Raw genomic sequence first — 126,295 nt, forward strand, 5'->3', positions numbered from 1 at the left:
GCCTGATCACTCCCTAACCACTCCCTTGCCAGCCTGATTAATGCCTAACTGTCCCCTGCCAGCCTGTTTGCCCCTAACTGCCCTCTCCTGCAGGCCTGGTCACTCCAACTACTCTCCCCTGCAGGCATGGGTCCCCTCACTTGCTCGTCCCTGCAGGCCCGGTCACCCCCAACTTCCCTCCTCTGTCAGCCTGGTCACATCTAACTATCTTCCCCTGAAGGCTTGATTGACCCCAACTGCCCTCCCTTGCAGGTCTGGTCCCTCCCAACTGCTCTCCCCTGCAGGCCTGGTCACCCACAAATGCTCTCCCTTGCAGACATGGTCCCTCACAACTGCCCTCCCCTGCTGGCCATCTTGTGGTGGCCATTTTGTATCCACATGGAAGCAGTCATCTTTGACCTAATGGGGGCAGCCATCTTGTGTGTTGGAGTGAAAGTCAATTTGCATATTATTCTTTTATTAGATAGGGTAGTTATACAAATATATTTTTATTTATTTCAGAGGGGAAGGAGAGGGAGAGATAGAAACATCAATGATGAGAGAGAATCATTTATCAGCTACCTCTTGCATGCCTGCCACTGGGGACTGAACCTGCAACCCAGACATGTGCCCTGACTGGGAATTGAACCATGACCTCCTGGTTCATAGGTCGAAGCTCAACCACTGAACCACGCTGGTTGGGGTAAACAGTACTTACCTCTCCTGGCCTGTTGAAATAGCCTCCTGACAGCTCCCCCTGCTTCTATTCTTGCAGACAAGCAATCATTTAAAAACAAAAATAAAGTCATGTCTTCCCACTGCTTGAAACTTGGCTTCCCAGTTTACTTAGCAGGTATATTTAAAGTTATATCACACTTCAACACTTTAACTGAACACAAATTATATCACCCTGCAACTTTTTTCAGTTATGTCTTAGAAATCTTTTCATGTTAGCTTACAGAAATCTGCCTCCGTCTTTTTAGCTGCTGCCTGACCTTCCACAGTATGGCTATGATTTGCTTATCCATTCTCTTATTAGTGAACGTTTCTGTTGTTAACCATGTTTCACTGCTAAAAATAAGGCTGAAGTGGACATCTCACATGTGCCTTCTTGTTGGGAAGTGTTTGTCTAAGGGAAGATTCTGAGAAGTTATTTTCAAAAAATTACCAGCCACTGCCAAGTTGGCTTGTAAACTAGCCATGGGGACAGCCTGGAGCAGAAACCTCTTTTCTCACACCGCTGCCCTTATTTCCTCCCAGATGCAGTCTGGAGAGTTTCCCTGTCCATTGGCTCTTCAGTAGTGTCTACTTTTTATTTTTTTAAAGTATATTTTTTATTGATTTTTTTTTTTTTTACAGAAAGGAAGGAAAGGGATAGAGAGCGAGAAACATGGATCAGCTGCCTCCTGCACACCCCCTAAGATACATGCCCTTGACCGGAATCGAACCCGGAACCTTTCAGTCCCGCAGGCCTACGCTCTATCCACTGAGCCAAACTGGTTTCGGCGGTAGTGTCTACTTTTTAAATCCATTTCCTCTGCAGGCTGCACGCTCATGGCGCGTGTCCCACGCATGTCCTCGCGGCGCTGCGGAGCCTCCAGCCAGGAGCGCGCAGGCCAGGCCGGGGCCCAACTGCCAGCGCGGCGGCCGGGCTGCCGGCCATGGGGGCGGCCAGGCAGCTGCTGCGCGCGGTGATCATGGGCTCCCTGGGCTCCGGCAAGCACACCCTGTGCCTGCTCATCACCAGACACTTCGCACTAAAGAAGTTCTCCAGCTGAGACCTGCTCCGAGACAACATAAAGAGGGACACAAAAGCAGGCGTGCTGACCCGGCCCTTCATGAAGCGGGGCGAGCTCATCCGGGACAACATCATGACTCCGCTGACCCTCCAGGAGCTGGAGCACCTCGCTCCCTGCAGCTGGCTGCTCAGTGGCTTCCCTCGGACTCTCCCACAAGCCGAAGCCCTGGAGAGAGCCTATCAGACGCACCTGGTGCTGCACCTGAACGTGCCCTTCGAGGCCATCATGCAATGCTTCTCTGACCGCTGGAGCCGCTTCTACAACGTGGACTTCAACCCTCCCAAAGTGGTGGGCGTGGATGATCTCACGGGAGAGCCTCTCACGAAGCGTAAGGACGACAGCCTGGAGATACTCATCAAGAGGCTGAAAGCTTATGAAGACCACACAAAACCGGTCCTGGAATATTACCAGGCAAAGGGGTTGCTGGAAAGCTTTTCTGGGACAGAAAACAAGCTCTGGCTCTATATATTGTACATGCCTGCCTGCAAACAAAAGTTCCCACGCGAGTTGGTTATGCCATGAGGGAAAATGCTCGTAATCAGTGAGATGAGAATCTCTGCCTTCCTTCATTTACAAGTTTCTCTTAAGACTCCACCATGTATGAATTCTCTGAAAATTATATTCGTATTATTTTATAGATTTTTATTCTGGGTAATAAAGATATGCCAAATGAGAGAGAGAGAGATAGTAAGACTTACCTTTTGAAATTGTGTGGTGTGTTTTACCCAGCTATCTTCTCTATGTAACTCAAAATCATCAGAGATGGCTAGACTCTAAAAAAAATCTCTTTAGAACCAAATTAAAAGAGCAATTGGCAGTAATCTAACTTTTGCTCAGTAAAAAATAAGTGTTTGATAAGGCTGCCATGTTTTTCTTGGGGATATTGATGGTCTGAATTGCCTGACCTATTCCTAGTGGAGAGAGATAAGTCACTGGGTGAGATTTCAATGAGGTGTTCAGTTCGGGTACCTCATTCCTCTGGCAATGGCTAGACTCATGACCCATGGCCCTGCCTGTCTAATTTGGGTTTCCTACCTGGAGACTGACCCTGTCACTGCTGTTTGGTTCAAGGGTCGATGAAAGGGCATCACTGGAAGATGAATCTTGGTCCCTCCAGCAGCAGTGCCCAGGGACCTACATGTCCATGGTCCTTAATATGCTCAGGCTTCTGGTGTTTGCCATCTTTGGGGATGGAGTAGTCTTGGTGCCCTCTTCACTTTGGTGGCAATAGTCTTCTGTGCACATTTTAGAATGGGTTTTCTGTTTTTGCATCAATCCAGTTGACGTCCCGTACCTTAGGATTTATCCATGTTTCTAGTTCACTGGAAGTTTTACTTCTTTAGAATCATCAGTTGAGTCTCTTGCTGCAGGAATGAAGAAGCTATAGAATACACTTAGTCCACCATCCTGAAAGGAAACCAGGTTTCTTTGTCCACCCTCAAAATACAAAGTCATGAGATCTCTTAGAGCTGCCACTTTTGATTCTGGCTGCATAGCAGAATCATCTTGGAGCTTGAAGATTGAATACCCAGATAACTTTGATTTAGTTATCAGGGGTGGGGGCTATGCTTATTGCTATGTTTCTTGAATTATAAAAGATTCCCAGCTTTTGGGAACCACTATGGGATTACCTCTGTAGGTCGGACGCCTTCAAAGCAGGGTCTGGCGGAAGCTCAGAACCACCTGGCGGTCTCACCAGTGGGGACTTGCATACAAAAGGCTCTGCCCTCCTTGTCATCTCTTTTCTCCCACACAGTTATTTAAGCATTAGGTAGTTTATCATTATTTTATCATTAGTCATCACCACGTCTAACTAACATTTTTTTTCATTTGATCTGTGTTGCTCAGCAAATGCCACATCAGATGTCATTCTAGTTACTGATTTTTGGAAACTTGTTTAAACAGCCTTTCCTGTGTGACTGGTTGTTTAAATTCTCTGATATCTCTATTGTATTTAAACTCAGCTAATGATGCTCACTTCAAGTGTAGTGGTTGAGAAGTCAACTTGCAATAAGATCATGATGCAGATCCTTTGTTTTCTAGTCTTCAGTAGCTTTGGTTTGGTCCTCATTAAAAATCTGAAATAAGCTCGCTAAATGGATTTGGAAGATGAGGTGACCCAAAACACAATGCATTTCTCCAGACAGCTAAGTTTTATATTAGTGACTTACTTAAGCTGAAATGGGAACATGTTTATGTGCAATTGCGAGTTGTCCTCATTCTCTAATTAGGCCTACACTCTAGACTCAGGCCCATGGTCTTGTGAGGTCCTTGCATATTTTTGTCGGTCAATCATCTAGACAACTTTACAGCAATGCCTCCTCCAGCAAGGGGTAGAAAAGCACCAGGAAAGCAGAATGAACATTGAATTTGACTAGAGTGCAGGTGGGGAGTCAGAATTAGGAAGAAAATTGGGGAAGTATGTGAGAGGACTTTGAATATCATGACACTGTGGCACCACCCTCCCTTCAGCAAATGTAGAAAATTGTCATAATGTTAGGAGATTGGAAGAAATATTCAAAATTGGTGGTGGTTGTTAAGGACTCCAAAGGGGCTGGAGTTATCTATAGGTAATCAGAATGTAGTGTTAAATGAAAAGGACATCAGACCGCCGTGGATACAGAATTTAGCTACTGTCAGACTGTAAGGCTTTGGGGATTTATCAGATCTCCCACTGAGCCAGTGTTGCATGGGTGGCAGATGCCCACCCAATTGTGATTTTTGAGGAAGAAATCATGGAGTAGAAGAAATGAGGATGGTGTAAGGTTAAATGCTGACAGGAATTTGAGAGTGAAGTAAATTAGAAGAAAATCTTTAGAACTAAGAAAGAAATGAGAAAATATTAGCAAAAGAAGTGATGGGATTGTGATAGGAGAAAAAGAAACAGACCTACACTCAGAGGAAACATGCTCTAGTTCCTGTCTTAATTTTTTTCTATTTCTCCTTATAAAAAATGAAAAAAAAAATATTCCTACTACATTCCTTGAGCACTGGGACATTGATAAGAACCATTAACTTAGGTAAGTAAAGATGTCCAGGTAAATTACTTTGAAGCAGATGAAGTCTTATTGGGGTTTTTATCTAGCAAGAATAGGATTTACTTCCTGGAGTCATTACCATTTGAAATGGCCATTTCATGGGGCTATAACAGGTGGATACATTGCATAGGATATACTTCCAAATGCGATCATTCTAGAAATAATTTGGGAATCAGTGAAAATTTTCAGCAAGTTTAACAATCCTAGAATCTTCCTTTCCTTAGTCTCCATGACATTGCTTTCAAAAGTTAGCAAATTTAAGCAATAAAGCAATCAAATGATATTTTTGTATTTATATGGAGCTTGGGCTCTGGGTTAGTCTTTGCAAGTGACAAAAAGTTGAGATTCAAATTATAATAACTATAGTCTGAAAGCAAAGTTTTCAACTCAATTGTACTCTCTTGTCACTAAAAATGTCCTCATAAAGTGGACAGGGATCCTCAGGTTAAACTCTTAACAGGAAGCTGTAGTGACTGGTCAGTCCCAAAGCAATACCAAGTGCCAGCCAGTGTTGCTGCTGCCCGTGTGAGCATCCAAGGAGGAGAAATGTTCTCAAAACAAAACAAAAATCGCAAACCACAAAAAAAAAGCAGCAATACTTAGCAACAACCCTAATCCCTTGCAGGGACACTGTCCTATTTGGATGGCTGCATATGTTGCTCGCCATTTTCTTTGCCTTAAGTAGAACCTGCCTTAAACCATGATTTGTGGTTTCAAGGAAGTAAAAAAGTCCACTTATTGTCCACAGGTCCTTCCTCTTCTGATGATAGTCACTAAAAGGGGGGGGGGACACATATTTTTCTATTTCATAGTTAATAATAATCTTAGAATCGTCTCAGAAAACTCAACAGAGTGGCTAATACTTCAGGAGAAAAATGAGGCATAGAAAAGGACAGAGAGAGTGATGATTGCACAGAGCATGGGTGGTGGTGAGGTGGGATGTGTGATAGCCAGGAGGGATGTCAAGAAAATGGTACTGGCCCACCCAGCGTGGCTCAGTGGTTATATGCTGACCTAAGAATCAGGAGATCATGATTTGATTCTCAGTGAGGGCATATGACTGGGTTGTAGACTCAATCCCCAGTTGAGGGTGTGCAGGGGGCAGCCAATCAATTATTCTCTTTCATCATTGATGTTTCTATCTCTCTCTTCCTCTCCATTCCTCTCTGAAATCAATAAAAATCTATTTAAAAATATAAAAAGAAAATGGTACTAAAAGGAAAGCTGTAGGAAAATCCTCAGTCACATATCTGCCTGATGCAAGGCTAGGTGGTAATCCAATGTTTCTTACTCCAGCAAACCTTCCTCTTTGCCTGCTGAAGAGCAATCTCTAAAAGTTTTCTCTGACACAACAGGTACTTGCCACATGTAATCCGTGGAAATGGCTCAGCGTTCGCTGAACTGATATTTTGCAATACTTTTAACAACTACTTCTCCTTGCATGGCCACTGCTACTTCCAGGAAAGGGTGTCCATTCTATGATCAGATGCATTATAGCTGTGGCTTGCCTGGAGTTTGCTCATTACCACGTGGCCTTTTCAAGTCAGAAGCCTTCTTTCATCATGTCTCACATGTGTTGGCTAATAGTCATGGGATTACCCTTTCAGTGATCTAAAGCTGAATAGCCAGCGGAGCATTACAGGCCCCAGGAAGATTTAGAACTTGGCCCTTGGTCCTACAATCAGCATGAGCTATTGGGTGAACACTCACGGGAACAGCACAGTAATACGTCCACACACGTGTATGTGGTGGGAGGAGAGTGCCACATCAGCAAATACATGTTCTAAAAATGTAGAAATCCCAAACATGCCCGGGTCTTGAACTGCATTCAAGAGTTTTTGCATTGTTAGGTAACCACACACTCTGTGCAGGATACTGGGGAAGCCCGGCCACAAGCATGGGCCTGCTTAGTGTTAGACACCTGGTTGAATCTACTTGCTCCCAACTCCCTAAAGACACAGCGTCATGGCAAGTGTGGATCTCCAAGGCTGAGCGGCACCAGTTAGCTCAAGGGGAGTGCTCAAGCTGGCCCTTACCACAGCCATACGGAGCCTCACTGAGGCTTTGGATGAGGGGTCACAGTCTCCCTGGGAATAGATTTGATGAATTGCTGTTATGTTTGGATTGCCCTGCCCACACTCACCAACTATGTTAGATAACACATGACTCTGACTCACAGAAAAGAGCAAAGAACTGCACCGTGGCTCTAAAACATGCTGCTCACCCACTCCCATGGGCAAGAGCCAGAAAACACTCAGGTTTCTAAGTGCTCACACTGAGGGCCATTTCCCCCCCATCTCTCTAAGCAAGGCCACCAAAATTCAGCAAAACACAAGCACACATTTAAAAATATCTCCTAAATACACAAATGGACAACTTAAGAATGTGAGGGCTACAGAAATAAAGTAAAGGCCCTTTTATAGCTTGATGTCTTCTGTGATCTAGTAGCACTGCCCAGAGGCTGTGGGTGGGATGAAACCAGAACCCCACATCAACAGGGATTCTGGGGCCACCAACATGGTAGATGCAGGGCTGAAATTAAGCCACACTGTCTGGTTTCATGCTCCATGGCATCTTGCCTTTGTTAGGTTAATGTTTAGAGGTTGTTTTAGTTGGAGCTCCTTTGGCTATCAGGTCTGAAGCCACTCAAATTTGTTCAAATAAACTGTGTATTGTGTGGGGGTAGCAGGCAGAAGGGACAGTGGTAGGTATGAAAAATCTTGGGAATTCAGGAATTGTTAACAACCAGCCCTCAGTCAGGCCAGGAACTGGGACTCCTCAGAAGCCCTCCTGAGCTGATCTCCTTCATTTAGTGCAGGTTCACAGGCTCAGTGGCCTGTGGGGCTCATACACACGAAACAGTGGATCCAAAATGAAAATGGCACGTGTCCCTCGGGCTCAGGGTCAGGGTCTTGGTAGCAAAACTGAGTAGTGGGGACTCTGGGCCACCTGTATAAAGCAGAATTCTTCATCTTGCTTGTCTCCTGTAAGTTTGCTGACAGTTCTTTATTTACTCTGAGTAGAACCCCACAGGCAGCAGGTGAATCTGCAGTGTGCCCATTAATGCTCCTGAATGAATACTCATGGGAACATATGTGCAGGGGAGCTCCAGTGGCCTCTGAATGTATGCTTTAAAAATCTGATAAGACCCAAACACACCTCCAGTCTGGCTTCTATGTTATCACCATGTTCACTCCTAGGTAGTCACAATTCCCATGCAGTTTGCTCTGGAAGCTCATCCATTTTCAAGTGTGACATATTCCATTGTTTATGTATTAGCAATCATTTAAAATTTAATCACCTGTAAGCCAGACAAAACATGTTGTGAATCAGATACGTCCTGTGGGTGGCTAATTTGCAGAAGCTGGTGCCCTAATGCCTCAGCTTACAATTGCTGTTCCCTTATGTTCCTTAACCGTATTGGCAAATTCTATCTACATCTCCCAGTTCAGACTCCCTAAAGAGTAATTTAATTGGTTCTGGCTTGGGTAGGGGCCATTTCTGGTCTAATCACATAACAGTTGTAGGTGAGGAAGTAGGTGTGGCAGATAAACTGAGTAACCGTTGTTGACATTTCCAGAGTTTGTTTCCTCTTTGGGTCATGTTCTGGAACTGAGAAGGGAGCAGAGAGGTTGTCTTACTTAAACTTTCTGAACCTTCCTGAATAAAGGAAGCTGGCAATGATCAGATGCCCTGTGAAAATGGCCTAGCACGCTTAGAGGTGGCAATCTAACTCTGACAGGGTGTCTTCTCCACCAATTACTTCTCAGTCAGTTTCTGAGAACAGAGATGACTATGGGCCATCACCCACGCTTCCTTTTTTCTCTTTGGCCAAAATTGACCCCCTTTGTCTTTTTACTTCACATTTGTAAACGATACCACTCCTCTTCCTAATGTTTGTTTGGAAATAGGCCTATGCCTGATTACCTTGCATATAGGAAGTTCAGAATAGACTCTCCCCAGTGAGAAAAGGAATTGGCAGGTGTCAGTTTCTGAGGTGAGCTACTTGTATTCACACAGACCTTATTATTATTATTATTATTATTATTATTATTATTATTTTATTGATAAAAAGCTCTGGCAATGATGAATTTTTCTCTGCTTGTTTGACCTGATCATATAATCTGCATTCTGATCCAGCATTTTCCTAGTCTCTGTAGACTCCACTCAATCTGTGTATTATGAAAGACAACATTTCTCAGTCTTACAGAAATATCTTTTCAAACTTCACATTTCTGGAAAGGTAGCACCAACTTTCTTTGCTGCTCTACCCACAGCAGACACAGAAGAACTCCCCTTGCTTTGGGATCAGAATGCCTAAGTATGGGTCCAGCTTGTCAGTGATTGGCTGCTCTGAAATGTTTTAAAAATAAGAGGCAATCATGGAATAAAAATAAATTAGGCTGGCTCCCTTAGGTTTGGGGGAGGAATTATAAAGCTCTTAGGAAAACTTTTGAATTATTTTACCTCTCTTGGGGAAATCTAGATCAGGAACCCATCCAGGTTTGGGAATATTCCTAAGAGCATGTGTGTCTTTTTTGGTCCCAATCTGTTTTCAACTCCAATATTTGGCATAACAACACATTGCTCAAAGACTCAAGAGTCAGCACCAAAGCCTTAGGTTATGATCAGGGAGCCTCTAATCTCTAACACTTCAAAGAAGGAGGTGGGAGGGGTAAGTCCTTTCTCCCTTTCATTTGCTACTGGGAGCTTGGAAGTCTATACTGGTGTAGTAGACATTTAATTTTCTGTTGACTCCTCCTGAGTCTGATAACAACATACTCATTTTCCTGTGAGCCTCCTCTTCTATTCTACTCTCCCACTCCCAATCTGGTGTGACTCTAGCTTCAGTCCTGGGTACCAGGTCTGGGCCTAGAACATCATAGGAGCCATGATTGGTTCAGAGATAAACACATTTGCCAAACTAAACCAGGAAGACCAGTCCTGACAGTGTTGGAACTAGAAAGAGGTACCTGACACTGGGGCTGCTGAGCTGGTGGGCAGAGCCCTTGGTAACATCTTTACCACCATGTAGGCAATGAAACCAACCCTATGAAAGCAAGGCTGAGGGAGAGAACCAGTGGCAATGTCCTTGTACTGTTGAAAGCCCTGGATCCAACTGTGTCTGAAATCACCTACCCAACTTCCCAGTTACATGGATCAATAAATCTTGGTTTTTCTTTAAGTTGGCTTAAATGGGACATCTACTTAAAAATTACAATGGTTGGGACTAATATACCTAGACTAGTGACCATTTCCTAGATTCCCATATTTCCCAAATATGCCTCCCTTCATCTCGCTGCTTTTACCAACTCATGTTAACCTACATGAGATTCCAGCTTTACAAGGTGGAACTCACCACTCTTCAGACCCGAGTTTTCTTAACATCCTACAGTAATCCTTTCTGGACCATGGGGTCATCGGGGTTGAGATTTTATCATTAAAGTACACAACCAGCCGCTAAGGTTATTTCCCATAAAAATCACTGTCCGAAAATTAAAGCACCAGTTCTCTTGGGAGCTTCACCTTGAGATCCTTTGGAAACAAAGGTCACCTTTTCTGCCATCTGCCTGTGGATAATGGCTGTGTGCTGCTCTCTCCCTGCTGTGTCCTCATCCCACTCTCCTTAGCAGAGGAAAGAGTCAAAATAAACCTTCGCCTTCATTTGACGCTTGAGTAAATAAACTCCTGGACACATGCCAAGTACTGTCAGAGCACATGTGTCCTCACTCATCTGAAAGAAACACAACCTGCCGAAAACCACTTGGAGGCCCTGAGTGTTCCCAGGACTCCGTGTTCAGGCAGAATATTGGTATTGTCCCCAGTGCTGGCCACAGAATGCCTTCATGGCCCAGCCATTCCTGGGAGGTTCTTTCCTGTGTTCTGGTATCCCCCATCTTCTACAAGGGATCTGGGGAGACTTTGTTCATGGAGAGTCTGTAACACTACACATTTATGGGAGAAGGAGAAGCAGGAGGAAGGAGGAAGAGTAGGAGTGGGGAGGAAGAGGAAGGGGATGGCAGGGATAGGGAGATGGGAGCAGGACAACACCTTTATTAGAACCATTTAAATTAGTACAGACTAGAAATTAGATTGCACCTTAAATGTTAAAAATTATCATATTGAAGGAAATTTGACAAGTGAAAACTCTTTGTGCTATTAATTTATAAAATTAGACTTTGAGCAAATGTGTGTTATTGGAAATAATTTTTGTATTAATATTGAGAAAGACAGAGAGAAAATTCAATCTATACAAAAATATATACAGTGACTAGTAAAAGACTCCCTCCACAGTAACTCCCAGACCCTCTCACCCTTTGGTTAACAGGTTTTTGTTTTCTGCTAGAAAAAAATTATTTATATATATATTTATATAAAAATTATACATATATACAGGGTATTTATTTACACAAAAGAGATAAAAACACATGCTCTTTTGTAACTTACTCCTTTTTACTCAATAATATGAACTGAGAGTCATTCATAGCAATGCAAACAACTCTATCTCATTCTCGAAATCACTGCCTGCTATCCTGCTGAAGACTCATTTATGTAACTAGTTCCCATGCATGGATGCTTAGCTTATCTACAGTGTTTGCTCTTGCACACAATACTATTTCTTGGTGTATATGATAAAATCCCAAATGAATTTGCTGAGTTAATGACTCGATACCCTTTGACATTTGATTAGTTAATATCAAATTGACAGTGCTTTATTTATTACCAATAAATACTCATTTGTCTGTATCAATTAGCATTAGGGCCCTGTGCATATACATGAAAAATCTTAAGTAATTTGCTCACTCACATGAAGATTTATTCTCACTTTGTAAAATGCACCCAGATAAAGACAGTTCAGAGAGTCATCAGCGAATGGGCTCCTTTCTTTCTGCTCTGCCACTTCAGGTGTGTGGCTTCCTTCCTCAAGGCCACCTGGTGGCCTAGCATGCCTGTTGGAGCTCTACACCTCATATCTGCCTTCCAGGAGCAGACAAAAGAGAGAAGGGAGGAGGAGACACCTAGAAGATTCAGTTCCTTTTAAGAAACCTTCCAGAATGTCCCACATAACATTCCTGCTCACATTTCATTGGCCAGAACTAAATCACATGACCACACCTCATGATAAAGAGTCTGGGGAATGTTTGTGTGGCAGTGAAGCCTGCCAAACAATTAGTATTCAGCTTCTGAGGAAGGAAAGGAGAAGGGGGCAACTAGCCTCTCCCACATTACTCAGCTTGATAACTTCTAAAATGCTGTTCTTTTCAGTTTTTAGTATAAAGAACTGGCTGTGCCTATATTTAAAACAAACAGAAATGCGGCTCTGCAGCTCCCACCTTCTTGTAGCTCTATTTCATCTCTCTAGCCATGTGCACATTTGGATGTCTTCATCCTAGAGCAAGCATTCATCTATAGGAGCAGAGAGACAGAGAGCTCTGAAAACTTTCCTCACGCAGCATGCGGCTGTCATCACAAAGAAAGTACTGGCTCCATGTATAAGGAACCCATCATCTGTTTTAACAAATATCAATTCAGAGCCAATCTTGTTTCAACTAACTCTTTCCCATTCTCCCCAATTTTTGAAAACTCTTGTCATATAATTTCACCTATAAACTAGAGGCCCGGTGCACAGGTGGGGTCCCTCTGGCAGGTGGGGTCCCTCGGCCAAAACCAGCTCTCCAACATCCCCCAAGGGGTCCTGGATTGTGAGAGGGTGGTTCTCAGGTGACACACCCTGGATTCGGGCTCTCTTCTCTCTGGTTCCGAGTGTGTCATCTGAGAAATGCAGCTGCCAAGTCACTGCAGCTTGGCAGCTCCTGCATTGAGCATCTGCCCCTCGGTTGTCAGTGCGCATCATAGCAACCAGTTTGTTGGTCGTTTGTTCGTTTGGTCACTTAGGCTTTTATATATAGAGATAGATACATCAGCATGCATCTCTAACAGATCAGGTTTGAAAAAAAAAGGCCCACAATGCAATTATATGTAAAAATAGTAATCCCTTAATACAAAAAGTCAGTGTTTATCTTTGCAAATCTCATAAACCTTTTAACAATTTGCTTAAACCAAAAATCCAAGTAAGATCCCTACATTGCAACTGGCTGATGTGTTTAGTATCTTTTAACTTATAGTTTTCCCCTCCACCTCCTGTTTTCTTACATTTAAAGGAAATTCGTTATAGAAAATTTGAAACACATACAAAAGCCTGTAGACATTTCCATTTGCAATCGCTGGTTTAATTGGTACTCAAATCTCCCCCTTTTCTGCATCTCCAACCTGCCTCCTCATCCCCCATCTGTGTGAACCTTGGTACATGCACGCTGCTAACCTTGGGGCTTCAGGAATTTCCTGGGTTTTGTCAAAGCCCAGTCTCCTGGCTCACATTCTCCACACTTTCCTTCTGTGCAGGAGCCCCTTCCTGGTTCGGTTCCTGCCTCCTGGATCTGTCTTTGCTCACATGCTCCAACATCCCTGCTTTCAACACGCCTTGGTTGCCAGTTGCTACCTTTTGTTCCTACATACCAGCTTGGCTCTCTCTTTCCCAGCTTTGAACCCACCCCCCCTTTCAAACTGTCATTTCAAATAGACTCCACACACCCATTTCACACACACACCACCACCACCACCACCACCAAAAACAACAATAACAACAATGACATATGAATTCAGATATTTTTTCCTTCATCAGCCACATTAAATTATCACCAGACCTCCTACTTCCTTCTGTCCTGAATGAATTAACCATCTAGAGACAACAGAACAGATTATGTGCACACACACTAACAGTGTCCCTTCCCAAAACCTGAATGCAAAAACCAATGTGTAATCTGGCCCTGGGACCTGATATTTGGACTTACAGAGATTCCCCAGGTAGCTGAATAATCAGAATATACTGTACTTATTGATGTATTGTATATATCCAAATGTAAGTTTAAGTTGGTGGCAAAGACAAAATCATTGTCTTGATTCATCAGGCTTACTGGATAGATTATAGTCTTAAAATACTGCTGGAGTTGAATTTGTGCTGTAGCGAAAGCAGAGCCGACAACAAGAGGAGCAGAATGACTTGCCGAGTTTGTTCACTGGCTCGGCTTTCTTCCCCTCCTCTGATCCCAAGTGTTCTTAGCTTATCTGTCTCCCAAATGGTCTCCCAAAATAACTTTCTCCCCAGGGGTCTTTATCTCTGCTCCCTTCAATGGAATAAACGGATTTCTTTCCAATGGCCACCGTTTAGCTGAACTTTCTGCTTTCCAGAAATAGAGTGTGGCTTTAGCCAGCTAATCCTGTGTTCTGTGAACTGCCCCAGCAGGGAGGGGCAGGCTGCTGTGCCTGAGTCTTATATAATACCCTCCGCATGAGAAGCAATGCTAGCCAGAGCAGGAATGTGCCCGACAGGACCACACTGCTGTCCCACTGCTCTTCTGTCCCCACCATGTGAACTACTGGCCACCCAGAGTGGGTCACTTAGTCTCCTGTTATTTTTATTACAGGGTTGGCTGCTATTTTACTAGAAAATCCGAGGGAAGGTACCCTTCCACTGCTAAGGGTACCATTTGGAAAGCAAGTAGCCTTTGAAAGAACAAAGGCCTTGTACCAGCTAGAGAACCAGGACCGAAAACCCATTCCTCCCTCAAACTGTTCAGAATAGCCCACACAGAGAATTGACTTGTGCTATGGCCACGCAGGGGGCAGTTATTTAGCCATGGACTCTTTGAACAGAGGTGGGGGGTGCTTAGGAAGAGAGAGGGCCTAGTGGGACTCTGTTGTAACTCCAGCTAAAGGATGTTGGGATAAACATCTAATAGACATTTCCACCTCTCTAGGAGCACTCACATGGACGCAGAGAGGAAGGAGCTAGGAGATCAGCTGAAACTCATGTGCTTCTGCTCCAATTCAGACGCTGGGAGAGCAAAATGGAGGTGTGGGGTTCTACTCCTTCATTCTCTTCCTAGCTCCCATTTCCATGGAAAATAAAGGAAGGTGATACTACAGATAACATTACAGATGCTATATCTGGCGAATGCAGATATAGTTGAAAAGTTAGGTGATCTGACAAAATATTTTCTTCAAATGAATGCGTTCAGCTCTGAGCTTCCATTCACTTGCCCATGTTATCTTTGGTAGGTTATTTTAAAATGAACAAAGGGGAAAGGTCATTCACACAGACACGTAGTCTTGCTGTCACAGTCTGAGCCACCAGGCCCTGCCAAAGGAAACTGACCCCAGAGCCTTTCCCCTGCAGGCACAGACGGCAGCTCTGGGAGCAAGCTGCTCCCCTGGGACAGGCAGCAGGTCCTATCACTCTTACTCAACCGCCTTGAGCATGTATGGTAGTGAGCAACTGCCAGTGGATGTCTTCACCTGCACATGTTAGAATGGCTCCTTTAACTCATACATAGTATCTGCATATATAGAATTAAGGCCTTCTTCTAGACACCACATTTCAGAAACAACTCTTCATAGAAATCTATAATTCACTGGGGGAAAAATATGACCAATAGGGCTAGAATCAGTGCAGGTATGTTTAACAACTGGCTCTACAGGAAAATAAAACTCTGATTTGTAGTGTTTGCCATTTTCCACAGTGTTAATATTCTCACTCCTAATTTCACTGACTGTGGAATTGGGAAGAGATGCACAAAATTGGCTCTTGGAGGCAGGTGTGGTATCAACACACCACTAGTTGGAATCATTAACAACAAATCATCCCTGTCCCTTCTAGGACAGCTTACTTTTCCTAGACCAGTGCAGGACTATTCTTTTTATTAGATTTGATTTCATTTCTGTTATCCTCACCTAAAAAGGAGAGCAAGTTGGGCACTTTTTGGATCACAGTTGTGTCTTGATCTCCTCACTGCTCAGGACTGACTCAATTATTACTTTAGGATTCCACTGGAGTCTGGAAAACTTTGGGGTGACTTGATAAGAACCTGTGGACCCAAGAGAAACAGACCAGCCCAATGACTGAGGATAGGAGTTAGGGTCCCCACAAACTGGGTTCAAAGTGAATTTTATGATGAAGATAAGCTTAGGGTCGGCAAACTCATTAGTCAACAGAGCCAAATATCAACAGTACAACAACGGAAATTTCTTTTGAGAGCCAAATTTTTTAAACTTAAACTTCTTCTAAATCCATTTCTTCAAAATAGACTCACCCAGGCCATGGTATTTTTTGGAAGACCCACACACAAGGGGCCAAAGAGCTGCATATGACTCGCGAGCAGCAGTTTGCCAACCACAGAGCTAGGAGATAGGTTTTGGTTCCATGACCTCTCCTAACCTCTCAAAATTGGATATTAAATAATAATATAATAAGCTCATTGGACAGCTGTGAAGATAAAATAAGCAAATGTATGTAAAACATCTGGTGCAGCATCTGGCACACAGTGTTCCATAGATAGTAATTGTGATTATCATTATTGCTATTACTTGGCCTGGTTTCTAACTCAGCACTGTCACTGCCTCATTAGTCTATGAGCCCCTCCTGTGACGTGATCAGGTGTCTGTTTCTTGTGCAGCATGCCAGGGGTCACCACACAAGGCTCTAGAGAGCCCTAAGGTGGGACATCAGGGTATCAGCCTCTGTAATCCCATAGACAATCATTTTGTCTTTAGAAGAAACAGCACAATAGACATTTCCAGCAGTAAGGCCATACACAGAGGGTCTTTGAAGTGGACACCTTTGAGGTTCAGGGCTTCCTAAGACCCCAGCCTGAAGCTGACTGCTGGATAGGAGCCTCCCCCTGTACTCACGGGTCTTCAAGTCCTGCCCTTTACCTGACCTGTCCCTGCTCCTCCTTAGGGCCAGCTCTTCCCCTTCACCGGGTGCTGAAGTCCTAGTCTCAGCTTTCTCCCTAGGCCAGGCATAGGGTCAGCAACACCAGTCAAAGCTGATCACAGTCCTCTACTTATGTTGCATGGTATGGTTTTCAAACTCTTTTTACTTCCATATGTATTTTTATCTTATCAAAAGCCAATGAGCAAGGCAGGACTGATCTTATTATCCTCACTTCACATGGAGAGGTGAGTGTCTGAGCCAAAGGTAGGACAATGTTTGTGGCAGCGCTGGCCAGCCCTTACTTTTAGGTCTCTCTTCCATTATGCTAGCATTCTAACCAAAAGCCACATTTCCTAGCAAGCCCTATGCAAAGGCCTGTATAGTCAGGATGATGAATTCTATTAGCCCTCCTTGGTCTGTGACTGGACATATTTTTCTCACACTACCGTTGGCTGAAATATCTCTGAGCTTGACTAGTTTTATGGGATGAGAGCACAGCTGAGGCCCTGTGCTTCCCTAAATGGACTCTTAGTCTTGGGAGTTATGTAAAAGCTCTGGAATTCTCAGGGAAGATCACTAAGCAAGCACTGGAGCTGGAGAGGGCCTGAGGGATGATCTAGCTCAGCGGCTCACTGCACTAATAAGTCAAGGCAGAGAGCTTGAGTGATGCAGACCAAGTCCTCTGACTGATTGGCCAGTGGTGAAGGGGCAACATCGAGGCCTCCTAACTCCTTGTGCATTGCTCTTTCACCCTAGGTCAATGCTGTTTCTTAGACTTCTAATCCTCCCTGGAAAGCTTGAATTGTTGTTAAAAAAAAGAAAAAAAGAAAGAGGCACAGTCATAAACCCAAATATGGAAAAAATATATATAAGTTCTTCCTTTTCTATTGCAGGATCCTGCTGTTTCTTTATTCATGTGCTCAAAGCAAAGAAGATTAGAAAATGTCAACTAAGGTAAACAATATTTTATACATAAAGTACTATACCTTTAATATTCTGTAGTATTTTTCTTTACTATATGTAAGGTGCAATGCCTAAACAACAAGATTTTCTTTTTCAAATGAGACCAAATGTCTGAGTGAGTAGCATGAACACCACACCCTGAATGTTTTAGAATCCTTCTTGGAATTTTCTTTAAAATCAATACCAGTCTTTTGCATGTGTCCAGTGAAACGGTCTTCTCTCTTGGTGAAATTGGATTTTTAGCGCCCTCTCTAGCAAAGGCCACAAAAAAGACTACGTTGTCTTCCTTCATCTCTTCAGTGTGGAGAGTCAGAGAATGTTGACCACTTGTGTGAACCTGAGACTTCTGCCAACTGTGAGAAAGTTGATCGATCTTGGAAAACCTGTTGTCCTCAGATGAAGAGAGACTAGGAGCTGAGCTTGCTCATATCATCAAGAGAGTGACTCAGTCTTCCTTCAGAACTGGATAAATCGTTCCAGGGAGGTGTGACAGGAAGTACCCTTCCTTCCTCCTCCCAACATTCCGGACTGCTTGCTGATGTCAAAAGTTTCTTTTAAAAATGGTTACATATAGAAGGGGAAGGCTGAGAGTTGACAGGGGAGAGACTAACCAAGTAGTGAACCTTTCATTCTTTAATAAAAGATTTTCTTCAAATTAAAGGTAAATACCTGGTTGAGTAACCTAGTTAAGGGAGAGAGTAAGCCTTCAAACCCATGGTTCTCAATCTTTCTAATGCTGAAATCCTTTAATACAGTTCCTCATGTTATGGTGACCTCCAATCATAAAATTATTTTTGTTGCTACTTCATAACTGTAATTTTGCTACTGTTATGAATAGTAATGTAAATATCTGTGTTTTCTGATGGCCTTAGGAAACCCTGCTAGCATTTCTCAACCTGAGGACCTCTGCTGTAGAGCCCAAGATCATCAGAAAACACATATATTTACATGACAATTCATTAACAGTAGCAATGAAAATAATTTTATGGTTGGGGGTCACCACAACACGAGGAACTGTATTAAAGGGTGGCAGCATTAGAAAGGTTGAGAGCCACTGCTTCAAACAAACAAATTGTGTAAAGGACCCATTTTCAGAGCCTTCCTGGTTTGGATGGTATGAAAAGCTGTAGAAACCAGGAGGCGTCAAATACCTTCAAGAGAAGGATGGATGACTATGAATGGTGAGCAAGAGCCTATCAGGGCTCTTTTCCTACTAGGCTAACCAGGACAAACATAACAGTGCTGACTTATCACCGAACGAATGAAGCCTGAGCTCAGGTTGCCTCAGTTGCACAGAGACTTAGGTCCTGACAAGCCTCTCCAGCCAATTTTATGTTTTTACGTTAGTTTTCTTTTTGTTTCCCAGATTATATGAATTTTAGTCCCATGAACTCTGGATTGCCAGGTGGAGGTTCAGAGTGACAGAGTGAAGGCCACCCTGCTGTGGGTCATGGATGGAAATGCTTAGAGCTGCTTCTTTAACCGGGGTGTGCAAGAAGGACCACATCTCTATTTTCTATGACACCCCCTGATTTCCACTTGAAAGCTCCACCCTGCTTGGATGTTCTACACACACACACACACACACACACACACACACACACACCCCTGAGGATGGCTTCCCTGCCCATACTTGCGGTACAGGAGCTGCTTGCAGGGCAGAGAACCCCAGATCATGTACCCCCCATCTCCTCAGGCACATCACACAACCATCTCTCTTGAGGACTGGCCACTTTCTTGGGCACCTGAACCAAAAGAGGGCACATCCCCTTCCCTAAAACCCACAGACCTCTTTCTCCTTCTGCCACAAGAGTATTTCCTCTTCACTACACAGCTTCCTACAAGCCACTTGCCTCTTCTCTTTCCTGTAATTTTACAATATATATATTTGCCTACTCTACCTGTAGTATGATAATTAACAAACCAAATGTTAGTTTGTCTTCCCATGGGGTAACAGGCCCTCATCAGAAACTCTCTCAAGAAGAGGGGACTTAAGCTGTTATAATCCAGAAGAGGAAGCCCTTCGTGAATTTAGGTGGGACACAGAAGACAACTACTGCCAAGGAGACTACAGGTTGCACATAAAAAGTGTTCATTTCGTCAAGGGCACATGCCCAGGTTGTGGGCTTGATCACCACTGATGTTTCTCTCTCTCTCTCTCCCTTCCTCTCTGAGGTCAATAAAAAACTTTTTTTTTTAAGTGTTCATTTCATGCTAGATCTCAGAGTCAATGAAAAACTCTCTAAGGGAATATCCAGCACTTTACATAGTTGGCCCAGCTATAAACCAGGTTTGTTTTTCAGCCTCATACTTAGAGAGTCAATATTTGCAAAAATGCTGCAAATATCACCTCAAGGAAATGTTTACTACTGTGCCCCTGGCCTCATTTTTATTGTTTGCTTATTGTTTTTCTTCTCCAGATTCATTAGAAACTCTTATCAGGTGGATGAATGATAGCCTGGTAGAATGATATACTACCCCTCCTGTTGTCCAAAACTGACCGAGTAAACCTTGACCTCTCCTTGTTCCCTTAGTCAGCAGGACGGGCAGTCCCAGAGGGCAGGAGAGCTGGCCCTGTGCGTGTTTACGCAGCTTCTGTGCAGCGCTGGCCCAGCCGCACTGCAAACAGAGGCCAGCATAAAGGAAGGTGTGCTCTCTGTGGGAATAGGAATTGGTGCTGTTTTTGTGTTTGTTTTTGGTGCATGGTTTCCAATTCACTTGAATCCATTTCACATTAATGGAACAAGCAAGTGCATAGGTGTCTTGTGTTCAAAGACATGATGAATTAGATTCAGTGATGAATCAGACCATCGGAGAAGAGTAAACCTCTCTTAAGGTTCTTCCCAAGGGCTCTCTAAATTCTGTGATACAAATCTAGCTGAGTGTCTGCCCTCCTGAGGATTTACAGTTTCCAGGTCAGGTCTGTGTGCCATAAACTCACCCAAACAACACTATTGCTGATAATGTTTTACATACCCTTAATGTTGCCCAACTTAGTGCTAAGCATACGTGAGGGACTGAATAGACCCCAATTGACTCCACCTCTCTATCTCCAGCTTGTACCTAGCATACCCAAGAAGAGAAATTCCTCCTGAATCAACTCGCTAAATCTAGACAGCATTTCAAGCACACTTGAGCTTTCTATCACAATCATTGTTTTATATTTCAAGAACCCACTGGTGCCTGTCTCTGTCTTTAACCATCTGACATTTCTTAAGCCTGTAGCAACAACACCACTAAGTTTACCCACGATGTTTACCATCAGTCATTCATCATAGCACGTCCATGGGGCAGGTGACTATTAGCATTGGCATTTTATGGGCCAGGAATCATACTCCTGATGACGCACAGGGAACTGGACACAGAACCATGATCAGAATTCTAAGTTCTCGGGGCTGTCTATGACCGAAGACAACAAACACTGTTGAATTAGGTGACCTTTCATTATTTTATGATTGATCCATTATTCAAAGCACTACCTTCTCTAGAAAGCCTTTCTCAATCATTCCAGTTCACAGTGACTAACTTCCTAGTGCACCCTCCCCAATGTGAGAAATGGCTCACCTGTCCAAATTTCAAACGAAAGACTAGGAAACAGAAGCATGGTGAAAACAAGACTTTAAACACACTCTCAAGGATGGGCACCCATTATTCAGGATCATGTGTGCGGAGGGGAAATAGCCTATTTATTGGGGCCCTCCTCCAGTTCCTCATTGGCTGAGTACTGTTCGATCACCTATTTCCTGGTAGATCGCCTAGGTCTTACTGTCTCCCATTGGGTTATTTTTTTAAAAAATGGGCTGATACCTTCTCTAGTCTCTTCTACTTCCCTTTGTCTAGGGCAGTAGTCAGCAAACTCATTAGTCAACAGAGCCAAATATCAACAGTACAACAATGGAAATTTCTTTTGAAAACCAAATTTTTTAAACTTAAACTTCTTCTAATGCCACTTCTTCAAAATAGACTGGCCCACATCATGGTATTTTGTGGAAGAGCTACACTCAAGGGGCCAAAGAGCCGCATGTGGCTCACAAGCCGCGGTTTGCCAACCACTGGTCTCGGGGAATCTTCCTAGGACATGTGCTATCATCAGCTACGATGTACAGCTGTCATCCTTTCTCCCTATCCTCTCTCCTATTTGTTCTGGGGGAATTCAGCGGCAGCCGCCTGGCCACATGCTGATTCTTTTCTATGAAGATAAATCAGAGGTATATTTTTTACACTAACTACTTCCCAAACTCCTAAGACATTTTATTTGAATGCTGCTTTAATCACCCCTACTTTACATGAGCAATGATTTCCAGTGGATTACATTACCTGCCCTCTGGAGTATTACCTCCTCAAGAATACTCTTATTTTCATTCCTCTACCTGTCCTAGCAGCATGCTTCTTCTCAGATGGGGCTGAGAATGCACTGCCTTGTGGCCTCCACTAGCCTGAATGGCTGCTCACTAAGGGCCATAACATTTATATAAAACGGAATCAGAATGTGCTCCTCAGTTTGACCCCAAAGACACATGGATAACCCATCCCAGGCTCTGCCTCCCGGTGTTCTCCTCTGACCCAAGCAGGCTACAGCAACTGCCTCCAAAGCCCTTGAAGAAGTCTGCTGAGCAGACACCATCTGGGAACAGGCCTCTTGGTCTCACAAGTTCATGCAGACAAGGTTCATGAGCTAACCTTGAAATGAGCACCCACAGATTCTCAGAGTGCCCTGGGGAAGTGGGCAGTAAGACAGAGCTGAGGAACAGCCTGCCCTGTGTTCACACTAAGCTCAAGAGTAAGTCCAGCTGTCCACCCAGCACTTACCCATGTGATCTAATAATTATAGAGAAAACAAAAAATCACCAACACAAAAGAAAAACGTTAAAATGTTCACTGTGGAACATCTGAGAATAAAGGAGAGTATAAAAAACTATAAAATTGGCCGAAACCGGTTTGGCTCAATGGATAGAGCATCAGCTTGGGGACTGAAGGGTCCCAGGTTCAATTCCGGTCAAGGGCATGTACCTTGGTTGTGGGCATATCCCCAGTAGGGGGTGTGCAAGAGGCAGCTGATCGATGACTCTCTCTCATCGATGTTTCTCTCTATCCCTCTCCCTTCCTCTCTGTAAAAAAATCAATAAAATATATCTTAAAAAAAACAACTATAAAATTATCCATTGTTCTCACGACCCAAAGATAAACATGTGTTTGTATATTTCTTTCTAGTCCTATTATCTATCTAAAAATATTTTTCTCTTGTAACTGAAATTATAATTTTATAACCTAATTTTTTTCCCACTTAACAATAGCATTTCACTTAGCATTTTTCACGTTATTAAAAGTTCCAAAAACATGATGTTAATACAGTGGCGGAGAACCTTTTTTTCTGCCAAGGGACATTTGGATATTTATAACATTATTCTCTGGACATACAGAATTATCAACTTAAAAATTAGCCGGCTATTTATGGCCAAACATTTAATTAACTCACCAATAATGCCTTGGCAGGGGCACACCAAATGATTTTTGGGTCTTATATGCACCCCATCCCTGTGTTAATAACTTTATAATGTTTCCTGTCATGGAGGCACTCTGATAATTTAACTATGCTTATATTATTATATCGCTCACATGTCATGTTCATGTTCCTGCAGAATATGACTGGGAAACCCTCCCTAAATAATCAAACGGATCCTTTTCCTGCTGGAGAAAGTATGTCCCTTATCTATTCACCTGCCGTGATGGCAGACCCCCTTTCCTGCCCCCTGACAGGTTCTCACTAAAGCAGGAGCTATTTTCCTCTGCCTGAGGGTTTCCTCCAGGATTCAAACCCCCCAAGGGCAATTCTCAACCAATGAGGGGAGGAGAGTTAGTGGTTAAATATCCCAACTTCCATGACCCTCCCTGGGAAAGGTTTGAAGCTCTGTCTACATGGTTACTTGAAGATTTTTTGTAGGATTGAGAGGTGCCCACGGTGGTCATCCACTATTGTCTTACTTCCCTCTCCCAGTCTTACTGTCCCCACTTCTTCAGGGTGCTTCTTAGGGACCACCCCAAATAACTAGCCAAACTCAGTCTTGGTCTCTGGGTCTCAAACAAAATGGTCACCTAAGCTTATCTGAGAAAGAATATAGAGGGGGAAACCCAATATTTCACAATTGGCCAGTAAGTCATTACTAATCATGCGCTCTCTGTGGGAACTACCTCATAGAGCTTGCAGCACTGCCAGAAAGACTGTCTGAACGCTCCTTCCTTTGTGAGCCATCTTGACTGCCTCCCACCCCCTCTGCGATTCACATGGTTTTAGTGTCAATGGAAGGCCAGGCCCTATCTCTTTAGTGGTCATTTTTTTACAACACACACGTTTTTTGTCTTTAGGACAATTGAACACTCCTGTCACCTTCAGTGGTTGTTCTGCAAAGAATCTGGAGACAAAGTAATTTGAAATGTCAGTGGATTTAAACAGACTGAAGTGTCTGCTAAATCCAACCAATCGGTTAATAGTCTTTGTTTATACAGCTGTGTCTTGATATAATCCTGCAGCAACAGTCAAGTACCACATAAATAATTTACCAAGGAGTGCTTGAGGCCAATTCACGAAGCAATTGATGTTTTAAATAAATTAGAAAGCCAAAGAGTCTTTGAAACCTCAAACTGTTTACAAAAGAACGGAGACTCTCCTTCTGCATAAAATAATACAAACCTTTTGTAGATTTCTAGAACATTCTCTACCAAGAACTGTTTTGTATTCTAACCATTAAAGAGTTTATGGGCCTTTCCTGCTTCCCAGTTCTTCAAACCCCATTTCCCACCCTAGTATACTTTTTCCTTCTTCAGTTCTTGCTTTTTCTGCTACTTTAGAGACACATTGAAAATTTTAGAGGCTAAATTATGGTAGATTTCCCTACTGACACATAACTAAAAATCAACACAATTCTAAATCACAAAATTAGTAGAAGAAAGACAGCAAAGTCCTAATATTTCCTATGATAAATATCTTGATGATTCTTGAAGTACCAACTACATTCCAAAAATATTTCTTCTCTTTTTCTAAGCATAGACTGAGTTTGCCTATTCACTAACCCCATCAGTGACACATCTGTGATTATGAGTCAGTTTGTACAATGATGAAGTGAAAAACTAGCTGTCATCCCAGGTCCCATATTCAGCTACACCTTGTATATAAGCTAAAGGCCAAAGAATTAAAAATTAAGGACTGCCCCAAATTTGGTCCTCTGGTTAGTATTCAGACAGCTAAGTAAAACACCTCATCCAAAAAGGCTACTGTGATGCCAGAGCCCCCTCAAATGAGGATGTTACAGTGAAAGTCACATTAATGTACATATCGCCAAACAAATGTCCCTACCAGTTTCTCTCCCAGCTTCTGGAAACAAATTGACCTTAAATAGCCACTGGACAGGGCTTGCAGCACAGCCCATTTATCAGCACTCCTGCTGCCCAAACCCTCAGCTGGATTTGCCGTCTAGGGGATGAATGGGAGCAGACTGTCGAAGCAATTCAAGTGGCCTGAGATAAGAGTCCTCCATATCTCAGGAACTGTAGTTGACACTGAGAAAAACCTGACTCAATCTAGCTCAAAGAAAAAAAAAAAAAAAAAAAAAGAGGGGAGGAGCTTTTGGGTTAAGTATCAGGGGAGTAGTCCTGGGTCTTCAGGAGAGTCTAGTATATTTAAGGCACTAATCCAGGGGCTCACTCAATGCCACCAGGCCCATGCTCCATCTCTTCTCCCTCTGGTTGTGGTTGCCTGGAAAGTTGGAGGCTCCGCAGACTGGAGCTTCTCCTTCCTTCTCCCCAGCTCCAGTAAGCTTTGGGGCTGCCCTGTTTGATGCGGTTTGCACCACCCTTGCCCATCCTTAGTCTCAGCATAAATCTGGAGGGGGGTGGTTCCACAAGAGATGCTGCAGGGCATGTGTGGAGAGCACCTGGGAAGGCAAAGGAGCTGGGAAGGCAAACGAGCGTTTCTTTAAATTGTCGGCTGAATACGGGGTGGTAGGCAAAGTCTCATGCTAGAAACACATTCTGCCAAAAGGCAGAAGTGTTGTCAGCTTGACCTTCATTTCTGCCCAGGTGCAGGGGAGTGGGTTTTATTATGTAAATCCAGCCAAGCACCAGGAACAAATAGGACTCGGGCCACCCAAGAATGCAAATAATCTTTGTTTTGACTTTTGGTAAAACTTCCTGGTATTTGAGATATAAAATACACATGCTGTATCAGCTCTGGGTCACTGTCCCTGTTCCTGCCCACGTCAGAGGACAGTGGTCCCACCAGGCCCCAGCTTTTTCCTTCTATCTCTGTGTCTGTCTCTTTCTTTTATTTTCGCAAACACCCGCCACCCCTATTCAGGAACTGGACCTCTCTCTAGCTGTGCTGGACACAGAAAAAAGAGAAATATTTACAGGCAAGCAAGAAAAAAAGTCCACTGTGATGTCTTATCCCTCTTAGAGCACATGTTGATTGAAAACAGCAACAATGTTATGCATCTTCATGCTGGAAGCAGCCAGCATTGAGCCTCATCTCTAGTAGGTGCTCATCTCCATTTGTGCATCAATTGATGGACTAGCGCAGGGTTTCTTTTAAGCAAAGGCAATCTGTGAAGACAGAGTACCTCACCAAAGGGCAGAGCATACTCACACAGGCTCTTAGTGAATCCTTGCAGACGTTTGCCTATCTTAGAAAGCATATTAACTTCAAACAGGAAGCCCAAAGGTAGAAAGGGAGTCCCCACTCCATCTAGATCTTGATTCTCAACAACAGAGAATTGCATTTTGAGGGGTGAACTTGGGGAGCTACTTACATAATATTCTAACAACTTCACAAGCACTTTTAAAGTTCCCAATTTCTCCCCAAGGAATCAACCAAAGCCTGTGTGGTAGAGTATTATAGAAAAAACACTGGGATGTGTTTTTTCCTGCTCTGCTATTAATAAGATGTGTGATTGTCAGCAAATCACTCGGTTTCTCTGAGTATTTATTGCCTCATGTATAAAGCAAGGAATTAGTTGTCTTCAAGCTCTGGCATTCTGTAACCCATAACTTACTGAGCGCTGGAGGAAAGGACTGGCTTCCAACTGGGCCTGCATATTAGAAATAGTTTGAGAGCTTTAAAAATAACTCTGATGCCTAGGCCACAGCTCAGACCAATTGCTAAATAAGAGTTCCTGGTCACAGGAACAAGCATCAGTATAGATTTTAAACCTCCCTAGGTAATTCTGATTTTAAGCCAAGAGTTCACTACCCTATTTCATTCTGTGATCTTTTAGAAGAGTGAGCCGAACAGGGTGAAAGGTGAACCCTGGCAAAGGACCCCTCCCAGAGACCCCACCGGCAGCCAGTGCGGGCGGCCCTGCCGCTGGTGGTATCTGCCATGAACTTTCCAGTTGCTGCATTAGAAATGGTCTTTCACTGATATTCCCAGTGTCATCTGGCACTCAGCACATTTTCAGGGCAACTTTCCAGAGTTAGGGTGCTATTGTTTTTGGTGCTGACTTCTTAGTATAAATTGTTTACCTGGAGCCATCTCAGCCAAAGGACATTTTTCACTGTGAAGAGAATAGGAAACTTCAGGGTACTCCACACGTTGCATAACGAACCATGAAGTGAGAGGCATCCAAGTGATAGTTTAATCATTTCCCCTCTCTTATGTAATAACACATATTTTTGTTCAATTATATGAATCATCAAATTTGCTCTAACATCAGAATGCACTGAAAAGTAGGGGAATATATCCTCGGCAATTAGCTGAGTTTTCAAAGGGAAAAAAACACACACAACAGTAATCAGTTGAGCTTTCTGTGGTTCAATAGTGCTAACCAGCACTTATGTCACCTTCAATGACAGGTTGGTCTGTTTCATTGAACCTTTCTTCCTAGGGGGGAAACATTGCTCTACAATTTCATGATCACATCCATACCTCCTACCACATAATCCCGTGTTCCATGCAAGCCTGCCTCCTACGTGTGAAGGCTTGCTTCTCACTTTTGTTGTTTGTTCCTTCTTGTCTCTGCTTTGTGAGCTAGGATGCCCTTTCAAAGCAGCAAGATAGAAACAACTTGGGTTGATGTTTCACAAAGTGACCTGATCTTCATGAGGCACCGTTCATCTAAAGGATTCTAAAACGTAGCTCACAGAACTAGAAAACCTGACATAAATGAGGTCATTGGATAGGTGAGCCCTCTTCACTCCCCACCCACTTTCTCCTCAGCATTAAAACAAGGAAACATGGTGGTGATTAGATAAAAACAAATGTCAGTTAACCAAAGTTAGCATCATTAATTTTCTTTAAAGAGGCTCAGACTTTTGGCATATATTTTCCTCTTTGTGTAGGGAAGTCCCTGAGTGGAGGGTAATGGGGGGTGGGAGGGAAGGCTTGTGATTATTTTGTATGGCTTCAAACCCAGTATTTCCTGTACTTCAGTGTAGATAGCACTTCTATGGGAATGCTCAAAACCTACCTCTTCTTGCCAAAACAGGTTTGGCTCAGTGGTAGACCGTCGGTCTGCGGACTGAAAGGTCCCAGGTTCGATTCCGGTCAAGGGCATGTATATTGGTTGTGGGCACATCCCCGGTCAGGGGTGTGCAAGAGGCAGCTGGTCGATGTTTCTCTCTCATTGACGTTTCTAGCTCTCTATCTCTCTCCCTTCCTCTCTGTAAAAAATCAATAAAAAAATATATTTAAAAACAAAACAAAACAAAACAAAAAACCTACCTCTTCTTCAGAACACTTCCTGAAGTGACTTCCCATAATAATTTGGATTTTGGTTTCTCTTCATTAATCACACTGTCTGATAACACCAAACCCCATTTCCACAGGGCAACCCTTGACTGGGGTTGAGGAGAAGTCATCCCTTTTCAAAGGAATTTGGGTCCCTAACTCTTCATTGTCTCTACCACTCATATTTCATTCACTTAAGTTACTATTACTTTTTCTGGGATCTTGTAATCCACTAGAGGCCCGATGCATGAAATTCGTGCAAGGGGCTTGGCCCTCACAGCCCTGGATGCTGTCTTGGCTCTGAGGGCTCTGGCTGCTTCATGGCCCCTCCCATTATCCACTGGTCTTTCTGGAAAGTCATTCCAGAAGGTCGTTCCACTATCTGGTCTAATTAGCATATTAGCTCTTTATTATATAGGATTGCTCTCATATTCCCCGAACCCCTCTGGGAGTTTTAAGAAGCTTCTATTAGACAGAGTTATCAGAGAAACAAAACACTATAGGATATGTTTATGAGAGAGAGAGAATTTAAGGAATTGGCTCATGTGATTGGGGGAGGGGGAGGCTGTCAAGTTCAAAATTTATAGGGCAGACTAGCAGCTAGAAATTCAAATAAGAGTTGGTCTTGCAATCTTAAATCTGATTGCAAGAAAGTTAAGTCAGGCAGGTTTCTATGTTGCAGTCTGGATGCAGAATTCCTTCTTCAGATTTTGCTCTTAAGTCCTTCACCTGATCAGATGAGGTCCACCCACATTATGGAGGTTATTCTGCTTTACTTAAAGTCTGCTGATTGTGTTTATCACATATTTAAAAAAATATTTTCAAAGCAGCATCTCACCCACTTTTGACCAAACAATTGAGCACCGAAGCTCAGCCAAATTGACACATAAAATTAACCATCATGGAACTTCAGGGAACGGGGCCGGTTTCTCAGGAAATATCAATACAATGTTAATCACCCCTTACTTCCATTTCAACTCTCCTTCTTGTTTAACCATGGGGCTCTTTATCAAAGTAACAAGACCAGGGAGCCTTGTATTCCTCCAAAGTTAATGATGATATTCTGAGAAACCTTTCATCTGCTATAGCACCCTTTCCCTGAGGCAGCACCCACTGCAAGGCTGAGCTGCCTGAGTGGGGGAAAGACCTAGGCTACAAAAATATATGGAAAACCACAACCTCAAGAAGTATTTAAGACTGTCACCAGCTATTTAGACCTTCTCTCTGTGTTCCTCGGTGCTGTTACAGCTGAGCCCTCTCTTTTCCTGCTCAAATGATAGAGTTTTCTTCATGGCTATTGTTAATTCCTAAACACTCATTTATCCTTAAACATTTTTGTGTCCTGACTTCTGCTTCCCACCCCCACCTAACTGAAACTTCTTGTTGGAGATTTCTTTATGATTCATGAATTATCAGATTTCTTGATGATTCATTAATTGGGCCCACTCTCTTTGGCCCTCAGCTGCATTTGGGGTTGTTACCGCATTTTCCTTTCTGGCTCTTATTCTGAGGCTGTATTTGTGAGAGGATCTTTTCTATCTGACATCCTAAGCACAGTATTACCCAACAATCTGTTGTTGTTGTTGTTAATCATCATCAGAGGATATTTTTCCATTGGTTTTTAGAAAGAGTAGAAAAGAGAGGGAAAAACATAGAGAAACATCGATGCGAGAGAAATACATTGCTTGGTTGCCTCCTGCAGGTGCCCAGACCAGGGCCAGGGCTGGGGAGGATCCTGCAAACAAGGTATGTGCCTTTGACCTGAATGGAACCAGAGGTTGTTTGATCCACAGGTTGACACTCTATCCACTGAGTCAAACCCTCTAAGTGCAGCAGTTGCCAACCAGTGATCTGAGGACCACTGGTGGGTGGTCTATGAGGTCCGAAAGGTTGGTGACCACTGGTCTAGGGATCCTTAACAATCTTATCTACCCTCCAACATCATCATCTCAATAAAGAAGATCCCAAAATATTTATCTCTAGCTCCAAACTGTCTCATAAGCTCTAGATTAATATTTTTCTCCATATTTAGGATCTTTCCACTGTATCTCATTATGTCAAAAAATCATTGTAAAAAAAGTGTGTGTGTGTGTGTGTGTGTTTCTGATACCGAATACTCTGTGAATATATCATATTTTCCAAATACTTGGGGTTTCAACTTGAAGTTGAAGGGTATTTTATGGCCATTGTTTTGCCCTGGCCCCCACAATACACCCCATTTCCATGCACTATTTATTCTACCAGTATGTTGTCTCACAGTCTCTCACACTGTCCCTGCCCAGGATGTTCTCACTGTCACCATCCTGGTGAAGGCCTTCTCATCCCTCGTTTCCTGTCTTGCAATGGCCACCTCACTGTCCTCACTCCACCCGCAGAGGAGCCTCCCTGTTCCTAAGCACATGTGTGATTCTCATTCTCCACTCCTTCACTCAGATTCTTTCCTCTGCAACGACCTTTTAGGAAGTTGACCTTATATCCAGAGACCTTACTCTGTGCTATTTTGGCATTTCACCATATTGCCTTATAGCAATTTGAGCATCTCTAGTTTACCCATGTGACCTTAATTTGTCTTGGAAGCCCCTGTAAAGGTAAAGAGTTTATCATCTGAAAGGGCAAACAAGCTATACCCACCAGTACAAAGTGTTGCTCATGAAGGAGCTTCATAGATATTAGTGGAAGGAAGGCGTGTACATCAATCTTGCTTCTTCTCTGGAACAAACTAAGAGTAAGGACTTTGCCTCACACTCTTCTATTCTCATTCCCACTCCAACTCCAGGTTAGTGTGGGACACATAGATCTCAGTAAACCTCTGTCACTTGAGGGATTTACAGACTTAAAAACACCTGGAAAGAACTACCCTGCCTTGAGCCAGAAAGGGATCTTAATGCGAGATAGCAAACTGGTGCCTACAGACAGAGTGTGGGGCCATATACTGATTGCAAATGTACTGTGATGATCCTCCTAAGGTTTTAAATTAGTTGCTGTAATAATAATATGTTCAATAAATCAGAAGATTGGATACAGTAATCAGGATCTACACCTTCTCTAAAAATCAATGACATTTAACAACATAGTACCCATATTCCCACTGGATGACAATTGGCTGGAGCTGATTCAGGGGCCCCCCTGGGACAGAGCGTGGTCTCCAGTTCTTTCCTGCCCTATGGAAAGTACCTCCCTGGTCCCAATAGCCACAGGAGTTTACAACCCCAGATCTAAGCCATTCAGGATCATACTTCCTTTTGTAGCCACACACCAGGCAGGCTCTTCCTATGACAATGAAAGTATCCCAAACCTCACACTGACCGCCATCTCCAGGCTGACAATGAAGGCCCACTTCCCAGGGACCCGTGGAGCCATTCCCTGCACCAATTACTGCCTGTGACCTCATTCCGTTTCCTCTTTCTTCTCCTCCGTTTCAAGTGAAAGCAAGCCAAGACCCTAAACAAAAACAAGCTTTCATCTTCACTCTCCTTAAAGAACAAATTGGAGCAACTATTGCCAGCCCATCCCAAGCACAAACACTGGCGAGTTTTACATAGCCCAAAGATCCAGGGACTCCAAGGGGAAAGGAAGGGGATTTCCCAAGTCAAGCAAGGATTCAGCACTACTGGTTCCAAAAACGTTTTCAGATAAAATGTGAAGTCCTCTGTATATTTAGTTTATATTTAGTTTATAAAAAAGACAAAGAACTCCCTAAACTTCCAGACCATTAAGTGAATCTACCCCTTTCATCCCATTACCTCCATAACAAAACAAGACAGTACAGTCTTGAAACAGAATGACCCTTCAGCGTAGCAGAAATACTAATGATGACTGTGAAATGTAAGTTGCTGGGTGCAGCCCCAGCTGAGATAAGAAGTGAAACAGGGCAATTCTTTAAGTGGAAGTATGTGTTCAATTAATGTGTCATCAAATTCCTCAGGTATTACTGTAATCTATTCTTTTCTCACAGCCAGCTGGGCTCATTTTAATTTTGTCCAGTAAAACAAAGACATAGGCAGTTTCTTGGACAGAATTCATACCAATAACAAGAGGAGAGGGGCATATTTGGGAAGAGCAGTGCGGTTTTAGGAGCAAGGGGAGTTAAGGTGCAATTGAATTGTTTAATCTTCCCTGGGCAGGGCCAGAGCCGGCAGGCACTTGGTTGTGCTGAGTGGGAAAACTCTGCCTTTGGGGTGGTTTAAGGTCTCCAATATCACCCTGATGTCGGAATTAGGCAGCCGGTGCCAAGATCTCACTCTTAGAAGCCAGGTCAAACCAGGCCTCTTTCTAGACAAGGCCAGGGGCAGAGCAGAGCAGGCATCAGAATGTCTGCCAGTTCTCAGAGGGGGTATCCTGGGGCCACATGACTCAGTCAGCCAGAGCAGAGCGGGAAGATAACCTGGGAATTCACCTGCGCTCCAAATCATGAGGCCCTGAATTCCACAAAGTTCCCAAGTCATCAAAACAACCGTGGGCAGCTTCTCAATCCTCCAAACATTTACTCTACTGCTCAGCTCAGGAAACTCCTTGCTTTATACCATATCTACATTTGGGGGAAACCATCCTCTCCTGACCAGCTCCTGTGAGGTAACAGTATGTTCCAAAGACTGGATGAACTGCCTGGGTAATGGCTCAGGGGCTAAGGATTCGGGGTCTGCTCAAATGCACATAGCCCTAGGAGGCCTCCACCTGGCAGGGGGCAAGTTTGTTGAATTTCATTATTTAAATAGATGGTTTCTTAACATGCTTCAAAACTCAAAATGATATAAAAAGTTGCTTTGAAAAGTCTAATACCCTCTTCCCTACTATCACCCCTTTCCATCCCATTCTCTACCACCAAACTATTGGTTCTCCACTATTACTTTATGCAAATACAAGCAAATAAGAATCTATATTCATTTCCCATCCCTTGCACAAAGTGTAGCAAACTATTTACACTGTTTTGTATTTTGCTGTCCATCATTCTCTGTCGGTTTGCTGCCTCATTCATTTTTGTAGCTGTGTAGTGCTCATGTGGTTCCATCACTGTTCATTTAACTGTCCTCAATAGACGGTCCCTTAGGCTGTGTTCAAACCTTGCCATTACAAAACAGGACAATCTTATACACACATCCTGTTATATAATATGCAAATCTGTGTGTAGAAAAATTCCCAGACATGAGATTGCTGGATCCAAGAGTCAATGCTGTTATCATTTTGAGGGATATAATGCAATTGTGTTCCATGCAACTGGCCTGTTTGCCCATCACATGCATCATAGGAGAGTGAGTGCCTGTTTGGGAGAGGAACTGTTTGAGGACAGATGGGTCTCTGTGCTGGGGGCAGCCCTGAAGACCCCCCTGTGATACAGAGGTGCTAGCGGCACCCAGAGAGCACTAGAATGAGTCTCAAAGATGTCAAATACACTCAGGTTGCTCTGGGTCTCGAAAAGCGCTCTGTAGCATGATTGCCCCTGGGAGACCCCTTTCAGAAAAGACCCTTGATGAAGAACTTAAATCTGATTTGATATCCTCAAGATGATTTTTGAGCCTCTGAGACTTTTGGTGTCAGTGGCTGGAGCACTGGAGAGTGACAGGAGGGTAGTGGGACCATGGAGAGAGAGAGAACTGGCCTGGGGGTCTGGATTCATGTGTTCTAATTTCACTGCCTTTATGAGACCTAACCTGCTCTCTGAGCTTCAGGTCCCTCACCAGGGAGTCAGATCATGTGACTGGAAGCCCCTCACGATCTGTCAAGCACTCTTCCTGTGTTGGGGTTATTATTGCTGAAAGGGAGTGTCCAGGCGGAGTGCTGAGACCTGTGGGTCAGGCAAGGCAAGTGAAGGAAACACAGGCTATGAGAAACTGAGTCACGTGCGTCCCTCAGGGGTAGCCTGGGCCATTTGCAGAGAATATATGTGCCAGCCGATTCTCCACATTGAAGACAAGTCCTATGACTGGAAACTCTCTGATTCCTTCCCCAACACTTCTTGGCCTTTGGCAAATTTATCATGGACAGGAGAAAGACATTCTGTTCCTTTGGGGTCAGAGAATAACTCATTTCCCTCTTCAATACGATGAGCACAAAGGCCAAAGCCAATCCCCTTTACCAAGAAACCACAAACAGTGCTGAGAGTGGCACCCTTCTGGATTGGGAGGGTGGGGAACATCCATCTATGAATATTCATGAACTGTGCACTTAGGAGTGTTCTGTGTAAAGACCCTTTGAAAACTGATGAGAATTGGCATAAAAGAGTTTGATTAATTCCTGAGTCAGCTGGCCCCCTGCCCGAGAACACATGCAATGGTTGTCATAGAGAGCTGGTTTACAAAGAACATGTTTCTGCAGATGTGTGGGCTTGCACTGCAGCGGCCTCCCACTCTCCAGCAAGTACAGCACAGACTCCAGGATTGGGCTGGGCCCTTAAGAATTAAGCCACATATTCAAAACCCAAATTCTTCAGCTCCCTAAGAAAGCATCCTCCATGCTCACATTCCCTAAGATGCGAGGTCTGTGTGTGAGGACCTCTACCTGACACTGCCCCCTCTTCCTCTCTGCTCACTCAGCTCCCACCTGTCCTAGATGGACCATTTCAGCCTATTGCCTTCTGGTGAAGGCCCCCCAACTGCTCCACCTCACTGGGATGCTTCATTCTGCAGTCACTGAACTGCTGGCAGATGTCTCCCGTTTGAGAATTAATTACACACCTTGCCACCTTGACTTGTCTCCCAGCATTGTTGGCCTGTTTTAATAATGAGTTTCATTATCATTATTTAACTTTCTACATGTTCTTTCCCTGTTCATTCACTCCCACACTCATTTTCATTCAACGAACCTATATCCAGTAGTAACATACCCTAAGTGCTAAAGATACAAAGATAATGATGAAAATTAATAATAATAATGCAATAACACAACAACAATATTTACAAACAACAAAATAACAATATTTATTGAGTTCTATACTCTAGCATCTGGGCTAAACTTTACCTCACTTAATTCCCACCACAACCCTTGGAAGAAAGATTTATTATTATGCCTATTTTACAAATGAGGAAACTCAAGTTCTCAGAGGTTAATTAATTTACCTGAGGCTACATTTATTAATTAGTGATTAGTAGTGCTATCCCCTAGAAGTGAAGGGCAGGGCAACAAGCATATCTTACGGCCACACAGCTGCTGATGGTCTGCCCATGGTCTCCCCTGCCCCTGGCTCTGCCTGCCATCTCCCTTTATCTGGTTCCCAGGCCAGGCTTTACCCCTGAGGTTGAAGGGAAGACATCTGGTCACCTAAGCTTGACTTCTTCCCAGCTTCAAGTTGTGAGTCCTCCCTAAGACTTCAGATGACTTGCCCTGTTCTCTGGGTCAGTCAGAGGGCATGGAGGTGAGGTGGCACCAGGTGACAATGCAGAGAAGATTGCATTCCAAATCTGAATCCAGAACTGAGTAGAGAAAAGTTCACATCAACAGTGAGGAATTCTTGAGGAAAAGAGAAATATGCTTTCCAACAGTGTCGATGTCAACAAACTTTGCTGGCAGAATTATAGAAAGAGGAATCGGGCAGTAAAGGGTGAGGAGGCATGAGTTAAAATCCATTTGTTTTGTAAAAGATACCATTTACTAGAGATTAGTGAGCTAAACCATTTACAGATATTATCTTGTCTCCTTACACCCTGTGAAGTAGATAATTCACTGTCTCTATTTCAGAGAGGTGTGTCAAGGGTTATGTAACTTTCCCCACGCTATGCTGCTGGTAAGTGGCAGAGCCAGGACTCAAACCAGCTTCAGCTGACTCAAAAACCCATGCTCACATTCTACCACAATGTATCACCTCATTCATTCATTCATTCATTCATTCATTCTTGTAATAAGAATTTACTGAGCACCAACACTGAGCTAGCCAAGACTTGCATTACACATTGAAAATACAAAGACAAGTAAAACACAGTATCCTTATGGAGCTTATAAGCCACCAGGGACAAAGTCCCATCAACATCTCCATGTAGTATCATCCTCAGTTTTAAACACTAGAGAAGCATAGCTAGGGGACAGTGAGAGGCATGATACAGAGGTAACAGACTAGCAAAAGTGAGCCTGAAAGAAAGTTGAGATAGCTCACAGTTGGAGGCACTTTTGCCCCTCAAGGGGTATTTGAGAATGCCTGGAGGCATTTTCACTTGTCACAAGGAGGGAAACAGGGCAGCAGAGGGAATGTGCTACCCCAGGGATACCCCTAAACATCCCACAGAGTACAGTACAGTCCCACAATGAAGAACTGTTTGGCCTAATTTTCCTGATAAAAAGCAAGTTGAGAAACTCTGCTTTTGATATTTAATCTGGACCAACCCTTCATTTTGCAGATAAGAAGGCTGAGACCCTAAAGGATAAGCAATCTTGAATCCAAGTAGCCCAGGGCACGCAGGACTTTCTGTTGGGCATCTGAGACCTAGCAGAGTAGAGTGTGGAGATTCAGGCTCAGGAGCCAGACTGCCTGGGCTTGAATTCTATGTCTGCTTCTTACTATTGCACAACTTTGAGCAGGTCACTGAACCTCTCTGTGTTTTGGTTTCTTCATCTGTAAAATGAGGATAAAGACCTCCCCTAGGACATAGTGTGGCTGTTCCAGTTACCTGTTGCTGAATGCACACCACCCAAAACAGAGGTCTAAACACTCATTTTAGTTTGCTTATGAGATTGTGGGTGAGGACTTTAAGCAGGCTCAGCTGGGCAGTTCTTAGATCCATGTGGTGTCACCTGGGCTGGCTGGATCCTAGATGGCTTTTCCTTTCCCATGTCTGGTGCCTCACCAGGAACAATTCAAGGCTAAGCTCAGCTGGCCCCTCTGCCTATCCATGGAATCTCTGGCCCCTTTGGGTGGCTTCTACAGTGAAGTACTCAAACTTCTTACATGGTGTATAGCTTCTCTGCAAGCCTGTCAAACTCGCAGTCCGCAGACCACGTGTGGCCCACAACAAATATTTTTGCGGCCTAGCCAATATCAGAATGTAAGAAATGTTTTAATAAAAACTTAGTTTTCACAATATCCTATTATACATAATTATTAATAATGAACTACAACGTTCACTAATGACTGATTCCTATAATCGTGTTGCATTCATTTCCCTTAAGCACCTTCTGCGCAGGTCAGGTATACCATTTCTCTCTGCTAATACTAGCAGGGAATGTTTTAGCAGCTGATTGCTACGTCATTAGTCTTGGACTGACTTGTTTGATGTGTGCAATAGGAAATACTTTGCTTTCGGAGAACAAGAAAAATAGGTTTATTTGCTTTACGCTTATTAATTTGAGCAGTTATTCAGTGTCTGGTAAGTTAATATTCAAGAAAAATTTTTTATTAAAATGTTCTATTATTTTATGTTAATGATTACTCATTTATTTCAGCATGTCTCTATCAAAATGAACCTATGTTTCTATGAAAATTGAAGCTTTTGTTTTTTTGTGGCCCACATAAACTTAAACCTTCTTTATTTGACCAGTGTTAGTCTTTGAGTTTGTCATGCTTGTCCTAGAGTGAGCATCCAAGAGCAAGTTCCAAAAGACAGTTTATAACAGGCACCTCCTAACTGCCACCATATCCTATTGGTCAAAGTAGTCACAGAGTCCAGCCAGATTCAAGAGGAAAAGTATCAAAGACTTTGTGGCCATCACAAATATACCTTGGGGGCTATGGTAATTGTGTTAATACATATAAAACACTTAGAACAGTCCCAACATGAAGCAAGCACTGCACATATTTGCTATGGTTGACATCACCTTAGTAGTGGTAGTACATCCAAAAGCCTGCTGGCAAGATCAGAGAAGCAGGACCTTTCACAACTGACTGCTCCCTCCCTCCATAACCCTTCCAAAGAAAGTGGTGGTTCATGCCAGCAAGAAGCTATAATCCTCAGCCTAGCATGGCAACTCTGGTCAACAGCCACCCACGACCTGATGTGGCTGCTGAGGGTGACTTACAGGTCAGGTAAGGATTGTGCCCTTGCATACAACAGCCAGTTCACCATCTGCTGCCTTGACTCACCATAGGCTTGTGTTGATCACATTTTGCTATGATCACCTCCTTTGCAAGACCTTCTGCTCCGTGGTTTCCAAGTAAAGTCTTCAAGAAAAAGAAAGATTGCATTTTCCAACTGTCTGTTGTCCTTTATGGTAAAATATTTCCTATATTTTTCTTTCTTCTCATCAAGAAGAGTCTATGAAGAGTTGAGCATGCATGCATGCATTCTTTCATTCTCACATTTAAAAATACTTGCTAAGCACCTACTGTGTAGTAACAGGCACTGAGCTAGACCCCAAGAGTACAAATTGAACAAGACAGACAAATCTTCGCTGACATGAAGCTAATACAATACTTTAATGGAGGAGCCAAATGACAAATAAGTAAACAAAAAAGCAAATGAGTGAGATACAGATTGTGATCACTGCTCTAAATGAAGGGGACATGATAGAAGGGAACTTGAGGGATCTCCTTTACTTAGATGGTAGTTTTGGAATGGCTCTTTGGGGAGGAGACATTTGAGTTTGCCAGCCTCTTTAAAATGCAGAGAAGAGAATTCTAAGCAAATGGACACCAATGACAAGGATACTGAGGTGAGAAAGGGCTTAATGTACCCCCGGTCCAAGGAAGAGTGTAGAAAGGAGAAAGGTTTGTGATAAGGTTCAAGTATAGGCAGAGGTCAGATCCTGCTGGGCAAATAGCCTAAAAACCAAGTGAGACCCAAGCAGTAAAGGGAATTTATTGGCTCAACTGAAAAGTAGAGACATAGCATACGGTTACACTGGGCTCCAACAGAGTCAACAGAACCTAGACTTTTCCATGTCTTAGTCTCCTTTGTTCTGAGAGGGCTTTAGCTCAGGAAGCCTTTCCCTATGGATGAGTTTCTGTAGCTCAGGCATCATCTTTACAGCCAGCAATTCCCAAAGTTCTAACAACAGTCTTATTGGATCAACTCAGATGTATTCATCTCTGGATCAATCTCTGTGACACAGGAAAAGAATATGCTGATTGTCCATGTTAGTATTATACACTGACCCCCTGATACAGGGAGGGAAGTAGAGTCAGCCTGCCAAGATCACTTGCAATGAGAATCAAGGAGTAAGTTCCCAAAGAAGTATGGAGATGCAGTTATAACAACACAAGGCATGGATGCTAGGTAGGCACAAGCAAGGCTATGCAGACAATGGTGAGGGCTGAGGTTTTATGCTAAGGGTACTACTGGGAAGCCATCAAAGGGTTTTCAGCAGGAGAGTAATCTGCTGGCATTTAATCTATTGATAATAACAGTTCACAAAGGTAATTTTGACTGTGTGGGTACAGAAGGGATTTATGTGTGGAAGGACTGAAATCAGGGAGCTATTACAGAATGGCAAGTAGGAGAGGTTGGTGCCTTGGACTTAGGTACTAGGGTGGCAGCAGTAAGAGTCAGAGACTTGTGGACAGACTTGAGATTCTCTTGTGGAAGAGCTGGCATCTATTTTTGATGAAGTGGAGGTGGGGAAACAAGTGAAAGAAGAAGTCAAGCATGGTTCCCAGGGTTTTGGCTTGCTCACCTGGATGAATCATGATGCCATTTACCAAGAAGAGAAGGACACGGGAGGTAGAAGGCAAGAGTTCCATTGTGAATGTGTTCAGTTTTAGATTCCTGTAGGAGATGTTGAACAGGTAGTTGGATGAACAAGTCTGGAATATAGAAGAAAAGGAATCGTCAGTACATAGACATTATTTAAACACGAAAAATTGAATGAGATCACCCAGGAGAGCATGTATTGTAGATAGAGAAAAGAAGGGGGGGCATAAATGCTACTTCCCCAACAATTTTTCCACTTTCCCAAACTGCTTTATTTAGGTTCTAGGCAAAAATGGGCTCTCCTGCCTCTAGACTGTGTTATTTATGTGTGGGTGTGTGTGTTTGTGTATGTGTGTGTGCTTATGCATGTGCCATTCCCTCTGCCTGCAATGATTTCTGTTCTTTCCCCTATACGCCCCAAATAAGGATCAGATCAAATCTACCTTCTATAGCAGTCCTTGTCTCATTAGCTGCATTGCAAATGTCAGCCTCTTTGCTTCCTATAACTTTCATCGTATATTAACCATACATTTGGCATTTACAAAGCACTGTTCTCTGGGTGTCATATTTCCCTCAAAAAGATTATAAACTCTAAGAAGGCAATCTGCAAACCTTTGCACTCCCAACCTGACAGATTGGCCAGATAAAAAGTTAAAACAAAGATCTATTCGTCAATGACAACACTCATACTTTCTTTTGGTAGTTTTTGTTCCAGTGGCTGGGAATTCGTCTCAAACTCCTATGCTCGGTGAGACAGCAGCTCAGCAAGGGTGTTCCAATCAATCCCCGGAGCATGAGGCAGCAATTGTCTAATGCTTTAAAATAGTTATGGCAAATACAGCCTGGTGGCAAATAAAGAGCACATGACTCAATCTGTATTGAAAAGAGCCAGATGAAAGCAGTTTCCCACAGAGGGAAACCAAAGATTTAAAATGAGCACCTGGGAAGGACTTCAACTGTTTCTGCATCTATTCCTGAGTAATATTCCACTTCATCGGAACACATCTCAGTGTGTTTGTGCCCATTTAGCACTCTCGCCTCCCTTCCCAGCAGAGGTTTCATAACTTACAGCCCATAGTCATTCCAAAATGTTTCCAGGTGGATTCTCAAGCTCCAGACAGCTCAGTTATTACCAAGGATGCTAGGGAGCCCCAATTTTTCAATTTTTCCAGTTGAACTATGAAACACCTACCCACCTCACTTCTCCCCCAAACTACCCCTAAATTATTCCCAAGCTGTATTTGTCTCAACCTGGAATTCCCATAGTCTCCTGCTCTTTCACAGGCATCCCTTGATCAGCTATGCAGAACAGAGTTCTCCAATTAGGCAAATCAGCCTTCAATTCTCTTTAAAGCTGCAGCAAGCACACCCACAATGCTTCCAGTGACAATACTGAAGAAAGTTGAGCTGGTCTAATGCCGTTTTCCAAGACAATTTTTGCTTCTGATAAAGTCATATCTGCCTGTTTCCCAGAGCTCATATTATTTTCCCATTTTGACACATGACTCACTTCAAACCTAGTATCACTGAGTCTGCCAGTTGAATGTGACCCCTCATTTTTGCCTCCAGGGTGTCCAGCTGCACAGCAGATGCTGTGCGGTGGGAAAGGACCCATCTTGGAACAGGCTTTCAGGATTTACCACTTTCAATTGCTGCGTGACCTCCAGCTAGCGAGTCTGTTACCTTGCACCAAAAATGAAGATTAAAGACACTTTGAAGTATGGGCATACCCCAGTGGAAAACCACCACAGTAAAGAGAGTATTACAATAAAGTATAATCTTTTTGCTGATGGAGAATCTTGCCTTCAATTTGAAAACAACAAACAAACAACAACTAAGCACCTGTGAAATACAATAAAGCAAAGAGCAATAAAAACCAGGCATGCCTGCACTGTTATGAGGATTAGATGAAATGGCATAATAGAAGTGCTTGGAATCAAACCTTGCATCATATAAGTAGGGGCTCGGCAGAGGATAAGTTGACCCATGTGAAATTGCCATTTGCATAGGTCCAAAATGGCCAAAATTGACAATTTCACATGGTTCCATCAGCCATTAACCTGATATTTAAGCATTGAGGAGATCAGTGTCTATCTACCTGGAATACTGAGTACAGAGTGGGTGAAACCTCAGAGTTGACTCTTATTTAAATCGTCAAAGAATTAAAGAATGCCAGCACCCTGATATGTGCTTTAAATGCGGGTAGATTTTCTTGACTCTCAGCTGGCAGTTAAGCAAAGCTAATTTAAGAGCCAGGATAACTATGTGGTTAGGAGTCTAGACTCTGGGGAGTGATTACTTAAGATCAAAGTCTAGCTCTGCTACTCACCAGCTTTGTGGTCCTGAGCAACTTTGTTAAATAATCTGAGTCTCAGTTTTCTCCACGACATGGGATCACACCGGGTTGTTGTTAGGACTAAATAAGTTAATATATGTGAAGTTCTTAGGACACTGAAGTGCTAGTTATCATCAACTTGATTGAAAATAGGTGGTTTAGCCTGATAAACCCTATGGATACAAATCAGAACCAAACAAAGCAAAATCAGCCTTGCCTTCTTAATCAACCCCAATATAACAGCTGGGACACCCCTTGGAAAGCTCAGGAATGGAGGATGAATCCACCCAGGAGAGCTCAGTGAGAATCCTCTCAGCCAATGGCATTGCATACTCTCTCCTGGTATTTCAAGGGAAGGGCAGAGATCTTTGTAGTTACCCAGAGCAGAAGTGACTAACACGTGCCCTACAGAACCCAATGAAAAAAGATGACAGGGGATGAAAGGGCCGTAAAAAGCTGTCACACACCAAGAAGAAATATACTCTGCTCATGCTGGTGGGGAATGAAAACATTATTTGAATCCACCATTTATTTAGAAACTCATATTAATTAGGACAAAGATGTTGTAAGGAAAATGATACTAATGTCCTATGGGTTTTCTCATAACCATTTTTATGTATATTATTTGACCACACACATACACACACACACACACACACACACACACACACAAAACCTGTGAGTCAAGTAGGTGAAGCCAGCATTCTATTTAAAGATGAGAAACTGAAGGATCGGGGAACTTAAATGACTTACTCAAGCCTACCTGGACAGCAGGTGATGAAACTGGAATTTGAGTCCCTAAGGGCAGGGCCATTTTTATTTTTTTTCTTCCCAGCACCAGGCACCAATCTCACATTTATTGAGCAATTGAATGGGAGGGGCCAGGGAGGAGAGGCTGTACCTAGAAAACAGACTCACTTTCTCAGGCTAGTTCAGGTTCTCAGGTTAATGGCTCTAATGCTCATACTTTGTAGAGTCCTGAACCTGTAGTTGGGCAATAATTCAGAGGCATCTAAAGGAGACAAAGGAAAAGGTTTCAACAGTGTGTGCTAGGACAGATTAGGTATAGTACACATAATCAGCATTTAAGAATCCATAACTCTAATAACAGATGAGACTATCCACCTATACTTCTCAGGCTGCCATTTATGATCCACTTGCACATCTGAAAAAGGAGGAGATAAAGCTTATAAGCTATATGCTGTATACATTTGCTTAGTAAATACACAATTTGATTTGCTTCACATCTTATTAGGCAAAGATCTGGCAGAGCACTTAAAAATGTCAAGAGGGCCTGGCTGGTGTTCAGTTGTTGAGTGTTGACCCATGAACCAGGAGGTCATAATTCTATTCCTGGTCAGGGCACATGTCTGGGTTGTGGGCTCAAACCCCAGTAGAAGGAGTGCAGGAAGTATCTGATTGTTGTCTCTCTCTCTCATTGATGTTTCTATCTCTCTATCCCTCTTCCTCTCTCTCTAAAAATCAATAAAAAACATAGTATTAAATTTTCAAGAGGATCATTGAATAACCATGTTTTCTTCTTGGACCTCCGAATGGAAGGGGAAATCTGAGGTTGAGATTGGGCAGTCTCAGGCCTTGCTTTGGGTTTTCCCTTAATGTAAAGGATATTCCTCCTCCATCAAGATGCAGGGGGACATGTAATTCTAAGTGTCCAAGTCGCCCACCCCCAACCTCCCACCCCACCTCCACTTCTGTTTCAAAGAGTTTTTAGGGACTCTGAACTGCTGGTAGGATAAGATGAGAGGGTGGCTCTCCAAATGGAACATGCTCAGTGGAGGAGTGGGAGGCCTGGAGGCATCACAACTATCTGAAAGGTAAATGGGCTCTGTGCTTTCTGCTGTCAATGGGTGGGCCCTCAATGTTTAGCAAGGAGAGTGACAAATATAGCAACGCCATGCTGATACAACTTCCACTGGGTTTCCTGGTTCTGGTAACAGACAACATTTGCTACCACGGGATAAATATCTGCAGTTTTTATTTGTTGTCTCTGTAGTCAGTGATTCCAATCTGTTTGTGATGAGTGGAGAAAATCCTCAAAGTTTAAATTTATTTAACTTATCTTTGCTTTCTTGAATCCTTCAGAATTTCCTCTTTATCTTTCTGAAAAGTTGTTTACCATGTGGATGCCTCCAAATCTCAAGACCTCAGCAAGATCATGACGAACATCCAAGCCCAGTATGATGAACTAACTCAGAAAAACCGAGAGGAACGAGACAAGTACTGATCCCAGCAGATTGAGGAGAGAGCACCATCGTGGTCAACTAACAGACTGTCGAGACAGGAGCTGCTGAGATGATACTCATGGAACTGAGATGTATGGTTCAATCTTTGGTGACTGACCTGGACTTGATGAGAAATCTGAAGGACAATTTTGAGAACAGCCTGAAGGAGGTGATGATGCACTATGCCAAGTAGATGGAACAGTTCAATGACTCAGCTCAGGGACCACCTTAATTGAAGCCCCAGACTTGAGATTCCCTGAATCATCCATGTGAGGACAGTGTTACTTTCCATTCACTCTCTCTTCTGCAGCTGGAGGCAGAGCTGGCTTGGACCCAGGAAGAGGGTCCAAGTGTCTGGTCATCTTGGACCAGGCCCTAGAGTACCAGGCCCTCCTGAAAACCAAAGTCAAGCTGGAGAACGAGATCTTCTCCTGCTGGAAGAAGGGAAGGACTTTGATTTTGGTCACAATGTGGGTCACAGCAACTCTATGCAATCCATCTAAATGATGACCACCTGCCTGATGGTGGATGGCAAAGTGGTGTCTGAGGAGCACCGTCTAAGGTAGGGGTGTCGAACTCAATCAGAGAAGGGGCCAAAATCTAAAATCCAGCCTAAATCGCGGGCCGAATGGTTTACTGAACAGTCATAAACTGTCATTGTGATGGAAACGCAGCGGAGTGCAGTGATGACAGCGCGGTGCGGGCCACATTGCAAGGCCTGGCGGGAGGGATTTGGCCCGCGGGCCTTGTGTTTGACACATGTGGTCTAAGGGGACAGTAGGCCAATCAAAGTTCAGAGATCATTGAACAACAACAACAAAAAAGCAACTGAAAGATTTTTCAATTCTCTTAATGGCAGGCTAGATCAACCCTTCAATTGAGATCAACTATAGGAAAAACTACATAACATATAGCTATTTAAGACTAGAGGCCTGGTGAACAAATTCATGCACCAGTGGGGTCCCTCAGCCTGTCCTTCAGGATTAGGCCAAAACCAGTTCTCTGACATCCCCAGAGGGGTCCTGGATTGTAAGAGGGTGTAGGCCAAACCAAGGGACCCCACCAGTACACAACCAGGGCTGGGGAGGAATGCAGAGGTTGGCCAGCCGGGGAGGGACCACAGGAGAACTTCAGGGCATATCCAGCCCATCTCACTCAGTTCCAATTGGCCAGATGCCAGCAGTAAGCTAACCTACCAGTTGGGAGTGTCTGCCCCCTGGTGATCATGATTGTCATAGGGAGTGGTTGAGCGGCCTTAGCAAATGACCAGGCACTTAGCACATTAGGCTTTTATTATATAGGATTATTTATATTTAAATGTGTATAATATAAAATATATTAAATATATAATTAATATATATTTTATAAATATAAATACAGTATATATATTTTTTTTTCTTAAAAACATCAAAGAGCTGATAAGACAGTGAAGGATTTTCCTGCCAAAATTTGGACGAATTTGAGAAGCAAGTACTCAAAGCTGCCTTTGGCCCAGCCAGGAAGAAACAGCTGCAATGTGGAGCTGTGGTATCTGGTGGCCTCACTGGCAAAAGAGATAAAGGGCCTGCCAAGTGGAGAGTCTGATAAATACTCACACACTAAGTTGAGGTCCTGAAGGGCTTTACTCTTAGAGCAGAGCTTCCCAAACCTGTCTACACATTAGAATCACTGGAGAGCTTTTAACAATTCCAAAGCACAGGCCACCCTGCGATCAAATCACAGTCTCTGCAGTGGGACACTGGCATAAGGGTATTTTGAAACTCCCCAGGTGATCCCAAGGTGCAGGTGAGTATGAGTTTGGGAACCACAGCGGTGAGAGTGAATGGGAAGTAACACTGTCCTCACATGGGTGACTCAGGGAATTTCAAGTCTTAATCTTCCATTAAAGTGGTCCCTGAGTGTCAGCTGCAAATGAAAATGCTCTGTGGGGCATTATGTTCTCATCTTTGGCCTCACATTATTTCTACAAACAAAATTTCAAGTGCAATGTCAAGCATAATGTCCCTAGGAGTGAGAAACAGGGGGATAAAGACAACAGACACAAACTCATGAAAGCATACAACTACCATAGATAGCATAGCATGTAATTTCTTCTAATGCCCTATGGTCCATCTAGAAAATTTTCTAAGAAAACTGCAAGGTAAATACACCTTCTAGATTATGGTATGAAATGTCTTCAGAACTCCAAGGCAATACTGACAATTGAAAAACTGGAGGTGATAAAAAAAAAATCATCCCTAATCTGTATATTATTAGTTATAAGAACTGTTGGGTGGGAGAGGGGAGTAAGCGCTCAGAAACATATTTCCAGAAGCATTTAATTAAAAATAAATGTTTCTTGCTCCAATTTTGTTTAAAGCTACAATAGTAAGATCCATTTCCCACCCCCCTCTCTCAATAGGGTAGGAAGAGATCAACAAAATCAAATTGAAAGCAATAGAAAAAGATGAGATTGGAGTTTTTATATTACCCTGGAAAAGCCACCTGGATATCATAGACTTTAAGAAGCATGGTGCCTAGATCTTGACACCTTTCTCCCACCTCACAGTCATTTCCATTTCTTTCTTTAAAAAAAAAAAATATTTTTTATTGATTTTTACAGAGAGGAAGAGAAAGGGATAGAGAGTTAGAAACATTGATGAGAGAGAATCATCAATCACACTCTTGCACACTCTCCACTGGGGATGTGCCCACAACCAAGGTACATGCCCTTGACTGGAATCGAACCTGGGACCCTACAGTCCGCAGGTCAACACTCTATCCACTGAGCCAAACGGTTTTGGCAGTCATTTCCATTTCTCCCCATCATTTATAGACTTACCGTATTTTTCGGACCATAAGACGCACTTTTTATCCCCCAGAAGTGGGGGGGAAAAGTCCCTGCGTCTTATGGTCCAAATATAGCCTACACATATACTTTAAAAAAAAAGTTTTTTTTACTTGCCCGGCTCTGTGTGGTCTCTGTGTGCTTGCCCGGCTCTAAAATGGTTCTAAATGCTGCTGTTTACTTTACAGGGTTGATTACATGTGTTTATGACTGTGATGTTGGGTTTTAATGCACATAAAATATTTTAGGACACTATTTGTTTCAGAATCTTTTTTTCTTCATTTCCCTTCTCTAAAAACTGGTGCGTCTTATGGTCCGGAGCGTCTTATGGTCCGAAAAATACGGTACTTCTTTTAGCCAAGCATTGTGTTGAGCCGAGGGGATGTGACAATTTCAAGTTGCTGTTAGCACAGGGAGTAGGAGAGAGAGAGAGAGATAAGCCAGATAAGCTGGCAGGCAGTTACAATTCAGAACTCAAATGCAGAGGTGTGTGCAGAGTATGAGGAAGCCTGGAACTCAGACCGCTTCCCAAACACACCCATCATCCCCTCCAAAGATGAGAAGCCACAAGAAGGAACAAAATCTAAAAGCATTGTCACTTGTGATTGCAAAATAAATACCCTGTGACATCACTCGGACAGGAAAGAGTGAGGTGGATTTGGGAAGGCGAGTAAAGCACAGGAGCCAGACTGTGTGCACAGAGGGTGGAAGGCCCTCAACAGGCCAGCCAGGACCTCTGCCCCAGTCCCCTTCCTTCCCCTCCTCACCTGGCCCCTGACCGCTGTCCCTGTCTGGACCAGCGTCCTTGTCCTGCTGCCTCCCGAGGATGCTGTAGGCTGTGCATGGCTCTGCTCTGCTGGAGACACCCCTGCACATACACACCCCAACTGCTCCCACCACTCAACCCTCCAGGGACAGGACATTCCTTTCCTCCTGGTGTTTCTCTACCCAGCCCAGGCCTTTCCTTCATTCTCCACACATAACAAAAGTCTGGGCAATATCATTTGAAGAATCTGCACCTCCAAGCCAGAGATATTGGACTTCATGAACAATTCAAAGACCAGCTTCTAAAAAGTGCCAAGAATCAGATTTGCTCCCAGGGCCCCTTCGCTCCTGCCCTGCCTGCTGCCGCTGTGGCCAGGAAGTGCCCCAGGCCTCCTCGCAGCCCGGGGACACAGTCTTTTCTCTTATTTCACCTCTGTGTGTCCTAAAAGAGAGATGGCCATTGGTTCTAGCATAATTATTAATAGTTTTCCATTTCATTCCTCAAACAGCCCAGTTTGGATGTTATGTTACACGATCACCTTGCCTAGGAATAACAGGCTGGGAAACCCATCCCCAGTACTAAGGGAATGACCGGGCCCCATAGGACCTGATGGGTCAGATGTTAGCTGTCTGCAGTGTACATTCACCAAAGCCTGGCTCATTCAGGCTTACATAACAGTATGCGTGGGGCATCAGTAGCCCAACCCAGATTGCCATGTGGCAAGATCAATACTGTCCCTTTTCAGTCACACTTCCAGTAAGAGGTGAGTCCCCTGCTAAGTAGAAGTCCAAATAAAGTCCAAATCCAGCCTTGTTACACGACGTTCAGAGAGGCAAGCCAACTTTCACAGGACAGTTCGTACAGGATGGCTTACCTCCAGTGACAGGAGCCCCGGGTGTTAGATGACTAAGCAATTTTAGCTGATATACAAGCAACTTAATATATAAAGTAACCTCGGGTCGAGCTGCCAACTCTATTTGAAGAGGGAGGCAAATAGCAGCGCAGACGTGAGACTCGGTCTGCAATACTTGGGAGTGTACGGCCATGTGCAGAGGCTATTGATAAGAAAGCTCATGCTGCCCGCAAATGAGATCAGTGAGGAAACCGGGCTGTGGCACTCCCCCTTCACCCTCAAGCCCAGTCAAACCGAATCAGAATGTGTCATGTGGGGGCTGTAAAAGAGCAGGCCCGGGCCCGGCTGCGGCGGACTCTATTTGCCATGGTTTTTTTTCCCCCCTAGTCACGTCTCATGTCCATGGTTATGTCACAACTGTTGGATCTGCTCTGCTTTCCATGCCTTCTGTCCTGTGAGACAATTAGTGAACAAAAGAACACTGGCATGTCCGGACTGCCCAAGTGCCTCGCAGGCTGTTTGCGGCTAAGTTTTCAAGACAACCCTGCACTCGGCTCATGCCAGATTAAAAATCTGCAGTGCCAGCCTGGAAGTGGCATACAGATAAGATACCCTGAGGGTGTGAAACTCTCCAACTTTCCCCATATGTCTCACTCTGTATGAAGTTTCTTGTTTTTCTAAATCAAGTCAGGATATTTAGACCCGAGTTCTAATGCTAGCGTTTCTTCTAAATATGATAGCTCACATCTATGCTCTAGGCCTCAGTATCCCCAACTGGAAAATACAGAGGCTGGTCTGGGAAGTCACTGACTCCCCTTCCTACTCTGACATTCTGTGGAACTACACTTCCTGTGTCAGTGGTCATCTGGTTGTTGGACCTCAGAAAATATTCTCTCTGGGCCTCAGTTTCCTCACTTGTAAAAGTGGTGCCAATGTAAGAAGCACCTCCTAAGTAGGTCGTGGGTTTTAAGTGGGACACGTGCAGCAAATGAGTGCATACAGTAGGAACTCCATAAATGTTTTTGCACCATCTCCTTGATTCTTCATCCATGAAAGCTGAATAATACTTGCCAGTCTATCTTGTGAAAATTTAAATGAGCATTTTGGAAAGAGATGGAAAATGCTTATAATTTTAAAAAGCAAATGGACAGGAATTATTATAATTCAAAAATTGACTAAAATCCGAGTTTAAGATGTGCCTGATTAATTTATTAAACAAACTAAAACCATAAGCAGGGCCATCTGCTCAAATCCCTGGATTTATCTCAGATGGGACTGAGAGAGAAAGGACAAAGAAGGAATCAGATGGTTCCTGGACTTGCCCAAACCCAGGCCATGAGGCACCAGGAGGCTGGGGAGGAACAATAGTGAGAGAGTGACTGCTGGGGGTGGGGAGTGGAGCTGACAAAGCCAAGGGAACAGCTGGGAACAGAGGTGATGACAGCTGAAGCAGAGGAGTTATTTCAGAACTGCTCGCTATGCCTCAAAGAGCACTCTGGGGCTTGTTAATATGAGGGGACCAACTGAGCTGGAGGGAATTTTGCTTTCCTTCATATGAAAAAGGGTGAGCCTTCTTAGCCAAGGAGGGGAATCATCACATACAACAGGGAGTCTTTTTCAGCTTACAGGTCTTACTGAGACCCAGCAGCCAGACCCTGAGGTAGACCCTTTTGGTTACAGTGATTTTTTTTCTAAAAATTTTATTATGAAAAATCTCAAACATATAACACAGTTGAAAGCACTTTCCAGTGAATATTGGCATGATCCCACCTGGATTCTATCATGATCATTTTAATGTATCACATCAATCCATCCATCCATCCATCCATCCATCCATCCCTCTATTCATCCATACTCCATCTTAGTTCAGGTGCATTTCAAAGTAAATTGTAATTCTCAATACACTTCCCCCTAAATACTTCAGCATGCATATTATTAGCTAGAGCTCGATGTCTGTTCACAGATGTTTCCTTCTGATATAAAATTTAACTACTCTGAAATTCACAAAGGCTAAGTCTACAGGTGCTGTGTTTTAACAAATGCATTCACCTATGTAACCCAAACCCCTATCAACATAGAGAACATCCAATCACCCCAAGGTTGGGTCACAGTTTTGCCATATGACCTTAGACAATATATGTTTAACTTTGATCCCAGCATGTCCCAAACTTTTCTGACGATAGAACTCTTTTTCCAATTACCAAGTTCAGATATTCCATCTTTAATCATTAAGCCTAGATGTCATGTTAAATACCATTTAGTTCAAGCTCCCGTATTATAGTTGAAGAAACCTGAGGACTAAAGGATGACCATATGGCCTCTATTTACTGCCATATATCCATTTCCAAGCATAATAAATGATACATAGAAACACATTATAAATGTTTGTTGAATAATGATTAATAAATTAACTGCTGTAAATTAATCACTCCATGGACCTAGCTCTATAAACTCCATTGGATATACCTGGAATACTCCCTTATCCCAGTGCAAGCCATGTTCCCTCTCTTAAGGAACTAATCAGTTTCTCCCAAGTCATGGTTATTTTTTCTCCTACTCCCAACCCCCACTAGATTATAAACTCTAGGGAATATCTGCTCACCTGTTTGTAGCTTCTATAATGTCTAGCACAGTGCCTTGAACTTTATAGGTGGTCTATAACATATTTTAATATTAATTCAAACAAGGAAAGATGGTTGACTTCTTGCTCATGTATCTTACCTTTCCTCATGCTTACACTGCTAAAGTGCATCTTGATATTCCTAGATGAGCAAACGATAGTGGGATGGGATCAGAAATAAAGAAATAAAGGGGAAATTTGTGATATGATAAATAGCTGAAGGGAGAAGAAAGAAGGGGAAAACATGAGGAAAAGGAATAAAGAAAAGGGGAAGAGGGAAGAAAGGTAAGGGATGGGGTTACAACTTTATATTATGATTAATTAAATAGATTTGAAGTCACAGTTATTAAAAAGAGTTAAAATTTTCTTCTCTGCTCACTTTCCTCTGCCATATTGCACTTGATTACTTCTATTGCCCAGGCTTTTTACTGTAAGTTGAAGGATCTGATAGTGGTACTTCATATTTTGATTCTTATGGCTCTTGCTCATGAATCCTCCCAATAGACCTGAAGGTATTAGAGACTGACAGTGATGAAGCACCCCTATTTAACAGATGGAGAAGCTGGCACTGCAATGGTTGGCCAGCTGGCACCAGAGAGTAAGGTGTCAGCAAGCTTGACCTCAGGCCATAAATGGACCTGAATCCCAAGGGTCTCAGAGAGCTCCAGTCAATTCAGAAATCTCACAATCCCTGGGTCAAAGCATGTCCTTTAGTCCCATGTGTTATCAGGATGTGCCCAAAAGAATTTTTTTCTTTTCTTTCATGAGTGGCTCTGCTTTTTCTATCGTTAAATATGACATCTCAATGGCCAATCATTGTTTTGTTCCCTTTGGCTCAAAGAATAAATGATTTTCTAACCAATGTACTAAGAAATATTCCATTGAAATGCCTAGCAAGTAAAGTCAAAATTTAAGTGGAAAATCACTGAGACCTCTATTAATATATTCTAAAAATGACATACCTACTTGTAGGAATGAAAGGGTTCAACTGGTTGGTGGGAAGGAATAGATTAAGAATAAGTAGACACTTTAGCGTTGACAGCATTAACTTCATAATAATATCCAGAGAGTAAGTCATTTTCCCATCTCTTCACCTGATTCCCCTTCGGGGAGACACAGCATCAATGAAGTTGAGATTTGCATGGGCCTTATAGGGAAGAATAACATGTAGTGAGAAGTATACTGAGCCAGGGATTAGAAATCTGGACTAAATTCCCCTTTCTTCCAATAATTAGTGTGAACTGTGGTAAAGCCAATCCATGTTCGGGGCCTTAGTTTCTTGGATAATAATCTTTATTAATATTATTCCTTCTAGCTTCTATTTTTCAATATTCTAGGCCACCTGGCTTAATCTTCCTGCCTCCAATTCAACATTTTCTCCTAAATACTCTAATGTAAGCATACTCCTCTTAGCTTAGACCTATGAGTGACAAAGAGCTCTGTTTTCCAAGTAATTTGCTCCTTGTTAGTCCATGTGTGGGCTTAGAATCTCTGTAATTTCCTCTTGTTGATTTTACCACATCAGGACTTCTCTTGGTCAGAAGCAAAAATGGGTAGGGTGCTATCTCCCAAACAACAGCCATATCAACAGCCAATGCTTGCTTTGATTCATTATTCATTAAGCCAAAATACTTAGAGAAGTGTTTTTTGTTTGTTTGTTTGTTTGTTTGTTTTCTAGATTACTTGAAATACTTTTTTGAGCTGTCTGCTGAGATCACAGCTAGGATATACAAATTAATTTTGGAAATTTTATTTTAAGACCGACTTTGGTCAGCTGGAAAGGTGCCAGCAAAGACAAGAAGGATGTTGGAGTGTCTAGAAAGCTTTTAATAGTGTGAAAGAAAGTGAAGAGGTTTAACTTAGAAAATAGAGGCTAGAATAATGTCTTTCACATTTAAACAGCTGCCATGTGGCCAGATAGGTATTTTGTTCTGGATTATCTGCTGCACATAAGTGTATTTATTGACAAGGAGAGCTGTCTAGAATACACTTAAAAAAAAAAAAAAAAGGTTGACAAGCAATAATAACAAAGAAAAAATGTATGTTATAAAATGTTAACAAAGATGACTGCCGGGCTTATTCTTACATCTTTGTGTTGTTTTTCTAAATTCTGTAATAAGCATGATTTTTGTGTGTGTGTGTGCGTGTAATTTTAAGAAAATAGTAATAACACTAAAAGAAAATATAGTGTCAAATATGCTTTAAAGAATTTGGGAAGATTGGGAAATACATTAAAAACTCCTAAAAAGCAAAGCCCTATGTTTGTATATCAGTGTGGCAACTTGAAGGGTATGGTGGAGTCTACAAGATGCCAAACCAACTGGTTAGTTGACTAGCTTTTATCCAAAGAGTCATTTGGTTGAAGGAAATGCCAATGATCCCTACTCTAGCTTCCCCAGCCTGTGCCACACTGACCTCCAGTTAACCTCACTTAGAAACCGGTCAGCATCACCTCCGTGTCTCCCTGACTTGAGGTCTGGGCATCTGCATGAAGCAATGAGGAAACACCATGCTTCAGGTTGCTTGGCCAGTTCCCTGGCAGGAGATCATCTCCCACAGAAGGTGAGGGGAATAAGGCATGGGGCCCAAGGCAGGGTGAGTGCCGGAATAAATGCACAGACAACTAATTTCTTCCTGCTTCGTAAAACAATCTGATGACTAAAAATTTTTTTTAACTTGTTTTAAAAGTGCCCACGCAGTAAGAGCAGCCAAGGAAGTATCAGTTCTGTGTTTTCTTTTGCAGTTGCAACATTTTTCCGGTTGAAAATTGCTTCCTTATCTACAATGTCCTCTCTGCTTCATCACTCTAGCTTTCTTGCTTTCCTGAGAGCCCTGAGATTCCCCATGTCTCTAGAGCAGTGCTTTTCAACCTTTTTCATCTCATGACACACATAAACTAATTACTAAAGTTCTGTGGCACACCAAAATATATATTTTTTGCTGATCTGACAAAAAAAAAGGTACAGTTTTGAGTGATTCACATTGGGCTGTTATTGTTGTGTTAGCTATTGTCATTTTTTTACTTGAAAATCTAAGGGAAAAGAGGTCAGTGTCCCTGACTAAATAGTCAGGTATTGCATGTTTTAAAAGTTTTTGTGACGCACCACTTGAAAATTGCTGCTCGAGCCCTAGCTGGTTTGGCTCAGTGGATAGAGAATCAGCCTTTGGTCTGAAGGATCCTGGTTTCGATTCTGTAACCTGTTCCACCACTTGTTAGGTGGTTGAATCTGTTGGGACTCTTTTTGAATTCCAACTGAGAAACAGTTCAAGGCTTAAGCAAAGGGGAATTTATTGTCTCTGGGAGACAATAATCATAATTATTTTAATCACAATCATATTTTAAATCATAGAACACATATACTACATTTATAGAAGGTTAAGTTTCTTATACATGGATAGAGGGTTGTTTTACTTAAGTTTCCTTTTCAAGGCCTGTGGGTCTTACTGGCTACATAATCCAGATCCAATGATGCCAGGAATCAATCTACCTCTCTCTTGCTAATTTTCACCAAATTTCCTCTGAGTTGGCTTTATTTTCAACACACTCTCATGTTGAACGCCCAAAGAACCCAGGCTTTCACCCAATTAGACTAAGGTAAGAGAACTTCTCTCCTTCTTAATAGCTCCACGTAAGTCCCAGCACTGATTCATAGTGGATTGACTTGAGTGCCATGCTCTGCTTGAACCAATCAGGTGATCGAGAGATGAAACTAGCTGATTTGCCACACTAGTTCCTCCCCCTGCTACTTCAAAGGAAAGTTGAAGTGATGCCACCAAAGGAAAGAAAGGATGAAAGTCAGATAAGAAAATCAGTGCTTCCACAGTGAGCTTGTGGTGGTCTTGGGTAGCAAATTGTGTCAGATACAGGCAAGGAGTGCTCAAGGGTCAGCATTTTCAGGATCAGTCATGTCAATTACCCATAAACTCAAATGCCATCAAGAGGGCAGGGAAACAACTATGAGAAGCAACCCACATCAGATTGTGGTCTAGAAGGGACGGTATAGGCTCTGGGTGGGCGGAGGTGAAGCCGGAAGAATCGAAGTGGCGGCCCTCTTGCCCCTATCTAGGGGAGATACTGCTGACAGCAAAGGTTTGTCACAACAGCAAGGCTCCTCTGGGTAGCCTGGCACCACACTGTTGGCCTGAACCTCCACTGCCAATCCTATATACTACACCACTCTCTCAAGAGGCTGGGGACAACATCCAAAGGCCATGCCCAAGTCGCCTGTCTTCCCTAAGGCTATTTAAGGCAGGAAGAGGCCCCACGTGGGCTCGTGGGCTTCCTCCCAACACACAGAAGTGGAAAGAGAATCTATCAAAAAAAAATTCAGGGTGCTAATCAGATGGCCCTAAAGAACAAACATATATAGCCCTCTCTTAAGACTCATGACTTTTCCATTCATAATAGCTGTTCACTCTGTGCTAGATCTAGAAGCATGTCCATTACCAATCACACCCAAAGGAAAACAAATCTCTAGTCAATACTAACTTTTTTATACACCCATCCATAAGATCAAATCACTCTGTCTTCCTACTTCTTTTTTTTTTTTTAATATATTTTATTGATTTTTTTTACAGAGAGGAAGGGAGAGAGATAGAGAGCTAGAAACGTCGATGAGAGAGAAACACCGGCCAGCCGCCTCTTGCACACCCCCTACCGGGGATGTGCCCGCAACCAACATACATGCCCCTGACCGGAATCGAACCTGTGACCTTTCAGTCCGCAGACCGATGCTCTACCACTGAGCCAAACCGGTTTCAGCTGTCTTCCTACTTCTTTCCAGGTGTTCCCAACCCCACCCCAAAGAGGTCTTCACTACCTCGGTACTTACAGAAGTTGGCAAGAGGACTAAGAAAGTAATCATAGACTGTCAGTTTAAAAATCCCTCAGATGGGCAACAGAGTCCTTTTTATATGGCAATGAAGAGAAATCAGTTCTAGGACAGGATTTAGCTGGAATTGATAGGGGTATTTATAATCTGATAGAGCACCTGAATTAATCTGAAAAATAATCATACTATTTTAAATTTTAGAATACATATAGTTAAGTGAATAGAGGGTTATGTTTCTTATACATGGATAGAGGGTTAAGTTTTTCTTAAGTTTCCTTTTCAAGGCCTGTGCAAAGCAATTGAGGGGGTGACTCAGCTGTGAATCCAGCAAGCAGAACCAATAAGCATGATCAGACTGACCCATCAGCAGTCAAAATATCATCTCATCAACAATAGCTGAGGTTTGTGGACCTCAAAAGCCTCACTCTAGCCCCTTCCCCTTTATAATCCTTTTCCCTGCACCTTGCTGTAAGACAGGGTTTGAATGCTTATAAGAGCCCTGTCTTCTTGGTTGGCTAGCCTTCTCAATAAACGCCTACTATGATTTAACCCTGCCTTCGTTATTGGACATAACATCAGGCAACCGGAGCCCAACTGGGGGTTTCCCAGTAACATATTGGACCCTCCTGACAACAATACCATTCTGGACACATGCCTGAGATCCAAGCCAGTGCATGGGGGGCAGGAGGGAGAGGAGGGAGGACAGCAGAAAAGAATCCTCACTAAACAGTCAGACATCATAGACTTCAGTGTCTATTCCTCAGCTTATGAAAAGAGAGAGAGGGAGTGATCTAGGCATTAATTGTGCCAAAATATTATTTAAGGAACGCTTCACGTGCACATGCATATGCACAGGAGGGGAAGAAGACCATCCTTTAGAAACATGGAAACTTTTGTGTCCAGATTTGTAATAATGACCAAGATGGTGTTTGATGGAAAAGGCAAGTTGCCAAACACTGAGGTGAGTATGGCACCCGCTGTGTAAAAAAAAAAAAAAAAAAAAGGAGTCATTATATACGCATTCATAATCGCACATGTTTAAAATATCTAGGAAGAGTATATGAGTAAACTAGCGAAAGTGGTGGCAGGGGCTGGATGTTGAGAGACTAGGAATGAAGGGATGCTTTTCACCAATTTCTTTGGTGCAGTTCCTCCTGAAAGTGTTGTGAAAGCAAAGAAAAAATTGGAAATGCACTGGTTTATATTACACCACAGATCTACAGAAAAGAGGGGAACATCCACGTATATTTATTATCTACTAAAAACTGTATGTGTAAAAAGAGGGAAACGCATTGCACAGGTAAGCCAACAGGAAAGTAAGCCACAGTGCTTTCAGAGAACACAGCCTTTACCTGCTCTCCTGGCAGCAAAGTCTTGAGCAAATGGGATCTTTTAAAAGAAATCATTAAGAAATCCTGAATTGCTTGATTGATGTATGATTACTTGAGACCTGGAATTTGCTTCAATAATTTCTTTTGTGTTTTGTGTTTGTTTGTGTTTCTTATATATTCTTTCTGTAGTAGAAGCACAAGCATCGGCAACCTGACTTTCTAACCTTTGGAGAAACAATGAGATGTGAGTGAAGGAGATTCTAGGAAGCCAAGAATCTTCTTCACAAGAAGAACAGCACCCAAATGCTTTCATCGACTTCTGGGAAATTTCTTAAACATACTCAGGGCTGTGGAAGAGCAGATTTGCTGAAGAGTAAGGAAATTTGAAGGCATGGCCATGGTGAACAAAGACCAGTATGAAAAGGACAACTTACATGCCTCCCAAAGGGGAATTCAATTATTGTTCTATTAACTAAAGACTACTCTAGAATTGCAAAATAAGGAGTTGTAAGTATATTGTTGACATTCTGAATATATCTATACTATATTTTTAATATTAAAAAGGAAAGAATGATATCAGCTGTTTGAAAGAACATAGGAATCCTCCAACATTGCTTGAATAGTTGTTTTTAAAAAGTATGCTCCTCTCTGTTAAAAATGTGATTTAAGGAATAACGGACACTTGGTGTGGGACACTTGATAAACAGCATCTGCTTTAATCCTTCTACCTACTCAGTGAAGTAGGTACTGTAATGCTTCCTATTTATCAAATGAGGAAACAGGCATCAAGAGGTTAAGTATTTGCCCAGAGCCACTCAGCTGGAGCAGAGGAGCAAGTGGCTCTATTGGGAGTGGGCTGGGAAAGGCGTGCTGATGGGGGTGGAGGGTGAGGAGACTCAAAATCTCCCAGGTTACAAGCATTCCTAACCTCACTTCTATTGGGACCAACCTAATTTCACACATAGCCTGAATTCCCCTGTGCTCAAATTAATTTGTAAGATTGTCCTACATTTTCCTTTAGAGAGTGACTATTTGAAGGCTCCTGGTCCAAGGGCATGAACATCTTTCCTAAGTGGGAACTGTTTCTGCTAATTAAGGAAGAACACTGGAACAAGTCTCTAACTCACCTTCTTTAGCTGCATCTATGAAAATGGACCCTGGAGATTCAAAAGAAGAGAGATGATAAAAGACACAACTGGGGCACCATCCTTGAACTGGTTGAAAAAGGCATTTTGAACACGGTTTCTGTCTGACCCAGAAATAAGGCTTTTGCAACTGAAATTTGTTCAGATTCTCATTATACATATTGCTGCTTCTTCTCTCGCCCAACGTGCCTCTGGAGCCACAGAAAATCTCAACTCAAATATTCCAGGACACCTCCTCCCTTTGGCAAAGGATGACCAAAGCTGTCTAATTTTAGGATCTAACAGTTGGCATGCAATTAAAACTATATTTATTATGGGCTTCATGGGAGAATAATTTATTTATGGTAAATTAGGATCATTGCAATACAAACATGCTCCCACGGATCAGGATTTAACTATGCACAACCAAGGACAGTAAGAACTGTGCCATTTTTACAACACGAGACTTATTGTTTCAAAACAAGCAAAAGATCAGGCACTTCTGGTCCACTTTTTAAAATCAATCCCCAGTGCTGCAATGAGGTTGCAGTCTAGACTCTATATTTCAGCATTGCTAATGATGAAAGGAAATCAAAGGAAACTATAAACAAGAAAATGTGTTCCCCTTCCTGAAAAGAAATTTATTATTGTTTATGTTCAGAAAATCAGACTGAGGGTTGTTTTTGTTTTGTTTGTTTGTTATTTGTTTATTTTTTGCTTTAAAAACTTTGCTGACCAGAAATTTAGACTGGGATAGATGAATTTAATTATACTGATTTATTTTGTGATATTGATTTGCTAAAAATTATTGTGAATAAATGCATACCTTGTTATTTAAGTGAGAGAAAAGGAAAAAAATAAATAAAATAACTTATAGTATGCAACCATCATTCTCCTGAGAACAAAGTTACCAAAATACTCTTGGCAATTCAGGACCACCTTTTAGTTAGTTTAAGAGTTTTCCAACCTAATCAGATGTTTCCACCTCCACCGCAGCCACTTTACAAAAACATATAAAGCATATAAAAATACACAAAAGTATGTGTCCCTCCCAAATGAAAAACTATAACACAATGTTCTATGTGAAGGCAAGACATTTGGTTTTTGAACTTATTTTGTGTGTGTGTGTGTGTTCTGATATAGAAAGAAATCTAAAACCTAGGATTTAGTTTTGCAACTCTATTATTTCATTTAGGTTCCCCAAATTGAGTACTTTATTATTGGTAACCTGTGACTACATTCTCTCGGTTATGTTTCTGCTGCTTTTTATCCGGCCCACTATCATGTATTGGCCCAGGCATAAGTACTTACACATGGTTTCTAGCTTAACCTATTCAGTATAAAGAGAAATGGAGCGCTGATAACTACCCCTGTACATTCATCCAACTGAGGAAGGACAAAGAGCACCCCCTCCCCCCGCTTCAAGTTGAAACCTAATCTCCAGTGTGATGGCATCTGGAGGTGGGGCCTTTGAGAGGTGCTTACGCAGGGCCCTCATGAATGGTTTGAACAGGCTGACCTCTAGATGGAATCCATATCACTTGCTTCCTGGATCCACCTACAAGAGAGGCTGGGGCTCCAGACTATCCAAAAATTACCTAGTCATTGTTGCCTCATAACTTACAAAGCTCTGATAGCAAGGACAGAGAAAAAAAATCTCCCGAAGTATACACAGGAGGTGGGTCTGGGCCTGACCCAGATATGCTTACTGCATGGAGGACAGGGGTGAAAGGAGAATGCATCTGCTGTGAGGCTCAGGCTGGCCAGGGAGAAACCTGCCAGAGCTGAACCATCAGACACTACTTCCCCTTAAGTAACGGATAGAGAGGCGGCCTGCAAATGGAAGATGGTTCATGGAAACACAAAGTCTGGGGAGTAGGGATTTCTCCATCCATTTAAGGTAATAAAAATATTGTTTGTGTGAAGGGCTGAAAAGCGAGTTGACTAGTTTATCTCCCTTCTCCAATCAGAACTCAATGCTGGAAGAAATGCAGGCTCAGTGAGGGCATCCAAGCCCTGATTATTTTATATGAGCATTGCTCACATTTTACTGGTACCTTATCTTTGGCAAATTAAAGCACATGTTGCCCTGCTCCCATACCCTACACCTAATTCTACTTGAACCTGGTTACGTAAGCTAATGATCCTCCTACTTCTCCTGTCTTTCATGTCATTTGCAAATTAAGTTGCCTTTCTCTTTGGTGGCTTTATTATCCTTCTGAATCTCTGTGACTATTGTGCTAAATTGTAGGTTCTTTATTTCAACCAAGGTAGCAATACGGCAGTACCAGACTTACTGTGCAGAATGACACCATATTGAAGGTGCTTAGAAAATAGTAAAGAAAAAAAAAATTAAACATCCACTCTTTCTTCCACGTTCTCATATGCACCCTCATCATTCCCCATGTGTTGAATGCTAAGCTAGGCCCTGGCCCTGTTAAGTCACATGACCTTGCAAGCCTGATCACCCTGGCCTGATCTGTGCCTTGTGTTTGATCTGCACATCTACCATTTCTCTTAACAGCAAATCACAAGTGAAAATAGTGTCATCTTAATTAATCGTGAACATTTCTGAAAACAGAAAAGCAACAGGAACTGAATATGGACCTTTTAAAAGTGTAAGACATGTAGTTGTTACTTTAAAACACATATAAAGAAGATTTATAGGAACAAGGGCAGCACTAGAGTAAATGAATATCTGTATCACCACAAAAGTTGACCTGAGAAAGTCTTGGGAACTGATTGGCATCTAAAGCCATTCCTAAATACACAGATTCTTAACACTACTATCTATGAAGCATTAGCTATCACTGGGCATTTAAAGAGCATAAGGGTCTCTTAGCATTCTTTTGCAAAACAGTTAAGCAAAGATTTTGTTGCCCTAGCCAGTGTTTCTCAGTGGTGAGAGTATTGGCCCATGCACCAAAGGGTCATGGATTCGATTCCTGTTCAAGGGCATGTACCTGGGTTGCCCTCCCCAGTTGGAGCCTGTACTGGAGGCAACCAATCAATGCATCTTGCTTAGATCCATATTTCTCTCTCCTTCTCTCTCTGTCTCTTTCTCCCTCTCTTCCTTCCTACCTGCCTTCCACTCTGTCTAGAAATTAATGGGAAAAGTTTCCTATGGTGAGGGTTAACAAAAAAAATTTTTAGACCACCAGGGTATGTTACTAAAAAGATAAATTTAACTGTTTCAGCTAAGATTCTTCTATTGCAAGCAATAGAAACTAATACCACCTAACTTAGCAAGAAAAGGGATTTATTGACAGGATATGGGAGGTGATATTCACTAGGGAAAAGCTAAAGAACCAAGTCTCAACAGGGACAGGAATCAAGGCTGCTCTGGAATCTAGGTAATCTAGGTAACCAACAGGGAGTCTCTTTAATATGTCATTGTTGAGTTTAACAAGTTCAGTCATTTTTATTTGTTTGTATTAAATTCACAGAGTGAGTGCATCTGCTTGCCCTGCCTTGGTCAATGTCAGTAGGACAGTCCCACTAAGACTGTAATCATTGGTAAAGGGGTTAGTCTATCAAATGAAATCTGAAAGACGTTATGAGAAGACAAGAATATATGATGGTGGGCAGTGGGGTTGGGGTTTGGAAGGTAGAGGGTGGATAAAGGTCTGCTCTAGACCACCAATGATTTACAATGATGGGAGATGTTTTCATCTTAGTTGTGTACTTTTAAGTATTAATTTGCTGACAGTGAGCAATTTAATACACTAAAAAAAGTCTCCTTATGTATTGGCTTAGCAATCAGGGGCAGCAACTTTGCATGGTGATTGTCTTGAATTTGCACCAGTGGGAATATCATATGTCCCTTGAAGGCACTGTCTTCCTTTCCTGTTAGCTCACAAATTCTTTTCATCCATTTCTCATGGTGTGCACGCTGCACATTTGGTTTGTGCTTCCCTTTTTTGTTTTGTAGCTCCTGTACTTCTTGAAGCCCCATAAGCTAAATATTGTTACTTTTTTTTTTTAACTTTTGCACTATTGTTATTTGGGTGAGAAATATGTATTCCAAACATGGATGGTCAGACTGCTTTAATATCTCCTCCCATGAATCTTTAAATAGGCAAACATTTTTTAAAAAGGCCTTTTTCATTGTGGGTTTTATATTTATGTTTCATATGAATCAAAGTCATTTACACAGTTCATTTATTTATGCCTATGGGCTTTTTTGTTTTCTTTTTTAAAATTCTAACAGATACTTTCAGTATTCTACGTAAAACAAATATCATTTCTAGTGGTATGTGTATGTGTGTGTTGAGAGTGTATGGATGTATTTTTTCCTTCTTTAAGATTCTGACAGCTAAGGGAATATTTGCTGTTTCCTTTTGAGACAAAATTAAAATAATAATTTAAAACATTTTAAAGCTTCAATTTTTAAAATCACATCATCACTCACGAGTGCAAATATACTGTCAGTCACTGCTGCTGTTTCTAGGAGTGACAGAAATGACTGGGTAATCATCAGCAGGTTGCCTTTTGTTTTATAACTGTTAAGAAAGTGACAAGTTGCCAAGCATTTGTTGAGTCCTTGATTCCTCATCTTACCCTCACACTTGCCATTCAATCCATCAACAATCCTTTAGGAACTTCCTCTACACATTAGCCTATATCCTTCCACTTCTATTTTCATTACTATAATCCTAGGCCCAGCCATCATCATCATCTTTCATCTGGACTATGTAGTAACAGCCTTCCTTCTAAAGTTTACCAGCTTCCACTTACAACTAATTCTCCAGACAGCAGCCAGAGTTATGTTTCAATAACATATAGCATGATAATTGGAGGTTAGAACCCTCTAGTGGCTTCCCATCATACCCATAATAAAACCCAAACTCCTCCACACACCACCAAGGCCTGATGTAATGCACCTGTCAACCTCTCCTACTCACATGTTTTGTCCTTGTCCTTCCTGGAGTCCACTTCTGGGCCTTACACCAGCTAGTCTGTCTCGAACATTATCTGCTGAAGGTTGGACAGCTTTCTTTCCTATTTCTCAGGTCTCAGTGCAGATGGCAGGTCCATGGAGAGGCCTGAAGTGATCACCCTTTCTAAATTGCCACCACAGTTCCATTTTTATTGTTCGTACAGATATTTCTTTTCCTGAAGAGCACACATTACTGTCTGAAATTATTTTCTATATGTTACTCTTCCATTAGAAGATAAGCTCTTTGAGAATAGGAATTCTGCCTTAATTGCTGATACTGCTATCACACAATATGCTCTCAATACATGTTGGATGAATGAATTCTTTTACTTCTGGATTATTCCCATGAGCTATTTCCAGTTGTCATCATAATAATATAAATAATAAGAGAAAACTTATTTCATCATAATAAATGATGAAACTTATGTCATCACAATAAAATAAATAATAAGAGAAAACTTATTTCAGTCCTGAAGACATGAGAATAGGTGTCTAAAATGTGGTGGTATAAGAGAAACAAAATTGGAAGGATCCTAGAGATCCCAATCATCTCAAATAGTCTCCTACATCAGACCAAATCGCATTTCTCTGTGTTTTAAAGATCTCTAGCAAGAATGCATAGTCACTTGTGTGTATAGTGCCTTACAGGATGAAAAATGATAAGAAAGTGCCCGTTCTTAGAAGACACCAGGAATCTGGGCCTTCTTAAAACACTAGGCCTATATCTTGACAGTCAGAATTTGCCTAATTTCCTTTGTAGCTGTGGTTTAACTCTGACCCTTTCTTTAGTCCTTTTTAAATGGAAGTTGATAGATGGTAGCTCTAATGGCAAGAACTCCGCAGTTGGAGTCAAATAACAAAGGCTTGATGTTAGGAACACTAACACTTAACAGCTTGTGACATTGGTCAAGTTTCAGATGAATGTATTCCCTTATCTGTAAAGTGGAAATGATGCACCTACTTCACCAGTAACCAGGTGGAGTCAGCAAGATGTGGCCATAACAGAGCCCAGCCCAGTGCTTGGGTAGAAGCGCTAGGTGCACCTTAGCTTCCTTCCATCCTTCAAACTCTGTAGCTGTTTTCCTTTTGCCCTTCAAACACAAGAGAATGATCTGGCATGCTATATATGCTTTTAGAGCATCAATAGGCTTTTAAGGCTTGTTCTCTGAGCCTCACATAAACAGATGAGTTATGCCTAATCAGCCAGAGATGCAGTCTCCTTTGGAGGGTAACAGCTTTAGATTTTGAAAATACATGGCCTTGGCTGCATTTATTCTCAGTGCATCACTAAAATGACAAGTTTCATTCCTCACAACATATCAGGAATTCTGTTTCTTAGCAACACCCCTCCCACAAGCAATAAAAGACAGAACATAATTCCCTTTGGGCATTAGGAGTCTGCTCATAATACTCAAAATGTGGCAAATTTTCCCTGAGATGCAAAATTAGTAATCATTCTCCACCTTTCAAAGACAATACATTTGGACCCTTCAAAGTAAAGCTTTTTTTGAAAAGTTTGGAACATTTCTCATTCCAATACTTGCTATTTCAGGACTTGTTTCTAAAGATATTATAAAATTTTAATGTATTAGGTCTTATAATGTTGCTCTTCATAATCCAAAATTAAGAATGAAGCTTTTCCAATTTGAAGCTGTTTCCTCCTACCACCTTCCAAGTTCACTGTTCAAGAAAGTATAACAGCTTTCTAGTTTTGAATACCAGCTGCACTCTTCAGTTATTTATTCAAGAATTCAGAAAATAATTTACATTTTTTGGTCAAGTATAAAATAAGCTCATTGTACATGTAAAGTTTATTTAAAGGTTAAAATCCAAAATAAATCCAGTATTTATATTATTTTCTTATCAATTTTGTCACCAAATAATAATAGTTACTCCATTTACTAAGAGATTATGTGCCAGGTGTTCTACTGAGCACTTCAAATGCTTTATTTTCCCTTCATAAAAACCTAATGTGGTGACCTAAGATTGAAGTTCTCCATAGGATGAATTGGATGCTCAATAGTGCCATGTTTTCCTGAGGAGATATAAGATTTATCAATGATTGGGGATGTGGGAAAGTAAATAAATGTTTCCCAAGTTTAAAAAACATAGCAACCTCATGTGATAGGTATTATTAATTCTCATTAACTGTAGAACTAAGACTTAGAAACATTAAGTAACCAGCTCAAGGTCACACAGCTAGTAATAGAGACCCGTCCATGTAAGTAATATATTAATATTTATACTTGAATAAGTCATTAGTTCCCTTTTTATTTTGTGTTCTGCTCATCACTGCCTTTGACCTATTTTGTTGAAATCTAATTAAATGAATAAATAAAATCACATGTAATTTTATATTTCTAGGAAAGATAATCTTCAGTATTACTGAAGAAACTTGAACACATTTATAATTAATACTTAATCCTTTAGCTCCGTAATCGTATGTTACAAAGAAGGCATGTTGAATGATTTCAATGCACTAAAAAGGCCCCAATGAGCTTTGATGGCTTTTGGAACAGATAAGTTTCTCATCACCAGAGCCAGACTATTTTTTTTCAGCTGTTTGACAATCAGAGTAACTTACCACATCTTCTCTGCAATTCTGTCCTGTCCTGTGGGTAACTAGGAAACCAGCAAGCACAACAAATGTAGTCACAATTATTTAAAGTGTGTTCCCATCTGATGGATCTAATTTTTTTATTAGACACCTGACATTTGAATGGCTATCATTTTCTGTGACTAAAAAAAATTCTTGCCATTATAACTTAACAGGCCTCTTCTGAACTTTACACAAGTACTCCAGCAAATATACTGTGTTATGCTGTTGGCTCAGTCCAGCAAAGTGCATTTTCATTTAGCTATATATTAATTGCTCTCTCTCATATATATATATATATATATATATATATATATATATGTATATATACATATAAAATGCAAATTTAAATATATTCTCTATAAATATATAACATGTATGTATTTATGTATAGATGTATAATGAAGTATCTTGGGGGTCAATATGTATTACATAGTAAATGGGGTGCTTGTGATAAAAAGATATATTAAATACACATTTCTTCTTTCAGCTACCTTGTGACATTAGTCCACTGCTAGAAGCATAAGATATTCTTTTAAAGAAACATTATGCACTAAATGCTTCACATATGTGTAAATAAGAATAAAAATAAAAATTGTACTCTGTCCACCAAAATAACCCAAGTGAATTTTTCTAGTAAATTAGAGGAAATGCAATATACAAACTTTCCTCCTCCCTTTTGAACTGGAGGAAGGTTTCCTTGAGCTTGGTCTACAGTGACTACAAAATGAAGAATGCTCTGTGGCTCAAAAGATTCTCAGCCCCAAATCTTGGCTTCATTACAGGTTGCTCTAAGCAACTTTGCTTTTTATTGTGGCAGAGAAAAAACAATGTTCACATTCAAAACTAAATTCCAGGGACATGACCAAGGTCATATAGGACTCTCAACACAATTATAATTCTATGCTTTGCTGATCCATTAACAACCCTTAGTAACTCTGGTACTTGTGACAATTTGAAATGAGACTGGTGGACTAGTTTTAAGACTATCCACTTATTCCAAGCACATGGAAATAGTGGATAAATATACCTTGCCTCCCCAGCCCCCAATTTGTTTTAATACATAGTTTGAAAGAAAAGAAAACCCTTAAGTTTCAGAAATAAAGAGGGGAATTCAAAGCCTAAGTGTAAGTGCACAAGCTAATGCCAACATTGATGGAGTTGGGGTATCTAATGGCCAGGACTGAAGGTTTAGTACCTACAGAAGGCATCTCCTTGAGTCCCAACTAGACAGAGAGCTGAAACTAAATTCTACATCTAAGAACCTGAGAAAGACTACTCCTTGAGTATAGGAGCCAAAAGACCTTATCTTTCTAGTCCAGTGAAATAACTAGGAACCTTGGTTGTCTATCCTTTAATACAAAGTGGATTAAAAACAAAATGCTCCCATGAGAAAGTAGAACTTTAAGCCTGCACTTGCTGCATAGAATCCAAATTTACTTCTCTCTCTTCATAAAGGATGCCCAAGCTGAACATTTTATATAAATGCGGAAACCCTAGGGGCCTGGTTGCTCTGGAGATATATTTATTCCCAAAGTCCTGGACACAGAGGTCTTCCACTTGAAGAAATACCACCTGCAACAAAAATAAAATAATAGCCTCCAGGAGGAAAGGCTTCATCATAAAAAAAGAAACACTATCAATAAGAGGATTCATAGTATAACTAACTACAGGGAAGCAAAAGTTAGGAATGTTTGAGGAGGTGAGAGAGAAATTAAAAAAGCAAGAACACTTGAAAATAAAACTTCTAAAAATAAAAACATAGGCATTGAAATTTTAAATCTTCATATGTGTTAACAGATTAGAGACAATAGAACTAGTGAATGGAAAAAAGTTTTAAGAAAATTATAGAATCTAGTATAGAGAGATAAAATATATGAGAAAAGTTCAGAGACAAAGAAGAGATTGAAAAAATTTAACAATATGTATGATAAAAATTCCAGAAGGGACCTAGCTGGTTTGGCTCAGTGGACAGAGCGTCAGCCTGCAGACTGAAGAGTCCCAGGTTCAATTCCGGTCAAGGGCACATGCCTGAATTGCAGGCTCAATCCCCAGTAGGGGACATGCAGTAGGCAGCCAATCAATGATTCTCTCTCATCATTGATATTTCTATCTCCCTCTCCCTCTCCCCTCCTCTCTGAAATCAATAAAAATATATTTTTTAAAAATAAGTTCCAGAAGGAAAGAATAAAGAGAATGAGGAAGAGTAGACAGACAAAGATATAATGGGTGATAATATTCCAGGATTAAAGAAAGGCATGAGTCCACAGACTAGACTCATAATGTTTCAAGAAGGATAAATAAATCTCACCTAATCAAATCATAAGGAAACAGTAAAATTCTGATAGAGAAAATCTCAAAGTAAATGAGAGAAAACATGAGCCAAAATGAAACAAAAAAATGACAGAATTTAGCAACAATAGAGGCCAAAAGACAATGAAAACAGTATCTTCAAAATGCTGAGGAAAGAGCTATCAGGCTGAGACAAACATATTGATAGTTTAACACACACAGTACCTTCCTCCCTCTTCCCCCTCTTCAAGATAGTAATATTGAAGTTACTTTACATATCTCTAAAGTCTGAAAATTAATAAAAAGAAGCCTCATTTAAAATGGAGTTGGTTAGACTAGAAAAGAGAACTTTCATTCATGTCACACTAAACCCTAACAGGAAGAGGGATACCTTGCATCTCCAACAAGAAGTGGTATCATTTTACTACCTCAGCAGAAGGAAGAAAAGATTTCTCCTTGCCTAATAACAGCTCAGTCAATGAGAGACAGCTATACTTCAAAACTTCAATTTCTTCCAATGGACCTTTCATTTACAATAGCCCCTCCCAAGTCCATAACTGAGTGTCCCTCTCCTTTGTTTCTCTGGACTTGCACTCAGTTCACCATTAAAGTGCAGGCATATCCCAAATTGCAATTCTTTTTTTTGTTCCAAAATATATCCGTTTTGCTGGAGAAATATTTTGCTGTCTGTTACAAGTTAATAGAAGTATTTAAACTACTTTAGAGATAAGAAAATTTTTTCTTAAAAATAAGGAATAGGCCAAACCGGTTTGGCTCAGTGGATAAAGTGTCGATCTGCGGACTGAAAGGTCCCAGATTTGATTCTGGTCAAGGGCATGTACCTTGGTTGTGGGCACATCCCCAGTAGGGGGTGTGCAAGAGGCAGCTGATTGATGTTTCTCTCTCATTGATGTTTCTAGCTCTCTATCCTTTTCCCTTCCTCTCTGTAAAAAAAAAAAGAACCTGGCAGATACCAACGAATACAGTTACAGGGCCTACCTAATGTCACAGCCCACTAACCACCACCATGTGGACACAGTCACTTCTGCCTGGACATCCTGAAGGACAAATGGTCAGCTCCATCCTGTTCTCCATGCAGAGCTTGCTGAGAACCCAACATCAATAGCCCTTTGAACACACATGCTGCTAAGTTCTGGAAACACCCACAAACTTTGAGAACCTGCAAGGAAACTACTCAAAGCACGTCTCCCCCCAAGAGCCCTGGCCTGCCAATCCAGCCGGTCTCCCTGCGTTGCTGTTTTCCCCTGTTGGTCCCTCCTTTCTTTGATTACTGTGTAGGATTTTGTATTGAAGCTGTGGTGTCATTTTCGGTTTTTTTTTAAATGTCTCCAGTTGAGCCCTTGTAATGAGTACATTAAATATTTTGTCTTAAAAAAATCAAGGTGGCTGCTAAATGAATAAATATTATCACAATTTTATAATCTACAAAGACATTCAATTTTAAGTACCAATCCTAGGATCAATTAGTACTGGTTATCTATTATGTAAACCTGCCAAAGTTATATTTGGTTTTTCAGGAAAGGAAAAAAAGGAAATAAGGCTCAAATGTGTCTTTAAATAAAGCAGATCTCACTTTACAAGAGACTGTTTACTGGAAAGTTTTGGAAATATTTTTTCTAGAATAGACTGAATTCTTTTTTTCCATTTTTATTTTTGGCAATGTCAAATACTTTAAACCACTTCACTTCTTGATTTACAGCAAAATATACAGTGGTTAATAAGCACTTACATTGTTTTAGTTTGCTATTCTTCAAATCCTTCTTTAATGTGAATGTTTTAAATGTATTATTTTTTTAAGTATGAATTTTCAATTTTTTTAAGGCAGAGAACCATAGTTTCATTTTTATATCAAATATTAGGAAAATAAATTATACATCTGAGATAAAGTTGAGTTCATTTTACTAGAGATTTTAAGTTTTTACAATAAACAAAATGTAAGGTAACATGGCACCAAGGAACCAATTATTTCATAATTCCCACAACCCTAAGTTACTCAAGAAAGAACCTGATAGTAAAGAGATGGGAGAAAGGGTTAAAAAAATATTTTTAAAAGAGTATCTCGAGGACATAAGACAATTCTTTGTTAAAATCCTTAAAAATATCCTTATTCTAGAAATTTTAATTTTCTTTTAAATATTGGTGGTAGTGTTCAGGGACAATCACAGAACCAAGGGTATAAAAGACTTTGGTTTATAACGGTCCTGTCAAAAGGATGGCAAAGCTAGTACTTATTATGGATGTGGCAGGTTAATGATTCAAAAAGGGAAAGCATAATCAATTGGATATTTTAGTCTATGCATGAGAGTTTAGAAATTACAGCCAATGCATTTTCTAGACCTATTAAATCTTTTTGTATTAGGAAGATTACATAAGAAAAAGACAATGAGCACTTAGATTTTATGATTTAAAAGTGATGTAAATAAATTTCTAAAACTTACCTTCATAGTAATATATTTATGACATGCTTCTGATACTTAATACCAAAGCAGTTTAAAAACAAAGAGTTAAAAGCAATCCCTCTCCCATGCATTTGACAAGTCTTCCCATCTTTAGTTTCTATGGTCTTCAATGAAAACTAAAAACTATACCTAAATCTTTTTTACATAGAAGTATTAAAAATAAATGCTGTCTTAAGTTCTGACCATAAATTGTTTTTTGAAGCAAGAGTCTGCTATCAAAAAGCATTAAGATAACATCAATCAAGTATTAAAGAGTTAATAAAAATACACTTGTATTTGGTGTAAATTTAATTTTATTAGACCTTACAATGAATGTTGTGGCATATCATTTTCCATTGTGTGACAATTTATTGGCTGGCACCTGAATACAGTACTTCTGAAAAATACACAATGGGAATGGACAAAAGGGAAACTAGTTGTTTAATGACATATTTGGAGGATTGGGGGGGAGATGATGACCAATTAATTTTAGTTTCCTTAGTATCTAACTCTAAAATGGTTAAAGTTCCAAGCAATAATGCTGTTAGAGCGCACAAGAATTCTTATTTTCTCATTCAGCCCCCACAATTCTGAGAAATTAATTTACAAGGATTATTATACCTGTAAAAATTCAACTTAGGTATCTGCTGGGCAATATGATTTTAAAGAACTAATTTTTCAAATATAGCCTAACAATTTTCCCAAGTCACAGTAGATGGGGGGTCTCTAAAATATTCTACATTACATTAGGTAGTCACTTTACAAGTGAGCTATTATTTAACTTCAAAATCATACTGGGCACAAAATTATCTGTTGCTGATTTGGGTTTATGTGCCTGTCATATTTATGGATAAGAAAATGATGATCTTTTAAATCTATAATCCACTTGTCTTTATAAAGCAGACTAGTATCAAATCTGAGTAAAGTGACCATTTCTTTTACAGAAATGATCACTAGTGGAACATGTAAAATTCAGCAGGCCTTAACAAGGCATTTTTATAGAAATGTAATAAAAACTTACATATTAACTCCAGCCAATATCACCATGCAACAGTGTAAAAGTTTAGATTGACTCAAATGACAATTAGCTCATTAAGTATTAAATTACTCATTTGTGGTTTAAAAAAAAACACACAAAATTTTTATCTTATTCAGTCTCACAATAATTTTAAGAACACCTTCTGACAAAGGCCTATACAGTGTCTCAGGTCACATTACCAACATCCTCTAAAAATCATGGACAATTTTCAGCTATTAAACTGATTTTTCAAGCGCTCTTAATGACATTTGGGGAAATGGCAGAGTAGAATTGCATCTTAAAATGAAATAAGGCATTTCAAGTTATCAAGATTAGTGAACAGTTATCTAAATTTAGTGGTGGAAAAATGCTAAGAAGTCCTTAATTGATACTAGGGTTGTACAATTCAAGTTCACCTGTAAACAGTGTGAACAGTATGGTAAGATCTGCCTTACTATAAGAGCATGTAGGCCCTCCTACCCACTCCAAAAAAGGAGGAAATATTAAATCACTTAAAAATCCAATTGCTCATCTTTTACCCAATAATTATTGAGATCAACTAGTGTAGATTTAGTCTACTAGCAACAGTTTCTTTAAAAATAAAAAGAAAATTAGTTCAGGCATATATTATTCTTATATCACAAGGTTAGAGTCAATGGTTTCAAAATATTGATGTCTGCTATTTTTAGAATACCTGCCTAAATCACAAATTATTCTTACTATATGCGGCAGTTCAAATATTTCATCAAATTTGCCATGGTAAGATATTAAAATCTCTTCATCAAAAGATTGGAGGGACCATTTAAATCTAATTCACCTTTTTTAAGGGTAAAATTAAATTTACAACCTAGTATACTAAGGATATCTTTTTAAAAATTAAACCTCAATTATTTAACCACAAAGTCTAATGCTGTTTTACTGTTCTTCATTTCAAGTATTTTACTGAGTAAAGATGAAATAAACCTAATATGATGTTTGCAATGATGACTCCTTAAATACTATTACATCAACCCTCAGAATAAATGTCAACACAAAAATCTCGGTGACCCAGCTCACTAAACTCACAGGTAAACTGAGTTTTTCTCAAACCAATAAGGAGTTTTTATTTATAACAATTTTATTAAGTAAGACATTTGCAGGGCAAATATGCCATCATAAATTTTATTCTGAATAACAATAAAGTGCTGAATAATAATTACCTGAATCTTTTTTAGTACGTTTCATTTATCTTAAGTTAAAAGAGCCCTTTCTGTGACATTAGTAAAGCTGTTTAAAAAACACTGAGGGGAAAAAATGGTCAAGAAAGCTAACTTTCAGTAAGGGAAAAGGAAGCACTGCAACCTTGTGTGTTTAACTATGGTGACAAATAATTGAGACCAAAATAACTCATGCAAGTTATCTTTAAAGGTATACTTAAGCTTAAAGAAAGAACACTGTTACTGACCTTTGATACAATAGCAGTCAATTGCATACTAAAATATCTTAATTATCCTAGATGTCTAGATTTGGCTTGGCAAGCATCATGCCATTGACATGCTTCAGCTCTTTTTGTAACTAAAAATGATTTGCAGTTCAATTACTGAATATTTCAATGTGACTCATTAAGCTGTGTGATAAATTTTAGTTTAAATTTAAGCGACTTCTCTACACCTAATCACGTCATCAGCACAAGCAGGACAATGCTGGCACAGCATGAAAGGTGGGTCACTTTAAAAAAATTCCTCCTTTTACTGCATGATATATTAAGATGACAGACCTAAATTTCAACTGGGTTAATGAGTTAGAATAGATTTGTTTCCCAAATTTAGCACATAATGATTTCAGTGGATTACAGAAAGAAATCTCAGATGTGGAAGAAAAAAAAAGCTTGAGCTCAGGTAACTAATAGCTCTAAAAATTGCCATGCTACAAGAGTACTTTCATAAAATGAACTTTTTAACAAACTCAACGGTGTTTTGAGTTGAAGTTGACCAAATGCTGCATAGAAAATATGCTAATATACAACAGTCAAGTTTAAGCCGGTGCGTAGATAAGATAAAGCACTTATGGTAACTGCATATGGTAACAAGTCCATAAAGTTTGTACAATCTAGCATGGGTCCATAAGGGGAATGGGGAAATGATAAGTAGAAATGGTTAGAAAAAACATAAGGTGAAAATGGGAGAAGCTTGGAAAAGAAGCAGAAAAGAAAGACTTTCAATTGTATAAAATTCACAAACCAGAAGAGTATAAAGGTATCACTGAAGAATGGTTAACTCTGTCCCAAACACCCAACAGCAAACAAAACCAGAATGAATAAGCCTTTGGCAGACAATTTTAGAATTTTGAATTATGACGTTACATTTTTCAATAATTCACAAATATAGTATATGGTATATTTGTAGTAAATACTGGGAAACCAATCCTGTAAATTTGATGCTTATAATGTTTTAGCCAATGAGTGCACGATGATATCAAGCTAAATGAATGCTGGTGTTATAACAGTGCTCATTTATGAAACAACTGTTAACAATTCGTGCTTTAACAGTGCTAAAATACAGTCAAATTATCATCTGTGAAGCGAAACAAAGGTCTCTAGCTTTTCTGGGATATGCCCCTTATAATATATTCTATGATTCACTATGACACGAGCAGCAAGACACTGCAATGTGATATGATTTATGGGCTGGATCAAATTTTTAGCTATTTCTTTTTCGTCCAACAAGTCACTAGCAGTTTGTTTGTGCAAGTTTGTGGCATCAAAATGTGCACCTGATTTGATAAGGAGATTCATGATGTCTGGATGGTTGTTTAAAGCAGCAATATGTAGGGGACTGTTGTCATCGGAGTCTCTGACGTTCACATCAGCACCACATTCTATCAGTATGGCAGTAACTTGCAGAGATGGAAATTTGCAAACAGGGTACCGCCCTACACATGTAGTATTCTTGTCCACAGCAAGATGAAGAGGGCTGAAGTTATTCTTTCCCCTTGGATGCAGCTTAAGAAATCTGTATATAGTCTGCTTTTTGAAGTAGTCCTGTTCTAGAGTACAAGGTACTTTTTCTAACAAGCAAATTAAGTGCAAAATTATGGAAAGAGCCTTATTTAACTGTAAGGGGTCAGCTGGACACTGAGTCTGTTTGATAGCTCGCTCTATTTCAAGGACACTTTTGCACAATATGCCCATAAGATCATCAAATGTAACAGTCGTACCCAGCAGGCCTTTAGCCCTATCCTGTAGCATAAAAGAGAACAGTTCTGCAAATGATAATAAGCTGCTGGCGGTCATTGGGCTTAATGGGTCCAAATTGTTCTGTTGCATATCCAAAGCATACTTCCATAGGTTGATGCATCGTTTGAAGTTTCCAGAGTCTGCATAGACAGCGCCTCTATATCTAATATAGTAAGAGGTATCAGGATGAGAAGGACCAAGAATACGTTCTCTAATTAATAGTGCCTGCATTCTCATCTCATCAGGATCAGCAATAAGACCTTCTAGCTCTTCTGAACTGTTTACCTCCTTGGCATAATCATAAGCCATTATTAGTGTCTGAGGTACTGGTTTGCTAATTATATTAGTCCTATCACTGTACCTCATGTTCATTGCCTTTTTCCAGTATTTTAAAGCCCCAAGTAGATCTCTTTTTTTGTCTACAAATGTAGCTCCCAGAAGCTCTAAAGCATTGATCCGCTCTGTTTTGCTGGTCTGTGCATGGTGAGTCAGAAAATCCACAATATTTGTGTGACCAGTCACACTTGCTGAGAGAAGGGGAGTCATTCCATAACCATCCTTTTCCATCTTGGCACAATACATTAGAAGCATCTTCATGATGTCCAAACTTCCAGATTCTGCACAATCATGCAATGCAGTATTACCTTAAGAGGGAAAAAAAGAGATATTTTGAGGGACCAGGATCCAGTGTAATAAATGCATATACTTAAGAACCTATAGAATAACAGGCAGCTCCAACCTACACTTGATGGGACAGATTTTAATTTGATTACAAATAAATAAATAAATACCCGACACCTAAAACTAGTGTCTGACACTCAGCACGGATTAAAGAAATGCTTGTTAAATTTGTTGAATAAATGAAATGAAATGACCAAATTAGGCATGAAAAGATATCCAAGAATAAAATTCAAAATTAATCCATGGCCTCTTGATATTTTTAAATAATGTTTTCAAGTGCGTATCTATAACTAAAACCTAATGAAATGAAATTAACCAGCTATTCACAGTTTTGCTGAAAGTCACTTAATTTCCTGGGTCAGCTTTCATATTTGGAAATAAGAAATTCTCCAATTTGATTCTAATAGTAGTCAGGAATTATTTTTCATTATTTCTGGTTGTCAAGAGAACTGTTTAGTCAAAATTCTTAATAGCAAAGTACTTCCCTCAAAAAACTCTTATAAGAAAAACAAGTCCACTGAAATCTGAAAAATATGTGGGTGGTTCAATATGAACTTTAAAAGGAGACATCTGAAGTATCTTTTCATAATAGATCATTTCCCACTATAATTTAATTTTTAAACAGTCTTTTTAGATGTACTAAATGTTCTAAGACCGTCTTGTTCTTCCCACATAGAGATTAAAACTGACAACTGGCACATTAGTAAAAACATGTATGGTACATATTAAGACATTATAACCACTCAACTATTTTAGCTACCTAAGTTTAATAATAAATATTTTACTAATTATCAAAACAAAAATTATCACAGAGCTCTTTGATATTCATATTCCATGTTTACAAAAAATGTCAACTATTAGTCATTTTAGGTATGTGTTCAGAAAAGATTATAACAGTCAGCGGAAGACAGCTATCCTAAGAAAGGCCTTCCTGCAAGGCCATTGGCTAGAATCTGACAATCATCTGGGAAACAGTTCCAAGATATACATAAAACTTTCCTTAATGATAAAGGTGGCTCACCTTTTGCATTTTATGCTGAACACCTGCATTCCACCTGGGAGTTTAGAATTTTGGATATGTGCTCAGGTGTGGGTGCCTACATGACCAGAAGCACCTAATAAAAATCTTGGGCTCTGAGACTCTAATGGGATTCCCTACGCAGAAACATTGCACACATGCATTTGTGTTGTTAGGGGAAGACTGTGACCCTTATAACCTCTCATGAAGAGAGCATAAAAAACCCTGCATACAGATTTCTCTAGACCCCACCTGTGCCTTTCTCATTATGATCCATCTACATCTCCTTATTACATCACTGCAGTAAGTACAATTATATGCTGACTCACCTCCAAACATGGGGATGGCCCTGGGGACCCTGGACAAAGCATATATACTAAGAAAGTTGTTTAAATCTATAACTAAAATTCCAAAACAGTAAAGGTAATAATAAATTAGGACTTTATCTCTCTGCAAGTTTAGTCTTCAATAGTATCTATAGGGACTAAATAATTATTTGGATATGTTTATTCTAATCCAGGATTTTAGTGGTCTTCAATGGAATGGTGTCTGATAGAATGTTTTAGCAATATATGGTAACCAAACACTGAAAGAGTACGGAACTTAAAACTACTGATATTAATTTGTTGAAAATAATTTCAATTCAACACAACTACTACACAAAGTATATTTTTTAAACTCTTGAATTAAGAATTCCTAATCTCATTTTTCTCTAAGAAATGACAATGTAAAAGAAATATAAATTCAGGGGTGGTCAAAAGTATGTTTGCAGTTGTTCATATGGAAATACAATAATTAATAATAATAATACAAGAATAAACTTTGTATTTTGTGTACTCACAATTGTACTTTTGCCTGCCCCATATAAAGAGAAGACTTAGATGGCATTCTCTATTCACTAACAAATTCAATAATAATTATACAGTAAAAGCCAGTTTTGTTTGAGTTGATGTATTGGGAAAATACAGTCTATACATATTTTTAATACCCCTTATATAGAAAAAAATGGTAGTTAAAAAAAAAGAATAAGAAAGACTTTCACATTTAGAATTGGCAGAGATAATATGATCGCCTTCCCACTAAGAACTAAAAAAGCTGAAAAAAATCTATTTGACTTCATGTAAAAGCTAACAAGGGAACAACATCCAGGAAAGTAAAGAAAATAAGAAAAATAAAGCCTACAATTTGGGGAAGCTTCCTTCAATGGCTGCTACCAATTCTGGAAAGACAGGTGAAAAACTGAGTGGAGTTTTGGAAAATCGGGATTAGAGAAGAAAACTTGAGTCCAGAGCCCACTGAAAAGGAAACTTTGAGCCTGGATGGTGTGGCTCAGTGGTTGAACATAGAACTATGACCAGGAGATCATGGTTCAATTCCCAATCAGGGCACATGCCTGGATTATGGGCTCCATCCCCTGTGGGGGGCATGCAGGAGGCAGCCGATCAATGATTCTCTCTCATCATTGATGTTTCTAAATCTCTCTCCCTCTCTCTAAAATCAGTTAAAACATTAAAAGAAAAAGGGAATTTTGAAATCCCCCTACACTTCAGGTTATAGCTCTGAAGGTCTATACTGCAGAAGTTAAGGTGAACTGCAATCAGACAAGCTATCATAGAAACTACAAACCAATTTTAAATTATCTCAATATTAAAGCAATCCAGAACTGCTTATATACATAATCAAAAACTAAAAAGCAAATAGAAATTTGAAGATATTATCATAGTAAGACTCAAATTATCTTATCTAATAAAGAGGAAATATGCAAATTGACAGTCATGCCAAAACAAGATGGCTGCACCCAAAGTAGAGGCCGAGTTCCCATAATGAGCCATAACGAGCAATCAGCAGGGACTTGAGGGTGTATGGCGCTGGGCCCGGTCAAAGACCTAAGGATGTGTCCTCCCCTGCCTAAAGGGGCTTGACAGGGGACTTCAGGCTGCACCACCCACCCCAGCATCAGGCCATGGGACCTCAGGCCACACCCCCTATCTGACAGGGCTTGACTGGGGTGGGGCCAGTCAGGTCTGGATCTAGCCCAATCAGGGGTGGAGCTGGCCAGGTCTGGGTCTCAAGAGATTTCAAGATGCACATAGGTGGGAGGGAACTTGACTCTCATTCCTATGGCACACCCCAGATTCTGACAGGAGGAAGATTTTCATATACATTTTACTAATTTTCTTTTATCTCTGACACTTCTATTACAGAGAAAGGGCTAATAGCAATATTGAAATATTTCCTCTAATTAAATCCCTTTTAATGTGCATGAGTTTCACGTACTGGGTCACTAGTTGTTTGTTTGCTTGTTTTGTTTTAATATATTTTATTGATTTTTTACAGAGAGGAAGAGAGAAGGACAGAGAGTTAGAAACATCGAAGAGAAACATTGATCAGCTGCCTCCTGCACACCCTTCACTGGGTATGTGCCTGCAACCAAGGTACATGCCCTTGACTAGAATTGAACCTGGGTCCCTTCAGTCTGCAGGCCGACACACTATTCACTGAGCCAAACCGGTTTCGGCAAGGGTCACTAGTTTTTTATACTAGAGGTCCGGTGCACTAATTTGTGCACCAGTGGGGTCCCTTGGCCTACCCTGCAGAATGATTGGGCCAAAACCAGCTCTCCAACATCCCCTGAGGGGTCCTGGATTACGAGAGGGTGCAGGCCAGGCCAAGGGACCCCACAGGTACATGATAGGAGTGGGGAGAGACGCAGGAGGTTGGCCAGCCGAGGAGGGACCGTGAGAGGGCTCCAGGGCGTGTCCAGCCCAGCTCGCTCAGTCCCAATTGGCCAAACCTCAGCAGCAAGCTAACCTACCAGAATGTCAGCCCCCTGGTGGTCAGTGAATGTCATAGTGAGCGGTTGAGAAGCCTTAGCATATCATTAGCCTATTACACTTTGAATGGTTGAACGGCCTACAGGATGACCAGACACTTAGCATATTAGGCTTTTATTATATAGGATTCTTCATGCATAATGTTTTTAGTTTCCAATCAAAAATAATGGACAGAAGAAAAAATAAGGAACCGTAACAGAAAAACCAAGAGAAATAAGAGCTGACAGTAAAGTCCAACAGAAGATCCAGATAATACACTTATCAGATACAGATTTTTAAAAGAATAACTATGCTCAGCATATTCAGAGAAATTAAAAAACAATTTTGAGAATGAGACAGGAAATTGGAAACTACAAAAGAAAAAACCAAATGTGTATTCTATAACTGAAAAACTCAGTGGGTGGCTTTAAAAGCAGCCTACATACTGCTGAACAGAGAACTAGTGAGCAAGAAAATAAAAGAATTATGGAGGTGAAGGGATGGCAAAGCAGGAAGCTATAAGAGAAAGAGGAAATGTTGTCGGAAGAATTACGTACTTAAAACCAGAATTCTAAGTGGAAGAAAACTGGCCCAAAGCAATACCTAAAAAGATTAAGCCTGAAAACTTTCTGAACTGATCAGAGATTAAAGTATAAATTTAATAATAAGTTCTAAAAACACCAAGATACAATTTTTAAAAAATTACTCTGAAGCACACTAATGCAAAACTGCTTAAAACAAACGACAAAGAGAAGAATCTTAAAATAAGAGAATACCTGCAAAAGAGCAACAGTTAAACTGACAGGAAAGTTTCATCAGGAAAAACAGAAGCCAGAAATCAACAGAATATCTTAAAAGCAATAAAGAAAAATAATTGCCAGCTTAGAATTCTATACCCATATCAAATAGCCCTGATGGGATGGCTTGTTTGATTGGAGTGTCATCCCATACACCAAAAGGTTGTGGGTTCGATTTCCAGTCCAGGCACATACAGGAGGCAACTAATCAATGTTTCTCTCTCTCTTTCTCCTTCACTCTTTCTAAAAATTAATAAACATATTAATAAAGATTTTTTAAAAAAGAATAAGTCTATAATAATAAAAGCATAATATGCTAATTAGACCAGATAACCTTTTGGATGAAGCCAGAGCTGTGAGGGAAGACTGTGTCCCATGTGCCTGCCGTCAGCCAGAGGGAAGTTAGGTCCTGGGTGCCAGAGGGAAGCTGGTGCCGGCAGCCAAGAAAAGAAAGGCCTACTCTTGCATGAATTTCATGCATCAGGCCTCTAGTATGAAATAAAAGACCATTTCAGGTGAGAAAGAAAAACAAGAGAAAAAAACTAAGATTACTTATTACCAGCAGATTAAATACTATAGGGCATTCTTTAGGCTAAAAGAAGATGAGAAACATGAAAGCCTGGGGATGTGGTGATAAACATCAAACAAAAAGGGTAATTTCTAAAAATACTAAATAAATATTGACTTTAAAAATAATGTCTTATAGGGCTTGAAATACATATATAAATAAAATGCTTGACAGCAATAGCAGAAAAGAAAGAAGAGTATTTGGAGTTAAACTACAGTGGGGCAAAAGTAGGTTTATAGCTGTGACTACACACAACACAGTTTATTCTTGTATTATTATTAATTAATTATATTCCATGTATATTCCATATGAACTATAAAACTACTTTTGCCACAGTCTGTATTCTAAGATTTCTGAAAGAGGTAAAATTTGAAATTTTATGTTAGCCTTTGTAAAGACAAAGTGGAACTATCTCGGACTGTGGTCGGCAAACTGCAGCTTGAGAGCCACATATGGTTCTTTGGCCCCTAGAGTGTGGCTCTTCCACAGAATACCACAGCCTGGGCAGGTCTATTTTGAAGAAGTGGCATTAGAAGAAGTTTAAGTTTAACAAATTTGACTCTCAAAAGAAATTTCAATCCTTGTACTGTTGATATTTGGCTCTATTGACTAATGAGTTTGCTGACCAATGATTTAGGTGTCATCCCATACACCACTAAAATAATGGTGGTTATGTATGTAATTACTACATATTCTCTGAATATAGAGAAAAAATAAAATAAAAAATAATCCAAAGGAAAAAAGGAGAGGCAAAGAATATAAAACAAGTAGGGCAAATAAAAACCAAAAAGTAGCTAGAAGATTAAAACCCAAATATATTTGCTTACATTATATGCAAGCAAACTACAAGTTCCCAATGAAAGTGGGAATACACATAACACAATAGGAAATGAATTGTAAAGGCTGAAAAACAAATCTCCCTACCCTACCTCTCCAGCCTCATTTCTTATCACCTCGAGTATGAATGCTACACTGTGAATCTAGCCCAAAGTTTTTCCAAAAAGTTGGCAAAGTTTTTTTGTAAAGGGATAAGTAGTGTTTTAGGCTTTGTAGGCCATAAGTCTAAAAGGTTCCATAGGCAATACAGTAGTTTTCTTTACCCACAGTGGATACATTCCAAGATCCTCAGTGAATGCCTGAAACCGAGCACAGTTGCTCATATGAAAAATAATATAGTAATTAAGAAGTAATAATACAAGAATAAACTATGTTTCATATTCTTATAACTATAAGCCTACTTTTGCCCCACCCAGTATGTTTCTTCCTATTCACATATACCTATGATAATGTTTAAACTACTTTTGCACTTTGGAGCCATTTAAGTAAAATAAGGGTTACTTGAATACAAGCACTGCAATGTGCTTACCAAGGTCTACTAAGTGACCAACGGGCGAGAAGTGTATATAGTGTGAACATGCCTGACAAAGGAATGATTCATGTGCCAGGGGGACAGTGAGAGATTTCATTCCACTACTCAGAACTGTGTGTAATTTAAAACTCATGAATTGATTCTTATGGAATTTTCCATTTAATGTTTTCAGACCATGGCTAACCTTGGATAACTAAAACCATGGAAAGTGAAACTTGGGACAAGAGGGAACTACTGTATGTTAAATTAATGGACATGGTATTTTTTTTTAACAAAACTTTACTTATGTACACTGAAGTATGATTTTCCTTTAATTTTCACATCATAAAATATTATTCTTCATTTGATTTTTCTCCAACCATTAAAAAATATAAAAACAATTTCTGGCTTATCAAAAAAAAAAAAAAAAAAAAAAAAAAGGGAGTAGGCAAGACCTGATCCCTAGGCCATAGTTTGCCAACACTTGCCCTAATTCAAAAGACATTATTAGCCCTAGCTGGTTTGGCTCAATAGATAGAGCATCAGCCTGTGGACTGAAGGGTCCCAGGTTAGATTCTGGCCAAGGGCATATGCCTGGGATGCGGGTTCCATCTCCAGTAGGGGGTGCGCAGGAGGCAGCCAATCAATGATGCTCTCTCAACATTGATATCTCTCTATCTCTCTTTCTCCCTCTCCCTTCCTCTATAAAACCAATAAAATATATTTTTAAAAAATTATCAATACCTGCCGTAAGATATTCTGCTTATGCTTCACATCACTCCATCCTAAGTATCTCTCCCAACACCAGGAACAGTCTGCTCACTCCCATCTCCAAACCTCTGCTCTTAATTTTTCCTGTAATATGCTCTTATCTTTTTAACTTCTTGTCCTTCAAGTTTCACCAAGAAGTTTAGCTGCTCAAAGAGGCCTCCTTAGTTATTTTGTATCAATTTGCCATGTTGAGAAAGCCTGGTAAATAAATGTATAACTCACTCTAATAGGTATTCATATTGCATCTTCTATTAAATTATGCAATACCTTATCCTATATAATTCTATATAATAAAGAGCTAATATGCAAATGGTATTCACGCCCTCGTGCCATCACGCTGTCACAGCTCACTCACTCAACACTGGGGAGAGAGGAAGGGAGGCTAGCCAGGCACAAATGAGCTCGCTAGAGAGGAATGGGGACCGGCCAGGCTGTGGCCTGAGAGAGGAACAAGCTGCCCACCCCTCTGGTCCAGGGTGCCAGTGGCTGTGCTTGCAGCCAAGAATGGGACAAGCCACCCGCCCCATCGTCCCAGGTGCCAGCACCTGCGGCCCGGGAGAGGGACAAACCGCCGGCCCCATGGGCCCAGGTGCCTGCAGCTATGGCCCAGGCAAAACCACCTACCTACATTACCCTGCAGCTGCTGCTGGCTTGGGCAAAACTAGCCTAGGCCCTGTGTGCCTGTGGCCAGCCAGAGGAGGGAATCCTGGGTCCTGGGTGTGGGGCGAGGAAGAGGCAGTTAGGGGTGATCAGGCAGGCAGGCAGGCAGACGAGCGGCTAGGAGCCAATGGTTCCAGATCAGGCCAGCAGGGGAGCAGTTAGGGGCAATCAGGAAGGCAGGCAGAGGTGAATAGGGGTGATCAGGCAGGCAGGCAGGCAAGCAAGTGGCTAGGAGCCAACGGTTCCAGATCAGGCCAGCAGGGGAGCAGTTAGGGGCAATCAGGAAGGCAGGCAGAGATGAATAGGGGTGATCAGGCAGGCAGGCGAGCAGTTAAGAACAAGCAGTCCTGGATTGCGAGAGGCAGTGGGACATCCCTTGAGGGGTCCCGTATTGGAGAGCATGCAGGCCAGGCTGAGAGACCTCCCACACCCCGTGCACGAATTTCATGCACCAGGCCTCTAGTAACAGTATAATGTCACTGCTTCAGAAATAGCTTTTCTTACCTAAACTGTCGATATTCCTAAAGTACACAGATTCTATATTTCCCAGATAGCAGTTAGCACACTGTTAAAGCTGAGATAGATTGTTACATTTTTAATACATGATATCACAAAAAATGATTCAAACTTAGCCTCTGAAGATACATAAGTTTAAAAAGTAAAATCTTAGAAGAGAATCTTCTTAATTGAGGGCATCTATAATAGTTAATATTCTAACAAAGTATATCAAACCACAACTTACATGCTCTGGAAACCCTAAGAAAATATTCTAAATTATAGTATTACTTAAAAGTTTAGAAAACAAAGGCTAAAAAAAAAATTTTTTTTTAAAGCAACCATAATTTTTGTTTCATGTTTCCAAGTCTCTTTTACATAATATGCTTTGATAAAATTATAATCAGTACATATACAACTATTGCATGCTTTTCTCCTGTATCTTTGTTCTTTTTTCATGTTATGTTACTACATGAACTACATAGTTACTACTTAATAATTCTTAATATCTTTATGATGAAAGTTCAAATAAGGAGGCATGTCATAATTTACATAAACACTTCCCTGTTAATGGACATCTAATTTATATTAACACCTTCCTATTAATGGACATCTACACTGTTTCAGAATTTTCACTATTACCATTAGTGCTTAAAAACTGTAAGGACAGATAATAGACCAGTGACTGCCAGAGCGTGTGTCTTGGAAGAGGGATTGATTTCAAAAGGGCATGAAGGAACCTTTTGTTCTAACTTTATTGTAGTGATAGTTAAATTACAGTATATAATTATCAAAAGTTATAGAACTGTATACTAAAAAGGATGGATCTTATTTGTATATAAATTATACTTCAATAAACACATGACAAAAAAAAAATCAATGCCTACCTTAAAACAGAATCACAAATGTGTGATAGCTTAACACACATCTTTAATTCATTTTCAAAGGAATTACAAAATATTTCAAAAGTTCCAATTTTATAGTATTCTTTCTAGCACTGGAATCAATCTTTGAATTTTAATTTATATTACCTTTATAACTAGTTATATAAAACATTTTCCATGTCTGTTCACAAACTTCATTTTCTTTTATGACATGTCTAATTTATGTTCATTTCTGGGATTAGTAAATGATAACAAGTTATCTATTATATTTACTGTATACAGATATATCTCAGAGATATTGCAGGTTTGGTTCCAGGCCACTGCAATAAAGCTATTATCACAATAAAGCAGGTCACACGCTTTATTTTTTTGTTTCCTGTGCATATAGAAGTTATAATACACTATACTATAGTTTATTGTGTGCAATAGTGTTATGTCTATAAAAACAATGTACATACCTTAACTTAAAAATAAATCTTGCTAAAAAATATCATCTGAGCTGTCAGCAAGTGGTAATCATTTGGCTGGCAGAGGCCTTGACTTGATGTTGATGGCTTCTGACTGATTACGATGGTAGTTGCTGAAGGTTGGGGTGACTGGCAATTTCTTAAAATAAGGCAAAAGGCACTGACTTCTCTCTAGCTATGAAAGTCCTAGATGGCATCTTCTTCCAATATAAGGCTGTTTTGTCTATTATACAATGAAAATCTGTTGTTTAATGTAGCGATCTTCATCATCTTAGCTCTATCTTCTAGAAAACTTGCTGAAGCTTCTACATCAGCCCTTTATGTCATGGAGATAGCTTCTTTCCTTAAACCTTATAAACCAATCTGTGCTAGCTTCAAACTTTTCTTTGCAGCTTCCTCACCTCTCTCTCTCTTCAATAAAGAAAGTTAAGGCTCTGGATTGGGCTTTGGCTTACGGGAGCATTGTGGCCAGTCTGATCTTCTATCCAAGCCACTAAGATGTTCTTCCTATCAGCATTTAAGGCTGTTTTACTTATAATTAGTATTCACTGGAGTAGAACTTTTAATTTCCTTCAAGAACTTTTCCTTTGCATTCACAACTTGGCTAACTGGCACAAGAAGTCTCATTTTCAACATAGCTCAGCTTTTGACATGCCTTCTAGCTTTTGATTTAAAGTGAGGGATCTGTGATTGTTCCTTTCACTTGAACACTTAGAGGCCATTAAGGGGTTATTAACTGGTCTAATTTCAATATTGTTGAGTCTCAGGGAACAAAGGAGGCCCAGGAGAAGGATAGATAGGGGAACAGTCAGTTGGTGGAGTAGTCAGAACACAAACAACATTTATATATTAAGTTCATTATCATATTGGCATGGTTCATGGCACCCAGGAAGAATTATATTATAGTAATAATAATAGTAAGATCAAAAATCAATTATCACAGATCACCATAACAAATATAATAAAGTCTGATATATTAGGTAATTATCAAAATGTGACACAGAGACACAAGTGAGCAAATGCTGTTGGAAAGATGGTACCAACAGACTAGCTTGATGCAGAGTTGCCACAAACCTTCAATTTGTAAAAAATAACATATCTGCAAAGCGCAACAAAATGAAATGCAATAGAATGAGATATGGCTGTATAATTTGCTTTATCAGTTGTTTCATTAAGGTGTTAAATAAGCTAAACATTTATAAATATCTCAATTTGGGTAAGATTACTTACCAGAATCAGAATTCAGTCCATTTCTAAGCCATTCCCAAAGGGTAAACAGAATTTATCTTTTTAATGTAACAAAATTGTCCTCGTAATATAATAAAATATTAAAAAATACAAAATGTTTGTTATAATTTAAATGACTTTTTCTACCAATATCAATTCAACAGATTCCACTGTCTGTAAAATCTTCACATAGTTCAAAACAACACAAACACAAAACTTGAACTAAGTCACATAAAATTGTTTTTCTCAAACTTCAGTGTACAAACACCAGAGGATCACAGTAAAATGCAGATCTGAGTCAGCTGATCTAGAGGTAGCTCCGAGTGCTGCCTATGCTGCTGGCCTTTACTAATTGAGCAGCAAGGAAATAGAGAATGAATCTTATGTTTTTATTTGCTACACAGCAGGTCCTCAAATAACATTGTTTCATTCATCATCGTTTAATAACATTGATGAGATGTCCTAGGAACTTAACTCTTATTTATGAAAATTAGTCCAAGGTAAAATTGGTTTCATTTATACATCCTTTTGCTTAAAGTTACTATCAATGACATTAAGTGAGGACTTACTATATATATATTTGTCATATAGCTAACATATTTAATAGCGCTAACAAGTGCTCCTTAATAACAGAGAGGAATATGCTAATTATCCATTACACCATGAGGGGTAACGACTGGATCACAGATGTACAGGAGGGTGGGGCAGCAAAATACAAGTGGGTGACAGAGAGCTACAGGAGAGGGCAGGGCAGCAAGCTATGAGCTGTAGCAGGAGAGCTACAGGAAGGCAGCAGAGACTACTGGCACACGGATTCATGTGCACGGCTACTAGTCCTATCTAATAAAAGACTAATATGCAAATTGCAGAGCCTCTGCTACACTCACAAGCCACACCCACCAGTCAATCAGGAGCGAGTATGCAAATTAACCCAACCAAGATGGCTGTGGCCACAGAGCCGCAGGAGGCCTGAGTTTCCCCAGCAATGGAGGAAGCCAAGCTTTTCACACACCCTGGTTGGCCCTGGCCTCCACCAAAGGGTACAAAACTTCAATTATAAAAGATAAATAAATCCCAACAAAAATGGCTGCGGCCACAGAGCGAGCAGGAGGCTTGGCTCTGCTCAAGGCTACAAAGTTTCAATTATAGAAAATAAATAAAACCCTGATACCAGGGCCTCTGCTTGGGTAGCCGTGTGTGTGTGTGTGTGTGTGTGTGTGTGTGTGTGTGACCTGCCTGCAAACCACCACAGGCTCCTTGCCCAGGCCACCCCAAGCCCCAAGGGAACCCCCACCCTGATCCAAGACACCTTTCAGGGAAAACCTCAGTGTGCACCAGGCCTCTATCCTATCTAATAAAAGAGTAATATGCAAATTGACTGTCACTCCAACACAAAATATGGCTGCCCCCATGTGGACACAAGACGGCCAGGAGGGGAGGGCAGTTGGGAGGGACCAGGTCTGCAGGAGAGGACAGATAGGAGGGAAGCTGGAGGTGACCAGGCTTGCAGGGTAGGGCAGTTGAGGGGGGCCCAGGCCTGCAGGGAAGAGCAGTTGGGGGTGACCAGGCCTGCAAGGGAGGGCAGTTAAGGGTGACTAGGCCTCTAGGACCAGCCTCCCCAATTCCAACTGAGAGCTGTTCGGTTGGTCTGTAGTACTCAATCACTTTCAGCTGCTCATTTACCACTTAAGTTTTGGTATAAAAGCAGAATTGAAGGGCTTTTAGTAATTTTACCATAGATCTGCAAAGTCCCATTCTAAGTTTAAAAAAATAATAATGAAAAACAAAAGAGCCCAGGGGCATGGCTTGGTGGTTGAGCATTAACCTATGAACCAGGAGGTCAGGATTCAATTCCCAGTCAGGCCACATGCCAGGTTGCAGGCTTGAATCCCCAATGTGGGACGTGCAGGAGGCAGCCAATCAATGATTCTCTCTCTCATCATTGGTATTTCTATCTCTCTCACCCTCTCCCTTCTTCCCTGAAATCAATAAAAACATATTTAAAAAAAAAAAAAGCCAAAAATGACTATAACTATACAGGGCTGCTTCTGATTTAGGGTCTGTAGTTTTAAATAGCAAACAACTCTCCTGTCTCAAAAATCAACTGTGCTAAACTAGAGAAGTTTCTCTAAATATTTCAAAGTTTTTTTTCTCCCTCTTTGAATACCTTAGGGAAAAGGAGGAACCCACTGTCCACTAAGGCAGTGTTTCCCAACCTTCTCTCATGATGAGAATCACCTGGTGGAGTTGTTAAAACACAGATTCCTGAATCCCAACTAAGAAGTGCTAAACTAGAATTTTTGGGAACATATAGGTAAAATTGTATACTTAACTAGTGCTCTAAGACAGATTTTATATACAGAGCACTAAGTTAGGTATGCAATTTTACCTATATGTTCCCAAAAATTCTAGTTTAGCACTTCTTAGTTGGGATTCAGGAATCTGTGTTTTAACAACTCCACCAGGTGATTCTCATCATGAGAGAAGGTTGGGAAACACTGGTTTAGGGATAAAGTATTTCCAAAAATGAAAGCCTGCTGTTGCACTTACCATATTGTGGTTTAAGTATCTGCTTAACCTGTCTTTCCCATCAAACCATAAGCTCCTCAAGGGCAGGGAATCAAAAACTGGATAGCTTGTCTTACTCATCTTTATACATCCTAAGTCTAAGAGCCTGACACACTGAGGGACTCAATAAATGCTTTCTCAATTAATGAATGTATTCCACCTTAGTTTAAAATATACTCAAAATGCCAACAGCCCATTAAAAAGTAATCCTATTTAATAAAAAGAGTAATATGCAAATTGACCATACCTCTGCTACATCCACAAGCCACGCCTACCAACCAACGCCTGTATACAAATTAACCCAACCAACATGGCTGCAGCCACGGAGAGAGCAGGAGGCTTGGGTTTCCCCAGCAATGGAGGAATCCAAGCTTTCTGCCTGCCCTTGTCTACCTTGGCCTCCGCTTAAGATTACAAAGTTTCAATTATAGAAGATAAATATATCCCAACAAAAATGATGGCAGCCACTGAGCTGGAGAGAGCAGTAGGCTTGAGTTGCCCCAGAAGATGGAGGAAGCCAAATTTCTGCAGCACTGGGCTTCCTTGGCCTCCGCTCAAGGCCATAAAGTTTGTTATAGAAACTAAATAAATCCCAATAAAAATGGCTGCAGCCACTGAGCAAGCAGGAGGCTTGGCTCCACTCAAGGCTACAAAGTTTCAATTATAGAAAATAAATAAATCCCACATACCAGGGCCTCTGCTTGGGTTGCCAGGGGGTGTGGCCACCCTGCAAACCATTACAGGCTGCCCCATGCCCAAGGGAACCCCACCCTGATCCAGGACACCCTTCAGGGCAAACCTACCAGCCCCCACCCATGGACCAGGCCTCTATCCTATCTAATAAAAATATGCAAATTGACCATCACTCCAACACACAAGATGGCTGCCTCCATGTGGTCAAAGATGACTGCCCCCATTGGCTACCACAAGATGGCCAGCAGTTGGAAGGGACCAGGTCTGCAAGGGAGGGCAGTTGTGGGCAATCAAGCCAGCAGGGGAGGGCAGTTGGGGGGGAACCATGCCTGCAAGGCAGGGCAATTGGGGTGATCAACCCTGCAGGGAAGGGCAGTTAGGGGTGACCAGGTGGGCAGAGGAGGAAAGTTGGGGGCAACCGGGTCTGCAGGGTAGGGCAGTTGGGGAGGACCCAGGCCTGCAGGGGAGAGTAGTTAGGGGCAAACAGGCTGGCAGGGGAGTGGTTAGGGGGTGATCAGGCTGGCAGGCAGAAGCTGTTAAGGGGCAATCAGGAAGGCAGGCAGGTGAGCAGTTGGGAGCCAGATTGGAGAGGGTGCAGGCTGGAGGGACCCCCCCCCTGCACAAATTTCATGCACTGGGCCTCTAGTGCACATGTGTCAAACACAAGGCCCGCGGGCCAAATCCGTCCTGCCAGGCCTTGCAATGTGGCCCGCACCGCGCTGTCATCACTGCACTCAGCTGCGTTTCCATCACAATGACAGTTTATGACTGTTCAGTAAACCATTTGGCCCGCGATTTAGGCTGGATTTTAGATTTTGGCCCCTTCTCTGATTGAGTTCGACACCCCTACTCTAGTGGAATATAAATGTCACATACATTTTATATTGAACCAGACTAAGAATAATCTATTGGCATTTTCTTTCTTCAAAATCATTTCCAACAGCTGACATATAAAATTTTCTAAGAGCCCTGGCCAGTGTGGTTCAGTTGGTTGAGTGTCATCCTATGAACATAGAGGTAGCTGGTTTGATTCCTGGTCAGGGCACATGCCCAAGTTTCAGGTTCCACCCCCAGTATGGGGCTTGCAGGAGACAGCCCATGGATATATCTCTCTCATTGATGTTTTTTCCTCTCTCTCTCTCTCTCTCCATTTTATCAGTGTTTTTTCACTTTCTAGGTGGGATTAAAAATGTGGGGGGAGCCCAAACGGGTTTGGCTCAGTGGATAGAGTGTCGGCCTGAGGGTTCCAGGTTCCATTTCAGTCAAGGGCATGTACCTTGGCTGCGGGCACATCCCCAGTAGGGGGTGTGCAAGAAGCAGCTGATTGATGTTTCTCTCTCATCGATGTTTCTAACTCTCTATCCCTCTCTTCCTCTCTGTAAAAAAATCAATAAAATATATATATATTTTTAAAATGTGGGGGGAGCCAAAACCGGTTTGGCTCAGCGGTAGAGCATCGGTCTGTGGACTGAAAGGTCCCAGGTTCGATTCTGGTCAATGGCATGTATGTTGGTTGCGGGCACATCCCCGGCAGGGGGTGTGCAAGAGGCAGCTGGTCGATGTTTCTCTCTCATCAACGTTTCTAGCTCTCTATCTCTCTCCCTTCCTTTCTGTAAAAAAATCAATAAAATATATTTTAAAATGTGGGGGGGAAATTCTCCTTGATGCTTTATCGGATCTTTCTCCAGTGTTCCTGCCTCAGTTTCAACTGATCCCTGTTTTTTTATTACCCTTTAACCCATTAAAAAAAAAAAAAGTGAAGAGCCAATGAGAGTTATCATCAAAGAATGGAAGTTTCAGAATCAGAGTGAAATGCACCATGAAAAGGTAGAGTACCACACACAGAGCAATATATATTATAGACAAGGTGTCCCCAAAATATGTATACATACTTTAACAGCTGACAGCTCAATTGATGTTTCTTTTTTAGATTTAACCCATTGGAATGAATAATTATTTAAAGTATATATGCTTTTTTGGGACACCATGTATATTTAAAATACAAATATATGTATGTGTATATATGTATACAAATAAAATTAGGCTATGTGAATTTTTTAGAGACATAAATTATGATACTGACACTGGGGGAAAAATGACTCTAGACTAAGCAGGCCACTGGTGAAAAGAGTAAGGATACACACAGCTATACAATAGTGATTAAAAAGGAATATTCTTCTAAAATAGCAAAGGTAATCAAGTTAAATACTGTTCAGAGTTTAGTAAGAAAAATGCTGCACAGGCTGAGCTACTTACAATATAGTTCTCTCAACTACTATATTTCTAGGAGTATATAAAGCAGCTTTGAAAAACACAAGGGAAATAGTACCAGTACTCATCTCTCCAATGATATATAGGAGTTTAAAACATACCCCAATTTTACTTAAATATATGAACTTACCAACAATCTGTCCATCATTAGGCTGATAAATAAAAACAAAACAAAGAAACCAAAAATCCAACAAACCTAAACAAGCAACCACACCTTTTAACCCTCTTTTAGTTAAGATTTCAAAGCATTCCTAGTATTAACATGGTCTCTAAGCAGCAGTTTGTCCTATTAGAAACAAGTGTTCTTTAAAAAATAATGATTGTTTAAAAAATATTAAAAAATTGGACCTAACAACTTATCTCAAAGACAATTGGGAACAGTTGAAAACATTTATAAGAAAGAATGCTTACAGCCAAAACCGGTTTGGCTCAGTGGTAGAGCGTCGGTCTGCGGACTGAAAGGTCCCAGGTTCGATTCCAGTCAAGGGCATGTACATTGGTTGCGGGCACATCCCCAGCGGGGATGTGCAAGAGGCAGCTGGTCGATGTTTCTCTCTCATCGACGTTTCTAGCTCTCTAACTCTCTCCCTTCCTCTCTGTAAAAAATCAATAAAATATATTTTAAAAAAAAGAAAAAAAGAAAAAAGAAAGAATGCTTACAGAAACATGTGAATCATACTGAAAAGCTAGAAGCAACATAAAACTCCATTAGAAGAATATGCAGCTATTAAAATTAATGAGCTATAATTAATGGTATTAAAGATAACATCTAGTAAGCTAAAAAACAGGCAATAGAAGAGGGCATTAAATAAAACTGCATAATATATCTATTCACAAAATTCAGAAATTGGAAGGATTACCTCTGTGTGGATTTTGTGATATTTTTATATTTCCTCAGAGAAGAACATTTTCAGAAAAATCACAATGAGTTTGATTCACTTTTATAACAAAACTTTTTTTAAAAGATGATACTAACTTTAATAAATATATCAAGTAACTATGTGCCCCATAACTGTGTAGTTTAGTGTTTGAAAGGCAATCAGACACTATTCAGTGATAAATGCACATATACCGTACTTTGATTCAGCAATTTCACATGTACGTATTTACAACACAGCTACTTTCACACAAATGTGCAACACTTTTGTTCAAGAATATTCACAGCAGCATTGTTTGTAATGGATGTGACAGAACTGTCCATCAATAGAGAATAGATAAATAAATGATATACAATGAAGTACTGTGTAGCTATGAATCAGACTGAGGAGGCTATGTGTGTTGGAGATGAATGACATCCAAGATAAATTAGATTTTTTTTTTAACAGTATGCAAGTAAACAGAGGAAAGGTGAGATTGCATCAATCTCTAGGACACACACAAAAACTGTCAATAGTGATCACGGGTGGGTTGGAGGTCTAGAAATCAGGGGTGATATGACTTAATTTTCACTATAAACACTGTAAACCAATTTGTGCTGTTTGAATATTTTTTTTTTACCATGTATGTATGCTACTTTCAAGTTTTAATAGTGTTTTTAATTAGACACTGAATTATTTTGATGCTGTATAAATAGATGTTTAAGAAAAATAGGTCTTCAGGTATAAAAATTGTAGTATCAGAACAGTTGTTCTTTAAGAATTTAAAAAAATTCTGAACTGTCATTTGCTGTTTTAAGTTTACTACAATCACTGGAAATTATAGTCCATTGTAAACCTTAACTTTTGTGGACAAAGGTTATTTATCTTGTTGCTAGCCAACAAATCCACACTTGTTTAACCTAATCCTTGTTTTGCTATCAGTATTATTAGTAGTTTTAAAAAATGTTTTCTTTCTTGCTATATTTAATACATATTCTTTATTTAAAAAACAAAAACAAACTGGCCACACAATAAATAGGGAATAAGGGAACAGATTTTTCTCCTTTTCCATTGATACTTGTCCTTCCAGGTCAGTTTGGCCTAGCCTTCCCCGACAGAATAACAAAAGAAATGCCGACCTAAGATAAACAAGATGACTCACTAAATATAGTTTTTACTCCAAGAGTGTTCTACAAAAATTGAAGCTAAGAAAAACATAATACACTGAAGTATATTCTGAAGATGAAATACAAGTTAATGGCTCAGATCCAACTGCCACTAACATGCTCTGTAACTTTGAAGAACCCATTTTCCAGCAATTAGAAGTTATTCCAAAAAGAGAAAGAAAATGCTGCTTAACATAGTGTGATTTCTATCACACTTGTTCAAGGTTATCAAATATCAGAGAAACATCAAAGGTTATACTGGAAGGGATCCTGATCAAAACAAGTCAGTATTGACTTACTCACCACCACTGCTTGTCATTATGTACCAAACTTCCAGAAAATAAGTGGTAAACCAAAATTCAAGTGAAAAAGCGAAACTCACCTTTAACACTTTTTCTATTAACATCTGCTCCCTTTTCAAGTAAATACTGAGCAATCTCTTTGTGTCCTTTGTAACATGAAATCATCAAGCAGGTATGCCCGTGCCGGTTGGACACTTCCAAATCAGCTTTGTGCTCTACAAGGTACTTCACTATTTCCAAGTGGCCATCGAAGCAGGCGGCTCTCAGAGGAGTTGAATTGGTTAAAGTCGTGTTGTTCACAGATGCCCCATGATTTAACAAGGACTGAACCACCTTCAGGTGTCCTGCTGCAGAAGCGGCCCACAGAGGGGGCGCCCCTTCGATGGTCTCGCCATCAAAATTGACTGAGCCCCCGACTTCTATGGAGGCGCTGCACTGCTCCAGGAGGAATTCCACCATGTCGAGGTGCCCATACCTGGCCGCCATCAAGAGCGGCGTGGCCCCGTTCGTCTTCTCGGAGATCAAGGAGGAAATCTCCTCTTTGGATTTGCTTGCCAACAGCTTGGTGAGGAGCCGGAGTTTGCCATCGCGAGCTGCGTTAAATACTGCTGTCTTTAGATCCATTTAGGTCCAGGTGGAGAGGCTGTGGCTTTTTCCTTATCCTTCAATGCAAAGGCTCCAGGTTAACGCTTATCGAACACAGGAAAACCAAAGTTCACTTTTAATCGCCAAACTCCAGGGAGGATGTAAAAAAAAAACACACACGGCGAGTCTGTTCTGTCCTGTGGCCTTCCAACATCGGACAACCGGAGCACCCAAACTGGAGAAAGAAAGAAAAAGTAGTAGTTTTGGATTTCTCCTAGGTAAAAGCAAAAAACACACACACACAAAAAAAAAAACACAAAACACACTGTTTTGGTTTTTCATAACTTCTACTGTGGGGAGAAAAGTCCTATTTTAGGGACTACCACGCCACCAACGCTCCCCTTCCCCTCTCCCAAAAAGGTGAAAAAAGAACACAAAAAGGCGCACACACACACACACGCCCCCGAATGGCTGGGTGGGAGGCGGACTCTCCTCTCTATTTGGTAAATCTAAACACCAACAGGCAGCCGGGCTCCTTGGCTCCTCGGCAGCCAAGCTCCGCTCCCGTTCGGGGCCCCCGCGCCGGGGAGAGGGCAGCCCGGAGCCAGCGGCGGGGGCGCGGGTCCCTCCGCAGCGGAAGCCGACCGGGGCGCGGGGCTGGAGGCCTCGTGGCGGCCGGAATGGGTTCCGCGGAGAAACAAACAAACAAACAACAACAAAAAATCAGACCCAACAAGCCCCCGCCGGCCCCCGCCAAGCCCGCACCCGATTTAAAACTCCGAGAGGCGCCCAGGAAATCCGGCTGCTTTTTAGCTAAACTTCGCCCGCCCCGTCTGGGTCCCCCCGCCCCCAAGGGATCGCAGGTCCCCAAACCTTCAGCCGCCCCTTCACCTCACGGAACCTTCGCCTCTGCCTTTTCCAGATCGGGGCAGCCCCCGTCTCCCTCCTCCCCAAGGTCCTCCGCTGACCACGACCCGCTCCCGGCGGGCGGACCGGCCGGCTGGGGGCCTCCAGCCCGCCGCCACCTTCAGCTGCCGGACGCCCTCCTCCTTCCCCTTCCCGCCCGGGCCTCCCCGCGGGCGCTTCGGGCCGCCGCCGCCACTACCTGCCCGGAGCTCGTCCTTCCAGCCGCCGCCGCAGCCGCCGGCCGCTCGGGCTCCGGCCGCCCCCCTTCAAGCTGAGACCGTTGTCCCGGCCGCCGCCTGCGCCGCCCAGCTCCGCCTGCGGCCGCTCGGTTCCTCCATGCCCCGCGCCCCACAGGAATGAGTGCGGCCGCGCCGCTCGCCCCGCCCCGCCACGCCGAGCCGCCTCCCGCCCTCCCAGCCTGCGCGGGCTGCAGCGACTGCCGCGGCGGATGGTGTAATGGGCTGCGGGCCTGGGGCCGGACGAGCCTGAGCACTAGTCCACATCACTGACGCGGCAGCCGCGCCATTGGGCCGGGGGAGGGCGGCGGCCGCCGGAGCAACCGCCTAGGGGCGGAGCAGCCGGCCGGGGCGGGCCGGCGCGGAGGGGCGTGGCCACGGGCGGGCGGAGTGCGCGCCTGCGTGCGGAACGCGGGCGGGATGGGGCGGGTGGGGGCGGAGGCACCTGCGTGCCCCGAGGGGGCGGGGCCGCCCGTGCGGCGGCCGCCGGAGGTCAGGGGCCGGGCTGCGGTCACCTGGCGAGCTCCTCCGGGCTTCCGCTGTCTGGGCGCTGGTTCCGGGGAACCTTTGGGTCCCACTGCCGTGAACCACAGAGGGGTGGTAACCGTTTTTACTCTCTCACACACAGTAAACTCTCTCGGACTCGCCCAAGATTATACCGATCCGATCTCAAAAAAGAAATAAAACAAACAAACAAAAAAACACCCACAAAAAACAAATTTGAGGAAAATGTTAGTTTTGTAGGCTGCTAAACATGACTACTTTTTTAAAGTACGGATTTTAAAAAATAGAAAGGCTATGAGGAATGCTAAAACTTAAGAGCAGTACAAGTTAGCGAGGTCGAGTTCTTGAACAACCAGGAAATGAAAGAAAGCTAAAAAAATGAATATGAGATTATTACTTCATACAGCAGAAAATAAACCTCTAATTCGTCACATCAAGACAGGGAATGTATTAAATTCGATTAGAGAAGAGGTTAAACATATTTGGGGAATGACATCCTTAATGAAGCATGATGAGAAATTAGTTTTTAGGGGAAAAAAAGGATCTTAAATTTCTTGAACACTTTATTTTGGGGAATTTAAACTCACACGTGGTTTCTTAGTACCATAGGAAGGAAGAGAATATTAGATTTGACAGATTACCTGACCACTCCCAGCATCGCAAAGTTTATTATTATTATTATTTTGAATCATGCAACATGGAAGACATTTTACAAAAAAACACTTCATTTTTGCATATTCACTTGTAGTATTGTCCAGAAGTTTATGTAGCTTGCATAATTGAAATTATAATTTTCATACAACTACATATTTTGCTTATATCCCTTACCATACTCTAAAAATTTCTTATCTTTTTTAATGGTCTTAATTGTGAATCCTGAGAGAAAAGAAAAGAAAAGAAAAAGACACCTAACTAATAAGGGTTCCTGGTGGCTAAATGGCTGAAGTTTTTAAAAACAGACCCTAGTAGCCATTTCTGCACAGGGATCTCTGACACAAACAAGGAATAACCTGCACTGAACTACCTGCCTCTATGCTGAACTGCCTACCTGTACTATATTTCTGCCATCTGAGACAGCCTATAAAGGAGTTCTGAGAATCCTATTTTAAACAATAGGATTGATGATTTTCCCATCCAGTCAAAACTGAGAAGCTCTGACCAATTAGAGCAGCTCTATTCTAACCAATCAAGACAGTGCCTTTTGGACCAATCAAATTGTGAGGATTTGGAGCCTTCATTTGCATGAGGCAGGCCAATCAGGGACCAGGAAGGGAACTCCTATTTATGAAAACCTTCTCCACTCCCCTGGCTGGGAGAGCTACTTTCTTTTTCACTGAAGAATGACTGAACTGAGACACCCACATATGTGGCCCCACTAACTAGCTCAGTTGATTAGGGCATCAGTATAATAAAATCCCCTCCCCCATCAGGGCACATATAAGAACCAACCAACAAATATAGAAATAAGGGTAACAGCAATCTGTGTCTCTCTCTTTCTCTCAAATCAATTTAAAAAAAACAAAAAACACCCACAGATGTCTCTCCAGCGCCACACAAAGCAGACCTGCCCTGAGCAGAACAGAGCAAATAGTCCAGGAGCAGCACAGATCTGTCTAGCTGGAGAGCAGCTTGGCCCCAGAGTTGTTCTATAGCTGTGCTGTTTCCTAGCACTTTATCCTGAATTAAAGTTTCCTTCTTTTCACCGCACCCCCAATCTGGTGTTGAGTTGGTGCCAACAACCAAAGACTGACATAATCATTTTTAAGTGGATCATATTTCCCTTAGACAGTCAGTATATAGGTTCAACATAAGTACCCCAATATTGAAGGTAAGGTTACTATCACTGACAAGAAAATATAAAACAAATATAAAAGATGAGATTAGCCGTCCACAAAAATGAAACAACCAACAGGACTGGCTGTTTGATGCCTCATGTACAGGTCTCAGTTCTACACTCCCAAGGCATAGACACCAGTGCACAGTATTCCCAGCAGAGGTCTAATCTGAGATGACCTGTCTCTCATCAAATTCAATAAAATGGTGTAAAAATTTACATCAGCGGTCTTTAAACTGATATGTGCATCCCTGAAGGGATTTTGAAGGGGCAGGTGCACACTTAGTTTCTAATCTTCAACTTGCATTGGTATGTATTATAATACTAGAGGTCCGGTGCACGGATTCATGCACTGGTGGAGTCCCTCGGCCTGGCCTGTGAGGATTGGGCTGAAACCAATCTCTGGGTCCAGGGTGCAGGTGAAGCAGATTAGGGGCCGACAGTGCCCCAGCAGCAACCTAACCCAAGGCTGATTCTGCAAGGAATCAGGCTCCCTCCTCTACTGGTCGGAGCATCTGAATATATATATATTTTAAAACTGACCTGGTGGTGAAGTAATGTAGTTAAGGCATCTCCCTAATTCATTTTCCAATTCTTTCACAATAGCCATATATTTGCCAAAACAAAGGGCATAATTTGTAAAAACCTCAGACAACTCATGTCAATTTTTTATTAATTTAAAAGACTGGGCAATATTGAGAAATGTATACTTCTAATGACTGTAAACACATACTTTTACAAGTCCAATGATTTACAAGTAATTGCTTTCAACAAAGTATGACCTTAAAATCACAAGGTAAGTTTATAAATTGGAGAGAGTTCATAGAATTAAGTGACAGTGATATGACCAAACTTCCTACAGCCCCATGTACTCATTAATGTAAAAACATTTTCTTAGAATTTATAAAAATTAAGAATTGAGAAAACATTAATGCTAAACTCTGCCTCATTCTTATAAGAAGAACAATAGTATTTAACAATAAATGCGCCGAAACAGGTTTGGCTCAGTGGTAGAGCGTCGGTCTGCGGACTGAAGGGTTCCAGGTTCAATTCCGGTCAAGGGCATGTACATTGGTTGCCAGCACATCCCCGGTAGGGGGTGTGAAAGAGGCAGCTGGTCGATGTTTCTTTCTCATCGACGTTTTTAGCTCTCTATCTCTCTCCCTTCCTCTCTATAAAAAATCAATAAAATATATATATTTAAAAACAATAAATGCATGCACTAATTATACAAAATTTACATATTTAATAGTTATAAAAATGTAATATATTTAGTATTGTGTGAATACTTGATTATTACTAATAAATGTAATGATATCTCAGTGTAGAAGAAAATGTTTCAGCAATTACAGTTTTTCATAGGAAATGTAATTTTAAAAATTTAAATATATACATATTTTCATTGCAAAGAAATATGATAGGATGATTGATAAAACACATTAAAACATAAAAATACAATAAATTAGGATATATACTCCTGATGGATGAGGATGTGAATGGAGTTACAAGTGTAAAGAGAAAAATAAATTATGTAAAATATACTATAGTCAGGAAAGTTTGTTCATATAGTTTTTAAATGGGTGGTAGTAGGCATATTGCTATGGTTTTTAGATTTCATTGAATTCCATTTGAAAATGTCAATGTTTACAGTATGCAGGAAATTGCACCTTTTGAAACTACTTAAACTTAAGAATTTTTTAATGTTAACCTAGAAATATGTAAGAGGATGAACAGTATTTGATGTATGTGAACAAAAGGGTTTGAAGATTTACTCATCAACCTCCTTTTGGAGGTTGTCTTTTTTTCTAAAGATTTTTGGCAATATTTTTTCTTCCAATCAAACTCAACGAAATTCCTTTTTTTTCTTTTTTGCTGAAAGACTTTACATTGTTTTCTTAAACACCTATCTCCTTCCTACCTTCCATGAATGGGAAGGAAATGTTTTTGTTTGGCATGTTTGTTTTGGTTTGCTTTGGTTTGGTCATTAAGGCTGTGGACTTGGTTTAATTAGCAATTACTGTCTTCCTGAAAGCCTCAGAATATTTTGGAGGGTATAACAAGAAGAACCATGGACTCAAGTTTAGGAAGTCTGCAGATGGTCCAAGTGGAAACTAGAGGACTGGAAAAGGGGGCAGGGGGCAGAGGGAGCTCTGAATGACCCATTGAAGTTAGTGCTCAGGGATGGCAGGAGGAACCATGGCAAGGAGCCAAGACAAATAGCCAGTCTACTCTTGAGAGAGAGCCCTGTGTCACTGCATCCACAGGTCTGAGTCATCTGCCCTGTCTAAGCCTGTGAAGGTATCTCAAAGCAAGGCCACTTGTAAGCCCAGGGGAGACACTACCCCACAGCTGACAAAGGTGATGGGGAGGAATTGGACAGAGAGAAGGCACTCTTATTACTAGAACAATGAACATTTTCAAATATATAACTTGTTTTCTTCTTTTTATGTATGTCTTTGGGATAAATTCCAGGAGTTCTGCTGTGAACCATCTTTCTGGTTTCTCATACATATTGTCATATTGCTTTCCCACAGAGGCCAATTTGCTATGCTAGTGGCAAGGGAGTATTCTGAATTCCCTGAACCTAGTCCCACTGGTTATTTTAATTTTTAATTTTTAAATTTTTATTTTTTTTGCTAAGCTAGTAGTATGTATAAAATAATACATCAAATTTTCTCTAATTTGCCTGGCCCACTCTTGTGATTTTTTTTAATCCATATAATCTCATAATTAGTAAAGTATTCTTTCTACAGTTTTCCTTCCAGGGATTTTCAGATGTTTAGTTCTTGCTCATCTCTGTTTAAATCAGAAACCTCAATGAGGAAGCTTGCATGGTTAGGTAAACTTTGTAACTTGGTCTAATTTGGGGAAGGGCCAGGATGAATGAAAAAAAAAATCCTTTTGTTTTTAGTAACTAACTGAGCAACAATTTAACTTTAAAAATATGAAAGGAGCCCAGCCACTGTGGCTCACTGGTTGAGCATCAGCCTATGAACCAGAAGGCCATGGCTCGATTCCTGGTCAGGGCACATGCCCAGGAATCCAAGTGGAGGATGTGCAGGAGGCAGCTGACCAATGATTCACTCTCATCACTGATGGTTCTCTCTCTCTCCCTCTCCCTTCCTCTCTGAAATAATATATATATATATATATATATATATATATATATATATATATTTAAATTATTTTACTTTAATGAATATATAGGTTACACAAAAATAGCATAGCAATGGGTATGCTCCCTACACTATTTAGAAATGTCTTTCTGATAAGGATTCTTTTATTAACACTGATAATTTTTAGCCCAGGTGAAGTATTTTCACTGACATTAACTTATTCATCATGTCAATAGTTACTGAATCTATTTGTGTACTATGTTAAATAATAAATGAATATGAACCCTGCTTTCAAGGAATCTATAGTCTATGGGAGAAATATAACAATAAACAGATCAGAGTCAAATCTATACTAATAAAAGGGTAATATGAAAATTGGTCAAGACACCCTCACAGTAACAACCGAACAGCAGGCTGCATGGGGCAACCAGGCCGGGGGGAAAGGAGGGGCAGTTGGGGGTGACCAGGCTAGCAGGGGGAGCAGCTGGGGGCAACCATGCTGGCGGGGGTGGTGGTGGGGGGAGGGGCAGTTGCAGGCGACCAGGCAGGCAGGCAAGATTGGACCTAAACCAGCAGTCAGACATCCCCGGAGGGGTCCCAGACTGGAGAGGGTGCAGGCTGGGCTGAGGTGACCCCACCTACTCCCTGTGAACAAATTTTGTGCACTGGGCCTCTAGCATGTATATAAACAAATGTGATAGACCAAAGGATAGAGCTTCTATCTCTCCTTGGGCAAGTCTAGGAAGGAAGTGATGGTTAAACTGGATCCTAAATGATTAGTGAGTGAAGGCTCAGGCAAAAGGGAGTGGAAGAAGGAAGGAAGCCCTATGGAGAAAGCAGAGGTTGAGCAAATACTAAAGATGACCTCTTCCCTTTTCCTCACTTATCCCCAGGTATACTAGTATGGTGGTATCCTGCGTGACTTTCTGAGGATCCAGAATCGTCCATGCCCCTCTCTCAAAGTACGTCGTAATTCATCATTTTCCATTTCAGCAGCTCAACCAGAATTCACATTCTCAGTGCAGCTGCACTCTTAAAAGATTTTAGGAGTCTGACTGAGTGAAAGTAATCTACTTAAAGCAAAATACATTCCTGGAGTACCAGCCATTTTAAAAAGGAAACTTGTGAGCTCATTGAGGTGCGGGGTGGGGGTCAATTGGGGAAAAAGGAGATATATGTAAAACTTTAGACAATAAAATTTTAAAAAAGGAAAATTATGAGCTCAAATGAATCTTAAACTTGTAGAAGTATGCAGGGAAGAATTCTTTCAGCAGGGACATTTCCAGATTCCCCTTGTGTATTTTGGTCTAGCCGCTCTTTTTTTTTTTTTTTTTTTTTACTTTATTATGGAAAGTATTACATAAATCCTCCTTTTCCTCCATTAACCTCTTCCAGTCGCTCCCATCTTCCCACCCCTCTGCCCTCACCACCCCATTGTCTGTGTCCACTGGCTATTTCCAAGTCTTAGCTATTGTAAATTGTGCTGCTATGAACATAAGGTGCATATATTCTTTCTGATTGGGTTTTTAGGTTTCTTAGAGTATAAATGTTGTGGGATTTGCTTATTGGAGATTGCCAACCTGGTTGACAGTCTTATGAGTCACACTCCAAATGAGAAACCATGATGGTGAGTTTTCTGACATCGCCCAGACTGATGTGAGATGAGGCAGGCTCTTGTCAGTTAAAACATATGAGACCCCACCCAGACTCTTAGGGGCCACACTTTATTAGGAGAGTCAGATGGCTTCAACTCAGTAGTCCATTTAGATCCCCTATTGCCACCCCACCCTGGGTCTGGGCACTCCAGCCCCCTCTCCCAGGCCTGGGGGCAATGCCTCGGACACCACTCTAACGTCCCTGTTGGCCAGGCCTAAACACTTAAATGTCCTGCTTGTGCCTTACTTTTTAAAAATTTTTTTGTTGCCCAGAAAATACATGTTGCTTTCACAGCCTTCACTCCTTTTGTGTTTTCACATCAGCCTCTGTTCCAGACTATTTCAAAGCAAGAATTCATCTCTGGGTTACCAGCCATTTTTAAAATGCTCACACACCACCTATATATCCCCACACAGGAGCTCCCCTCCACCTCCTGGGACACTCACCTTGAAGGCCATCTTCTTCATCCTAGGGATGAATCATCATCGCTGATCCCATCTCTGCCAAGGTGACCGCCACACATTCCAGAGCTGTTTCAACACCTCCTCGATGCTCACAGCTCGATAAACCTTTTGCCATTTGTCCTCACAGTGAAATCCACGATGTCCTAGTGTGGAATTCAACTCCACCTCGTTTTCTATCTTTCTGACTTCCTGAGCATCTAGTGACCCTGTCCACTGATTTTGTGCCTCCCACTCCTTCTTTAGGTCCTTTCTACATGGCCACAGTGTGTTTCACTGCTGACCCCTCTCTGAAACGGCCAGTACTGCAGCAGAGTCACTCTGGTAATCCCAATTCCACTTGTTTCTGGCTTCTTTTATCTGCCACCAACTGGCAGTTTCAATGTGTCCTGTGTCTACTCTTACTCTGAACTCAGCCATGATGGAGAGAACTCTTTCCTGTTGGAGCACCAATGAACACACCACCAAGCTCCCGATACTTCTGATTGGAAACCCCTTGCCAGTTGTTGTCTCTGTTGTGACTGAGGCTACAGTATTTCATGACAAAAGTGGCCTCTGTCTAGCTCTTCTACTGTCATTCTCTGCAGTCCTTTAAAGCCTGTCCCATGTTAGTAGGTAGGTCTCATGCTAATTCTCAGCCTCGCATAAGGCCAGAGTAGCCCAATATACTTACAATCCAATCTTGATTTCGGATCCCCACTCAGAAGCGGATAAGACCTCTATTGTCAGTTTTGTGATGCTAAACTCTTATGGAGTGCCCCTGAGGAACTGTCTGGAGTCTTACATTGATGGTAGATTTGTGTTATAAGCATAATATTCACTTGAGAAGTAGAGATGAAATCCTACAGGAACAGGCTGGCGGATGTATCCTTGGGGTGGAATACTGCTGTGTTCAGCACAATCCTATTTAGGCTCAGATCAATCCATTTTCCATGATTTATTTCATTTTGGCTCTATCAGTGTTTTCCATACCTTTTGGACAGGTTTCAATTCTTTAGTCTAGGGCACCCAACCTAAGAATACAAAATAAATAAACAAACAAACAAACAAACAAAGAAAATTCCTCATCTTCTAGGCCTCTATTCAGAGTAACCCTCTTGGTCATTTGTAGAGGACAGGCATATTTTATGCATCCATTCATTTACTTATGCATTCAATCACAAATTCTTTCACCACTTTTTCTGCTGACTCTGCTCTGCCCAGTGAGAAGGCCTGGGAATACAGGGTGTGTGAACAAGGTTATGCTGAACATGTCCTCCGGCAGCACCTGTAGCACCTCTCCTGGGCTGGGCAGTGGGGTAGGGCTGGGGCTTTCCAGAGGCAGCGATGATTATGCGGAAGTCCGCACAGGTGAAGAGGTGATATGTAGAAAGTTCTAGGCAGAGGGAAAGACTCCGAGGCAAGAGAATGCCTGGCAGCTAAAGAACTGAAGTTCCACATGGTTGAGAAATAACTTGCAATGAGACGTGGTGAGAAATAAAGGCAACGTTTTACAGGAGTCAAGTCATGGAGTATCTTAGAAAACCATGTAAAATAACTGAACTTGATGTCATACACCTTTCCTCAGGTGGAATTCAAACGGGAGCCAATGGGGCAGGGCCGGGTGTGGCCTAAAGGGTGCCAAGGAAAAACCAACTTCTGCGTTTACAGATAGAAAACTGGATATGATGCTGGAAACTAGCTCAGTCACTGGCTCCTTGGCCAAGGGGCTTTCCTGAGGATAAGTCTTTACCTAGATCTCCAGGTCGGCCTTCTGGATCAGTGAGTAAAAAAGGCATTATATCCATGTTCCATCTCCCTCTCAACAACAGCAAAACAAACAAACAACAGCACACACCCAAACTCTAATGCAGTGCATCTATTCAGTAGGCTCTGGCACTAGAACCCCATATTTTCCTGCCGAGAAGAGCCCTACCTGTTAAAGTTCTGTCTCGTCTGCCCTCAGAATAAGCAATAATATCCAGGGTGTTTGTTTTACTTTAAGTAAAACCATCAACCCGGGTCCCTTAGCTCCAAAAATATAACTCATGTCTGAGTCTATTTCTATGTCAGGTACCGAGCTGGACCTTAAGCAGAAGACTTAGCCTCTGCCCTACTTCGCAGACCAAACCTGACTCAGGCAGGCAAATCCGAATGTCCTTACTCATCAGAACAACAAGAGCTCCCGACCTTGAGGAGAGGATGTGTCAGCTGAGACCTGAAGGAGGTGGGGAAGTTGCAGCCAAACACTGAGGAGGGAGATGAGGTTCCAGGCATGTGGAATATCTTATGTGAGATCCTGAAGGGAAAGAGGGGCATGGCGATTCAGAGGTCGCATCTGAGGGTTCTAGTGCCGACCATGTGTTTCCTAATCAGTACTTGTTGCTGCTGACAATAACCGTGAGCATTTATTTAGTGTTTCTGTGTGTAAGGAGCTGTGCATAAAAGCTTTAGGATTGTTACTGTAACAAATTTTCCTAGCGAATACTGTTAAGTACTATCACACAGATGGGGAAACCAAGGGGTCAAAGGTTGAGTAACTTGAGCAAAATCACATGGTTAGTCAGTGACAGGTGGAATTGGTATCTAGATAATCTGACTCTAGAACTTAATCTCCTAACCATTGTGCTACACAGCCTCCCCACTACATTTCCTCTGTAAGGTGTGTTTGCTTTCCAGGCTGCCACAAACACCTAAGTCTCCAGGTGCTGGAGTTGCGCTTCTGCTTACAGTTGCCTCCTGGAAGGGTTCCCACCCCTCTGGGACCTGCCCGACAATCTTCAGGTGGCAGGCTTGCCCCTCTGCTGCTAGGGAAATACCAATGAGAATGGGCCCTCCACCGTGGTCTGCTCATAGTTTTACATCTTCAGCTATTTCTTTCATTGCTTCCTCTCTGCCTCCTCACCATTCCTGAATCCTAGACTCCTACTCCCGGAATTCACTGCCCATTTGTAAACTTATTTGGCCTTTAGATCTGACACGTGACCATGTGCTACTGGAACATCGTGGATGGCTCATACTGGTTTGCGCTTACCCATTTCATGCTAATATTTCTGGCTTCTTTGAGCAAATACCTCATTCAGGAAATTCTACTCTCTGAACCTGGCCACCTATGCGAGGCCTCTGTGAGTGTGGCCATGTTGTGTGGGGGCTAGATGTCAGGCCTTGGTCTCTGGTCAGGGTAAATCTGGAGCACTTCTGTTCCACAAGGTAAGAAGGACCTGAGGGTAGTATTAGTTGCAGGGGCCAGATGGCAAGGTTATGGTAGAGGTAAGTACTTACTTACTTTGTGCTTTGTTACCCACTAGCCAAATCTTTACTGAGCATCTCTTTGTATAAGTACAGTGCGAGGCATTAGAGACTTCATCTCTGTTCATAGGGAGGGTAACCTACGTTCTCTGGTTGCCTACCCAATAGGCAACCTTCTCTCCATCCCTAACAGCACCCAGGCCTCACTATGGAGGTCTCCTTCTCTCATTCTGTATTAGCCTTGAAACTTCAGTGGGCTGGACATCACCCTCACCTCCTACAGATAGGGAAATGGTGAAGGCCCAATTGGTCTGTGACAATAAGAGTGGTTATATGACACAGTCCTTCATACAGGTGTGCTGTGGTGTGTGGGTGCCATGTAAAATAATTGAACTTATATTGGAAGTCAATTTGGCGATTCCAGTACATCTGATGATAATAATAAATAAATAAAAAGTCTGGAAACTCTTCCATCATTTAAGCCTTAATCTTGTCCCTGCCACATTTTTATAATGTTCTTGCATCTACTAAGCTTAGGCAGATGAAAAGAGCACAGACAATTCAGCTCAACACACATGCATTGCCTGCACTGGGTTCAAAATAAGAGAGTACCTTTCCTGGTGAACTTAGTCTGGTGTAGGAAAAAGACACATAAGCAGGTCACTTCAATTTAATGGGCAAGCTATGAGAAAATTATGCAGAGTGCCCCACTTATAATTGTGTCCTTGGGCGAATAACAACCTCTCTCAGAGCCCCAGCTTCCCCAACTATAAAATGGGTCCACAATTCTTACTGCCAAAGGATTGCTTTGAGAACTAAGTGAGATAACATCTGTGAAATACACAGCACATTGTTTCACACACAGGAGGCACTCAATAAACGGTATTCATTCATTGTGTAATAAGGCCAGAAGCCAGAATTCTTGTTCTATCTGTGCTAAATTTGTATGATTCTCCCACCACAAACTGAATGTTTACATAACCCTATGCACTATAGTAATTTTATCAACACACTGTAATACTTGTCCTTGCTCACAGGAGAGTGTGGACAAGAAATGATGACAATATCAGCACAAATCCATAACTGCTACTCAAAAAACACCTCAGAGAACATCCTGTGCTGATAATGAGCATGAACCGTTGATTTAATATGTGAAGGACAAAATGTCCACATTATCATTGCAACTTCTTCCACTAGTCTATCTTTTACTCTACTATCAACGTTATATTTTACCTGCTGTTCCAACAACATTAACCCTATTCCCTCTATTTAGAAATATCAAAGATTTCCCCTGAATCAGAATCAGACTCATAATTATGTTCTAAGCTTTTCTTTCAGCTGGTCCTTATCTCATGCTTGTCTGCTACAAATTATTAAACTTAATATTTTATCTGTCTTTAGCCCATATCAGCCCTCCCATGACTCTGTCCAAAGGTCCCACTCAAAACAGCCTTGCGTGGAAGAAGCCTCTAAAGCTGTATGATTGAAATCTGCCCCTCCCCACCCCACCACCACCAAAGAGTCTTCCATATGCTGGTCACTGAGATTAGGTTTTGGGGACTTACCCAAATGCAAATGAGATTGGTTGGCTTTTTCTTATTGATGAAATTTGCCTATTCTAGAGAATCCTTGGTTTAAAGAAATGCTAGTGGACTTAGTTTAAAGCATTTACTGTGTTATCCTGGATGGTTTGGCTCAGTGGATAGAGCCTGGACCCATGGACTGAAGGATCCCAGGCTCGATTCCTGTCAAGGGAACATGCCCAGGTTGTGGACCCAATCCCCAGTAGGAGGTTATGTAGGAGGCAGCCAATCAGTGATTTTATCTTATCATTAATATTTCTCTCTCTCCCTCTCTTCCTCTCTGAAATCAATAAAAAATGTTTTTTAAAAAAGCATTTACAAAAAAAGCATTTACTGTAAACCTTCTTCTCAGTTCTTTAATTTCCTCATTCTCCATTATTGAGATAATCATCTATCAGATGACCATTCCCAGTAGATGCTCCTTCCTTTTAGAGGTCATCATCTTAGAAGTATAAGCTCACTGCTAGAGGAACAACCCATAATAGGGTGGTTAATATCATAAAAATGATTTTATTTAGCTTTATGAGGGTTATGCTTTTCAGGAGATCATATGTATACATAGATTCTTAGGTATCTACCATGAATTCCTCAAGATACCTGAAACGTGGGCTACACAAAAAAAAAATCCAGTAATTGCTACAGTAGCATTATTCTAATAATGACACTCACCCAGAGGGCAGAACCAAAAGCCAGGAGAGAGAAACCAACAGCCTAGAGAGTGAAGCAAAGAGTGAGGGAGAAATAACTCCAAGCCTTGAAACCCAAGGGAGTTGGCCTACGTAGATGTCGAAACTGTTTTGGACTGATAACTCCTTTGTACCTTCCATTTACTCCCTTTTTGAACTAAATAAAATGCTGTAACTGTTAGTCCCTACTTTGGAAGTTGGAAGTGAGGGAACGAACGGGTAACTGGTCTCTTTAGTTTCACAAGCCCTACACATAGAGAGGAATTGTGCCCAGGAGTCCCACCAGTGCCTGACCTACGTGATGATATTTTTACTTTTGAGCTGATAATATTTAGATGATATTTTCCATTTTGAACTGATGCATATAAGAATAAGGCCCTTGGGAAGTTTGGAGGAGGTACATGTATTTTTGCATGTGAAATAGGGTTCAGAGGGTGGACTGAAGTAGTCAGAATTCTACCCCAATGTCCCTCAGTCCTTAATAATCACCCTCTTTGAATGTGGGTAGAACCTTGAATATGATATCATTCCTATGATTGTGTCACCTTTAATTTCAAAAGGGAGATGATTCATCTAGGCCTAATCTAATTATGTGAGCCTTTCACAGGAGGGAGTTTTCTCTGGCTAGTGGAAGCAGAAGTCAGAGAGATTCAAAACATGAGAGGCTTCAATGCGAGGAGATTCTCTTGCTGGCCTTGAGGAGTTCTGCTGCTGCCATGTTGCAAGAGAACCTGTAAAAGGAATGTCACAGGTTGAGAGATGAGATTTATCACCTTTGAGAGAGGAGATTTATCTTGGCTGCTGACAGTCAGCAAGACAAGGACCTTAGTCCTACCATCACAAGGAACTGACTTCTACCAACAACCTGGATGAGGATGGAAGCAGATTCTTCCCTAGTCGAGTCTCCAGAGGAGAATGCAGCCAGCTGACACTGAGTCCACCCTCGGTAGCATCAAGCAAGGAACTTGCATTCTAGGCTTCTGACAGGCAGAACCGTGAGCTAATAAATGGGTATGACTTTAAGACACGAAGTCTATGGTGAATTTATTATGCAGCAAGAGGAAACTAATACAATTCTTAAATACATATGACTATATTCAATGTAAGTTTGCTTTGGTATAATTGAAGCCAATTAATATTCAAGCCATCAATTGCTGATTCTCTTTTTAGTTATAATAATTCAACAGCTAACAACCACATATCCCTACTGTGCTTCCAAACACAATCAAATCACACATTTCTATTTCCCTTTAACCCCTAAGGAAATTCTAATTCCTTATGTTAATCACAGCAATGGAACTACACTAAATCAAAATTCTATAGGTAGTAAGCTTCACAAGGGACTTTGGTGATAACAGAACATGTCAGGCCAAGAATGATTGATGCAGGCAGAAGACGCGTCGGCAGGCACTGCAAATCACATGGGTGTGGGAGGCAGGCTTGAAGTCGGGCCGAGAAATGTTTTAAGGAACATTATGTGAGCCCTTCAAAGGAGAGAGCCTTTCAAATGTTTTAAGGATGCAGAGCCCAGGCTAATATATTAGAGAAACAAAGAACAAGGACATGAGAAAAGAGCCTGCAAAATTCAGGGATCCAAGACTCAGGCTCTAGACAAGAGTCCAGGAAGGAGACTTGTAGATTAGCAACAAGAATAGGAGGCTTGCCGAAACCGGTTTGGCTCAGTGGTAGAGCATCGGTCTGCGGACTGAAAGGTCCCGGGTTCGATTCTGGTCAAGGGCATGTACGTTGGTTGCGGGCACATCCAAGAGGCAGCTGGCCGATGTTTCTCTCTCATCGATGTTTCTAGCTCTCTATCTCTCTCCCTTCCTCTCGGTAAAAAATCAGTAAAATGTATTAAAAAAAAAAAAAAAAAAAGAATAGGAGGCTTGAGACTAGGCTACCCAGTACTGAGCTCAGCGTGTTGAAAGGTAAATCTCAAAGAAGGAACATAAAATCCACACAGTTGTGGGGAGAGGGGGGTTAACATATAGAAATATACTAATGAAGTAAAGGTTGTTGTTTTTTTTAATATATTTTATTGCGGTTTTTTTTTTTTACATAGAGGAAGGGAGAGGGACAGAGAGTTAGAAACATCGATGAGAGAGAAACATTGATCAGCTACCTCCTGCACATCCCCAGTTGGGATGTGCCCACAACCAAGGTACATGCCCTTGACCGAAATCGAACCCGGGACCCTCCAATCCGCAGGCCGACGCTCTATCCACTGAGCCGAACCAGCCAGGCTAATGAAGTAAAGGTTTTTAAAGTGTGGCTTCTATCAGCACTATGGGCATCAATCAGTTGGGAACTCCTTGGAAATGCAAATTCTCCAGTCTTACCTGAGAACTCAGGAATCAGGAGCCCTTGGGGTTAGGGCTCAGCAATTGGTGTTTTAAAACGCCCTCTGGGACATGGTGATGTGCAGTGAAGTTTGAGAACCACAGCAATAGTGTCTTCACCCTTACCTTCCACTGACAAGTATCTCGAGAACTGCAGGACCAAGAGATTAGCCTAGTTCCCTCCTTCCTCCTGAGCCTGCTTCCTGTGTTTTCACACGAGAGCCTTTCTGTCCGGGCCTGTGGAAGAGGAACCATGGTCAAAATGCTGTCCGTTTTGTCTTTCACTTTGGGAACGTGATGAAGTAGATTACTGTTGAGCTGCACGTATGCACATTAATTCAAGACAGGTTTATAACAGATTATGACTACAGTTGTGAGTATGCAAAATGGCTTATCTTGTATTATTATTTATAAATTATTGTAATATTATTCATATGAACAACTGTAAACCTACTTTTGCCCTGCCCTGCATTACTGCAGGAACAAGTGTATGTGGAATATGATCTGGAAGAGAAGGGGGGGAAAGACAAACAGTAGTTTATTATAGCCAGGCACAAAAGCAAAAGAACAAAGCAGTGAGAAAGCTCGAAGGTAATTCTCATCCATGATATTGCTCACATGAAAAACAAAAATATTTTAGAATATAGTTTTCCTGACTGAAGAAAATGATTTTGTAACACAAATGAAGCACATTAGCATAATACACTATGGTGTATTATGCTAAGGGAAATTAGAGAAAGACAAATATCGCATGATCTCACTTATATGTGAATTATAAAAAAAAACAAAACAAAGCAAGCCCTAACCGGTTTGGCTCAGTGGATAGAGCGTCAGCCTGTGGACTCAAGAGTCCCAGGTTCAATTCTGGTCAACGGTATATACCTTGGTTGTGGGCACATACCCAGTGGGGGTGGGGGGCTGCAAGAGGCAGCTGATCAATGTTTCTCTCTCATTGATGTTTCTAGCTCTCTATCCCTCTCCCTTCCTCTCTATAAAAAAATTCAATAAAATATATATTTTAAAAACAAACAAACAAAAAAGCAAATGAATGAAACAAAACAAAACAGACCCATAGATATAGAGAACAAGTTGATGGTTACCAAAGGAGAGGAGGGCAGTGGAAGGTGGGTGAAATGAATGAATGAAATAAGAGTAAGATCATGTCTAAGTTAAAAGTACATATATTAGGAGTGTTGTGTGTGTGTGTGAGAGAGAGAATTTGGTGCCTATATTGGGTCACTTTATTATCCAAGTACTATCATTTATGAAACATTGAAAAAAATAATACTTACTAAAATGCTTTTATTGTTTCCTTGACTTTTTCTTCCATAATATATTGTACAGCTTGTAATCCAGAATCTAATTGTAACTTTTATCATTATTCCTAATCCTGTGTCTTTATGGTTTATTATTATGTGCAACTAGCCACATGGCACTACACTATTTTTAGAACTGAAACACATCAACTGAAGCTCATATATGACTTATAATATCATTCTCTGCACATTGATCAACAAGTTATTACCATGATCCTTTGTAATCTTTTGTTAAATGTAAACAAGAATAGATAAAAAGAGAAACCAGGAATAGTCAAATTATTATTTTTTTAACTAAGAATGATTATTGGTATTTATTGCCAAAGAATAATAATAAGTGTGGCTGAATAAAACATAAAGTAGAAACTCCCTTTTTAGAAATATGTAAATATTTTTTATTTCAGAGAGGAAAGGAGAGGAAGAGATAGAAGAATCCTATATAATTCTATATAATAAAAGAATAATATGCAAATTGACCCTAATGGCGAAACGATAGGGAATGACCAGTTGCTAGTATATGCACTGACCACCAGGGGGCAGATGCTCAACACAGGAGCTTCCCCCTAGTGGTCAAGGCACTCCCACAGAGGGAGCTCTGCTCAACCACAAGCTGGGCTGATGGCTGCAAGCTGTGAGTGCCACAGAACCTCTCCAGTCGCTGTGGCAGTGCTAAGGATGTCTGACTGTAAGGGAGCAGGCCTAAGCCGTCAGCTGGGCATCCCCCAAAAGCTCCTGGTCTGCCACAGGCATGTCTACCTGCCAGCTTAGGCCTGATCCTCCCAGAGAGTGGGCCTTAGCCTGCAGATGGACATCCCCTGACTGTGAGAGGGCGCAGGCTGGGCTGAGAGACCCCCACAAGTGCACGAATTTTTGTGCACTGATCCTCTAGTCATTGGTAAGAGAGAATCACTGATTAGCTGTCTTCTGTAAATCCCCTACTGAGGATTGAGCTCAGAACCTGGATATATTCCCTGACCCAGAATTGAACCAGGAACTCCTGGTTCACAGGTCAACATTCAACCACTGAGCAACACCTTTTTTCTTCTTCTTCTTTCATACGAATATGAAAGACACACCCTTCTGAAGAAATATGTTCCTGCTATTGTTGGGGTACTCCCAATCTAACTTCCTTAAATCAGCCAAAGAGAATTATAAAATTTCCATAAAGTTAACCATTAAAAGGAACAACAGAATTTCTCTCCCTTTATATTAAAACTATTTTCTTCAGTCAGAAAAACTATATTCTAAAATATTTTTGTTCTCCATGTGAATTTTAAAGCACAGAATTACATATAGAAAATAATTAGTGCAAATTATAGGGTTGCCCTTTGCATGGAGAAAACAAACAAACAAATATGACAGTCCCTGATATTCAGAAGCTTGCCTTACCCTCACAATTAGGCCATGTTATTCTCCTACTAGACATAAATCATCTCACAGAACATTGTTTTTCTTTTTAGACTGTGTTTTGATTATTTCTGCTCTGATCTTTATTTCCTTCCTTCTTACTCACTTTTGTCTCTGTTTTTCTTTTTTAAGTTCCTTTAAGTGTAAAGTTAAACTGTTTATTTGAGATTTTTCTTATCTCTCATATAGGCCTGTAATGCTATAAATGTCCTTCTTAGGACTGCTCTCACTGTGTCCCATAGATTTTGGGTTGTTCATTCTCATTTTCATTTGTTTCAAAGTATATTTTTATTTCTTCCTTGATCTCATTGTTAACCCATTCATTATTTAGTAACATGTTATTCAGCCTCCATGTCTGTGTGTGTTTTTCAGTGTGTGTTTTTTTTTCTTGTGATTGATTTCTAATTTCATACCATGTGGTCATAGAAGATGCTTGATATGATTTCAATCTTCTTGAACATATCGAGACTTATTTTATGTCCTAACATAACATTTTCTAGTCTATCCTAGGAAATTTTCCATGTGCACTTCAAAAGAATGTATATTCTTCTGCTTTTGGGAGAAATGCTCTGAAGATATCAATTAAATCCATCTGATCTAGTGAATCATTTAAGGCCGCCATTCCCTTGTTGATTTTCTGTATGGAACATCTATCCATTGGTGTTAATGGAGTGTTTAAGACTCTTAAACATATAAGATGTTCAACCTCACTTTTAAAAATATACCAATTAAAATTTTAATGAGATACTATTTTTTGAGATGCTATTTTTTATCTACTACATTGGCAAAGATCAAATAGTTTGGTAACATGCCTGAAAGGATCTGGGAAAACAGTCACTCATATAATGTTGGTGGAGAGTATTTTGACAGTATCTATAAAAATTTCATAGACATTTGCTCATTAGTCCATCAAGTCCACTACTAGGCTTTTATCTTACTGACAATCATTCATGTATGTGCAAAATTTCACATATATTATTTGTTACTAGAAGCCCAGTGCATGAATTCATGCACCGGTGGGATCCCTCGGCCTGGGCTGTAGGGTTCAGGCTGAAACAAGCTTTCTGACATCCCCAAGGGGTCCCAGATAGCGAGAGGGCAGTTTTCAGGTGACACACCCCTGAATCAGGCTCCCTCCTCTCTTGTTCCAGGTGCATCACCTAAGAACTGTAGCTGCTAAGTCACCGCAGCTTGGCAACTTCTGCATTTCGCATCTGCCCCCTGGTGGTCAGTGTGCATCATAGCTACCAGTCGGACAGTCAAACATTCGGATGGTCACTTAGGCTTTTATATATATAGATAGGAACATTGTAACAGCAGACTGGAAACAATCTAAAAGCCCACCAATAGAAACTGATTAAAATAAATCACCATACATTGAAACAATAAAATATTTAACAGTCAAGAAGAACAAAATAAGGAAGCTCTTTATGTTTTGATATGGAAGACCTCTGAGATTGACTGATTGATAAGCATGATTATATATATCTGGCAATCTGGAAGAGAAACTTAGGAGCTGGTAATATTTATGGGCTTTGAGAATGGAAACTGGATTGCTTCTTAGAATTTTGAAGCATTTGAATATATTATTTGTTTTAAAAATTAAATAGAACTACGTTAATTTTTTAAAGTTGAGCAGGCCTTCGTAACCACAGAAAATCACTTGGATCCTAATAAGGTCGTCCAAAGAAGAACAAGAGAAATATCTCAGCAAAGCATAATAACCAAGACCTATTGCTCCCCTAAGTTCCCAGTTGTCAGGTAGACTGAATTATTTACTCCCTGAGCCAACCCCTTCGCTGAGTACTAACCAATGCCAGAATTTCCTGGGCGACTGAAATCAGGGCCCTCACCTTCCTTTCCTTGCATGCTAGCAATGGAGAAGCCACCACAGCACACACTTTGACCAATGAAAGAATGGCTGAGCCTTCCAGTTCTTTAGCTGACATAAAACTCAGAGAAACAAAGAAAGTTTTGGAGTCCCTAAGTCTCGTTACTACCAATCCTTATGTCACCTCATCTCCAGAGCACAGCCTTTAAGTTCTCTCCCTTGGATCTGCTCCAATATCTGGATGTCTGACTACATCAGGCACCTAGCCTTGGCTAGAGGGAGGCAGTGCAGCTCATCTTTACAGACGTTCTTTTTAAAGTTAAATGCAATAAATCTGTTTCTGTTTAAGTGGCAGATGGGTTGTTCTTCGGCTTTATAAAAACTTATGTGAGGAAAGTGAACCCATATGGTCTGATAGGAAAAAAATAGGGCAACTATCAAGATCTGGATCGAATTACTTAGCTAATCGCTTAGCAGTCGGCCATGATTAATGAGCAAGGTCACGATGAAAGTGACTTTCTAGAATGCCTTACTCATGTTGGCTTTAAGCACTTTATTATTATTATTATTATTTTAAATCCTCATCTGAGGATTTTTCCCATTGATTTTTAGAGAGAGGGGAAGAGAGAGGGAAAGAGATAAATATTGATGTGACAGAAATACATCGATTGGTTGCCTCCTGCAGGTGCCTGGACCAGGGCCCGGCCGGAGAGGAGCCTGCAACCAAAGTATGTGCCCTTGACCAGAATCAAACCTGGGACCCTTTGGTCCGCAGACTGATGCTCTATCCACTGAGCTAAACTGGCTAGGGTTCTAAGCACTTTACCTGTAATAATTCATTTATTTTTCACAACTCTTAAGAGGTAGTCATTATACGATTTCCATTTTACAAATGGGGCAACTGAAACATGGAAAGTTAATTGACCCAAAGTTATCCAAAGGGTAAATAACAAAAATAGGATTGAACCCAGATAATGTGGCTCCAAAAACTGCATGCTTATGAAAACATTTTGCATTAAGTTATAGTAATTTTGCCTGTAGCATGATCTAAGCATGAAGAGTAATAATTTTTGTTAGAACCAGCCCTACTGAAACTCATACATCAGAGTGTGTGAATGTCTATATTTCCTTTAGACAATGTTTTGTATGTTGCTGAATTTTTTGTTCTGAAGATATAATAAACAACATAGTTATATGTACCCAGAAGCTTTGCAACACTAATTTTCCTAAAATAGACACAATTCCCACTCATTTTTCTTCTTCCTTCTAAATCAAGGCAGTGTTTCATTTAAAATATGTATCATCTAGCCGAAACTGGATTGGCTCAGTGGATAGAGCATCGGCCTGCGGACTGAAAGGTCCCAGGTTCGATTCCGGTCAAGGGCATGTACCTTGGTTGCCTGCACATCCCCGGTAGGGGGTGTGCAAGAGGCAGCTGGTCGATGTTTCTCTCTCATTGATGTTTCTAGCTCTCTATCCCTCTCTCCTCCTCTCTGTAAAAAATCAATAAAATATATTTTAAAAAATAATAATAAATAAATAAATAAAATATGTATCATCTAATGTGAGTTAAGAAAGCAAATAAAGCAAAACAGGAGTCCTCAGCAAAATTTAGGTCAAAACTTGAGTCCTTAAGACTGAAGACTGGAAAAGTTAGCTAGACAGAGCACAGTGGAGTTGGACCATGCATCTCCTGACTCCTAGTCATGAGTTATTCATACTAGTCAAAAACTAGAAACAGGGTACCTTTACCTCACCATGCCTTTAATTGATTTTACCTAGAAATTGCTATGGCTTCTCCTCATGCTACCAACCGACCTTTCCTAAGATTCTCCATCCTGGGAAGAGCAGACAGAGTCATTGAGAAGTACCAGACTCAGCCAGATCACTTGATATTCTAATGACTTTACTATCTACCAGCCTGAGATCTTGGGCTCATTACTTATGTCTCCAGCTTCATTATCCAGGGACTAATAAGACTAATCATGTGAAAACATGGAGATGATGTAAATTAAGTGACCAACACATTAGGTGGTAAAAAATGAAACCAGTTAGCACTAGCATGTATTTCCCTAATTTATGCATCTATTGAGATTTCCTCATTTTTCATTCCTCAAATGACTGCATGTGTAATAAAATTCTACAGCACACCTGACTGATTTGGCTCAGTGGATAGAGCATTGGCCTGCAGACTGAATGATCCCAGGTTCGATTTGAGTCAAGGGCATGTACCTTGATTGTAGGGACATCCATAGTGGGGGTTTTGCAGGAGGCAGCTCATCGATGTTTCTCTCCCATCGATGTTTCTAACTCTCTATTCCTCTCCCTTCCTCTCTGTAAAAAATCAATACAAATATATTTTAAAAAAATTCTACAGCACTTAATATGTCTTCAAGTATGTGGTAACTTAAAACTGACTGTTAATTATTTCAAATATACAGAAAAGCATGGAAAATATTATACTATCATCTATGTATCCATTGAAAATATAGCACTGTCTTGCATATTTTAAAACTTTATATAAGTGTTATAAGACTGTCCATATCCTATACAATAAAAGCCTAGGTGGTGTCATGCAACGTCATCACAAGATGGCCACCATAACGTTGTCACAAAATGGCTGCTCCTCATGTCATCACAAGATGACCACCACAAGATGACCACCACACGATGGCCAACAGGTGAGGGCAATTGTGGGCAATCAGGCCTGCAGAGGAGGGCAGTTGGGGGTGATGAGGCTAGCAAGGGATGAGTTAGGCATCAATCAGGCTGGAAGGGGAATGGTTAGAGTGAACAGGCTGGCAGGCAGAAAGTAGTTAGGGGCAATCAGGCAGGCAGGTAGGTGAGCCTTTAGGAGCTAGGAGTCCAGGATTGTGAGATGTCCAACTGCCTGTTTAGGCCCGATCCCACAGGCAGTTGGACATCCTCCAAGGGGTCCCAGATTGGAGAGGGTGCAGGCAGGGCTGAGGGACATCAGGCCTCTAGTCCATACTAATAAAAGCCTAGGTAGCCATCACACCATCACATCATAATAATCCATCACCAGGGAGGGCAGTGCTTGATGCTGCATGTACGGGGGTGGGTCACAGTGGCTGCTTCACGTGACTTCTGCCAGAGTTCCTGCAGCCCCATGCATGCTGCAGAGGCCAGACCCCTGCCTCTTGCCTACCTCTTTGGGGAAATCCATAGAGGAGCCCCAGATGGGTGGGTGGGGCCTACCTCTTTAAGGTGATTCATTGTGGGGCTCCTGCACTGTAAGAGGGCACAGGCCAGGCTGGGGGACCCTCCCCCAAGTGCACGAATTTTGTGCACTGGGCCACTAGTTATTCTATAACTTGCTCCATCCTCTCTAGCATTGTGTTTTTCAGTATTAGCCAGGTTGATATATGTAGCTTTGTTAGTTATTTTAAATGCCCCATAGTATTCAATTGTGTGACCTACCACAATATATTTCTACATTCTCCTACTGGTGGACATTCAGATTCTTCCACTGCCCCCGTTTTACTAAGCTTTCAAAGAATATTGCAATAGACATCCTCCTCATGAATGCTTCTTTGGGTATCCGTGGGAGAGTTTTTCTAGGGTACAAATTCGGAGGAGGAATTGCTAGGTTCATAAGATATGCCCATTTCAACCTAACTAGCTCTTGCCAAATTATGTTCCAAATTGCTATAGCACTTTGTTATTGCCGTTTGTGGGGTTTGTTTATTTGTTATTGATATATATTATATTTTACGTGCCATAAAACTTACCCATTTGAAGTGTACAATTCAATATTTTTTAGTATATTTACCAAACTGTACAATTGTTACCCCAATAGAATTTTAGATTCATGTAACAGTGTTTTTATTTATAAATATACTAAGACATCTCTTTGTAAAGCTGGTTATATGTTTTTTTCCAGTGTAACCATAGAAATCCCCTGGGAGGAGCTAGTTTGTACAGATTTCTTTGTTTTAAACCTGTTTGAGTAGGTAGCTGAAAGGAACATTCCTAATTAGATTATGAAACTGCTTAAAAGCAGGTTCCTGTTATTTGCTATAAAAAGCATTCCAATTTATTCACCTCAGAGTAAAATGACTCAGAACTAACTCTATTTAAAGAGAATGGGAGGAGTGTTATACCAAATAAAGGAGTTACTTTCCCCCAGAACAATTCTTGCTGAAGCCAGAAAGGGAGGGAGGTGTGAACCAGCATAGACGTTGGAGTAAACAGTTGTGAAAGCCAGTGCATTGGCAAAGGAGAAGAGAGCAACCATTTCCCTCCCTCTTAGTCCTCCTCTTCCAACACACACACAGGTTAGCTTGATAAGCTTTTAATCAGATAATTTTTATGCTCTAAGACTTAGAGTCTAAGTTATTAATTAACAAAACTTTCAAATACTATTTACTCCAATTCAAACTTAATGTTTTTAATTGACAATGTGGATTGTCAAATATGACTTAAAATAAAAATTTATATAAAAACTAGAGGCGCCGAAACCAGTTTGGCTCAGTGGATAGAGCGTCAGTCTGTGGACTGAAAGGTCCCGGGTTCGATTCTGGTCAAGGGCATGTGCCTTGGTTGCGGGCACATCCCCAGTAGAGGGAGGGTGTGCAGGAGGCAGCTGATCGATGATTCTCTCTCATCGATGTTTCTAACTCTCTATCCCTCTCTCTTCCTCTCTGTAAAAAATCAATTTTATATATATATATATATATATATATATATATATATATATATATATATATGAATGATGTGGTTAAGCATCTTTCTATATTTAAAAATAAATAAATAAATAAAAACTAAAAACTAGAGGCATGGTTCATGGATTCGTGCACCAGTGAGGTCCCTTGGCCTGACTTGGGGTAATCAGTCTGAAACCAGCTCTCCAACATCCCCCAACGGGTCCCAGATTTCGAGAGGGCGGTTCTCTGGTGAAGCACCCTGAATCGGGCTCCCTTCTCTCTGGTTCTGGGGGTGTCACCCAAGAACTGCAGCTGCCAAGTCACGGCAGCTCAGCAGCTCCTGGTGGTCAGTGCATGTCACAGCTACTGCTGGACATCAAACGGTTGATGGTCGCTTAGAGTTTTATATATAGAGAGATATTATTCTTATTAAGCTACTAAGTGTTCAAATTCTAATACTTTTTTATTCTACTTGGAATCTCATAAGAAAAAATCAGGATTATGGACAACAACATTGTACCAGCTCATTCCTTTTAGTCATTGGCTTAAGGACACCAATTTTCAGTTGTTATGGTTTCATATACTCAGGTGCTTGGCAGCTTTCTGAAATTTCCTCCTGTCCCTTCAGACTTTCCCACACGTACAGAGGGTGTGGCCCACCCAGCCGGTGACATTAAGACTTGTCAATGTAAGACTGTGATGAGGAGGAAAGGCACGGGGCTGACTGCCCAAAGCAAATAAATATACTCACTGTATCTCCCCTGGCCAGCAATGCAGCTATGGCAACAGCTTCTCAACCCTGGGCCAGCCCCACCCAGGCATGGGCCAAGAGGCTTTCCCTAAAGGAGGAAACAGTCTGACTCAACAGTGAACTGTGGCATATAGACTCAGACAATTCCGAATTGGATATTAATACTAAGCCACCCTCAATCCTCAGCAACTTGGGTGTCAGCTCAGATTTCCCTATGAGTCTATGAAAACCACCGTGTCCTCTCTCCCCTCTGCTCTGCAAGCCCTCATCTACATGCGAGTTTAATATTTACCACGTGGAGATGAAGTGATTGGGCTTCCTCGGGCTTTGGAACAACACGCACAACCGCAGCCAGCTTCGGGGTTTAAGAATGAGCTGCAGTCCATGTGAGGACCCAGGGAGGCTGCTTCTGTAACTGGCTGTGTTATTCCCCACACACTGACGCCTCAGGCCCACATAGGAAGTTTTGGGTCCACCCCCAGGCCCAACTCATGCTGTAGGATCTGCAAGGTGAAGAGCAAAGGAATGAAATGGAAAACAGCCATGACTTTCATGAGGAGGGATGAAGCCCAGCAAGCAACTTGAATTCAGGGTAGAAATCCAGTTAGGTCAGGAAGGAGCAAAGGCCATGAGTTCTTTTCTCACTACCCCCTCTGCCCACCCTGAGAAGGAACGGTCTAACTACTCATCAAACCTGTGTTCCCAAATGAGGCAAAATTATCTAGGTGTTGCTTAGCTCCAGAAAATAATTTTAGTTAAATGAAGCCCTCAAACCCCAACTCAACAGCATGTATGCTCCACTTGTCTGCAGCTTCTGAGTGTGAGGAGCAATGAACAGCAGAGGCATCCACACCTGGGCTATTTGCATGAACTGCTTCAGAGCCGGCACTCCTGGACTTTCAACCCCCTGCTTTCCTAGTGTATGGCCCCACCTCCCTAACTTGTCACAGTCCCCGCCATGCTCTTTCATCCCCGTGGCCCAGGCTCCCTCCTGCCACAACAGCTCACACACCTCTTGCTGTTCAGGGGGCTTTTCTCAATTTTCAGTGCCCAGATGAGTACTGCACCTAAAAACAAGGCCCTACATCTTTTGTTCAACTCTATTTCCTGCAAGTAGCAAGAGTTGTAGGAATTGAGGTGTGAGTGGTTATAAACTCAGATTTGCCTTTCCCCCCATCCCATGGAGCAGATTAAATGTGCATAGGCAACAGGAATAGTTCTAGTAGCATAGAACTGGCATAGTAGCTAGGTGTAAGGCACTATCGAATGCTTCTCATGTATTACTTAATCTGCAAAATAACCTTACTAGGGAGGCATTATCCTCATTTTTGGATAATGACTCTGAGACTCAGAAAAGCTAGGTATCTTTATTAAGACCACATTTTACAGAGGACAGGGTGAGATTCAAACCCGGGTGGGCTGACTCCCAGCAGTGGCATTGGAAGGGATGGGGCAGGGGGTTGGTGGGAGGAACCCATTTTGCTGCAGGTGGAGAGAATTTTTTTTTTTTTATAAAAATATTTTATTGATTTTGTACAGAGAGGAAGAGAGAGAGATAGAGAGTTAGAAACATTGACGAGAGAGAGTCACCGATCAGCTGCCTCTTGCACATCCCCTACTGGGGATGTGCCCGCAACCAAGGTACATGCCCTTGACCGGAATCGAACCCGGGACCCTTCAGTCCCCAAGCCGACGCTCTATCCATTGAGCCAAACCGGTCCCGGCTTTTTTTTTTTTTTTTTTTTTTTTTTAGAGAGAGAATTTTTAAATAATAATGAAATCAACTCAAATTATTACACCATGTATAAACAACTTTCGATAGAACAGTGGTGAAATAGTCTTCCTTACTTGGGTGGATTCTCCCATCATCTAGTAATAGGTTAGACAGTGTTGTGTCTGTATATGGTGCCTGACAATAGAACAATCATGGCACAACTGAGGGGAGCTTGGCTGCAACACTGCGGATGGCTGAGCAAAGATATGGAAAGAATCTGGGGTTTTAAAATTACTGTGGTAAAATACACAAAAAATTTACCATTTTAACCATTCAGTGCAGTGGCATTAAGTACATTCACAATGCTGTGCAACCATCACCACTATCCACTTCCAGAACTTCTTCATCACCCCAAAAAAGAAACTCTGTACCCATTAAATACGACTTTCTATTATTCCCTCCTCCAGCCCTGGTCACCTCTATTCTTCTGTCTCGATGAATTTGCCTACTTTAAGTACATACAATATTTGTCCTTTTGTGTCTGGCTTTTTTTTTTTTTTTCCACTTAACATAGTGTTTTCATGGTTGTATCTATGTTGTAGCATGTATTAGAATATTATTCCTTTTTAAGGTGCATTATTATACTATATGTAAGAAGCTGGGTTTTAATGGCACCTTTGAGGCACCATATGTTAGGGGACCTCTTGTTAAGGTGGACAACAAGTTTACTTTACTGGGTAGGTCATATGCATTGGGTTTTGTTTCTGACAGCTGAAAGAATCCTAATCGACACATAAGGCACAATTCAGATTCTTCTGAAAAGCTCCAGGGTGGGCAATAGGCCCGGAGTACTCACAGTGGAAGCTCTCCAGCATGCGGCACAATTCTCCAGCATTTCCCCGTGGGTATGTGTGTAAATCTAAATCTATGAGTGTGTACGTATGTATAGGGTACACAAACACATGACCTAGCCCACACCTTTACCTCTTTTTAACCTTAGTTTAGCTATTTTGATAACTTTCTTTAAAAAAATGTTCTTATTGATTTCAGAGAGAGAAGAAATGAGAGGGATAGAGCGATAGAAACATTAATGTGAGAGAAACATTGACCAGCTGCCTCCTGCACACCTACTGGGGATCAAGCCGACAATCCGGGCATGTGCCCTGACCGAGAATCAAACTGGTGAACTCTTGGCTCGTAGGTCAATGCTCAACCACTGAGCCACACCAACCAGCTATTTAGATAATCTCTTGTTAGAACTGTTAGGTTCAACATACAGGATACAATTATTCGGTACTTAACCTTTTTCATCATAAAAAAATATTGAACTCCAAATGGAGTGAGACATTGTGTCTGTTGCTCTACAGAAGAGTACAGATTGATGTCACTTTTGAAAATACTTTTCCAAAATCTTCAATAGAGTTAGTAATAATCAAGTTTAGTCGAGGATAAAGAATACAAACATTTACTTAAGGAAAACCATCCAGCATCAATAGCTCTGAGTTTGGCAAGTACTATGAAGAGTGGGTGATTAGATTTTTGTTGGTGTATGAAATTTGAGATACAGGAAGCAGTATGGCAAAAAAAAAATACTTATTATTAAAATTGAAAAAGAAGAGTCAGTAAGCTACTATGATAGGAAGGAACTTGAGGTTAAGAAAATGTCACCATGCAATGAAAACAATCCCCTCCCTAATAAGTACTAGTAGAGAAGGAGGCTAGACTTACTTGCAAGATTATGGGTGAATGTTCCTCAGGGAACATTTTGGTTCCTGGCTGTGAAGAGGTTGGACTGTACAAAGATGTGGAGCAGACCCCCGTACTAGAAGGAGACACAGAGAGGCAGGATAAGGAGAAAGAAAAAATCAGACAAAATGGCTTTGCTCGAGGGTCCCTATAAAAAATATACTTTTAAAAATCTGAGTAAGCATATATTACAATTTTTATGTGATATAAAATATAATAAACAGCATGAAAATTACTATACACATATAAGAATCCCCTTTCATTGTAAAGATATACATAAAGCCTCCTTAAACTATATTATGTATCACATTACAAAATTCTAATTTTGCTGTCCCCTTTTCTGGTTCCTCGTTGTTCACATTCTGGGAGAGAACCAAGGCCTTTAAAGACCCCTCACTCCAGTCCTTTTCTTTCATAGGTAAAGAGGCTAAGCAGCTTGCCCACGGTCACATTCACCCTCAGTGGCAGAGACTGGACTAGACCCAGGCCTGCTGACCTCCCACTGGGGGCTCTTCACATTATAACATGACCTGGTTCACACCCCACTCCTCCTGGTCTGTACCTGATGGTTCTCCCTGAATCTCAGCTGGGCAGAAGGGCTGTGAGGGACAGGACAGGTCTGTTGGGGGTTTCTGGGTTGCTATGAGCGTGGGACACTAGATAAAGTCCTGGTTACAGAAAATGACCAACATGAGGAGCTTCAGGCTCCAGGGAACATCGCAACCCTCCTCCATGGAGTCTATCCATCACATGACCAACTGAGCTGCTAATCAGTAGTGGGACTTGCCTCCAAATATGCAAATTCCAGCAAAAAGAAAAATACATTTAACTGGATTTTTTTTTTTTTTAAAGCCCCATCATTCTCATATCTATTTC

The 126,295-nt window shown here is 41.2% G+C and overlaps 1 protein-coding gene, 1 long non-coding RNA gene and 1 pseudogene across 2 annotated transcripts; 1 reads left to right on the plus strand and 2 right to left on the minus strand.

The window, feature by feature from the left end:
• The first annotated feature begins 1,635 nt into the window (after positions 1-1,635).
• Positions 1,636-2,300, plus strand: LOC118703654 (annotated as a pseudogene).
• A 35,336-nt stretch (positions 2,301-37,636) lies between these two features.
• Positions 37,637-43,219, minus strand: LOC118702807. The gene is made up of 3 exons (XR_004982849.2): positions 43,072-43,219; positions 39,802-39,931; positions 37,637-38,350 (listed from the first exon to the last, which is right to left on the minus strand). It is a non-coding gene; the product is annotated as an uncharacterized LOC118702807 (long non-coding RNA).
• Positions 43,220-71,331: 28,112 nt separating this feature from the next.
• FEM1C (fem-1 homolog C) lies at positions 71,332-96,837 on the minus strand. Its single transcript, XM_036409191.2, has 3 exons — positions 96,544-96,837; positions 94,934-95,673; positions 71,332-75,911 (listed from the first exon to the last, which is right to left on the minus strand). Exons 2-3 carry the CDS (start codon positions 95,475-95,477, stop codon positions 74,602-74,604), a joined length of 1,854 nt encoding a protein of 617 aa, XP_036265084.1. The 5' UTR covers positions 95,478-95,673; positions 96,544-96,837; the 3' UTR covers positions 71,332-74,601.
• Between the last annotated feature and the right edge of the window lie 29,458 nt (positions 96,838-126,295).

This window comes from Pipistrellus kuhlii, unplaced genomic scaffold (assembly GCF_014108245.1).
Source record: "Pipistrellus kuhlii isolate mPipKuh1 unplaced genomic scaffold, mPipKuh1.p scaffold_m20_p_4, whole genome shotgun sequence".
In the NCBI taxonomy this organism is placed as follows: domain Eukaryota; kingdom Metazoa; phylum Chordata; class Mammalia; order Chiroptera; family Vespertilionidae; genus Pipistrellus; species Pipistrellus kuhlii.

Excerpts from the sequence above, each read along its gene's own strand:
- FEM1C (XM_036409191.2), bottom strand. The coding sequence starts at position 95,477 with ATGGATCTAAAGACAGCAGTATTTAACGCAGCTCGCGATGGCAAACTC. Across the intron at positions 75,912-94,933 it reads TAATAGAAAAAGTGTTAAAG|GTAATACTGCATTGCATGAT; the intron begins GTGAGTTTCGCT and ends TTCCCTCTTAAG.